General features: G+C 40.3%; 12 gene segments (V, D, J or C); all 12 read left to right on the top strand.

The window, feature by feature from the left end:
• The first annotated feature begins 10,226 nt into the window (after nt 1-10,226).
• Nucleotides 10,227-10,840, top strand: LOC129622036 (T cell receptor alpha variable 9-2-like). The segment is given in 2 exon segments: nt 10,227-10,287; nt 10,410-10,840. Coding segments are annotated over 2 exon segments (477 nt in total).
• Nucleotides 10,841-14,184: 3,344 nt separating this feature from the next.
• Nucleotides 14,185-14,822, top strand: LOC129622035 (T cell receptor alpha variable 22-like). The segment is given in 2 exon segments: nt 14,185-14,236; nt 14,425-14,822. Coding segments are annotated over 2 exon segments (450 nt in total).
• A 3,792-nt stretch (nt 14,823-18,614) lies between these two features.
• LOC129622034 (T cell receptor alpha variable 13-1-like) lies at nt 18,615-19,169 on the top strand. The segment is given in 2 exon segments: nt 18,615-18,666; nt 18,834-19,169. Coding segments are annotated over 2 exon segments (388 nt in total).
• Nucleotides 19,170-22,598: 3,429 nt separating this feature from the next.
• Nucleotides 22,599-23,123, top strand: LOC129622033 (T cell receptor alpha variable 14/delta variable 4-like). The segment is given in 2 exon segments: nt 22,599-22,647; nt 22,807-23,123. Coding segments are annotated over 2 exon segments (366 nt in total).
• A 44,148-nt stretch (nt 23,124-67,271) lies between these two features.
• Nucleotides 67,272-67,892, top strand: LOC129622032 (T cell receptor alpha variable 18-like). The segment is given in 2 exon segments: nt 67,272-67,317; nt 67,480-67,892. Coding segments are annotated over 2 exon segments (459 nt in total).
• Nucleotides 67,893-69,209: 1,317 nt separating this feature from the next.
• Nucleotides 69,210-70,000, top strand: LOC129620474 (T cell receptor alpha variable 18-like). The segment is given in 2 exon segments: nt 69,210-69,368; nt 69,567-70,000. Coding segments are annotated over 2 exon segments (543 nt in total).
• A 12,667-nt stretch (nt 70,001-82,667) lies between these two features.
• On the top strand, nt 82,668-83,270 carry LOC129622031 (T cell receptor alpha variable 18-like). The segment is given in 2 exon segments: nt 82,668-82,713; nt 82,846-83,270. Coding segments are annotated over 2 exon segments (471 nt in total).
• Nucleotides 83,271-88,611: 5,341 nt separating this feature from the next.
• Nucleotides 88,612-89,193, top strand: LOC129620473 (T cell receptor alpha variable 18-like). The segment is given in 2 exon segments: nt 88,612-88,657; nt 88,784-89,193. Coding segments are annotated over 2 exon segments (456 nt in total).
• Nucleotides 89,194-100,008: 10,815 nt separating this feature from the next.
• On the top strand, nt 100,009-100,580 carry LOC129622030 (T cell receptor delta variable 1-like). The segment is given in 2 exon segments: nt 100,009-100,057; nt 100,267-100,580. Coding segments are annotated over 2 exon segments (363 nt in total).
• Nucleotides 100,581-110,063: 9,483 nt separating this feature from the next.
• On the top strand, nt 110,064-110,962 carry LOC129622029 (T cell receptor alpha variable 26-1-like). The segment is given in 2 exon segments: nt 110,064-110,103; nt 110,550-110,962. Coding segments are annotated over 2 exon segments (453 nt in total).
• Nucleotides 110,963-113,308: 2,346 nt separating this feature from the next.
• Nucleotides 113,309-123,814, top strand: LOC129622028 (T cell receptor alpha variable 22-like). The segment is given in 4 exon segments: nt 113,309-113,360; nt 113,553-113,909; nt 123,268-123,315; nt 123,780-123,814. Coding segments are annotated over 4 exon segments (492 nt in total).
• An 18,245-nt stretch (nt 123,815-142,059) lies between these two features.
• Nucleotides 142,060-143,577, top strand: LOC129622027 (T cell receptor delta variable 1-like). The segment is given in 3 exon segments: nt 142,060-142,108; nt 142,325-142,608; nt 143,554-143,577. Coding segments are annotated over 3 exon segments (357 nt in total).
• Nucleotides 143,578-144,179: the final 602 nt, after the last annotated feature.

Here is a 144,179-nt window from a genome sequence, read left to right as displayed (position 1 = left end):
AGGCGGTTCCCTCTGTTTTAGCTTCTTCTGTTTGCTGGTCTCTTCAGTGTCTGATTTCCACCCTGACACAAGGGGGGGCGGTGGTGGACATAATTTTTTTTTTTTTAGGCTCACTTGTTCAGTCATGCTGTGGGGAGGGAGGGACGCTGCAAACAAATAACACTAGCGTGTGCTCGCAGTGTCTCAGCCACGCTGGGCCTGCCCCCACTCACAGCGCATGTACCCTCCCTGTCCACACAGCTCAGGCTCTAGGTTGCTCCACTGGGAACCGTCCGAGGCCGGCCCTGGGCTGCATGCACCTCCTAGGTCTAAGCCACTCAGCTTCAGGCACTCGGGTAGTCCTCAGAGGTGCAGAGTCCTTTGGGCCTGCATTTTGTGCCCTTGCCAGGTCCGAGCAGCTTAGGTGATGAGGTGTTTGGCGAGCGCGGTCACTGAAACTTATGACCTCTCCTGTCCCTGCTGCTCGGTTTTCTGGGTGTACAACCGGCGCACCTTCTCAGGCGGATGATGACTGTCCTGAACCCCAAGAAGTCTTAGTTAGCAAAGAAGCCTGCTTGCAGTTTGGTAGATAATGTCTCTCTGGGGCTGCAATTGCCCCCTTCCAGCTCTGGCTGCCTGCCGCCAGAGGGGGATGGTCTGCAGCCGGCTAATTCTGTCAGTCCTTTGTTCTGTGTGCGGTCCTGGTGGTGTTTTAGGTTAAAGCTTTTCGCTTGGTATCTATCCCACAGTCTGGTTTGCTAGCCCAAGTTAGTTCGCTCTGATTACCCTTAGGGCATTCAGGCCCAATCCTTACTCTAAGCAATGCAGCCCACGCCTCCCTGCCCAGCCTCTGCCTGCTAGTGGCAGATGCAGGCGTCTGCGCTGCTTCTCCACTGGTGGAGTTACCATTGGGCTTGTAACTGTGGGGTATAATTTATTTATTTTTCCTCCATGTTATGTTGCCCTCTGTGCTGCCAAGGCTCGCCACAGACTCAGCAGTGAGAGTGTTTCCTGGTGTTTGGAAACTTCTCTCTTTTTAAGACTCCCTTTCTGGGACAGAGCTCCGCCCCTCCCTCTTTTGTCTCTTTTTTTGTCTTTTGTATTTTTTCCTACCTCTTTTTGAAGACAATGAGCTGCTTTTTTGGGTGCCTGATGTCCTCTGCCGGTATTCAGAAGTTGTTTTGTGGAACTTACTCAGCGTTTAAATATTCTTCTGATGAATTTGTGGGGGAGAAAGTGGTCTCCCCATCCTATTCCTCTGCCATCTTAGGACCACCTCCTAGGCCCTCTTTTTCAATCAGTTTAACATAGTCCAAAATACCCTTGTCTCCAATTTCCTCCTACCTCTAACCTCATTTTCTCAGCACCTTAAAATCTGAATGGTAATGGATGATTGATAAGTGGTCTTGTATTATAAATCCCTCTTGTATTTTCATTTGGTAGCAGATGTATAAAGTAGAATTCTTAAAAAAACTCCCTTAAATTTTTTTAAATTAAGTTTTTATCATTTTGACATTCAGTTTTACTACTTTAACTATTTTAAGTGTTCGATCCAGTGATACTAAGTACATTTACATTGTTGTTCAGCAAGCACCATCCATCTCTAGTACTCTTTGCATCTTGAAAATGGAAAATTTATACTCATTAAAGACTAACTCCTCAGGACTTCCCTGGTAGTCCAGTGATTAAGATTCCATGCTTACAATGCAGGGGGCACAGATTTGATCCCTGATCAGGGAACTGATATTCCCCAGGCCTTGATGTGCAGTAAAAAATGTAAATTAAAAAAAAAAAAGACTAACTCCTCATTCCCTTGTCCCTCCAACCCATGGCCACTACTGTTCTACTTTCTCTTTCTATGAGTTTGACTACTTTAGATAACTCATATAAGTCAACTTATAAACTACTGGTCATTTTGTGACATTTCTTTTACTATCAGATCATATCAGATCAGTCGTGTCTGACTCTTTGCAATCCCATGAATCGCAGCACGCCAGGTCTCCCTGTCCATCAACAACTCACGGAGTTCACTGAGACTCATGTCCATCGAGTCAGTGATGCCATCCAGCCATCTCATCCTCTGCTGTTCCCTTCTCCTCTTGCCCTCAATCCCTCCCAGCATCAGAGGCTTTTCCAATGAGTCAACTCTTCTCATGAGGTAGCCAAAATACTGGAGTATCAGCTTTAGCATCATTCCTTCCAAAGAAATCTCAGGGCTGATCTCCTTCAGAATGGACTGGTTGGCTCTCCTTGCAGTCCAAGGGACTCTCAAGAGTCTTCTCCAACACCACAGTTCAAAAGCATCAATTCTTCGGCGCTCAGCTTTCTTCACAGTCCAACTCTCACATCCATACATGACCACAGGAAAAACCATAGCCTTGACTAGATGAACCTTTGTTGGCAAAGTAATGTCTCTGCTTTTGAATATGCTATCTAGGTTGGTCATAATTTTCCTTCCAAGGAGTAAGCGTCTTTTAATTTCATGGCTGCAGTCACCATCTGCAGGGATTTTGGAGCCCAGAAAAATAAAGTCTGACACTGTTTCCACTGTTTCCCCATCTATTTCCCATGAAGTGATGGGACCAGATGCCATGATCTTAGTTTTCTGAATGTTGAGCTTTAAGCCAACTTTTTCACTCTCCACTTTCACTTTCATCAAGAGGCTTTTGCGTTCCTCATCACTTTCTGCCATAAGGGTGGTGTCATCTGCATATCTGGGGTTATTGATATTTCTCCCGGAAATCTTGATTCCAGCTTGTGTTTCTTCGAGTCCAGCATTTCTCATGATGTACTCTGCATATAAGTTAAATAAACAGGGTGACAATATACAGCCTTGATGTACTCCTTTTCCTATTTGGAACCAGTCTGTTGTTCCATGTCCAGTTCTAACTGTTGCTTCCTGACCTGCATACAGATTTCTCAAGAGGCAGATCAGGTGGTCTGGTATTCCCATCTCTTTCAGAATTTTCCACAGTTTATTGTGATCCACACAGTCAAAGGCTTTGGCAGAGTCAGTAAAGCAGAAATAGATGTTTTTCTGGAACTCTCTTGCTTTTTCCATGGTCCAGTGGATGTTGGCAATTTGATCTCTGGTTCCTCTGCCTTTTCTAAAACCAGCTTGAACATCAGGAAGTTCACGGTTCACATATTGCTGAAGCCTGGCTTGGAGAATTTTGAGCATTACTTTCCTAGCGTGTGAGATGAGTGCAATTGTGTGGTAGTTTGAGCATTCTTTGGCATTGCCTTTCTTTGGGATTGGAATGAAAACTGACCTTTTCCAGTCCTGTGGCCACTGCTGAGTTTTCCACATTTGCTGGCATATTGAGTGCAGCACTTTCACAGCATCATCTTTCAGGATTTGGAATAGCTCAACTGGAATTCTATCACCTCCACTAGCTTTGATCGTAGTGATGCTTTCTAAGGCCCACTTGACTTCACATTCCAGGATGTCTGGCTCTAGATCAGTGATCACACCATTGTGATTATCTGGGTTGTGAAGATCTTTTTTGTATAGTTCTGTGTATTCTTGTCATCTCTTCTTAATATCTTCTGTTTCTGTTAGGTCCATACCATTTCTGTCCTTTATCTAGCCCAACTTTGCATGAAAAGTTCCTTTGGTATCTCTGATTTTCTTGAAGGGATCTCTACTCTTTCCCATTCTGTTGTTTTCCTCTATTTGTTTGCACTGATCACTGAGGAAGGCTTTCTTATCTCTTCTTGCTATTCTTTTGAACTCTGCATTCAGATGCTGATACCTTCCCTTTTCTCCTTTGCTTTTCACTTCTCTTCTTTTCACAGCTATTTGTAAGGCCTCCCCAGACAGCCATTTTGCTTTTTTGCATTTCTTTTCCATGGGGATGGTCTTGATCCCTGTCTCCTGTACAATGTCACGAACCTCACTCCATAGTTCATCAGGCACTCTATCTATCAGATCTAGGCCCTTAAATCTATTTCTCACTTCCACTGTATAATCATAAGGGATTTGATTTAGGTCATACCTGAATGGTCTAGTGGTTTTCCCTACTTTCTTCAATTTCAGTCTGAATTTGGCAATAAGGAGTTCATGGTCTGAGCCACAGTCAGCTCCTTGTCTTGTTTTTTGCTGACTGTATAGAGCTTCTCCATCTTTGGCTGCAAAGAATATAATCAATCTGATTTCGGTGTTGACCATCTGGTGATGTCCATGTGTAGAGTCTTCTCTTGTGTTTTGGAAGAGGGTGTTTCTTATGACCAGTGCATTTTCTTGGCAAAACTCTATTAGTCCTTGCCCTGCTTCATTCTGTATTCCAAGGCCAAATTTGCCTGTTACTCCAGGTGTTTCTTGACTTTCTACTTTTGCATTCCATTCCCCTATAATGAAAAGGACATCTTTTTTGGGTGTTAGTTCTAAAAGATCTTGTAGGTCTTCATAGAACCATTCAACTTCAGCTTCTTCAGCTTTACTGGTTGGGGCATAGACTTGGATTACTGTGATATTGAATGGTTTGCCTTGGAAATGAACAGAGATCATTCTGTCATTTTTGAGATCGCATCCAAGTACTGCATTTCGGACTCTTTTGTTGACCATGATGGCTACTCCATTTCTTCTGAGGGATTCCTGCCTGCAGTAGTAGATATAATGGTCATCTGAGTTAAATTCACCCATTTCAGTCCATTTCAGTTCACTCATTCCTAGAATGTTGACATTCACTCTTGCCATCTCTTGTTTGACCACTTCCAATTTGCCTTGATTCATGGACCTGACATTCCAGGTTCCTATGCAGTATTGCTCTTTACAGCATCGGACCTTGCTTCTATAGCCAGTCACACCCACAGCTAGGTATTCTTTTTGCTTTGGCTCCATCCCTTCATTCTTTCTGGAGTTATTTATCCACTGATCTCCAGTAGCATATTGGGTACCTACTGACCTGTGGAGTTTCTCTTTCAGTATCCTATCATTTGGCCTTTTCATACTGTTCATGGGGTTCTCAAGGCAAGAATACTGAAGTGGTTTGCCATTCCCTTCTCCAGTGGACCACATTCTGTCAGATCTCTCCACCATGACCCGCCCATCTTAGGTTGCCCCACGGGCAACCCCTTGTCCAAGATAAGGAGCATTGGCTGCACTTTGCTGGAGCAGCCGCGAAGAGATACCCCACGCCCAAGGTAAGAGAAACCCAAGTAAGATGGTAGGTATTGCAAGAAGGCATCAGAGGGCAGACACACTGAAACCATACTCACAGAAAACTAGTCAATCTAGTCATACTAGGACCACAGCCTTGTCTTTTACTATAATGTCCTCAAATTCCATCCATGTTGTAGATTTTTTTTAATACCTTTCTAAGGTTGAGTAATATTCCATTGTACATATACCCTACTTTTTGTCTACTCATTCATCTGTTGATGAGCATTTGGACTCCTTCCATCTTTTGGTAGAAACATGGATATATGAATATCTCAGTGTTTGGGTTATATATCCAAATTCTTTCAAGTGTTTTGAATATAATATAATCAGAAGTAGAATTGCTGGATCACATGGGAGTACAATTTTTAAATTTTTGAGAAACGTTTATCCTGCTTAGTCTGAAAAACTATGCTCTAGACTTCTTTATCACATGTCAGTTTCAAGGGAAAGAGAAATAGAGTGATCAGTAGTCATGAATGAGGTTTCAGAATTGTAGTGGTTTACAGAAACCTAGAAGAGTTTGTCACCCTGGGTATGGTATATTGCTCCTCAGGTGCCAGGTAATTAGTAGTCTGAAAGGAATGGTCAAGGCACTACCTCGTGGTCATCTTCTGAATTGCAGCTTGAATATATATATATATATATATATATATATATATATATATATATATAATTTTAAACTTTATATTATATTGGAGTATAACTGATTAACAATGTTTTGATAGTTTCAAGTGGACAGCAAAGAAATTCAGCCATACAGATACATGTATCCATTCTCCCCCAAGCTCCCATCCCATCCAAGCTGGTAAGGTTAGGCAGAGTTTCCTGTGCTATATATTAGGTCCTTGTTGGTTATCCATTTTAAATATAGCAGTGTGTACATGTCCACCCCAAACTCCCTATCTCTCCCCCCATCCTTCCCCTTTGGCAACCATAAGTTCGTTCTCTACGTCTGTGAGTTTGTTTCTGTTTTGTAAACAAGTTCATGAGTATTCTTTATGTTTCTTTCCTCTTTCAGCGAAAGGGCCAAATCTATAATTATTTAATAGTTCAATTTGCATTAGGTAAAGAACCTATTAAAAGACTGTCTTAAAATATTTCAAAGATTTGAGAAGTAATTTTGCAGCTCTCTCTCTCTCAAAATTTCTCTGAAAAGACTCTATAGTGGAAAAAGGGAACAGACTTTTGCTATTAGACAGGTCTGTGTTCAAAACTATTAACTCTAAAATTAAGTTTCTAGATAGCTTTGTTCTACTATTTGTAAGATGATGGAGTGACATCTTCTTTAATATTTTGTTATGACAGTTTATCAGTAATGTATCCACAGAGATTAGCAAGTCACAGATGATTAATGACAGTAACCTCTATAGGTACAGAAAAACCATTGGACAAACTCAGTATCTATTCTTGATTAAAACCTCCCAGCAAATTAGGACTTAAGGGAATTCATTAACTTAATAAAGGTCCTCTACAAAAAAATCTACATCAAATACACTTGATGGCGAAAGACTGAATGCTTTCCTTCAAATTTCAGGAATAAGCGAAGAATTTTGACTCTCACCATTTGTACTGAATATTGTCCTAAGGGTCCTAGCCAGTGCAATGAGGCAAGAGAAAGAAACAAAAGTCATACAGTTTGGAAAAGAAGAAGTGAATCACCTTTAGTCACAGACAACATAAGTATCTGAGCATCAAATCCAAGGGGATTTGCAAAAACGTTACTAGAAAAAAATGAAAGTTAAACAAAGTCAAATATATACTTAACATAATAGACTCCAGTCATTCCACTCCCAAATATTGACCCAAGAGAAATGAAAGTTTGACTATAAAAAATCATATTCACACACGTTCATAGCAGTTTTATTTGTAACAGCCGCAAACTTCTGCTATTGCTGCTGCTAAGTCGCTTCGGTCGTGTCCGACTCTGTGTGACCCCATAGACGGCAGCCCACCAGGCTCCCCAATCCCTGGGATTCTCCAGGCAAGAACACTGGAGTGGTTGCCATTTCCTTCTCCAATGCATGAAAGTGAAAAGCGAAAGTGAAGTCATTCAGTCGTGTCCGACTTTTCGCGACCCCATGGACTGCAGCCCACTAGGCCCCTCCGTCCATGGGATTTTCCAGGCAAGAGTACTGGAGTGGGGAGCCATCGCCTTCTCCAGGAACAGCCCCAAACTAGGACTAACCTAAATGTCCATCAATAGGTGAATAGATAAATGTATCTACAGATAAATCATATCCATATAATGGAATACTACTCAACAATACAAAGGAATGAAACATGATTATAATAACCATGAAAGAATCTTAAAATAATTATGCTGAATGAAAGAAGCTATCAAAGGCACATATCATACCATTTATTTGAAATTACTGAATATGCAAACTATTTTATGAGAGAAATGTTGCTTGAAAATGGGAAAATGGGAGTACGAAGTGAAAAGAGGGCTGAGAGGACTAAAAAGAGACAAGAGGAGACTTTTGGGGTGATGCATTGTTCATTATCTTGATTGTGGTGATGGTTTCACAAGTATATACATGTGTAAATCTTATTAAGTTAAGGAGGTACAATTTATTTTAAAGAGAACTATGCATTAATAAAGCCATTAACATCCAATATAGCAAATATTTTTCTTTAGTGTTGTAGAAGTCTTTTTTATGACCCCAAAATGCAAAAATACTTCTCCTATATGTACTCATTGGCCTTAAACTATGTTTTTTTTTTTAAAGTAGAGATAACAACTATCTGCATCCATGTGCTATACATTTATTTTCAGTCCTACATCATTACAACCTATTTTGGATTCTTTCTATATAGCAGAATTGCCAGAAGATTCTTTACCATCTGAGCCACCAGGGAAACTCACCTACCAGAACAGAAGTTTGTAACTGATTTTCCAGAATTTCTTTCTAGCATATTTTTGAGGCAGTTTCTCACTATGTGATTTGGAAGGTAGAGAAGTAAGGAAGGGATATGTGAATCCAAGAAGTATCAAGCCTGGTTTTCTAAATTTAAATCTGAATTTGGGAAATGATTCATGTGCTGACTCTGGACTCATGAAATTCCTTGATGTGAATCTGAGAAGAGTGAACTCCCAGAAACAGAATGAGCTAAGCTTCCATCTGTGTGTTTAGGGATCTATGGTTACAGGGCTTTACAGAAGATGAATGCCTCTTAGAACTTCATCTTGATACTCCTCAGAGGTTTTGTTTTATAAAATGAATGGTCATAAAAAGAGAGCTAAAGAAGTGCTTGTTTTTGTTGCTGGTACTCAAAAAGAGAGGTTTTGAGTATGTTTGTAATCTTGGGAACATCCTGTTGCTCCCTGATATTTGACAACTACCTTTATCTAGGACATCTGTCCCAAATGAAAACTTGTAAACCAACATCAGACTGGCTGCAACCCAACTTCTTGGGGAGCTCTCAAAAATTACAGATTCATGGGTCTCAACTCTGTATAGTGTGATTCATGAAGTTATTGGTGGGCCAGCCCAGAATGTGTAATTTTAAGTCATTCACTCATTAATTCTACTTTCAGCTGTCATGTGAATATTGACTCAGAGGTCTTTAACAATTTGAAAAGCTGGGAAAGAAGAGCATCCTAACTCATGCTCTAAGCTTTTGACACAAATCTACATCTTCAGGGTTTCAAACACTGAGGGAAAAGTATTTGGTTAAAGTTTGGCAACAAAATGTGGCAGATGGAATAGAAAGTATCTTTGAGGCTAGATATCAACTAAGAATATATAATAGGATTAGTACTTGTCTGATTTACATAGGCCAACCCTCTTATCTTAGAGTCAAGGAAGAAAAAGGAGAATAAGATATTGATCTTAGATAATTCTACAAGGATTTGATAATTTCAATTATGATATTTCTTTTATTTTAACATTTTAATGATTCTGAAATTCAGCATTATTTGACTATTGATAAGACAGTGTGACTTTTTCCCTTAAAAATTTTATTAGAGAGATAACATTTCTTACAAATGATATTATTTAGGACTGAGAAAGTATTTTATTTCAAGTAGTAGTGATTCCACAATCAAAGACCCTTTATTCATTACTTTTTTGGTATAGCAAACATTTAGTGAGCATGTAATAAACATCAGTCAGGGCTTCCCTGGTGACTCAGTGATAAAGAATCTGCCTGCCAGTGCAGGAGACTCAAGTTCGATCCCTGGATTGGGAAGATCCCCTGGGGAAGAAAATGGCAACTCCAGTATTCTTGAATGGGAAATCCCACGGACAAAGGAGCCTAGCGGGCTATACTCCTTAGGCTTGCAAAAGAATCAGACCAGACTGATTCAGTGACTAAACAACAAATAATTGTCAATCACTCTTCTATAAATAGGGGCACAATGCTGAAAAGCAGAGATTCACTCAATAGTGACCTAGCTTCTTATTACTTCCTCTGTAATCAGCCACAAACTCTTCTGAAAGTCAGTGGATTATAGGTTGGCCCACAATGGATACATGAGAATATATAATACTATATTAAATTTCTTAAGAAAATTGATATCTTCTCAGCTATAAAAATACCTGGAATGCTTTGTTAAAGAACTTCCATGTCAGGTAGTATCCTAGGAACAAAACAGACATGAGAAGTGTTGATAGCTGTTGATCAGATTTCCAAGCTCCACCTGAAGACTGATATGTGTCTCATGGATAAAGTCGAAGATAACATTTTTCTAATTTAGGGAGGAGACCAGGATACGTGGGCTTCCCTGGTGGCTTCCCAGTTGGTAAAGAGTCTGCCTGCAGTGTGAGAGACCCAAGTTCGATCCCTGGGTCAGGAAGATACCCTGGAGAAGGAAATGGTAACACACTCCAGTATTCTTGCCTGGAAAATCCCATGGATGGAGGAACCTGGCAAGCTACAGTCCATGGGGTCTCAATGAGTCGGACCCGACTGAGCGACTTCACTTTCTTTCCGGTATACATGCATCGCATTTCTGTCCCTGTCCACCAGAGGGTGCAGTTTCCTAATACAGACACATTTCCTGTGTGTCTAAACTTCACAGAAACTAAACCTCACTGTGACTTCAACATTTCTTCATGTTAAGAGTCAAGAACGTTATTCAGGAGACACTCTAGAGATGAGCTCTTCTCCAGGCTTAGTGACTGTGATACTCTTCCTGCTGGGTTAGAAAAACGCCTCTAAAAATTTGGATCCTTTCTTCTGTTATGTCAACAAAACCTTTAAGCATAGTTTTATCCCAGAGTTTTATGCCCAAGATCACAGAGAACTCTCTTATTTTCCCCAGGACAAACCCGTGGAGACTCAGTGAGCCAGACGGACGGCCAAGTGACCCTTTTGGAAGGGGCTACCTTGACTGTGAACTGTACTTATTCAGCCACCGGGTACCCCATTCTTTTCTGGAATGTCCAGTATCCTCAAGAAGGTCCGGAGCTGTTCCTGAAAGCCACGAAGGCCAACGGCAAGGGAACCAACAAAGGTTTTGAAGCCACATACAATACAGAAACCACCTCCTTCCACTTGGAGAAAGCCCCAGTCCAAGAGTCAGACTCGGCTGTGTACTACTGTGCTCTGAGTGACACAGTGACAGAAACTGCAGGGGGAGCTGAGCACAAACTCGGAGCAGCAACGGGGCCTGGATCCACTGTGGTTCCAACAGAGCCTATGGTTGTTTGTCTCTTAGTCTCTGGTTCATACAAAAAACATACAAATGGCTAAAGTATAAGAATAAGAAGTGAATATCCCCCATGCTAAACTCTTTATTAGTAAAATTGAAAACTCTCTGACACCAATAGTTCTTTTTCCAGGATCAAAGTAATTTCAAGGTAAACCTCATAAGCAATGAAGTGGTGTTTTGCATATTCTGCTGCTTCCACAAGTTGTTCCAAGTCACCCAGGTGGGTATTACTATGCCTTACTATACTTTCATAGAACCAAAGTGTGCCAGATGAGGTGTGGTCTGCAAAATGTCTTCCTGACAGAGCATGACATGTGATAGGAGAGCCACAGCCTCCAAAAATTATCATTCTTAATAGAGAAAGAAAGGATGAATGGAGGAGGAACATAATCTCATACATAATGAAACAGTGGAAAGAGAGGAAAGGATTTTATTCACACTCATCTCTTTATTCCCCTGAGACTTTATATAAAAGATAGTAAATAAATTAGAATGGGTATACACCTGAAAATACAGAGAACAGAAAAGGAGTTAGCAGCACAGAGTGCTATGAACAAATTTCAGAGGATGAGAAGTATAAGGAAGAATGAAGACTTGTAGAATAGTTGAAGAAGGAACCTAGACCTCGTGAGATGCATCACAATGCATGCTGAACACCTGTGCAAAGGTTAAGAAAACAAGGCACCGATCATCCATGAATAATTGAGAAAGATGGTGTTGCCCTCATAAGTGCACATGTATGAGTGTTGAGGGTTTTAGGAAGCACTAAAACAGGAGTCCTGAGTGAGGTCTCTTGTAAGCAAAGAATAGCCGTGCTCTCCACAATTCTTTATGACAAGCAATGATGACTTTCTAAACTCAGCATAGAAGTGGAAGTTAGTCTTTAATGAATTGAGAACAACACAAAGAATTCCCCCAAACTTTGTATGTGCTGTGCTGTGTTTAGTCACTTCAGCTGTGTCCGACTCTTTGCAACCCCATGGACTCCTCTGTCCATGGCTCCTCTGTCTCAGACTCCTCTGTCCATGGGATTCTCCAGGCAAGAATACTGGAGTGGGTTGCCATTTCCTTCTCCAGGGGACCTTCCCAACCCAGGAATCAAACCCAGGTCAGGTAGATTCTTTACTGTATAAGCCACCAGGGAAGACCAATAATACTGGAGTGGGTAGCCTGTCCCTTCTTGAGGGGAACTTCCTGACTGAGGAATCAAACTGGGGTCTCCTGCATTGCAGGCAAATTCTTTACCAGCTGAGCTACCCAAGTTTGTTAAACTTTACTATTAAACTTTTTGACTCTTATTCATTGTTTAGGCTTTCTTTTCTTAAAAGTGTTCTGTAAAATTGTTTCCCTTCTTCCCTATAACCCCTGCAAACACTGATCTTTTTACTGTGTCCATAGTTTTGCTTCATACAGAATATCATATAGTTGGAATCATATGGTATGTAGCTTTTCAGATTGGTTTCTTTCACTTGTGTATGTGTGTGCTCAGTTGCTTCAGTCCTGTCTGACTTTTTGCAATCCTGTGGACTGTAGCCATAACAATGGCTAGGTAACAATTTTAAAGGTTAGTTTCCATTTTCAGTTATTACAAAATATTGGCTATATTCTCCATGTTATAACAATACATCCTTAAGCCTATCTTATACCCAATTGTTTGTAAATCCCACACTCACACCCCTCTACTGGCCCTGCCCCCACTAATAACCACCAGTTTGTTCTCTATGAGTCTGCTTTTATTGTTATATTCACTAGTTTATTGTGTTTGTTAGATTCTATACACAAATGATATCATACAGTATTTGTCTTTCTCTGACATATTTCACTTAACATAATGCCCTCCAAGTCCATCCCTGTTGCTGCAAATAGCAAATTTTTGTTCTTTTTAATAAATTAGCATATTTACACCACAACTTCTATAAATAAGGATTTATTTTGAACTAAAGAAATGAAAAAAAAGCACAAGATGAAATTTATCAAATTTTTTAAGGCATAAATTTCCATGAAATGACATTTTAAGAGTAAGAGTTTACTTTTAGTCTCCATTCAATCTAGGCAGTGACTGTTTTTTTCTGACTACTTTCTTCATCAGGAAGAATGCAGTGAACAGGACTGGGGATTTGTGATGCTGCCAGTTGTTGGTCTGAAGGGGTCTTTGTTGATGGTTTCAGTCCACTAGGGGGCACTGTAGGCTTTACAAGACATGAAGACCTTTTCTGATGATTCCAAAGATGGAACAGTTAAGAGAGGAGCCCAGAGAGCATGGGGAACAGTCAAATTATAGACAGCAAAGGTGGGGAGAGGGTAACAGTGTTTGTGTAAAGTTCATCTCAGATTTCAGCTTTGTCATTCTATATAAGGTTTGGAAAGCTGTAGCCCTTACCTCTATAAATCCATGGTGAGGATGATTCTCTGAGCAGAGGTAGAGAAATAGGGATACTACTGAGCTCTGAGAGCATGGAAGCTCAACAGAAAACATCTGTGTTACCTGGATTCATTTAAAAAAATTTTATGACTGAATTCCCCAAACCCACTGATCCAGAAATTATTCCAATACCCCAGACCTCCTACCTTTTCATATATTTCTCGAGAGTAGAGAGAACAAGAATAAAAAGAGGAAAAAATAAGGAACAAAAATAGAAGGAAAGGAGAAATACAATATTGAATTTGAGCCAAAAAGTGTGGCCAGATCAGAAACAAATGTAGGTCAACAGGGTGTCCAAGAGTTGGACAGTAGGAAGGGAGAGGTGGAAATTAAGGCAGAAGGAACATTATACACATGTCCTGTTTTTCAACAACCAAATTCTTATTGGAATCATTTCTGTGCAGAGGCTGACTATATATCTTGGTTTCTAAATGACTTCAAGAAATTGTATTTACTTCTGCAATAAAAAAATGCATGTATCAGATAGTTTTCCTTGATAGAATTTTCACATAACTGAATTATCAAAATCTCTGCCAAACTATGCAATTTGAAAAATGGATCATCCTTCCCTATAATTCCTCAAGGTTCTACATAATCCATCCTGACACAATTCTTCTAGAAATATCATCTACCTTTCCTCTCACAGTATCCCACAATCTTCTCTTACATAGAGTCATTTAAGAAAAAATATCCTTTCAACTTCACATATCAGAAATACTGCTTTTACCTCTCTGCACTGTCCCCCCAAACCTCAATTTTGGAGAAATTGCTGACCTCACTGAAGTCTCACTAGGCCACTGTGGGTGGAGTTTCCTGTTAAGTGAGTTGACTCACCTCAGATGTGATTGGTACTCAGTGATTCTGGTGGAACATACTGACAGTAAGAACAAAATTTCTCTGGCCCCAAGACTCTATATTCTTCAGATTAGGGGTGAAGGCACCTCAGTAACTGGGCAAGGGATCATGAAGAGAAAATGGGGAGCCCTTCTGGGGTTTCTGTGGGTCCAGATTTGCTGTGAGTCGGGGTCATCCCAGATAGGGAACTGGGGAGTGTCCACAGCTGTCAGTGGGAGGGAGGGGAGGAAAGCTGACCTGGAGCTCCTAGATGGTCCTACATCCTCAGGTGTTTCCTGAGATACTTTCCTGGTCTGGAAACCCCATCCGTGACATCATATGTGTTTGCTTCTCTCTCTTTCCAAGCAGGGGTGAGGGGAGTGAAGGTGGAGCAGAGTCCTTCAGTCTTGAGCCTCCAGGAGGGAGCCAACTCTACTCTGTGGTGCAATTTTTCGAACACGGTGAACAGTGTGCAGTGGTTCCAGCAGAATCCCGGAGGCAGCCTCACCAGGCTGTTTTTCATAGCTTCAGGGATGAAGAAGAATGAAAGGATGAGTTCCACAGTGAATTCTAAGGAGCGGTATAGTACCCTACACATCACAGCCTCCCAGCTGGAGGACGCAGCCACCTACCTCTGTGCGGTGGAGGCACAGTGCTCCCAGGCAGCCTGCAGCCTGTACCCAAACTGCAGCTGCCTCAGCCCCAGCCCTCCACAGTACTACACCATCCAAGTACCTTGTTACTTCTTTGGGTTTCCAGATTCATAATTCAGCATTTTTTCCTCTGAAGATCAGATCCTTCAGGACTGTCATTTCACTTTTTTTTTTTTGCCCTTCTTCTTCCCAGAAATCTCTCGTGGATACAAAGCTCTAATATGGAGCCATTGTCATAACTGATGTAGATGCCAATACTCAATGTCCTGTTAAAACAATCTAGTGCACCTGACAGATAAAATGTAAGCTACATATAAATTTCTGTGATGGAACATGCTTGGAAAAATATATGGTGATCAACAAATAGAAAGAGATGACTCAGTTTTTTGGTTAACTGCACGTGTGTGTTCCTTCAAAGTGAAAAGGGAATTGAATGTAATGTTTTTAAAGTCTGTATTCAGATTTTTTAGTCCTGGTATCCTTTTGAACTGTGGTGTTGGAGAAGACTCTTGAGAGTCCCTTGGACTGCAAGGAGATCCAACCAGTCCATTCTGAAGGAGATCAGCCCTGAGATTTCTTTGGAGGGAATGATGCTGAAGCTGAAACTCCAGTACTTTGGCCACCTCATGCGAAGAGTTGACTCATTGGAAAAGACTCTGATGCTTGGGGGGGATTGGGGGCAGGAGGAGAAGGGGACAACAGAGGATTAGATGGCTGAATGGCATCACTGACTCGATGGATGTGAGTCTGAGTGAACCCCAGGAGTTGTTGATGGACAGGGAGGCCTGGCGTGCTGCGATTCATGGGGTCGCAAAGAGTTGGACACGACTGAGCAATTGAACTGAACTGAATAACAAATATGAGAAAAATAATTTTTTATGTGAAGACAAGGCAGAGACTGGAGTGATGTGTCTGAAAGCCAAGGAGCACCAAACACTGATGGCAGTTGCCACAAGCTAAGAGAAAGCATGGGATTTTATAGCAGCTTTATTCATAATTACCAAAATTTGGGACTAACCAAGATGTCCTTCAACAAGAGGATGCATAAGTAAATTGTGGTACATCCAAACAATGGAATACTGTTCAGTGTTAAAAAGAAATGGGCTGTCAAGCCATAAAAATACAGAGGAATCTTAAATGCATGATACTAAGTGAAGAAGTCAATCTAAAAGGCTGCCTACTATATGATTCCAACTATATGACATTCTGGGAAAGGCAAAATTATAAAGAGAGTGAAAACCAGTGATTTCAAGGATTGAGGTGAGTGGAAGGATGAATGGGCAGGGCACAAAGGATTTTTAGGAGTGAAACTAGTCTCCGTGATACTATAATGATGAACACATGCCACTATACCTTTGTGTAAACCCATAGAATGTACAACACCAAGAGCGAATCCTGGTAAACTATAGATTTGGGCGATTATAATGTGTTAATATGGGCTCATCAGTTGTGAGAAATAGACCCGTCTCATGTGGAAGTTGGTAAGAAGAGAGGTTATGCAAGTGTGGGAGTGGGAAGTATATTGGAAACCTCTGCATCTTCTCTTTAATTTTTCTGTGAACCTAAAATGACCGAAAGTCTCAACAAATTAGATTCAGATACATGAAACTAATTTGTATGAAGAGTTAAAGCATTTTAGAAAAATGGTGCCACTAGAAACATTGAAAGTGAAAGTGTTAGTCGATCCATCCTGTCCTACTCTATGTGACCCCATGGACTGTAGCCTGCCAATCTCTTCTTTCCATGGAATTCTCCAGGCAAGAATACTGGAGTGGATTGCCATTTCCTACTCCAAGGGGTCTTCCTAACCCAGGGATTGGACCCAGGGATGGACCCAGGAATTGAACTCAGGTCTCCTGCATTGTGGGCAAGTTCTTTACCATTTGAGCCACCAGGGAAACCCGCTAGAAACATTACCTAATGAAACTTTACTCTGCTTCTTGTAAAGAAGATTTCAAATTTTCATTTTGCACTGGTTCTAAAAATGATATAGGTGATCACCACCTACACTTGCATGGAAAAAGACAGAAGCCAGAAAGCAATTTTGTTGCTTTAGAAAGAGCCTCTTGCTTTACCTGTTGGCAACTCATCTACTTCCTCCAGGTCCTCCACTCGTGCAGATGTTTTTTCTTTTATTCCTACAAGATGAAATAAGACTTATAGAATGAATCACCAAAAGAACATCTTCTACCAATTCAGTCACAAAGCCCCTTTGACCTCAGTGTCTGTGATGAGGCTTACATTCAGTGAGCCACGTCCCATTATGCCATTTGACTATGGATTTATATTCTCCTTGATCTTATAGGAGAAATGAAATCACAGATAGGGATTCATTCCAAGGAAGGCCCTAGGTTTAATTAGTGGCAACTGCAGCCCCCGAAGACTGCAGTGGATGCGAAAATAGTGTTGGGGTCCCAGAGTGCAAGGGGTTTCTCCCCACTCTCTCTCTCATCACTTTACATTGTATATAAGCAGGCCTCAATAAAGATTTGTTCTGCTAAATAGTATAAAATAATTTAGAGCTGAGCCTGTAGACAGGGTTTAGTTCAACGTCATTTTACAAAACAGAAACTAGATCCAAGATGACAGAATGAAAAATTATATAATAAAAAAATAGATCAAATGAGCTAGCAGTAGAAAGTAGAGGATAAACTGGATATCCTCACCTCCTCCTTAATGTTCTTTTCCTATCTCCTTCTTCTAGACCCTTGTTGCTGAGCAAAGAAGAGCTGTCTAATGCAAACTGCAACACTTAGCTCTCTGCCATTTAGTAATTGAATTTTAGGATACATTTCAACTGTTTCTACTGTCAGTTCTCTCAGAAAGCAAGGGGCCACTAAAACCCAGCTTAGGACACAGTCTGAGATAATAGGCAGTTGAAATGTCAAATGATCTTCTCTCTGTTACTCTCATCTTTGGCTTACAGGTTCCTATTAGAGAGAGTTTTCCTCCATAACAAGCAAATGAAAATGGTATATTGGCTGAACTTGATAGTTTCATATATATATATATGTATACACACACACATATATATTTGGTTTGTTTGTTTAGGAGAGTGAATCATGGTGCTTTTACAGTTTAAAAACTGTATATCAGGCCCATCATTGAATAAAGAGCAACAGCATCTACCTCTTTTCAGCTTATAAACAAATTCTCTATCTCAACATTCTTACTGTGCATGAGCGCTGAAGAATTGATGTTTTTGAACTATGGTGCTGGAGAAGACTCTTGAGAGTCCCGTGGACTGCAAGGAGATCCAACCAGTCCATCCTAAAGGAGATCAGTCCTGGGTGTTCATTGGAAAGACTGAGGTTGAAGCTGAAACTCCAATACTTTGGCCACCTGATGTGAAGAGCTGACTCATTTGAAAAGACCCTGATGCTGGGAAAGATTGAGGGCAGGAGGAGAAGGGGACGACAGAAGATGAGATGGTTGGATGGCATCACCGACTTGATGGACATGGGTTTGGGTGGACTCTGGCAGTTGATGATGGACAGGGAGGCCTGGCATGCTGCGGTTCATGGGGTCACAAAGAGTCGGACATGACTGAGTGACTGAACTGAACTGAATTGAGATTACTTCAATCTGAGACATAATTTGTTTGACCTTTGCAGTTTTTATGCATGTCCCTCGTAGGCACAGCCATGAAAGGACATTTAACCAGAGTTCAGTAGTTAGAGATGTGACCACCAGATGGTGGTGCACCTCTGCTGATCAGAACATGTGGAGGGTTCATGTGAGTGGGTTCTGAATGCATAGGCTTTTGGCAGAAGCAGAGCCTTTTTCTTATTGGCTGGGTAGACAATGAAAGAAACCACTAGAGAAAAGAAGGGATCACCTGGTAACAGAAGCAGGTCTCCTGGTTGGAGACTGCAGGTCCACAATTGATCCTAAATGGGAAAAACAATGAAGACACCCATTGGAGTTTTGATCACGTTCTTATGGCTGCAGCTGGACTGTGAGTTGAGGGTTTAAAGGAAACAGAGTGTATTAGTAGATATTCGTTAGACACTGAGACTGACTTTATTCAGGTTTCTTTAGTTATTGTAGAAAAGGGAAAGTAAATTGTGGAACTTAATAATCTGACAATCCTTCTCCTTCTTCTGACTTCTACTTTCTCCATAGGTGTCAGCCTTGGAATCGAGGTGGAGCAGAGTCCTTCTACCCTGAGTGTCCAGGAGGGCAACAGCTCTGTTATCACCTGCACTTATACAGACACAGCTTCAGACTACTTCCCTTGGTATAAACAAGAACCTGGGAAAGGTCCCCAGCTCCTTATAGCTATTCGTTCAAATATGGGTGAAAAAAAAAGACCAGCGACTGACTGTTTTATTGAATAAGACAGCCAAACATCTCTGCCTGCACATCGCAACCATCCAACCTGGAGACTCAGCTGTCTACTTCTGTGCAGCAAGGACACAGTGCTTCCCAGGCGCCCGCTACCTGTACTCATACTTGTGACTGGGGCAGCCCCCTTCCCTTGGTGCAGCCTTCAAAGTAGCATTTGTCATATTATGTGTCTGCAAGTGGAAACTGATGTGTTAGACAAGCAAAGAATAAGAAGGTTAGGTTCAAGATGACCCAGAAAGTATGACACATTTTATGGATAATTGCTGCTTACTGAATTCTTGAAGGGAGTTAGCATTGTTTTGTTTTGAAATTGTAAGATTGCCTTTACATTTGCCACTCACAGTCTTTTCTATAAATAACCTCTTGGTATCAATTCACAATCCTTATTATGAATGGGTTTTTTTTAATACTGTGTTTTGAAAACAGCATTTATTATTTTTCTGATTATATATTGCATGGTAATTATAGGGAAATGTGTGATATCCAATAAATATGATATTGATAATTCTGCAATCACATAATATTGTGAATATTCAGCTTGCCTTTTTAAAGAATTATTGTTACAATAGGCTTATAATGTTTTTCACTTACTATTATATGTTGAACTGAACATTCACCATTCACATAATTGATTATCAGTAGATGTTTGTTAAAGAAATAAGAAAGGGTGACTCCTGCAATGCAGGAGACCCTGGTTCAATTCCTGGGTTGGGAAGATCTGCTGGAGAAAACATAGGCTACCCACTGCAGTATTCTTGTGCTTTGCTTGTGGCTCAGCTGGTGAAGAATCCACCTGCAATGTGGGAGAGCTGGGTTCAATTGCTGGGTTGAGAAGATCCCCTGGAGAAGGGAAAGGCTACCCACTCCAGTACTGTGGCCTGGAGAATTCCATGGGCTGTATAGTCCATGGGGTCACAAAGAGTCAGACATGATGAGCGACTTTCGCTTTTACTTTAACAGGCATACATGATATATAAACTGTGTTAAAAACCTATAACCTCCACTGCAAGTATACTTTTTGCAATTTAATGTATCCAAGATAGATCCACAAGTTCAGCTACTTCGTTAATTTTGTTTTTGCTAATGATTGGTTTAAAAAGGAGTTTAGAATAGTTATTACATAGACAGCCTGGTATTGTTTCTTTTCAATATTTAAAGATAAGATTATTTTAAAGCACATTAATTCACATTTGGTATGAGAGTGTTAAAAAAATCTGCTCATGATATGAAGGTATTTTGAATAGCAGAGGTGCTATCAGGAGAACCTTTCACTGAGAAGGGTAACAAAGTTGAATAACCTGAGGGGAAATTAATATTTTATATTAGTCAACTGATTAGTAGAAAAAGGTTGGGGGTTTTAGGTAGGAGAACAATTTGTGCTATGTGTCGTACTATCCAATTTAATGGAGATTCCAGGGCAGGATCTGAAAAAACTTCAACCAGTTTAGCTGAGGCTGTGATTACTTTGAGATAAGAAGGTAAGTTCTGTTCAATTTTAAGGGGTAGACCACTGTAGGTAACAGCCCTCTGCTGTTTGCCATTGTCAACTAAAAAGATGCACAACGTGAGAGTAGAGAGCTCAGTTTTACTTGGTGCAAAATGAGGACTGCAGCCAGGGAGACCGAATCTCAGATAGCTCTGAGAGACTGCTCCAAGAAGTAGCAGGGGAAAGTCAATATTTAAGATTTTGGTGAAGGGGGAATTCAATGCAATCAAGTGCTTACTTTACAAAAGATTTTCTTCTAGTCACAAGGAGCTGACGTCACCATGAAGGGATTTAGTGCATTTCTAGATATGAAGAGATGCAAGGATTGGGATCATGAAATCAGTTCCTGAAAATATCTAACCATTTAAAGACCTGTTTCACCAGTTTCCCTGGAGCACAGAGTGCCTCACTCTCCACCCTGCACTCCCCCCAGCGGGTGTTGAAGGTCAGCAGCTGCAGCAGCACAGGCTTCAGTCTCTGCAGAGGCAGGAGACAGATGCCCTTGCCATTGGTCAGTGTCTGGCAAATACTCTTGGCAAGTGCCAGTTTGTAGTTGACACCATGTTGTTTAGTAATATCCTTAGGCATGGCTTTCCTTTTACATTCTTACACAAATATTATGATCAGTAGTGGTCTTATTTATGATCAACTGTCTTATGGAGGTCTCTTGTGGTATATTCCCTTAGAACTAGGTGCACAGAATATAGAGGCTTTTTCTGGCTTTTTGGGGCTTCCCTGGTGGCTCAGATGGTCAAGAATCTGCCTACATTGCTAGAGACCTGGGTTCAATCCTGGGGTTGAAAAGATCCACTGGAGAAGGGAATGGCTACCCACTCCAGTATTCTTGCCTGGAGAATTCCATGGACAGAGGAGCCTGGCAGGTCTGGGGTCGCAAGGAGTCAGACCTGACTAAGAGGGTTCCAATTGAATTAATGGGAACAATATAAATTCAAAGGTTTGATAACCCGATGACCAAAATCTAGCATCTATTTGCCCTCTCTGAACAGACCTGGGCTGTCAGAACAAACAGAGAAGAGAAAGGGACCACTGTGACAGGACTCCATGTCTGTGAGATTCATCCTAGCCTTCTGCAAAGGGAGATTATCTTTTCTCCTACTATTAGGTCCCAAGTTAGATAACTGAACAGATGTTGTGGTGAAGAATTATAGTGATCGCTATATTGATATGTAGGTTGAGAAAGCTGCAGTAATTAACACAAACAGATTTTTCTTCTTTTCATAAAGGAATTTATTTCTATCTTAAGTGAAAGAAAGCATATGTAGGTATGAGGATAAATGATCATTACATCTTATGTTGTTTCCATAATCCATTACATGCAGTATCTTAAAACAAGTTCCATCATAGATGCAACAGCTGAACACAGTAGTTCGTCAAATTATCACTCTTCCTTTCTTTTTTTTCTTTTTTTTAAATTTTATTTTTAAACTTTACAATATTGTATTGGTTTTGCCAAATATTGAAATGAATCCGCCACAGGTATACATGTGTTCCCCATCCTGAACCCTCCTCCCTCCTCCCTCCCCATACCATCCCTCTGGGTCGTCCCAGTGCACCAGCCCCAGCAGCATCTTAAAACAAGTTCCATCATAGATGCAACTGCTGAACACAGTAGTTAGTAAAATGATCACTCTTCCTTTCAATATCAAATTTGACTTGTGTTTATTTTCACATGTAATTGGTATCAACTGAAAATGGGTTTGGGTGGACTCCAGGAGTTGGTGATGGACTGGGAGGCCTGGCGTGCTGCGGTTCATGGAGTTGCGAAGAGTTGGACACGACTGAGCGACTGCACTGAGCTGAACTGAAGAGCTGGTTAATGCAAAAGGAAGTTTGGGGTGAGTGAGACACTCACCTGGTCCATAGAGAAGTTGACATGAGCCACATCAACTTGCTACTCCAGGAAACCCCTGTTTCCTGTTATGGGGCAGCAACAGCACATGCCCAGCAGTTCTTCCCTCACCCTGTCAGGCTCACCTTGCAAGGTCTTGACATTGAAGAAGAAGATATTTTCCATCTAGTGGAATAGCTGAAACATGCTTCTCTCCAGCCTTCTGAAAGTGGTCGTGGCTTCACTGTGTTTAGGTAAGGATAGTCCCGGTGGCACTGTGCCTCCTCTGTGACCTAAGGACTGGAGGAACAGGCAGTCTTATGGGAATCCTGGGAAGAAATGTGGTCTAAAATAGGATTTTTTTATTCCATACCACTTATTCCTGAAGTTCTGATTCTATTTTCTTTCTTTAGGATCCATTATTGCCCAGAAGGTAACTCAAGACCAACCACAAGTATTAGGGCAGGAGAAGGAAGCTGTGACCCTGGACTGCAAGTATGACACCAGTGATTCACGTTATAATTTATTCTGGTACAAGCAGCCCAGCAGTGGGGGGATGATTCTCCTTATTCGTCAGGATTCTAACCAGCAAAATGCCACAGAAGGTCGCTACTCATTGAACTTCCAGAAAGCAGGAAAATCTATCACACTTGTCATCTCAGCCTCACAGCTGGAGGACTCTGCAGTGTATTTCTGTGCACTGAGAGAGCCCACAGTGAGACGTGTGTAGGAGGGACCTGCACCAAAACCCAGGGCCCTGCTCCACCTGCTGTAGGGACCAGGGCAGGGAGTTGTCAGCACAGACAGGAAACGATTAGGGTTGCACAGGCATGGGGTTAGAGAGAAGATACTCATTTTAAGAAAATAATTCTCTAGGTTCAGAGGCCATATTCAGAGCTATCATTCATAAAAAAATCCTTATCCCTAAAATTTACATTTAAATTATTTATTTATTAAAAATGTAAAATTATGTATTGAGGAAAAAATTAGCCACATAAAATCCTTGCCATGTAGCGGTTAGTATGAGCTAGAAGAATTGACTAAGGGAATTCAGAAATGTGTGAATTACAAATCAGTAAAAATATATGTGAATTGTTGGATTTTCATTTCAATTTATTCATGTTTTACCAAAAGTTTTCACTTTTGTCTCAGGTTCAAAGGATTTGTTAACAAAATAAGCCATTTGTTATATACAAATAAATAATATAGATGTTTATTGGAGAATTATCTATGATACATCACCAAATTGGGTTTTGACCAACATCCAGACTTGGATAGAGGTCAACATCCAGACTTGAGAGTTTTCAGCACTGGGAAGTCCCAGGTCACAGCACATCTGGAGTCCCAGTTATGAAAAGAGTCCTCTCCGTGGGTGAGACTTCAAAGATTGCAGTTCAGGGCTCCCATTTACAATCCCAGGGCAGTTGCAAACTGATATCATCATCAATCTGTGACCAAATTGCAGCTCTGGTTTCATGTTAATGCTGTTCATTTAGTCATGTAAAACTTAGAGTGTTGCTAAGGCTGGGGGATCCCTTTAGGAGCTCAACAATCTCAAGATTCCTTCCCCATCTTATCCATGGTGCTGGAAGTCTTGCACTCACAGCAGGCAGTTCTCACAGTCAACTCACAATCAGGGCAGTGTACAGGCAGGTTAGAGACAAGGTCAGAGGCCTATTCTGCTTTGTCTCTGAAGCCCAAACAAGACTATTTAATTTTCCTAGCAATTCATTAAATATTAATTGACTATATTATTACAGGCATTGTTTTGTCATGAAATCTCTGTGTGATTTTCCTTCTTTTGAATATCATGTTTTTTCACACCATTTAATAAATTCATTCATTTTAGTTTTGTTAGCTGAGTTAATACGACCCTTATTTACATTCTAAGGTGCCTACTTTGTGCTAATACTCATTGCTTCTTATTAACACCTCTATCACTGAATGGCTCAATTTTCATAATGTAAGTTTTTCCTGCCTTTCTCTAGTCTTATCCACAAAAAGATCAATAATTAGTGGCTCTTAGAAGGACATTTTGTGAAGTACTGTATGAATTATGTTCTGTCTCTGGTCTTGCCTTTCATTGCACACGCCTCCAAAAGCATTTTTGCCATCATGTGGCTGATTTTGCACCCCTCTAGGCCCTCTCTTCCAATCACTGTTACACAATCCCAAATATTCCTTCTCTCCAGTTTCCTCCTTCTACCTGAAATCCCATTTTTCTCAGTGTTTTAAAAGTTGAATGGTAATGGGTGGTTGCTAAGCGATCTTGTGTCGTAGCTGCCTCTTATATTTGTATTTGGAAAGCAATTGTGTAGAGTAGGAATCTTCTTTACAATAAGTGAGGCTGGAAAAACTGTACAGCTACAAGTAAAAGAATGAAATCAGAACACTCTCTAACATCATACACAAAAATAAACTGAAAATGGATTAAAGGCCTAAATAAAAGACTGGATACTATAAAAGTCTTAGAGTATAACATAGGCACAACACTCTTTGACATAAATCACGATAGAATCTTTTCTTGGTCTACCTCCTAGAGTAATGAAAATAAAAACAAAAATAAACAAATGGAACCTAACTAAACTTAAAAGCTTTTGCATAGCAAAGGAAATCATAAACAAAACAGAAAGAAAATCCACAGAATGAGAGAAAATATTTGCAACAGAATTGACAAAGGATTAGTCTCCAAAATATATAAACAGCTCATGCAGATCCATTAAAAAAAAAAAAAAAAAACCAAGCAACTCAAATTAAAAATGAAGGGAAGATCTGATAGACATTTCTCCAAAGAACATGTACAAAAGGCACATGAAAAGATGCTCAACGCCACTAATTATTAGAGAAATACAAATAAAAACTACAATGAGATATCACTTCACACTGATCTTTGGGCTTCCCTGGTGGCTCAGTTGGTAAAAAATTGCTTGCAATGTGGGAAACCTGGATTTGATCCCTGGGTTGGGAAAATCCCCTGGAGAAGGGAAAGGCTACCCACTCCAGTGTTCTGGCCTGGAGAATTCCATGGACTGTATAGTCCACGGGGTCACAAAGAGTCGGACACGACTGAGTGACTTTCACTTTCACTTTCACTCACACAATCAGAATGGCCATCATCAAAGAATCTACCAACAATAAATGCTGGAGAAGGTGTGGAGAAAAGAAGAAAAGGGAATCTTCCTACACTGTTGGTGGAAATGTGAATTGGTATAGCCACTATGGAGAACAGTATGGAAGTTCCTTAAAAAACTAAAAAGAGTGCTACCATATGACCCAGCAATTCCACTCCTGGGCATAAATCTGGAGAAAACCATAATTTGAAAAAAATACATGTACCCTAATGTTCACTGCAGCACTATTTACAATACCAAGGATGTGGAAGCAACCCATATGTCTATGCAAAGAATGGATAAAGAAGATGTGGTACATGTATACAATGCAACATTACTCAGGCATAAAAAACAATGAAATAATGCCATTTGCAGCAACATGGATAGACCTGGAGATTGTCATACTGATTGAAGTCAAAGACAAATATCATATAATATTTATAATACTTATATGTGGAATCTTAAAAAATGGTACAAATGAACCTATTTCCAAAACAGAAGTAGAGTCACAGAAATAGGAAACAAATTTATGGTTACCAAGGGGGAAGTAGGGGAGGGATAAGTTAGGAGGTTGGGGTTGTCATATACATACTACTAAATATATAATATAGATAGATAACTAATAAGAAACCTACTATAGAGCACCGGGAACTCTACAATATTTTGTAATGACCTACATAGGACTATAATTCTAAAAAGAGTGGATATGCTGTATATGTACAACTGATTCACTTTGCTGTACATCAGAAACTGACTTTGTAAATCAACTATACTCCAGTAAAAATTAATTTTAAAAAGTCTTAAATTTGTTTAACTCAAAAAATCTTACCATCCTAACAGATATTTTTTTACCATATTAATCATTTTAAGTGTATAATACAGTGATATTAAATACATTTACATTATCATTAAACAGAAACATTATTCCTCTCTAGAACTCTTTTCATGTTGAAAAGCTGAAAATTTGTACTCATTAAACAGTAACTCCCCATTCCCCTGTCCCTTCAGCTCCTGACCACTACTATTCTGCTCTCTCTGAGTTTGACTACTTTAGACATCCTGTATAAGTGGAATCATGCAACACAGGTCATTTAGTGTCTTATTTCATTTATCATGATGTACTCAAGTTTCATCTATGTTGTAGCATGTTTTAGAATTTCTTTCCTTTTTAAGGTTGAATAATATTCTAGTGTAGGTATAGACCGTACTTCGTCTATCTATTCATTTGTTGATATTTGGGTTGCTTCCACCTGTTGATGGAAATATAGATATGTAAATATCTCAGTATTTTGGATATATACCAAAATTTCAATCTTTTATATAATTAGAAATGAAATTTCTGAATCATATGGCACTTCTACTTTAAAATTTTTGAGAAATATCTATCCTAGTTAATTTGAACAGCTCTCCTCTATACCACTTTATCACAAGCCAGTTTCAAGGACTAGAGAAAGCGAGTGATCAGGAGCTGTGAATGAAGTTCTGGGACTCTGGTGGTTCACTTAAACCCAGAAAAATCTGTCATCTTTGCTACAGTTCATTGCTCCTCAGGTGCCTAACAATTGATCTGAAAGGAACTTGGATATTCTTTCTAATATGTTGCAGTCCTCTTTTGGTGAAAGGGTCAAATCTGTGATTATTTAGTCACTTTTTATTAGTTCAATGTGCAGAAATAAAGAAGAAAGTTGTTAACAGACTGTATTGTGTGCATGTGTGCTTTGATGCTTCAGTCATGTCCAGCTCTTTGTGACCCTGTGGACTGTAGCCTGCCAGGCTCCTCTGTCCATGGGATTATCCTGGCAAAAGTACCAGAGTGAGTTGCCATTTCCTCCTCTGGGGGATCTTCCCAACTCAAGGATCCAACCTGCAGCTTCTGCATTGCAGGTGGGTTCTTTACCACTGAGCCACCAGAGAAGCCCCTGAAAATAATCTATAGTATAAAAAACAGGGAATCAGGTTTTGCTATCAGAGAGACTTCTATTCAAAATTATTAGTTCTGTCATGAACTTTCTAGACACTTGTGAGCCTTGTTTTATTATATAAAATGGGAGAGTGATAGATTCTTTGACATTTTATTGTGGCAAGTTATCAATAGTGTAGTTACAGGGGCTGACAAGTAGCAGTTGATTAATTAATAAGAATAACCTTAATAGATGTAGAAAAAGCGTTTGAGAAAATTCAGCATCTATTCCTGTTTTAAAACTTCCAGCAAATTAGGACCTAAGGAATTTCCTCAACTTAATAAAAAACCTCTACAAAAACTACAGCAAACACCATACTTGATGATGAAAGAATGAATGATTCCCCCCTAATTTCAGCACTAGGGAAAGAATGTTGGCTCTCACCTTTTGTATTTAGTGTTTTACTAGGGATTTCAGCCAGTGTAAAAAGGCAAGAGAAAGAAAAAAAACAGTTTGGAAATGAAGAAGTGAACCTATCTTTAGTTACAGACAGCATAATTATCTGAGTATAAAATCCAAGTGAATCTATAAAAAAACTATTAGAAAAAATAAGAAAGTTAAAGTCAAATAAACACCTACCATATGCTCCAGGAATTCCACTCCCAGATATTCACCCAAGAGAAAAATGAAAGCACATGTCTATTAAAAGTGTGACATACAGTAGCTCAAAGCAACTTTGTAGCAGCCTCAAACTAGAGCTAACAGAAATATTTCTTAACAGGTGAATAGATTAACAAATCGTTTTATATCTATGTAATGGAAGACTTTTCATCAATACAAAGGAATGAGCCATTGATACTTACAACCATGAAAGAATCTTAATTATGCTGAGTGAAAGAAGTTAGACAAAAGAGTGCATATGATTCCGTTTATATCATATAAAATATGCAAACTAATTCATGACAGAAGTGCTGCATGAAAATTGGAGTAGGAGGTGGGGAGAGGATTGAGGGGAGATTACAAAGAGATGTGAGGAAACTTTTTTGGGTGATGCATTGTTCATTATCTTGATTGGAATAATAGCTTCACAAACGTGTACACATGTCAAATCTCATTAATTAGTTTACTTAAAATAAGTGCAGTATAGTTTTGTGAATGTTGTGTATTAATTAAGCAATTAAAAATCCAAATTTAGCAAATGTCTTTCTTCAATGTTGCATGAATCTTCTAATGTGACCTCAATTCCAAGTATTTCTCCTGTATATTCTGGTCCTATATGTTTTTTTAAATGTGTGGAAAGCAACTTTCTATTTATTTTCAACCCAGCATCATCTAAACTTATTTTTTGCTTTCTGTTTAATGTGTCAATTTTTTTCAGAATTCCTTCCTAGCATAGTTTTGAGGCCATTTTTGACAACAGAGTTGGAAAATGAGGGAGAAAGGAAGGAATATGTGAATCCAAATGAGAATCTGAGCCTGATTTTATTACTTAAATCTGCATCAGGGAAATTATTTGTATGGACTTTGGACTGATGAAGCTGCCTGATACAAATCTGTGGAGAGTAAACTCCAGGAATCAGATTGAGCTAAACTTCCATCTTTGTGTCTAGGGGGAGGCTTCCCTTGTGGCTCAGTGGTAAAGCATCTTCCTGTAATGCAGGAGATGCAGGAGTTGTGAGTTTGATTGCTTAGTCAGAAAGATCCCCTGGAGGAGGGCATGACAACCCACTCCAGTTTTCTTGCCTGGAGAATGCCATGGACAGAGAAGCCCGGCAGGCTACAGTCCATAGGATTGCAAAGAGTTGGACACGACTGAAGCAACTGAGTACCCATGCATGTGTGTCTAGGGATGCATGGTTATAGGGTTTTGCAGAAGGTGTGTTCCACTCCAGAACTTCATCCTGATAGCCTTCAGGATTTTTTTATTTTTTCAAAAGTGAATATTCATAAAAAGTAAGCTAAAGAAGTGCTTTTTTTTGCTGCTGCTACTTCATAGCAAAAAACCAGTTTAAAAAATTTCATTTCTAAAAAAAAAAAAAAAATTTCATTTCTCCCTGATCATTGATGGCCATCTTGCTCTAGGACACTGATTACAAAAGAATTCTTATAAACCAGTATTGAACTGGCTGCAACAAAACCATTTGGAAGTTTTAAAAGTTATTAACTTCTGGGAATTCCCTGGTGGTCCAGTGATTAGGAATCTGTTCTTTCACTGCCAAGGGCCCTGGTTCCATCCCTGGGCAGGGAACTAAGATCCGACAAGCTGTGCAGTAGGGTCAAGGAAAAAAAATTACACTTTTTGGTCTCAATCCTGAAAAATACAGTTCATAAAGTTATAGTTGGGATTCCTGAATCTGTCATTTAAAATCAGTCATACATTGATTCTATTATCAGCTGTTGTATGAATATCAGATATGTCTTCAATAATTTGAAAAGCTGGGAAAAAACAGATTAACTCATGCTCCAGGCTTTTGACAGAAATCCACATTTTTAGGTTTCCCAACCTGGTGGAGGAAAATTATTTGATTAAAGTTTGGCAACAAAATGCATTACATGGATGCTAAGAGAATCAGTCCTGAAGCTAGATTTTCACTAAGAGTATGGGGTTAATCTTGGCTGATTCAGATAGATTAGCCATCTTATCTTGAAATCAATATCAGAATAAGATATTGATGTCAGATCATTCTATAAGGATTTGATAAATTCAGTTATGATAGTTCTTTGTTTTCATGGTTTTGAAATTGAAGGTTATTTGACTATTGATAGGATAGTGTGAATTTTTCCCCTGAAAATATTTTATTAAAATGATAACATTTCTTACAAATGATATTATTTTAGAAATGATAAAATACTGTATTTCAAGTAGTAGTGATCCCTGAATCAAAGACCCTTTATTCATTACTTTTGCTTGGTATAGCAAATACTTAGTGAGCATGTAATAAATGTAAGTCACTGCTCTATAAATTGGGGTACAATGCTGAGAAATAGAGATTCATTCAATACTGACAACTTCTTATTACTTCCTCTGTAATCAGCCATAAAACCCATTTTTGACAGTCAGTGGATTATAGGTTGGAACACATGGATACTTGAGACTATAAAGCACCATATTAAAGTGCTTAAGAAAATTGATATCTTCTTAGCTACAGAAATACCTGGGATGCTTTTTTAAAGAATTTCCATGTCAGGTAGTATCTTAAAAACAAAACAGACCTGAGAGGTGTTGACAGCTGTTGATTCGATTTCCAAGCCCCACCTGAAGACTGGCATGTGCCTCATGGATAAAGTCAAGGATAACATTTTCCTGATTTGCAGAGGAGACCAGGAGACATTCATCACTTTTCTGTCCTGTAACACCAGAAGGTGCAGTTTCCTAACACAGACACATTTTCTGTGTGAAACTAAATTTCACTGTGACTTCAACATTTCTTCATGTTAACAGTCAAGAACGTTATTCAGAGATACTCTAGAGATGAGTTCTTCTTCAGGCTTAGTGACCATAATACTCTTCCTGCTGAATAAGCAAAATGCCTCCAAAAATTTGGATTCTTTCCTCTGTTATGTCAACAAAACCTTTAATCATAATTTTATCCCAGAGCTTTATGCCTAAGATCACACAGAACTCTTTTATTTTTCCCCAGGACAAACCCGTGGAGACTCAGTGACCCAGTTAGGTGGCCAAGTGACTCTTCCAGAAAAGGCTGCCATGACCATCAATTGCACTTTTTCGGTCACTGGGTACCCCACTGTTTTTTGGTATGTTCAGTGTTCAAGAGAAGGTCCACAGATCTTCCTGAAAGCCACGAAGGACAAGGAGAAGGGAATCAGCAGAGAGTTTGAAGCCACATACCACAGAAAATCAAAATCCTTCCACTTGAAGAAAGCCTCAGTCCAAGAGTCAGACTCGGGTGTGTACTACTGTGCTCTGAGGGACACAGAGAAGGGAACTGCAGGGGGAGCTGAGCGCACTCTGAGCAGCAGCGGGGCCTGGGTGCTGAGCATCTGAGTATCTGATCCACTCTGTGGCACAGTCTATGGTGTTTTGTCTCTCAGTCTCTGGTTGATGCAAAACTCATAAAAATGACGAGGGCATGAGAATCAGAAGTGAATATTCCCCATACCCAACTCTCATTAGTGAGTTTAGCAAAAGATTATGACACCAATAGTTCCTTGTCCAGGAACTATTACATATATAAAGTAATTTCAGGGTAAAGTCATGTAAATAGTGAGACTTGGGGCCATTGAAAAAAGAAACAAGAAGCATTGGGATGCTGCTGTACCCTTGCAGAAATATTTAGAGACTCACAAACATCAATTACATTTGAATAATTATGGTGGATGACGCATTGTGTGTGTTTGTGTGTTCTGAGGTCATTCAGGGAGTGAAGGTTGAAAATAGGAGGACTAAAATATATAAGTAAAGACTACCTATGTTCTCTACTGGTGCCTGTATAATAAGCAGTGATCATTTCCTGAACTCAGCAGAAAATTGGAAGTTAGCCAGTGATGAATTGAGCAATGGCACATGTAAGTAAGAAAGCCAAAATTAAAAATTTAAAATATAATAATTAAGTATTCACTTTAGGGAAATAAAATATTATTTAAGAAAGTAACATACCCATAGTCTTTATGATTCAACTAAATTTTCTTCTAGATAAGTTTTACCACCAATTTTTCCTTAAACTTTGCGTATTACTGAGGTTTTGACTTTTGCTTATCAGCTAAGCTTTAAATTTTTTAAAAAAATTATTAAAGTTTATGAATGAGACAAAACTTCATTTCATTTAAAAGTCATTTATATGTTTTTGTGTAAATTTTCTATTCACATATCTTACCATTCCCTACTGTGTTATAGGGCTTCATTGGGAAGGAAATGAGGGTTCAATATCTGAGTCCAGAAGTGCCCCTGCAGAAGGAAATGGCAACCCACTCCAATATTCTTGCCTGGGAAATCCCCTGGACAGAGGATTCAGGTGGGCTGTACTTTATGGGGTGCATGAGAGTCGGATGTGACTTAGTAACTAAAACAATATCTGTGTTCAGTTCAGTTCAGTCACTCAGTCGTGTCCGACTCTTTGCAACCCCATGAATCGCAGCACGCCAGGCCTCCCTGTCCATCACCAACTCCCAGAGTTCATTCAGACTCACGTCCATCGAGTCAGTGATGCCATCCAACCATCTCATCCTCTGTCGCCCCTTCTCCTCCTGCCCCCAATCCCTCCCAGCATCAGAGTCTTTGCCCATGTGTCAACTTTTCGTGTGAGGTGGCCAAAGTACTGGAGTTTCAGCTTTAGCATCATTCCTTCCAAAGAAATCCCAGGGCTGATCTTCTTCAGAATGGACTGGTTGGTTCTCCTTGCAGTCCAAGGGATGCTGAAGAGTCTTCTCCAACACCACAGTTCAAAAATATCAATTCTTCGGTGCTCAGCCTTCTTCACAGTCCAACTCTCACATCCATACATGACCACAGGAAAAACCATAGCCTTGACTAGACAGACTTTTGTTGGCAAAGTAATGTCTCTGCTTTTGAATATGCTAACTAGGTTGGTCATAACTTTCCTTCCAAGGAGTAAGCGTCTTTTAATTTCATGGTGGCAATCACCATCTGCAATGATTTTGGAGCCCCCCAAATATAAAGTCCGACACTGTTTCCAGTGTTTCCCCATCAATTTGCCATGAAGTGATGGGACCAGATGCCATGATCTTAGTTTTCTGAATGTTGAGCTTTAAGCCAACTTTTTCACTCTCCACTTTCACCTTCATCAAGAGGCTTTTGAGTTCCTCTTCACTTTCTTCCATAAGGGTGGTGTCATCTGCATATATGAGGTTATTGATATTTCTCCTGACAATCTTGATTCCAACTTGTGCTTCTTCCAGTCCAGGGTTTCTCATGATGTACTCTGCATAGAAGTTAAATAAGCAGGGTGACAATATATAGCCTTGACGTACTCCTTTTCCTATTTGGAACTAGTATGTTGTTCCATGTCCAGTTCTAACTGTTGCTTCCTGACCTGCATACAGATTTCTCAAGAGGCAGATCAGGTGGTCTGGTATTCCCATCTCTTTCAGAATTTTCCACAGTTTATTGTGATCCACACAGTCAAAGGCTTTGGCATAGTCAAGAAAGCAGAAATAGATGTTTTCTGGAACTCTCTTGCAGTTTCGATGATCCAGCGGATGTTGGCAATTTGATCTCTGGTTCCTCTGCCTTTTCTACAATCAGCTTGAACATCATGAAGTTCACAGTTCACATATTGCTGAAGCCTGGCTTGGAGAATTTTGAGCATTACTTTACTAGAGTCTGAGATGAGTGCAATTGTGCGGTAGTTTGAGCATTCTTTAGCATTGCCTTTCTTTGGGATTGGAATGAAAACTGACCTTTTCCAGTCCTGTGACCACTGCTGAGTTTTCCAAATTTGCTGGCATATTGAGTGCAGCACTTTCACAGTGTCATCTTTCAGGATTTGAAAGAGCTCAACTGGAATTCCATCACCTCCACTAGCTTTGTTCATAGTGATGCTTTCTAAGGCCCACTTGACTTCACATTCCAGGATGTCTGGCTCTAGGTCAGTGATCACATCATCGTGATTATCTGGGTCATGAAGATCTTTTTTGTACAGTTCTTCTGTGTATTCTTGCCACCTCTTCTTAATATCTTCTGCTTCTGTTAGGTCCATACCATTTGTGTCCTTTATCGAGTCCATCTTTGCATGAAATGTTCCTTTGGTATCTCTAATTTTCTTGAAGAGATCTCTAGTCTTTCCCATTGTGTTGTTTTCCTCTATTTCTTTGCATTGATCGCTGAAGAAGGTTTTCTTATCTCTTCTTGCTATTCTTTGGAACTCTGAATTCAGATGCTTATATCTTTCCTTTTCTCCTTTGCTTTTCACTTCTCTTCTTTTCACAGCTATTTGTGAGGCCTCCCCAGACAGCCATTTTGCTTTTTTGCATTTCTTTTCCATGGGGATGGTCTTGATCCCTGTCTCCTGTACAATGTCATGAACCTCATTCCATTGTTCATCAGGCACTCTACCTATCAGATCTAGGCCCTTAAATCTATTTCTCACTTCCACTGTATAATCATAAGGGGTTTGATTTAGGTCATACCTGAATGGTCTAGTGGTTTTCCCTACTTTCTTCAATTTAAGTCTGAATTTGGTAATAAGGAGTTCATGATCTGAGCCACAGTCAGCTCCTGGTCTTGTTTTTGCTGACTGTATACAGCTTCTCCATCTTTGGCTGCAAAGAACATAATCAATCTGATTTCGGTGTTGACCATCTGGTGATGTCCATGCATAGAGTCTTCTCTTGTGTTTTTGGAAGAGGGTGTTTGCTATGACCAGTGCATTTTCTTGGAAAAACTCTACCTGTGTTAGAGTCATTTAAATATAGATTTGAAAGAGCATTCTCTGTTAAGAAAATTGTCATAAAACTGTCATATGTATGTCTTTACAATTTTAATGCAATATTTTTGACTTTGTTCATGTTTGCTATGCAGAATTTTTAAAATAGTATGTAGTAAATTTATGAAAATTTCCTGTTATGGATTCTGAGTTATATATTTCATTCTTCACAATCTGTAGCACCTTAAATGATAAAATTTTATCTCATATTTTCTTTAATTTCTCTCAGATTAGTTTTGTCTTTAAATTTGCATGTTTGTGTGTGTGTGTGTATGTGAGTTGAGATTGAGGTTAAGGCTATCTGTTTTTCTCAGTTTTTGTTTATTTTGAGGCAGCTATCTAGGCTCAACATCTTGAATGGCTCGTTTTTCTTCTGATTTTTAAATGTTGTATTTGTCTGTTTTTCCTATTTCTGTCATTTTTCCTTATTAAGATTTTCAACCCAGGCATTCTTTTCTGGTCAATATTTATATCTCAATATTAGCAGTGCTTTTTGCCAGTTCCTTACTGGATACATAAGGAATACATGTCCAGTCAACTTCAAGCCTGTGCTAGAAATATAGAGAAAACAATGTGGCTGGGAGAGCTGCCATTGGAGGAGGGAGAGATGAATCCACCCCATCACATCACAAGATGTGTATGAAGCATCATCTCAGGCAATGGAAACTATCTGCCTGTGTTCCCAGCTCTGTCAGTTGGGGACCCAGGCAAAGTCACCAAAAACATGTTCACAATTAATCCACACAAAAGGATGGGAGGTGGACAATCAACACTGGAGAACAAGAACGATTTTGTGTCATCTGTCTTCTTGAAGAAGATTTAAATAATGAGGAGTGGAATTTGGAGTTTGGAGGAATCACATCTACTTGAAATGCCTTGAAATTGGCAGCTGCCTCAGTGTTTTGAACTCTGTCATTGCTTTGTAGGACATATTTGAATTTTTTTTTTCTGTTGCCACATTAATTTTTGATGAAGTTTCTAAAAATCTACTTTAGTAACTATCCTTGCTTCTGTTGAGGGTGTTGTTGAAATTGATTACTGTATTTCAAACCTCTTGCCCCTAATTTAAGCAGAACAGGTATGGACAGCTCTGTGGTCTAAGGCTCTTTCCTTCTCTCTCCTCTTCCTCTCCTGCTCCCTTTGCCTCTCTCCTCTCTTGTCTTCTCTCAGCTCTTCTGCTCTTGATTTTCCTGGACTGATTCTGTTTTCGTCCTTCTCTGAAGTAAGCGTTTCTAATCAACCATTTCTTTGAGCCATCAATGTTTAAAAATAATTTTATTGTGAAATATAACAAATGTTCACAAAAGTATGTAAAACTTACAATATATATTATTTAGGTACATACAAATTTGAGCCTATGGTTTTTGCTTATGAACTTCCTTTATAAATTTTAAAAGTTCTCTGTATTAGGGTTCCCCAGAGAGACAGAACCAATAGGATTAATTTAATGTGCGTGTGTCTTCACCTCTAATAATCCTATTCTGAAGGCCTAGTTTGTTATACGAGGGGATAATATGTTAGCTTTTTTAAGGTAAGTGTTTATGTGATATATCTTTTGCCATTCTTTTGCTTTCAAAATCTTTGGGCATTATATGTCAAGTTTGGAATAAATCCTCAGATATCCACGCTCTCAAGTGTTCATTGGCCTCCTATTTCACTGAGAAAATAGAAGCAGTAAGAAAATTTTCACAAGCTTCTACACTTAACACTTTTAAAGGTAATTCACAGATTTCCATTTATTTCAGTTGGTTACTGGAAATTTATTTCCTGCCTTTGATTGCATCATGTTTTCTCAATTCTTTATGCATCTTATAGATTTGCTTTGTTGTGTGAGCTTTTGAAGCAGCAGGTACCTCTCCCAGTATTTATGGTCTGGTCTTGACTAGAGGAGACCTTCCACAGTCAACAGTGCTAAATATGAGGCAAGATAGAGACCAGTCCCTTTGGGAGTGTACTCCTGAGGAAATTTGGACAAGGACTCTTTGGTTTCCTGTCTTTTCATTTGGAGGAAACACCTCAGTTCTATCCTTTCTCCACCTTGCAGATCAGTACTAGCTGTAATACCATGCCATTCTTTTTTTTCCTTTGCTGCTAGCTGTTCCAGTGACCAAGCCCTGCCAGTCATTCAGCGCTAAGTATGACTTGAAGCAAGTAGAAACTGGCTCCATGGGGGATGCTTTGAATTATCTGGCATAGGGCCCCCTTCACTCTGTGTGGGGTTAAAACCAGTTCTGCGCTGATTCCCAGTCTTGCAGGGCAGTGCTAGTTGTGGAACCACGCTCTCCCTTCCCTTGTTCCTTACTATCCCAAGGGACCAGGCTCTGCTCCGTCCTGAATAGGAGGAGATAGAGACCATTCCTACTCTGAAATGCTAGGAGTAAGGCCAGCTCCTTCTCCTCCTCCCATTTGCTCTCTTTTCCCCTGTGGAGGAAGAACCTCAGTTCTGCTCTTCCAGGTTCATAGAACAGGACTGGCAGCAAAAGAGACGTCCTGCATTTTCCTTTGTTTCTCACTGTCCTGAGGGATTGCTCTCTGCCTGTCATACTGGGTATGAGGTAAGATAGAAAACCACCCCCACAGAGGGCGCCCTGAGAGCACTGAAGGTCGGGTGCAAGCTCCACTATCACTCCCCTCCCCATGGGGGACACGATGGGCACAGGCTATCTCCTTGGTACTGGGCTGAGCCCATCTGGCTGAGGGACTGAGGTTGGTGAAGTGAAGTTGCTCTTCTCTCCCCTGAAAATGTGACTGCTCTCAGCTTGTTCTTCCGCGAGTGCGTTTACTTTTAGCTGGGTTTGGCATTGTCCTTCAAGGTATATTGTTGCTAATATCATTGTTAAGTCCATGTCTGTGGAGGAAAGAGAGATAGGGCTTCCTCCTTTGCCATTATGCTGATAGTCCACATCATATCTTTTTTTTAAAATTTTATTTTATTTTTAAACTTTACATAATTGTATTAGTTTTGCCAAATATCAAAATGAATCCTCCACAGGTATACATGTGTTCATATCTTTTAAATCTTTCAAAAATGTCAGGAAAGTGTTACCATATATATTTTCAGATGAGAAAACTGAGGCTTAACTCTCCTATCCAATAAGTCAGAATTCATACCGGGGCTTTTAAAAATATGTTTTATGTACTAACCTACTGTTAGTTAGTCTCTGTAAATAGAGACTTATAGGGGCTTATATACAGTATTATGTTCAAAATAGTGAGAAGGAAACCTAGCAAGAAACCTAACCCAAGGTTCTGAGCAACCATAGCTCTGACCCCAAGATGGCAGTATTTGCATTGGCCTTGCCTGTGGGTATGATTGAGTATGAAGCAGCAAAATCTGGTCTTTGGCTCAGTAGGGTTGTAGTCTCTGATTGGCTAAGCATAATCCCTGAGAATCCGTTGTTAATGTAAAAAAAATAAAAGGTGTTGAATAGACAAGTCAGTTTTGGGGGACAGCCCAGTGCAGAAGAATGGAGATGCATGTGAGACCCTCCCTGGTGGTTTTGTGGCTTCATTTTTGTTGTAAGTTAATGAAGAGTTTTAGCCAGGTTGACACAGTAAGTCCAGGGAATATTTTTAAAGGTTTTCAAAAAGGTGTACTGCATGTATTGCTTTGGGGTAGAAGGAGAGAAGAATGAGGGGCCATGTTATGGTTCAGCTGGGATTCATTCTGCAGAGGAGTAAGGGATGCAAATTAGAAAGCAATAAAAATGGGTGAGCTACCTCTCAGATCTCTCTTTGCTTTTTGAACAGGCGTGAGTGGCAAAAACCAAGTGGAACAGAGTCCTCCATCCCTGGTGGTCCTGGAGGGAGAGAACTGCACATTTCAATGCAATTACACAGTGAGCCCCTTTAACAACCTAAGGTGGTACACACAGGACACTGGGAGAGGTCTTGTTTCCCTGATAACCATGACTTACAGTGACAACAAAAAGTCAAATGGATGGTACACAGCGACTGTGGATGCAACTGCCAAGCACAGCTCCCTGCACCTCACAGCTGCGCAGCTCAGCGATCCAGCCTTCTACATCTGTGTGGTGGGTGCACGATGCTCCCCAGGCACTTGCACTCTGTACCCAAACCTGCACCTGGAGGTTGTCAAGGAGCATTTTTTGAAATGTTGTATGCAATTTCAAAGTGAGCTAGTGCTTCTCTTTCAGACATGGCTGAATTTGTATCTACTAACATAGAGGTGTCCTCACTCAACACAGAAAGTTAACTGCTCACCTGGTTATTCCCAAGAGTAAGACCATCATATTGCATTACCACCCTGAAGTAGATGATAATTTTGATTAAAAGGGAGAGGTTAGCTCTGTGTGGGGTCCAGCAACTAGTAGAATGTCGACTGAGTATAAAAGCAAAATGTTGACGAAGCTGATGACAATATTTGGTAAGACCGCTAATGTCTTTTGTGTTTGTTTTCTTTATCTCCCAGGCATTATGCACAGAAAATGATAATACCTTCCTTCTTATGTAATTTAGTGTAGATTGGAAGAAGAATCCATACAAGACTTATGAAGCAGGGTCCAGATATAAGATAATTATCCTGAGCTACAGTGTCAATAACTAACTTTATATATATCAGCTCATTGAGAAGGTTTTGCACTGATTGGACAGAAAAGAATCTTACGAGGTTTTCCCTGGAGAGGGTTGATTGTAGTTATTTAATTTTTATAACTTGTACATGGTAGATGCTCAAGAATTTTATATAAGTAGAAAGAGAAGAGAAAAATCTAGGAGATAAATAGTAGGTGTATCTCTCCAACTGCTCTGCAACTACTCTGCGCTTGATCTTGATGTGGTCCTCTCTCCATGTTACCTCTTCAGAGATCAGAAGACGCTGGGTGAGTGTGTACACAGGGTCTTGGATCTGATTTCTGATTTGCTGAGGAGTCTCTCAGCTTCTTGTGACAGCAGATTTATGAATATGCACTCAGATAAACAAGTTGCTTGACCTGGTAGTGTCTGAGAGCTCTCAAATTCCAACCTGAGTTCTCATGAGTCTGGTGAATGGAAAAAATGGAGAAGTCTTTGGGAGTTTCATTCCTGGTTCTTTATTGGCAGCTGTGCTGTGAGTTGGCTGGTTTTGAAGCTATGAATAAAAAGAGCAGATCCTAGTAATCTCTATAAATCTGAAAGTTATAGAAAGGGCTAGTGTTACTGGGGTCACCTGGGGGGGATTGTGAAAAGGAAATATATTCTTTCAAAAAAGAATCGGCCATTAATATATCTATCTCCTTTGTGTGTGGTTCTCTGTTCAAACAGGGGTGAGCAGCCAATATACATTGGACCAGAGTCCTTCATTCCTGAGTATGCAGGAAAGAACACATGCTGATCTTAATTGTACTTATCAAAAGAAAACATTTTACAACTTTGTTTGGTTCAAGCAGGAGTCTGGGAAAGGACTTGTATCTTTGTCTTTAATTCAAGCAAGCCAGAAAGAGGAGGCAGACAAAAATTTTAAAGAACTCCGGGGAAAAGAGAAGATTTACAGTGTTTTGCGTATCTCAGCCTCCCACCCTGGAGACTCAGCTACCTACTTTTGTGCTTTGCATCCCACTGCTCTCCAAGCACCTGCAGCCTGTCCCACAACTGCCAGCTGGGCCTTTTGACAGAGGTTAGCCTTGGGGTGAGAATGAAGGTGTTTCCTTATCCACAGAGGGAGTTTTCTTAAAATCTCTGTCTCCAAACAGAAATCAAGGATAATCTATCCCTCCCTTATGTGATGAATCTGAATTTATATTGAATTAAATTTCCTTTTGTTACTATTGAAAGTTCATTCCTCAGTGCAAATTGTACTCCTCCTGGGCCTGTTTGCTGAGATTTCTTTTCACCGTCTACCCTTCAGGTGAGAGGGCAGGCCCCTTTGTGCTCAGGCTCCAGTTCAGAAAGCAAGCTTTCACCATGCTGTACCCTCACCAGTAGCGTCATACTCACTGATTCACTGTCTTCATATTTTTTTATATCTGTGTACCATTTATACAATTATTTACTAATTTTTTATATTTACTAATTTAATACAAAATTTACTTAATGATTATGCAAAAAGTTATCCTTGTTTTAATGGATGTTAATATGAAACCATATATTTCATGTGCAGGTTATATTTTTTACATTACAAATTAAAATAATACCTTATATGTAACATATTACAAATTAAAATAATACCTTATCTGCAACAATTTTCTTTTATGTACTGCCTACCATGACCTCTTGCATCAATCATACTTACTTTAGGAAATACTGATTCAGTCCATGCCCTTCATTTAATAGGTGAAAGAATTAGGATCTACAGGATTTGAATGGCCACTTAAAGCATGACTTATAGCAAAATGGAAGCTGGTAACAGAACTCAGACACTCTGACCTTTTGTCAATTGCTTCTTCCACTAGAGATAAAAAATGGATCCAGAGTTTGAGGGAAGGAGTCTAGTATTTTAAATTTAAATTAAGCTAAAACTTTATTACTTAATTATATACATTAATTTTAAATAAATCAGAAGATATAAACACATTTAAAAAGAGAACACTCCCATAATTTCATGACATAAAGGTTATGACTATCACCAGTTTTCAGAATTTTTGGTGCATGTATTATACAGCTATATTTTTCTATGAGAGGGACTATAATATACCTGGAATTTATAAACATATTTGTTTTTCTCAACATTGTAGATATTTCCATGTCAGAAAACATATATTAAAGGCATAATTTTAAATGATTGGCTAATTTCCATTATTTAGATGTATTTAAAAAACTAATCACTATTTGGTATTTTTCCAATTATACAGTATTATAGACAATATTTTTATGAACAAACATCATTTAAGTTGTAATTTCAATGGAAGTGAAATTGCTTGGAAAAGGGAAAAAACATGACATTAAATGTTTGGTTTCCATGAAGAAATTTTTCACCAAGCTATGGCTTCAACAGCAACCCATGAAGCTGCTGACTTTCCAATACTACACCAAGTCAGGATATTACTACTTTAAATTAGTTTTCATTTTACTAAGTGAAAATTTTCAGTTTTAATTTCCTTTTATTTTAATCAGTAAGGTTTTTGTCATTACACATTTTGTAATAAAAATAAGATTAGAAAACATCAGAGTACCTCACAGAGAATAAGAATTAATATATTTTCACAAAAGTGAAAAAGCTGGCTTAAAACCCAACATTCAAAAAATTAAGATTCATGGCAGATGGAAAATAGATGGGGAGACAGTGGAAACAGTGATAGATTTTATCTTCTTGGGCTCCAAAAACACTGCTCATGGTGACTGCAGCCATGAAATTAAAAGATGCTTCAAAGCTATCACAAACCTAGACAACATATTTAAAAGCAGAGACATTACTTTACTGACAAAGTTCCATCTAGTTAAAACTATGGTTCTTCCAGTAGTCATGGATGGATGTGAGAGTTGAACTATAAAGAAAGCTAAGTGCTGAAGAATTGATGTTTTTGAACTGTGGTGTTGCAGAAGACTCTTGAGAGTCCCTTGGACAGCAAGGAGATAAAAACAGTCAATCCTGAAGGAAATCAATCCTGAATATTCATTTGGAAGGTTGATGTTGAAATTGAAGCTCCAATACTTTGGCCACCTGATGTGAAGAACTGATTCATTGGAAAAGATCCTGATGCTGAAAAAATTGAAGGCAGGAGGAGAAGGGGATGATGACAGAGGATAAGATGATTGGATGGTATCACTGACTCTATAGACATGAGTTTGAGCAAGTTTTGGAAGTTGGTGATGGACAGGGAAGCCTGGCATGCTGCAGTCCATGGGGTTGCAAAGAGTTGGACATGACTGAGTAACTGAATTGAACTGATCTTTTCATAAAATAAGATGTATTAAACAAAATTTGGAAAGAACTGATCTGATCCAGGTTACCTTCTAACTTGTCTCTTTTCTCTCAAAGTGTATTACCCAGAGTTTTGATATTCAAAATATAGATCAGCAATATTAGAACTTGTATAGAATCCCAGGATCGACTCTAAATCTACTGAATTTGAATCTTCATTTAAACAAATCCCCAGGTGATTCTACCACTTTGAAATTTGAGAAGCACTAATCTAACTGGTAGCAAAAGTGGTTTTTTAATTATAAATCAAAGTTTTTGCTATCTGCCTAAATGCTTCAGTGGATTTCTATTGCCTCTAGAATAAAATACAAACTCTTGGTTATGCTATACAAGAGTCTGCACAATGTGAATCCCACCTGACCCTTCAATCTTAGTTCATAACTCTCTTCCCTGACTCTCTGTACAGTCACGATGCTGATCTTTCAGTTTTCTAAACTTGTCACATCTTGTCCCATGTTGGGTCTTATTCTTTCATTTATCTGCAATTTTCCTCCCCCAGATCTTGGTGAGACTGACTTATTTTCATCCTTCAGGTCTCAGATCAAATATCACTTGTTTATGTTTGGTCACTAAATTGTGTCCAACTCTTTTGTGACCCCAGGGACTGTAGTTCACCAGGCTTCTCTGTCCATGGGATTTTCCAGGCAAGAATACTAGAGCGGGTTTCTATTTTCTTCTCCAAATATCACTACTGTAGAGAAAACCTTCTGACTTTTGTCGAACTTCCTGACTAGTGTAACCATCCACAAACCGTTTCTTAACTCTTATCATTTAAACCTTATCATTTCCCAATGGTAATAACCATAATGAGCAGGCATATTTTTGATTGACATGTCAATATATTCATTGCTAGAAACTCCAGTTAGATTATAAGTCCTGTGAGGTCAGTACTGTTGTGTGTTCTTCTCATGGGCTCTACTCTTAGTGTCTAGAGCAGTGACTGGCCCATAGTAGTCAGGTGATAAATATCCACTAAATACATATTGCGTGGGCCTTCTCCCTCTTTGCTTTTCTTTTCCCTTCTTGTCATTTCCACCTTTGAAACTCTTAACTATATGTATGTTCTCATTGCTTCTTATGTGGTATAGTTCGGTTATCTCTGGCTCTTACTTGAAGACTCAGGTTCCAGCCTTCCTTTGCTCAGTAGACTCTGTTAAATAATTAGATCCACGCAGGGTCTCAGTCTGTCCTCAGTCAACTGACTTCACTTTATCAGGTGTAATCTCAATGAATCGGGTCAACTTGAAAGCTAGATACCCTGCAGTGAAATATGTAAAAGAGAAAAAAAAAAAAAGACATGTCCCAAAGACTTTGGAAAATATAAAAGGAATTTCAAGTCAAATAATTATGAGCTCGTGTCAAAATTTGACTTCAAATTACTGCAAGAGAAAGTCTTAGGAAACATATTCAAATAATTAGCCTTGGTAGAAACATTTTATAGGAGATAAGATTTTTTTTTTTAATGCTTTGATTAGAGATCATAATTGTGGTCAGAGGGCTGGTTCATTTTTATTCTACTTTTGATTGTGTACTGGTATTAGGTTCCTCACATGATTAATAGTCATTTGAGGGTGTAATACTAATTTCCCAGGAGCCTTTATTCCATTACAGTATGTAAGAGAATTGCTAAAGCATTTCATTAGAAATAATAGTTAAGTCCCATGTGAAGCTATAAAGAATATCCTTCAGAAAAGATCCGTTTTAGGCCAGTTTGGGGAAATATTTTTCTCAAAATTAATTCAAGTATTTATTATAGTATCTCTAAAGTCGGCAGAGAGGGTTTTGTCAGGTCTTGGTCTTACTTCAAAGAAGGCAATGGCACCCCACTCCAGTACTCTTGCCTGGAAAATCCCATGGATGGAGGAGCCTGGTAGGCTGCAGTCCATGGGGTCGCTAAGAGTCGGACACAACTGAGCTATTTCACTTTCACTTTTCACTTTCATGCATTGGAGAAGGAAATGGCAACCCACTCCAGTGTTCTTGCCTGGAGAATCCCAGGGACGGCAGAACCTGGTGGGCTGCCATCTATGGGGTCGCACAGAGAAGGACATGACTGAAGCGACTTAGCTGCAGCAGCAGCAGCAGATCTTACTCTCTTACAGGCTAATAGCTTGTTGTTTCTTTGGTGCTATCAGTAAAGTCACAAATCCTGTGTCAGAGATGAAGGATACTACTACTTAGGACACAGCAAGCAGCATGAACACTAGCATATTTGCTTCAGTTGCCTTTGTCCATAAGTCTCTCATGGTGATTTCAGTTCAGTTCAGTTCAGTTCAGTCACTCAGTCGTGTCTGACTGTTTGCGACCCCATGAATCGCAGCACGCCAAGCCTCCCTGTCCATCACCAACTCCTGGGGTTCACTCAGACTCACGTCCATCAAGTCAGTGATGCCATCCAACCATCTCATCCTCTGTCATCCCCTTCTCCTCCTGCCCCCAATCCCTCCCAGCATCAGAGTCTTTTCCAATGAGTCAACTCTTCGCATGAGGTGGCCAAAGTGCTGGAGTTTCAGCTTCAGCATCATTCCATCCAAAGAAATCCCAGGGTTGATCTCCTTCAGAATGGACTGGTTGGATCTCCTTGCAGTCCAAGGGACTCTCAAGAGTCTTCTCCAACACCACAGTTCAGGGGTGTAAATGGATGCTATGCATGTGGGATTGTGTCACAGCTGATGAATAGCAAGCTTGAGGAATTCATTGCTATTTGGTATTGCTATTGCCAAGCAGTAAGCAAGCTCACCCTTTGTCTCAGAGAAGACATTACCCCATCCATCAAGGTTACATGCTGCAAGCACAACTCTGAGAAATGGTTCAGGTTGAGTGGTAATGACCTTACGTTGTTGGTAAACCCAGAACATCATGTAGAAGTATAAGAGACTCACAGCGAACTGCCTTTCAACAACATTCACTTCATGGTTCTAAATTGAATTTGTTTCTATAAATTTTTCTTGAGAGTTTGCCACTTCATCCACTGGTCTTATTTCTCTGAATGACAAAGACTGAGATTAAATCTATTTGATTTTTCTCTAACAACAGTTAATTAAATCCACTATTAGCAGGGCTTCCCTTGTGGCTCAGTGGTAAAGAATCTGCCTGCAATCCAGAAGACACAGGAAACACTGGCTTGATCCTTGGGTTGGGAAGATACCCTGCAGCAGAAAATGGCGACCCATTCCAGTATTCTCACCTGGAAAATCTCATGGACAGAGGAGCCTAGCAGGCTACAGTCCATGGGGTCATAAAAGAGCTGAACACAGCTTAGCGAATAAACAGCAACTGTGAGCAGAAATTTATATAGCAGGATGAGACCAATCTGCATGATTAAGCTCAGTCATGTCTCCTAGGATCCCAGATTCAGTCAACTGTGAGTAAGTTCCAGGATATAAACAGCTTGGATGTCATATAATATTCATTATGACCCATGCAAGGGAATTGGACACACTGGTCTTTGGTTTAATTTCTAAAAAGGGATCAAAGATCAACCATCCTTCCCAATGGAGAGATGTTCCTTCTTCCCAAACACAAACATATAACTCCAAGGGAGACAGATTGGTCCAGTTTTAAATTTATTGTTATTCTTGATTAGAATCATCATTACATCCCTTATTAAGTTATATGAGCAGAGTCATTCATGAGGCATAATTCAAGATGGGCGGACATCAAAAGCATATGCATTTGAACCCGCCATACTGAAACAAAGTTGTGCTGATTTGTAGGTTTTTACACATAGAGGGTTGGGAATCCATGTTGAACAGCTTCTGTTGATGATGTCAGGCACAGAAGAACAGTCCAGGACAAGCCGTATTCATACCAATTTTTCTGTTTTCACAGACCATATGGTTGTTCTGCTTAGGCTGCAGTGCTGGGTCTAGCATACAAAGAGAGCATGAACAATCTTCCCTTCCAACAAACACAAACTTTCCAGGATCTAAAGTGTTCCCTTCTCTAGTACCAGGGTTGTTGCTCCTTTTCCACTACCACAAAATTGGAGTGATCATTCTAGTAGCTATAACTTTGCCATTTTTCCTAGTCATTTCCTAATCACACTCAAAACTTTTGTATAGAATGATAAGGAGCAAGGGGAATAAGGGCATTTTCATGCCATTTACAGAGATCATTTATATTCACCACCTTGGGCCTACTGGACCATTTAAGGGAATTCTTAGAGCAGTGAATTCAAGTAAACCATAGTTATCTTCACAATCTAGAACCATATTTATTCAACAGGAGAATCTAGGTGGCTGAACAAAAATTAAATAATTTTAATACCATTTTGACTGGCCTACTGCCAAGGAGGTGGACTAGCCAAGCTGGTCAGAGGTTCACTCTTCAGGGAAAGAAGGAAGCATCATGCTTTCTTTCCACTTCTGACAAGCTGTAGTAGGTGTATTTTTTTTTTTTCCTACTCAACCTGTTAAGGAAAGTTAGAAACCCTGGACCACATGTAAAAGAAAAACATAAGAATTTGGAGGGAAGAAGCCAGACTAGCTTAGGAACTTGGGGCTTGAGAAATGATAGAGCAGTGAGCTCCCTGAGCTTCCTTTTGCTTCATGTAACCCAAGTGAGTCCTGGAGAAGCCAGGAACCTGGAAATGCCAACAGATGTAGACAAAAAAAGGCCATGAAAAGTCTTCTGTCTGCAGCCAAAGGTCCAGGAAGAGGACAGCTTAGAAAGAAAGGAAACTTTAGCACATTTACCTATACATAGAGGCAAACACCACAGAGAGCTGTGCAGCAGCCGAGCAAACACATAAGTAGAAGGGAACGGATGCCTGGCAGGAAAGCCCTGTGGTGTTTTCACTCGCCCTTGTTCCGTCTTTCCATCACTGGATCCATGACAGTTTTTAGATAGCTGCCTGCATCCCTAGGGTGGGTTCCGGTGGTGGAGGGGGAAGAGCTCTTTGTCATGAAAGAGCAGAGCTTCACTGCTTTAACCTGTCTTGTGGCTCCCTCAAGGACTAACACAAAGGGCTTGTCTATATGTCACATAACTCAGCACCCTCTCAGCGCAGAGAAATTGTTACACAGAGAACATTTTCTAAGAAAAATTCAACAGTAGATTTGAATAGACAGGAGAAAGAACTTGAAGATAGGCTAATTGAAGTTGTCCAGTCAGAGAGCAGAAAGAAAAAAGAATGAAGAAAAATGAACTGAGACTAAAGGAGCTGTGGGACATTGTCAAATTTTCTGACATAAGTATAATAGGATTCCCAGAAGAGGAGGAGAGTGAGAAATAGCTGTGTGAGTTTTGTCAAAAGCAGTGTTCTCTTAAAGAAAAGGATCCCACTGTTAGCATCTTCTCCCTCATCTACTTCCTACATAGTTGTCGCTAGGAATAGGGAGGACCTGACCAGTCCATCTTTGATGGATACTGTTTACCTGGTTCTTGAGCAGAAAGGACCTTCTGCATTGCTGGTCTCTAGCCACTATCTTCTACAAGGGCATGAGGCAGGAGGTGAAATGAGAAGGAACAGTACTTGTCTGTGCTTCTTTTTCTGTTAGACTCAGTTAAGCTTCTTGCATAGGTAGCCCTCTGATAAACATGGCTTGCTGGTTAGGGTACAATAGAAAGGCAGAGAGTGATTGTTGCTTTTCTTGTCTAGTTGCTAAGTCATGTCTGACTCCTTTGCAACCCCATGGACTATAGCCTTGCCAGGCTCCTCTGTCCGTGGGATTTTCCAGGCAAGAATACTGGAGTGGCTTGCCATTTCCTTCTCCTGGGGAATCTTCTCGACCCAGGGATTGAACCCACATATTTTGCATTGCCAGGCAGATACTTTACCACTGAGCCACCAGGGAAGCTTGTTAGAGAGACTGATACCAGACCCATAACTTTGGAGATTAATCCTGAGATGCCAGGGCTGTGTATAAGAAGAGGGGTTAGATTCATGAACACGTCCTTTGGGTTTTATTTACACTCTAGGTACTGAAGGCTGGTCCATCTACTACTACCATCAGTCCAAGTAAGCAATGATTCTTCACACATGCCACTGGTAAAAAATGGAATTAAGAATTAAGTCCTTGACTTTGTTAAAAATCTGCCCAAGTTGTGAGCTGGAAACATGTTTGTTCAGTTAGATTTTAGGTCATTGTGTCTTAAGAGGATTCTTTTGAGTTAGATTCAGTTCAGTTCAGTTCAGTTCAGTCGCTCAGTCGTGTCCAACTCTTTGCAACCCCATGAATCGCAGCACACCAGGCCTCCCTGTCCATCACCAACTCCCGGAGTTCACTCAGACTCATGTCCATCCAGTCAGTGATGCCATCCAGCCATCTCATCCTCTGTCATCCCCTTCTCCTCCTACCCCCAATCCCTCCCAGAATCACAGTCTTTTCCAATGAGTCAACTTGAGTTAGATTAGATTTCTTTAAAAATAGAAGTGGGGAAATAAGATAGGAAGTGTTGGCCTGATATGAAGAAAAGCTACACAGATCCCCTAAATCATGAGAGCCTTGCCCAGATTTCTATCACTAGAATATCTTAGGACTGGTTTTTCAGTGTGAGAGAGTGGTCATTTGATAAAACTGTTTCTAATCAGACAAGCATTGCCATTTGATGTAAAACACACATATAGACATCACTCTATCCCCACACACATTGACTTGGACCATATGCTTCTCAATTTTTTAATTTAACTAAAGTGGCAAATTTTTATTTTCATCAGTTCCCATAGTAAAGATCTATGCTTCAAATATTTCTTTGATTAGGGTCTTGAGTCCACAAGATGGCGGTGTCTTCTCAGGGACCCTGTTCTTGTATTCCTTCCTGTGTGTGTGTGTGTGTGTGTGAGAAAGAGAGAGAGAGAGAGAGAGAGAGAAAGAGAGAGAGAAAGGGAGAGAAAGAGAGGGAGGGAGAAAGCAGGAGGAGAGAGGAGGAGCTCGGTGGTTGTTGCATGGGTAATGAAAAAAGTCTCTTTTGTCTTTGACTGAACAGGCTCTTTTTATGATTTCTAAAGCAGAAGAATTGAAATGTCTGAGGTCGACTCTCTCTCTCTCTCTCTTTTTTTTTTTTTTTTTTAGGGCTTGAAATTTGAATCTTCAGTGAACCAGAGGAGGAAAGAATGATGAAATCCTCAAGAGTTTTATTAGTGATCCTGTGGCTTCAGTTGATCTGTAAGTTTGGGGCATTTCTATGGGACCATAAAATACACTATTTGGAGTCATTGTCCCTTCTAGGCTCATGGAGAAACATGAACACTATTTCCCTTAAATAAGGGATGGTAGAGGTGGGAGGCCTGTGAAAAGATAACTTGAATTCTGGAGAGGAAGCATCACCACCTAACCCACCTTCTCTGACTGAGCGTTCACTGTCTCTTTGCACAGCGGTGAGCAGCCAGCAGAACACAGTGGAGCAGAGTCCTGCGTCTCTGCCCGTCCCAGAGGGAGACACCGCCTCTCTCGGCTGCACTTATTCTGACAGCACTTCTCAGTACTTCGCATGGTACAGACAGTACCCTGGGAAAGGTCCTGAGTTTCTGCTGTACGTGTATGCCAACAACAACAAAGAGGAAGGAAAATTTACAGCGCAGTCCAATGAAACCAACAAGCATGTCTCCCTGCGTATCAGAGACTCCGAGCCCAGCGACTCAGCCACCTACCTCTGTGCAGTGAGCACACAGTGCTCCCCAGGCACCTGCAGCCTGTGCCCAAACCTGCTGGGGCCCCGGCAGTGCCTCTTGGAGAGGCACAGACATTCTGTTACCTCTCTAGCTGTAGATGAGGATTAAGAGTAACAGTGTAGAAGGTTTGATTGATTAGGGAAGTATTTTCATAATTCTGAAAACAGTTGATTCTGAAGGGAAATTAAAGACACAGTTTGGTCTGAATGACTGAAATATTTTTCAATCTTCTCATTGTACTCTAGTTTTGTACCATAACTTTACTCACTGGAATTGGCATTATGATGCTTTTATATATGACAATATTTTAATATGATAACTGAGATACTCCCTCATAGTTCCTGGTACATGTTGCTCTTTCCCCATGTAGTTAATCAAGGTGTTTGATATTCATTGCTTTAGAAAATAATGGAAAAACATAAATGCAGAAGTCTTTTTTTTTAAGTTTTTTTTTTATGTGAACCATTTTAAAAGCCTTTATTGAATTTGTTACAATATTGTTTCTATTTTATGTTTTTTGCTTTTTTGCTGTGAAGCATGTGGGATCTTAGTCCCCAGACCAAGGATTGAAAGGCACACAAGTGGAAAGAGAATTGAAAAGTCCCCCTGCATTGGAAGGCCAAGTGTTAACCACTGGACCTCCAGGGAAGTCCCAGAAAGGAGTCTTAAGCAACTATTTTGAAAAAGTTGTAAGTCATGAATTATTTTAGTTATAGATCTGCCACCTCATCTTCACACATCTTCATCTTCAACTGCAACCCCATTGGTAGATTAGATAAGGATCCATTTGATGGGTGGATGGAAGGACTAGCATCAGAAGATGAGAACTTGTTGAAACAAAAAGCCTAGACAGTTGCAGGAATTCAGATCAGAGGTTTCCGTTACCATTTTTGAGTAAAGGCTGAGTAGAACTCAAAGTTCCAGGTGTGAGCCTTGTGGGAGAGTGCATTGATTCCTGTGTACTTGAGTGTGGCTGGGGATGGTAGACAGAATTAGCTACAGCCATAGAATATCCCACACCCACAGCAGGGTGTAGGGGTACAGATTTACTGAGAAGGATCTCTGAGTAACCAATGTTATGGTGATTAAAGACCTACATGGATCAGTTATCAAAGACCATATGGTATTGAGGATGTTTTAGAAAATGTTGGTGAGAGAGCTGGGAAGACCAATAAGGATATGAATATCCGCCCTCTCCTGACTCACTGGCACTATGGAATTGTCCTATAACTTATGCCAAAGTCCAGGGAAAATGTTTGTGATCTGATGGAAACCAATTGATGCTTTTGAACTGTGATGTTGAAGACTCTTGAGAGTCCCTTGGACTGCAAGGAGATTAAACCAGCCGATCCTAAAGGAAATTAACCCTGAATATTCATTGGAAGGACTGATGCTGAAGCTTCAACACTTTGGTCACCTGATGCAAAGAGTTGACTCATTGGAAGACCCTGGTGCTGGGAAAGATTGAAGGCAAGGGAGAAAGGGATGACAGAAGATGAGACGGTTGGATGGCATCACGACTCAATAGACATGAGTTTGTGCAAGATCCAGGAGATGGTGAAGGACAGGGAAGCCTGGCATGCTACAGACCATGGGGTCGCAAAGAGTCAGATATGACTGAGTGAGTGAACAACAACAAATAGATCCAGGGAAAAAAAATTAGAAGTCACAGCCATCGTAAAGCTGAAGTAGTGGTCTGTTAGACATGATATTGTTTATTTAGTCCAAAGAGCGGGAAAAGCTGGAAATGACTAATTAAGATTTTTACTCAGTTTTGTTCACATAGTCACTGACTCAAAGGATGTAAAAGTATAAAAGGCTACAGCCCACGGGGTCGCACAGAATCAGACACAACTGAAGCAACTTAGCATGCAAAGAAGGATGTAATCTAATCGGAATTTGCTTCAAGTTCTCAGTCTGGAAACTTATGACTCAGAAATATTTCCAAATCATGGAAAAAGCACTTGAAAGGCAATGAGAAAGAGCATGAAATGTATTGAGCTCAAGATACTCGAATTCTCTTTCCATTTGTCTGTCTTCTGGTGCCACTGGAAAGAACCTGGTTTGTGGTGCTGGTCTGATTATCTGTTGTTGCTAATGAGTGACTTGATTTCAGACTATACTCCTATATATTTCAGGATAGGGTTAGGATTAAGTGAGGTAGCATATTGTCTTAGGTTGACTTCCTTAACAAAGCCAAAGTTGGGATTTCTGACACTCATCTTATTTTGAGAAAAGCAAGTTAAGTGGGGAGGGGAAGAGGGTAAAAATGAATGTGGCTGAGCTGAACTGTTGATCCAGCCTGACTTCATGGGGGTCTCTGGAGCATGAAATGCCCTACAGAATTGATCCCTCCCACCTTGAGTCAAGGGGGCCATACAGCTGATCTTAGAATAAGGCATCCACTGGAGCATGGGTATACTTTACTGGAGAATGGTGATGTTTATTGGTGTAGATCAGTTTTCTGGGAAAGAGGGCAGCTACGAGCCAAGCACAGCCAACATTTGCAGCAGCTGGGAATTGGGTCCACTGGCCTGGAAAAGGGGGTCTAGGTTGAGCACCAGCAGTGTCTACTACTAGCATGGAACTCTCGTCATGTGAGTGCATTCAATAAACGGTAGACTTGAAAATTATTGTATTTAAAAAGTTAATTTCTTTCTCTATTTCTTGAAAGTGAAAGTGAGTCACTCAGTCATGTCCAACTCTTTGAGACCTCATGGACTATACAGTCCATGAAATTCTCCAGGCCAGAATCTTCTTGTTAATTGGGAAAAGCGAAAAGTCAAAGTGTCAGCTGCTCAGTTGTGTCCGACTCTTTGCGACCCCATGAACTGTGGCCTGCCAGGCTCCTCTGTCCATGGAATTCTGCAGGTCAGACTACTGGAGTGGGTAACCATTCCCTTCTCCAGGGGATCTTCCCAAGGTCTCCTTAATTGCAGGGATTGAACCCAAGTCTTCCAAATTGCAGGTGCATTCTTTACCATCTGAGCCACCAGGAAGACCTTTCTATTTCTTACCAATCTGGAAAAATTAAAATAATGTATGGTAAAGAACTTAAGAGAGAAAAATTTTAAAAATATAAATAATTATTATTCAAAGCTAAGACTCCAGATTTTTTGAGAGTAGTGACCAAGGAACCATTATATTATTTTCTTAGATTCTTTGGTCATTCTGCAAATATGCATTTCCATATGAGACCATAAAGCATGACATTCTGCCACAACTTTGGTTCCAGGTATAATGACTCTGATATTCACAGTTGATGACTTGGTGCTTCAAGGTATGGAAAGAAATACCATCTACACTTATTAATGACTAGTGTTACTTTGTTCTTGGTTTATATTTAAGAATGAAGAACTGGGTAGTGGGATGGACTTCTTATGTCACTGTGTCCCTGTTCTCCACAAAGTTTCTTCCTGAATGGGATTCTTGGCCAGTAGTCTGGCCATGTGGACTTACCATGTTACTTGGAAGGCTTCTTTTTAGGATGAAAGAGCAGGGAACTGCTTATTAACTTGTTTCTTCCTCTCCTTTCCACCTAATATCAGTTTGAAGGTGGCTTAGCTCTGTTACTCCCCTGGTAGCTCAGACGGTAAAGCATCTGTCTACAATGCAGGAGACCTGGGTTCGATCCCTGGGTCAGGAAGATCCCCTGGAGAAGGAAATAGCAATCCACTCTGGAAAATCCCATGGACAGAGGAGCCTGGTAGGCTACAGTCCATGGGGTCGCAAAGAGTTGGATACGACTGAGCGACTGCACCTCACTTAGCTCTGTTAAGTACTCACAGGAAAAATCAGCACTCCAGGTGTTTTATTTCAACCTTAGTGAACATCAGGTGTCCACATACAGGCTAGCCTACTATGCGTCTCACATGTAAGTCCAGCAGCAGAGAGACTAGTATAACTATTCCACATAGTGACCTTCAGTTCGTCCCCATGTGCTGTCCCTCCTGCCCTCCATCACACTTATCCTTTCTCAGTCCAGAATCTCTAGAGGTTCCTAAGGAGTAAGTTTCCTTCACTTGCATGTCCAGTAAAATCTTCTCATAGTTCATTCTGGGCTGTGCTTTCTCCCTCTCCGTCTCACCCATCAGAATGCTCACATTTACTTTTTGTCTTACGAGAACTGTTGATATCTTTCAATTTTTATTTTTTTCACATTATGGATGTAGTATCATCCTGTTGATACTTGTAGATTTTATCCCAGTGGGAAGCTTGGTGAGAAAGGAGGAGAGTGCATATGTTTGATCAGATATTTTGAATCATATAAAATTTCTTTTTTAATATAAATTTATTTATTTTAATTGGAGGCTAATTACAATATTGTATTGGTTTTGTCATACATTGACATGAATCTGCCACGGGTGTACATGTATTCCCTATCCTGACCCCCCCTCCCACCTCCCTCCCCATCCCATCCCTCTGGGTCATCCCAGTGCACCAGCCCCGAGGACCCTGTATCTTGCATTGAACCTGGACTGGTGATTCATTTCACATATGATAATATACATGTTTCAATGCCATTCTCCCAAATCATCCCACCCTCGCCCTCTCCCACAGAGTCCAAAAAACTGTTCATCTGTGTCTCTTTTGCTGTCTCACATACAGGGTTATTGTTATCATCTTTCTAAATTCCATATATATGCATTAGTATACTGTATTGGTGTTTTTCTTTCTGGCTTACTTCACTCTGTATAATAGGCTCCACTTTCATCCAACTCATTAGAACTGATTCAGATGTATTCTTTTTAATGGCTGAGTAATATTCCATTGTGTATATGTACCACAGATAAAAGGAAAGACATAAGCATCTGAATGCAGAGTTCCGAAGAATAGCAAGAAGAGATAAGAAAGCCTTCTTCAGTGATCAATGCAAAGAAATAGAGGAAAACAACACAATGGGAAAGACTAGAGATCTCTTCAAGAAAATTAGAGCTACCAAGGGAACATTTCATGCAAAGATGGGCTCGATAAAGGACAGAAATGGTATGGACCTAACAGAAGCAGAAGATATCAAGAAGAGGTGGCAAGAATACACAGAAGAACTGTACAAAAAAGATCTTCAAGACCAAGATAATCACTATGGTGTGATCACTGACCTAGAGCCAGACATCCTGGAATGTGAAGCCAAGTGGGCCTTAGAAAGCACGACTACGAACAAAGCTAGTGGAGGTGATGGAGTTCCAGTTGAGCTATTTCAAACCCTGAAAGATGATGCTGTGAAAGTGCTGCACTCAATATGCCAACAAATTTGGAAAACTCAGCAGTGACCACAGGACTGGAAAAGGTCAGTTTTCATTCCAATCCCAAAGAAAGGCAATGCCAAAGAATGCTCAAACTACCACATTTGCACTCATCTCACATGCTAGTAAAGTAATGCTCAAAATTCTCCAAGCCAGGCTTCAGCAATATGTGAACCGTGAATGTCCAGATGTTCAAGCTGGTTTTAGAAAAGGCAGAGGAACCAGAGATCAAATTGCCAACATCTGCTGGATCATCGAAACAGCAAGAGAGTTTCAGAAAAACATCTATTTCTGCTTTATTGACATTGCCAAAGTCTTTGACTGTGTGGATCACAATAAACTGTGGGAAATTCTGAAAGAGATGGGAATACCAGACCACCTGATCTGCCTCTTGAGAAACCTATATGCAGGTCAGGAAGCAACAGTTAGAACTGGACGTGGAACAACAGACTGGTTCCAAATAGGAAAAGAAGTTCATCAAGGATATATATTGTCACCCTGCTTATTTGACTTATATGCCGAGTACATCATGAGAAACGCTGGACTGGAAGAAACACAAGCTGGAGTCAAGATTGCCGAGAGAAATATCAATAATCTCAGATATGCAGATGACACCACCCTTATGGCAGAAAGTGAAGAGGAACTAAAAAGCCTCTTGATGAAAGTGAAGGAGGAGAGTGAAAAAGTTGGCTTAAAACTCAACATTCAGAAAACTAAGATCACGGCATCTGGTCCCATCACTTCATGGGAAATATATTGGGAAACAGTGTTAGGCTTTATTTTTTGGGGCTCTAAAATCACTGCAGATGGTGACTGCAGCCATGAAATTAAAAGACACTTACTCCTTGGAAGGAAAGTTATGTCCAACCTAGATAGCATATTGAAAAGCAGAGATGTTACTTTGCCAACAAAGGTCCGTCTAGTCAAGGCTATGGTTTTTTCTGTGGTCATGTATGGATGTGAAAGTTGGACTGTGAAGAAGGCTGAGTGACAAAGACTTGATGCTTTTGAACTGTGGTGTTGGAGAAGACTCTTGAGAGTCCCTTGGACTGCAAGGAGATCCAGCCAGTCCATTCTGAAGGAGATCAGCCCTGGGATTTCTTTGGAAGGAATGATGCTAAAGCTGAAACTCCAGTACTTTGGCCACCTCATGAGAAGAGTTGACTCATTGGAAAAGACTCTGATGCTGGGAGGGATTGGGGGCAGGAGGAGAAGGGAACAACAGAGGATGAGATGGCTGGATGGCATCACTGACTCGATGGATGTGAGTCTGAGTGAACTCTGGGAGTTGGTGATGGACAGGGAGGCCTGGCATGCTGCGATTCATGGGGTCACAAAGAGTTGGACACGACTGACTGACTGAACTGAACTTTCTTATCCATTCGTTTGCTGATGAACATCTAGGTTGCTTCCATGTCCTGGCTATTATACACAGTGCTGCAATGAACACTGGGGTACATGTGTCTCTTTCAATTCTGGTTTCCTCAGTGTGTATGCCCAGCAGTGGGATTGCTGGGTAATATGGCAGTTCGATTTCTAGTTTTTTAAGGAATCTCCACACTGTTCTCCATAGTGGCTGTACTAGTTTGCATTCCCACCAACAGTGGAAGAGGGTTCCCCTTTCTCCACACCTTCTCCAGCATTTATTGCTTGTAGACTTTTGGATCGCAGCCATTCTGACTGGCGTGAAATGGTACCTCATTGTGGTTTTGATTTGCATTTCTCTGATAATGAGTGGTGTTGAGCATCTTTTCATGTGTTTGTTAGCCATCTGTATGTCTTCTTTGGAGAAATGTCTATTTAGTTCTTTGGTCCATTTTTTTTTATTGGGTTGTTTATTTTTCTGGAATTGAGCTGCAGGAGTTGCTTGTATATTTTTTAGATTAGTTGTTTGTCAGTTGCTTCATTTGCTATTATTTCCTCCCATTCTGAAGGCTGTCTTTCCAGCTTGCTTAGAGTTTCCTTTGTTGTGCAAAAGCTTCTAATTTTAATTAGGCCCCATTTTTTTTTATTTTTTAGTTTCATATAAACTTTCAAACTGACCATATGATTTGGTCTTACATGTGAAGGAAAGTCTATCAACAGGATCAACAAGTAAATAGAAAGACAAGGGAGAACTGATTTCAAACTGATACAAGTCAATAAGTGCTCAGAAAGAAGGACGTTGTTTTGACCTTGTCAAAAGGACCCCAGCTGACCAGACTTTCATTTCAGCGGAGATTTCTCTGCTTAATTTTTTCAGCATTAGGTTTCAGTGTTCTCTACGCTAAAATAAGTTGGGTAGGGAAGTCTTTCCCCTTTAGAGTTGCATCTTATTATTAGACCACAGAAGGAGTGCTCCTTGAATGACAGACCCTCTCTCCTACCTGCATGGGATGCTAATTGCTTTGCTGTGTTGAGTGTCTGTGTCAATTTGCTGCTGTGTCCTCTGTACCTACAGAAGTTCTTCTCGTTCCTGCTCTCCTGGCTTCACTCCTTCCCGCTTTATTGAGTTTATGTAAGTGTACTCTTCTTTTTCTCACAATTCTTTCCAGAATCATTTGTATGTGTGCTATATTTTCTTACTGTTAGAATGTAGCTCAGGTTTCTCTGCAGATACTCCTCTGTTGACATTCTCCTTAGTGTGAGGTCTCCTTAATTTGGCACCGTATACCTGTCTGTTTTGACCATTGACAACTGGAATGGGACTTTCCCTTTCTGCACATAAACATGTGGTGCCCAAGTCATTTTTTTTTATGGCTTTAACAAATATCAAAGTTGTTCACCTGAGACCGAGTCATATTTAGACTTTCTGACTGACAAAGAAAATTGTTGTTTTTTATTAATTTGCATTGATTAAATAATTAACGTTACATGTTCCATTCTGATTTTAAACAAAAGTCCCTGATCTAATTTACTCTTTCCCCTTTAGCACCAAACAAAGGAATAATCTCTCCCCATCCCATATCTGCGATGACACTCATATTCATCCTTCCTTTTTTGAATGTGATGCTCACTGAACCACCTGAGTCCAGCAGGGAGCCCAATCACAGACTTTTAACATTTCTATCACTTCATTGCATTATTTTTGTGTCTCCTACACAAGATTTGAATAGTATTCAGATTGTCTCTGTATCTTAATAGGAAAATTTGCCTATTTATATTTGTGTTTACATGCATTTATTGTTCCAGCTAGTATTTTTAACTACTTAAAGCAGTGTCTTTGTTTGGACCAAAATACAATAGACCAGGTGGATTATAAACAATATGGATTTATTTGTTTCTCACCATTCTGGAGGCTGGAAGTCTGAGGTCAGGGTGCCAGCATGGTGAGTTTCTGGTTGTACAGAAACTCTGGTTGTGAGAAGTTGTACAACTTCTCATTGTAGCTTCACATGCAGAGTAGAGAGAGAAACAGCCTGTCTTGCATCTCTTATAAAGGTACAAATCCCATAGGGAGGGCTCCACCCTAATTGCCTCTCAAAGACCCCACCTTCAAATGCAATGACATTGGAGGATTAGAGTTTCAACATATGAATTTTATAGCAAATAATGATGACATTTGAGATTATAGAATGCTCCCTTCTTGAAATTCTTTATTTAGATTTAGAGACCGAGCACTTTCTTGGTTCTCTTCCTGTTATCAGTTGCTCCTTCTCAGTCTCCTTTGAGGGGTTTTCCTTCATCCCCTTGATCTCTAAACATTGGAATGCCTCAAGAATTTATTCTTAGAACTCTTTACTTTCTACCAACAATTTATTTCCAGCCAATTGTATCCAGTCTCTTGGCTTTAAAAACTATTTAAATATCAGCATTTATATCAGAAACCCACCTGACTCCTCTGATTTCTGAACTTGTATATTGAATGATCTATCTGACATCCCCATTGGGGTATCTTCTTGGTATATCTCTAGGTGATCTTCTGATTTCCACCACTCCAGCTACTTCACCCTCCATACCTTCCAGCTGCTTTTTGTGAATTCATCCTTATTTAGGCAAAAGGCAGCTCTGTCTATGAAATTCTCTAATCACCTTGGTCAGAAACCTTGAAGTTTCCCTTATCTCCTCAATTTTTCTCATATCGTCATTTGATCTGTTAGGAAAGTCAATTAGCTCTTTCTTCAAAGCAGGCCCAGAATTGATCACTTTTCACTTCCAACTCTGCTCTTACCTGATCCAAGCCACTCTCATGTCTTGCCTGGGGGTGGCAATAATAACCCTACATGATCTCTCTTCTTTCCTTCTTGCCCCTCTTCAGTCTGGTCTCCACCCAGTGGAATGAGCTTTTGAGAACATAATTCAGATCATGTGGCTTCCGTGCTCACAACTCTCCAGTGGTTTTTCATCTCACTGAGATGAAAAGCAGATTCTTACTACAACCTGTAAGACTACTCCATCTGGTTCCCTGCCCCCTCTCTGACATCAGTCACTGTCTCCTCCTTACTCTCTCCACCTTCACCACATTTGATGTTGCTCTGACATGGCGATTGCTTTCCTGCCCTGGGGTCTCTGCAGCTCTCCCTGTACCTTGAGTGCTTTTCCTCCAGGTAGCCACCTAGCTTATTCTTTCACTTCATTCTGGCCTCTGCTCAGGAAACACGCTTGAAACATTATTGCGGTACTTGAGGGTGGTAATAGTTGGAAAAAAGAAATACAAAGTGTTTCTCAGAAAATGAATTCAAAAGCTGTATTGCAAATCTATTCTACATTAAGCCCCCTACATACAAATGAGTTCCATTCTGAGAGCGTGTGCACACCTCCAATTTGTTTTTAAGTCCAACAAAGCTAGCTTTGTCCAACTAATGCAATCGATTATATAGTACTGTGCTGTAATAGGTTTTTACACAAATATTTTTCACACAAATAATAGTTTTTAATATTTATATAATAATTATATTATGTTTTATTAAATAATATTTAATATTTATTTATCAATATTTATTTTATTTAATATTAATTTAATATATTAATTTATTTAATATATTTACTTAATATGTTTATTTATTATGTTTATTTAATATTTATTTATTAATAAATAATATTTATTTAATAAAAATACCTTTCACACAAATAATACATAAAGGACAAATACAAAAATAAAGAAAACAAAATAAAATTACAGTACCTTGAAAATTATACCAGATATGTGAACTGACTTAAGTGACTGGACATGAGAATGGATGTTTGCATCTTTGAAAGTTGGAAACTTGAAGGTTCGTATAAAGGGGACTTAATTATTATGAAGCAGGGTGTTAGTATCAATAGGTCATCAGGATGTATAACTGAGTTCCATAACTCAAGTTGCAAACTGTATACTATTACATATAGACAGGAGAGATAGGTTAATAATATATTCATATGTCCTTTAAAATTTTGAAATGCATAGTATAATAGAACACTTTACTTCATATCTCCCAAATTACTTCCACCTGTCTGTCATCTCCTGCTCTTAGTTTCGTCTAAAAAGTGTCTCTAGTCTTTAGTTTACTCCCAACCCGATATCTCTACATAACCTCTGATAACATTTCTTTCTATCATTTCCAGGAAAAAGACAAAGCGATTTTGTTCTCATTAATCTTTTTTCTGACTGTTCTCTGTTATAAGAAATGTCTCCTTATTTCTGGATTCATGTTGTACTATCTCATATGCCACTTTGTATATGAACACACACACATACACACATGTCCTTGTCGTTCCTATTATACTGCAACATCTTGTAAGTAGACAGAGCTGAATTCAGTTTTTAAGGTTTAAAGACTTAGAAAAAGATCTCACTCATAGAAAACCTTTGATAATTTGTTGTAGACTTATTTTGAAATAGATTAGAAAAATCACATTCAACTTTGAAGATGCAATTTGACAAAATAGTTTAAGATAGTAGTTTCCATTAACTGACATTTTGAAGAAGGAATAAGTTTACTTAAAAATCCCCACCCAAGCCGACAGGTCTTTTGTTCCTGATAATTTGTAGATGGTCCTCAGGAGAGAATGGAGGGCTAGTGGCTCCCTATGAGCTAGTTGACCCAACAATTTTGGACCACTAGGGAGCACTCTCAGTTCAGTTCAGTTCAGTCGCTCAGTAGTGTCCGACTCTTTGCGACCCCATGTATCGCAGCATGCCAGGCCTCCCTGTCCATCCGTTACTGGTTGGGGCATAGACTTGGATTACTGTGATATTGAATGATTTGCCTTGGAAATAAACAGAGATCATTCTGTCGTTTTTTAGATTGCATCCAAGTATTGCATTTCAGACTCTTGTTGACCATGATGGCTACTCCATTTCTTCTAAGGTATTCATGCCCACTGTAGTAGATATAAAGGTCATCTGAGTTAAACTCACCCATTCCAGTCCATTTTAGTTCGCTGATTCCTAGAATGTCAATGTTCACTCTTGCCATGTCCCGTTTGACCACTTTCAATTTGCCTTGATTCATGGACCTAACGTTCCAGGTTCCTATGCAATATTGCTCTTTACAGCATCGGACCTTGCTTCTATCACCAGTCACATCCACAACTGGGTATTGTTTTTGTTTTGGCTCCATCCCTTCATTCTTTCTGGAGTTATTTCTCCACTGATCTCCAGTAGCATATTGGGCACCTACCGACCTGGGGAGTTCGTCTTTCAGTATCCTATCATTTTGCCTTTTCATACTGTTCATGGGGTTCTCAAGGAAAGAATACTGAAGTGGTTTGCCATTCCCTTCTCCAGTGGACCACATTCTGTCAAACCTCTCCACCATGACCCACCCATCTTGGGTGGCCCCACGTGGCATGGCTTAGTTTCATTGAGTTAGACAAGGATGTGGTCTGTGTGATTAGACTGACTAGTTTTCTGTGATTATTGTTTTAGTGTGTCTGCCCTCTGATGCCCTCTTGCAACACCTACCATCTTACTTGGGTTTCTCTTACCTTGGATGTGGGGTATCTCTTCATGGCTGCTCCAGCTAAGCTCATCTGCTGCTCCTTACCTTGGATGAGTGGTATCTCCTCACCGCCACCCCTCCTGACCTTGAACATGGAGTAGCTCCTCTCAGCCCTCCTTCACCTGTGCAGCCACCGCTTCTTGGACGTGGGGTAGCTCCTCTCGGCCGTTCCTGCACCATCACAGCCTGGCACTCTCAGCATTGCCCCTGACCTCAGATGTGGGGTAGCTCCTCTCAGCCGCCACCCCTGGCCTCAGACGTGGGGTAGCTCCTTTATAAAAAGGAGCACATTTGAGTCAGTTCTAATGAGGTGGATGAACTTAAAACCTATTGCACAGGGTGAAGAAAGCCAGAATGAGAAAGACAAATATCATGTATTAATGCATCCATATGGAATCTAGAAAGATGGTGATGAAGAACCTATTTGCAGGGCAGCAAACGAGACGCAGACATAAAGAACAGACTTTTGGTCACAGTGAGGAAGGGAGAGGGTGGGAAGACTTGAGAGAGTAGTACTGAAATATATACATTACTATATGTAAAATAGATAACCAGTGGGAATTTGCTGTATGATACAGGGAACTCAAAGCCGATGCTCTGTAACACCCTAGAGGGGTGGAATGGGGAAGGGGGTGAAAGTGAGGTTTAACAAGGAGGGGACATGTGTATGCCTGTGGCTGATTCATGTTGATGTATGGCAGAAACCATCGCTAGAGTATAAAGTAATTACCCTCCAATTAAAAACAAAAAAAATAAAGTATATATTCAACAAGGACCCACTGTAGCACACAGGGACGCATGCTCAGTATTCTGCAATAACCTAAGTGGGAAAAGATTTGAAAAAGAATAGATACATGTTTATGTATAACTGAATCACTTTGCTGTACACTTGAAACTAACATAACACTGGCAAGCAACTACACTCCAATATACAATAAAAATTAAAAAAAATTGTAGTTCTATTAGAAGTAATAGAAAATGAGCATTCTATAGGCAAATAGTGGTTTCTGCTGTACTCTCAATTTAGGCTATATTGGAGAAGGCAATGGCACCCAACTCCAGTACTCTTGCCTGGAAAATCCTACGGACGCAGGAGCCTGGTAGGCTGCAGTCCATGGGGTTGCTAAGAGTCGGACACGATTGAGTAACTTCACTTTCACTCTTCACTTTCATGCATCGGAGAAGGAAATGGCAACCCACTCCAGTGTTCTTGCCTTGAGAATCCCAGGGACAGGGAGCCTGGTGGGCTGCTGTCTATGAGGTCGCACAGAGTCGGACATGACTGAAGCGACTTAGGAGCAGCAGCAGCAGCAAGACTCAGGTAGTTTTTTTTTGTTTGTTTGTTTAGTGATATTCATTTTTGAGATACTGTATTCAGTCTATTTCCCAGTTCTGTTGACTTTGCTTCCTAAAAGTCCTCTAGAAGATGTCTCAATTCCCACAACCCAATTCACCTCCACAATCCTCATTAAAAATCCATCTCAGTCTCTTGCTCAACACTTGACACACCCCACCACTCTTCCATGTAGTCCCTTTTCCATAGTGAGAGCAATCTTGCCAGAGTGCAGATGTTAGCATGTCAGTCACCTGGATCCCCATTTGCTCTTAGGACAAAGAAGAGCTGCCTCTCCAACTTCATTTCATTATGTGTTCCTAATCTCTCTGTCTCTATCTCTCCCTCTCTCTTCAACAATACTAATTTTGTCAAAGGCACTATTTTCCTCTTATATAACCCATTCATAGAAATTTTAGGTGATTTTCTTATTTTTTTATTTTCCTAAAATTCCTTTCCTCACTTCAAAAGAGTTAAAAAAAATAGTAAATGCCTACTCATTCTTGTATACTTGTCCAAGAGTCAGTAGCTAAGGAAAGCTTAGTGGGTACTTTTAGAATTATAGACCTCTGCATTTTCAGGTTTGTAATTTATTTTTATTTCTTTCATTATTTGTTTAAGGCCTATTTTCAATCCTACTCTGTGATCTCCTTGATGATAGTGTCCATATCTGTGTTTTTCCTTCTTGAAAACTCAGCATCAATGTGTCTTAGGCATTTGCTGTTGTTGTTTAGTTGCTAAGTCGTGTCCGGCTCTTTGTGACCTCATGGACTGTAGCCTGCAAGCCTCCTCTCCCCAGTGGATTTCCAGGTGAGAATCCTGGAGTGGGTTGCCATTTCCTCCTCCAGGGGATCTTCCTGACCCAGGAATTGAATCCACATCTCCTACATTGGCAGGTGGATTCTTTACCACTGAGCCACCCAGGAAGTATCTTTGGCATTAGCATCATTCAGTTTCCTTCTTCTTTTCTATCCATTAATGTGTTCTTTATTTTAAGCCTCCTCAAAAAGCTATGCTAATATTTAGTGAAAGAAGTAATCTTCAGAGGTTTATGGATAAATTCTTGGAGTATAGTGCGGATTGGCAAAGGATAGCCACAGGGCAAAGTAGCTTGATACTTATGTTTATTAATAAAGTTTTATTGGAAGACAGCCATGCTCATTTATTTATGCATTGGTCATGGATGCTTTGTGCTATACCAGCATAGTTGTAGCAGAGACCGTATGACTTCAAAACCTAAACTATTTACTATTTGACCCTTTATAGACAAAAAACTCTGCCAACCTACAGAGTGTAGGAATTACATTAGAATTTTTTGATTTGGATTTTTTTGTTTGATGACAACAAATTAAATAAATTCTATCATATTTCTAATATTTCTAATCATCTGTTGGGCCAATTTAGAATACTCCCCGTCTTCTAATTAAAGGCAAATGGAATAATAACACTTTACAAATAAAAGCATCATAGGTCTTTAAATGGATAAAAGTTTTAAGAATATTTTTTAAACATTTAAAAAGTTTGAATGTATCAACATGCAATTCAATAGAAAAAAGAGTAGCAGTAAATGCACAATATTTTTTTCAGTGCTGATTTTTTGATGCTTTGTTCAATAATAGAGTTATATAATGCTGATTTAAGTAGATATTTTTGAATAGAAGTAAAAATACTGGAAATCACTAATTACAGTAATTCAGACAATAGTGTGGAGAAGGCAATGGCAACCCACTCCAGTGTTCTTGCCTGGAGAATCCCAGGGAAGGGGGGAGCATGGTGGGCTGCCATCTATGGGGTCGCACAGAGTCGGACACGACTGAAGCGACTTGGCAGCAGCAGCAGACAATAGTGCAGTAAGCTCCAAATCATCTTAAATCAAGTGAATTATTGAATGACACAATCTATAGTTTTCTTCTAATGAGATTTCACCACCTCTTTAGTTTCAGTAAAATGTCACTTCTCACATTAATGTTTTAATATGAATTTTATTAAATTTGTATTTTATGTGCAAGGGCTTCCCTGATAGCTCAGTTGGTAAAGAATCCACCTGCAATGCAGGAGACTCTGGTTCGATTTCTAGATCGGGAAGACCTGCTGGAGAAGGGATAGGTTACCACTCCATATTCTAGAGCTTTGCTTGTGGCTCAACTAATAAAGAATCTGTCTGTGATGCGGGAGATCTGGGTTTGACCCATGGGTTGGGAAAATCCCTGGAGAAGGGAAAGGCTACCCACCCCAGTATCCTGGCCTAGAGAGCCCATATAGTTCATGGGCTTGCAAAGAGTCGGACAGGACTAAGCGACTTTCACTTTGGTGATTAAGAACTGTGAACAGAAGACGTTTATACTTAACCTGAGTTTTGTATGAATAAAGGTGCTATAATATTTTTAAAATAGTCAGTATGAGAGTGGTCTCTTATATGAAGAACTGTGCCTTAGTTTTGAGAAATACCTAATGTCCCTGTGTTCAGACCCTAGACTTGCCTCTGGAAGAAGCTCACCATCCCGCGGGCCTGAGAACTATTTCTCGTAGAGACCATACTTCTTAAACAGATCATTGTACACCTGGACATGATTCCTCATTCACTTATTCATTCATTTTTCAAATATTTTTAAGCCATTTGCTCTAAACTAGTGTTCTGTGTATTTTGAGAAGTTGGCCACTGAGATTAATAAGATGAAGTTCCTGATCTCAGGTGTATCAAACCTAGTTTGAAAAACAGCACACTAATGATTTCAATATGGTGTAGAAATGACAGTGATAGATGTGCGTACAAGGTACGGTGGGAAGAGAGGTGGGTCCTAACTCAGCCTGAAGGACTGGATCAGCACTTTCATAAGGAGTAAATCGGTTCTTAAAAAAGGAATAAGAAATTGCCTAGGCAAAGATTCTGGGCAGAAAGGAAGAACATTCTAAGCAGAGACAGTTCATCCCCTGATTCTAGGGGACCAGTGAAGGAGATGACAAGAAGAGATCTCAGTTAAGTCTTTTTTCACACTCACACTAGAACTTAGGTTGCCTAAATGAGCTTATTGTTCAATGTGATCAGACAATAGATGCTGGGCCTGGAAAGCCTTAAGGGAACTGTATTTCTCTGCATCTTAAAGACAGAGGAATTACCATCTGTCTCAGCCTCGGACACCATTGCGAAGTCTGCAGAAATTATTTGCTGCTTCCGTCCTTGAGCCCTACGCTCATCCCAGATACCTATTTCCCTTCTATGTCTACAGCTTGAGCTCCTTTTCAGGGTAAAAACCAAAAAGATGTACAGCAGACTGCAGGAACAGAGGGAGAACGACAGAGGGCGCTGCTCCCTTCCGTTGGTGGTTTGATATAAATTCATCTTTCATTTCTGAGAATCTTTCTCTCTTGCTCAGCCTACAGCATGATCTTGTAGGGGAGTTTGTCTTGCATAACACATGAACCAAGATTTTATTGAAGATTTCAACAAAAGATCAAGAAACTAGAGGAACTTTCGTGTCTCCCCAGACTCAGCCTCCCACTTCTGAGCCAGCCATGCTGTCTGCCTTGTGCTTAGGACTTGTGATCTTGTTGACAATGCGTGAGTAACATTTATTTAAAATTTCTAAGATGTTCTATTCCTTGGTTTTAGGATGTCATGTAACCTCTATCAAGCGGGAGATGGTCCCTCTTCCTTAGCCAACTTGACAAAGCCTTACTGTGTGTGTGTGTGTATGTGGTTTTGTTTTGTTTTGTTTTTAAGGAGGCACCAGTGGAGACTTGGTGACCCAAACAGAAGGCGTTGTTACCCTCCCCGAGAAGGCATCTCTGACTCTGAAGTGTACTTACCAGTCCAGCTATTCAGATTTTCTTCTCTGGTATGTCCAGTACCAAAACAAAGAGCTTGAGCTGCTCCTGAAAAGTTCATTAGGAAACCAGAAGGTGACCAGCAGAGGTTTTGGAGCCACTCATATCTCGAGTGACAGCTCCTTCCACCTGCAGAAATCCTCCGTGCAAACATCAGACTCAGCTGTGTACTACTGCGCTCTGAGTGACACAGTGAGAGAGGCCGCAGGGGGAGCTGAACACAAACCCGAGGGCACAGATGGGATGAGGCTGTGGGCAGCTCTCCAGAGTTCTGTGCTAGAGGCATCGTCAAAGTACTTTCAGCTCTGAAGCTCAGAGCTAAGAATCTTGGAATTCTTGGATTGCCCTACAGAGAGGAATCTGGGGCAGGACAGTGTAAAGAGGAACCTAAGCGCTTTTCTCCACAAATGCCTGTTTTCAGCCCATTCACATTCCCCCTAAAGACACAGAATCCCTTGAAGTGTCATTAACTCTTCAGTGACAATTCAGTTGATATATGCCGAAATATTTCACAACCTGTTAATGAAAACTCCCGGGAACATTGTTAATGGATGACTGTGTGATCTGAAAGGTAGTCTCTGGTTTTAATAATTCAGACTAGGATTGTATGTCTTTCTGAGATACACCTGCAGACACTCCATCTTCAGTGACTAGGAGCTTTATTCTCTCTTCCCTTGACTTTTCTATCCCTATGGCTGCTACAGCAATGCTGCTACCTAGGTAAGTTCCAGGAGGAGAGTTTTCTGACAAGATAATCCTTCTGTCAATGGCCCTGTGGGTCAGAGCAGTCCAGCTGGTAAATATTGCAGGCATGATGTGTATTGTTTGTATTCAAACAGGGTACAGGATATTCTCTTTGCCAATAATAACGTCACCTCAGGGGAAATTTCTTCATCAGTCAGTCATATTTCTGATATATGGAAAAAGCGTTTATGTACTCTTACAATAAGCTATCTTTGGAGTGGAATGAGTTTTTCACCTGCTCCAAGAAACTAGGAGAAAGTATCACCCACTCCCAAGGCAGGAACATCTCCCCACTCCTCTGCTCATGAGCAGGAATGTGGAGCCACTGGGGCTCTGCATCTCTGCAACAATCATGCCCGTTGCACAGAGCATCCCCTCTGCATCTCTGAAGGCTGAACTCCTGTCCGCGCCTTTGGGGACCAGACTTTCTGGAAGGACAGTGGGGGACACAGAAGGTGTGAAAAGAGATATGTTTTACTGCAAGGCAGTCAGGGAGATGTGGCCTAGACACTGATTATTTTTCATCTCATAATTTATAAACACAGCAATCAAAATACAGAGTTTAATAGTAAAATGGTTTTAATGGTCCTGGAGGATGTAGTCCCCATCCTCATTTAACAGGGTGGAAAAAATTATGTAAGTAATAATAGAATATTTCCCTAAGCACGCTTATGTTTAGGACTCTCTTCTTAGGGTCCTGTCCCCTTCTCCTGTATGTACCCCACAAGCTATTAGCAGGAGAAATCGGTCAGACCCCACTGTGGTGCAATTTTCACTATCACCACCAGAGGGCGGGGCTTCCTTCAGATGTGGTTCCTCATTGTATTCAGGAGCTGGTTTCACTTGCCTGCTTTGTAGCCACAAGACAGGATATTGCTGGAGTACAGAAAGGGGCTCTCAGTTTCTGAGTGAGGAGCTTCTGTAACATCCAGATGGAGACTAGATTTGTTAGACTGGTGTATTCCCGGGAACAAGGATCGTTTTCTTTTGCGAACATGCATTCTGCCATTCACTCAGTTCTTCTGATCATCTTAATATTCAGTAAGTAACATTTTATCCTAAATGTTAATGATTTTTCATTTTCCTATGTGCTGCGATTCATGGGGTCGGGAAGAATCGGACACAACTGAGCGACTGATATGATCTGATCTGATGATTATAGATAAGTTTTATTTTTCTTCTCTGGCTGAAAACTCTCCTCTTGTACATTTCTATGATAACAAAGTGATTCTCTTCCAGGAGGAACCAATGGTGACTCAGTGAACCAGACAGAAGGCCCAGTGACTGTCTCAGAGGGGGCTCTCATGACCCTGAACTGCACTTACCAGACTACTGATTTGGCTCCTTATCTTTTCTGGTATATCCAGCATCTCAACAAAGCTCCTCAACTCCTCCTGAAGGGCTCGATGTCAGACCAGAACCCAAAGAGTAAAGGTTTTCAGGCCACTCTTGTTAAGCGTGACAGCTCCTTCCACCTGCAGAAACGGGCAGTGCAAGCATCAGACTCTGCTGTGTACCACTGTGCTCTGCGTGACACAGTGAGAGAGGGCTGCGGGGGAGCTGAACACAAACCCGGAGTGCAGATGGGGCTCTGGCTGTGGGCAGCCCTGCAGGGGGGTTGTTGTTTCTGTCTTCAGTGTTTTATGCTAGCTGTGTTGTTGTTTATGTACTAAGTCATGTCTGACTCTTTTGCGACCCTATGACTGTAGTGGGCTCTGCTGTCCATGGGATTTCCCGGGCAAGAAGACTGGAGTGAGTTGCCATTTCTTTCCCTTTGGAATTATCCTGACCCAGGAATGGTACCTGTGTCTCATGTTTGGTAGGCAGATTCTTTACCACTGAGCCACCGGAGAGGCCCCTGTTTTATGCCAGAGACATTTTCAAAGTACTTCCAGCTCTGAAGCTCAGTGCCAAGAATCCTGCAATTCTTGGATTGGTCTACAGAGAGGAATCTGGGAGGGACAGTGAAGAGAGGAATCTAAAAGGCCTTCTCCAGAAATGCCTGTTTTTAGCCCAGTCACATTTCTCCAGATGGCATAGAATTCCTGGAAGTGACATTAACTCTGTTCAATGACAGTTCAGTTGATATATGCTGAAATATGTTACAACCTGTTGATGAAAACTCCCAGGGCACCTCGTTCATGGATGAACGTATGACCTTGAAGTTCCTATCTGATTTCTATAATTCATACCACAATTTTGTGTCTTGCTGAGTTTCACTTGCAGACAGTCCATCTTTAGTGACTGGGACCTTTACACTCTCTTCCCTTGACTTTTCCAATTCTTATGGTTGCTCAAGAAATGCTGCTGCTGTGAGTCCCATGAAGATGGTTTCCTGAGAAGATATTCCTTCTGTCAAGGACCCTGGGGGTCAGAGCAGTCTAGTCAGTGAACCTTTTGCGCATGAGGTGTCTTGCTTCTATGTTGGTGACACAGCTCCACCCTCGTCTTGTCATCATGGCAGCTCTTTACAGAAGGCGAGGTCATGATCGCGGCTCTGGTCTTGAGGATCTGTGCTGTGAGAAATTCTGGACATAAACATGACCATGTAACCTGACATATTATCTTTATCACTGTACTGAGGCCTCTGATCCTTTTTTTTTTTTTTTTTTAAATTTATATTTTTTTTTAATTTTATTTTATTTTTAAACTTTACATAACTGTATTAGATTTGCCAAATATCAAAATGAATCCGCCACAGGTATACATGTGTTCCCCATCCTGAACCCTCCTCCCTCCTCCTTCCCCATTCCATCCCTCTGGGTCGTCCCAGTGCACCAGCCCCAAGCATCCAGTATCGTGCATCGAACCTGGACTGGCAACTCATTTCATACATGATATTTTACATGTTTCAATGCCATTCTCCCAAATCTTCCCACCCTCTCCCTCTCCCACAGAGTCCATAAGACTGTTCTATACATCAGTGTCTCTTTTGCTGTCTCGTACACAGGGTTATTGTTACCATCTTTCTAAATTCCATATATATGCATTAGTATACTGTATTGGTGTTTTTCTTTCTGGCTTACTTCACTCTGTATAATAGGCTCCAGTTTCATCCACCTCATTACAACTGATTCAAATGTATTCTTTTTAATGGCTGAATAATACTCCATTGTGTATATGTACCACAGCTTTCTTATCCATTCATCTGCTGATGGACATCTAGGTTGCTTCCATGTCCTGGCTATTATAAACAGTGCTGCGATGAACATTGGGGTACTCGTGTCTCTTTCCCTTCTGGTTTCCTCAGTGTGTATGCCCAGCAGTGGGATTGCTGGATCATAAGGCAGTTCTATTTCCAGTTTTTTAAGGAATCTCCACACTGTTCTCCATAGTGGCTGTACTAGTTTTCATTCCCACCAACAGTGTAAGAGGGTTCCCTTTTCTCCACACCCTCTCCAGCATTTATTACTTGTAGACTTTTGGATCGCAGCCATTCTGACTGGTGTGAAATGGTACCTCATAGTGGTTTTGACTTGCATTTCTCTGATAATGAGTGATGTTGAGCATCTTTTCATGTGTTTGTTAGCTATCTGTATGTCTTCTTTGGAGAAATGTCTATTTAGTTCTTTGGCCCATCTTTTGATTGGGTCATTTATTTTTCTGGAGTTGAGCTGTAGGAGTTGCTTGTATATCCTCGAGATTAGTTGTTTGTCAGTTGCTTCATTTGCTATTATCTTCTCCCATTCTGAAGGCTGTCTTTTCACCTTGCTAATAGTTTCCTTTGATGTGCAGAAGCTTTTAAGGTTAATTAGGTCCCATTTGTTTATTTTTGCTTTTATTTCCAATATTCTGGGAGGTGGGTCATAGAGGATCCTGCTGTGATGTATGTCAGAGAGTGTTTTGCCTATGTTCTCCTCTAGGAGTTTTATAGTTTCTGGTCTTATGTTTAGATCTTTAATCCATTTTGAGTTTATTTTTGTGTATGGTGTTAGAAAGTGTTCTAGTTTCATTCTTTTACAAGTGGTTGACCAGAGTTCCCAGCACCACTTGTTAAAGAGATTGTCCTCTGATCCTTTTGAAGTGTGTCAAATTCAGTGACCAAGCAAACACTCAGTCCGTTAGTGAAAAGAGGGATTCTAAATTCTTGACATATTCACAATGTTCCCACATCAGAGGAGCAGAAAACAGAGAAATGTGTGCCTCTCACTGTAACTTGCAATGAATGAAACTCACCGAGAGAAATTCATCCTGGCATTCTGGAGGTTTCTGAACCTCACCGTCCTTTATCCCTCTTGGATGATTCTGTGGTACTGACAGGTACAGATGAAGGTTTTGCAGAGCCTGAGCCTTCTGTGATTTCAGAGGCTCTTCTTAAGAAAAAGAAAATGCAATTGCAGAATCAAGTTTCTTGGGCTCAGGACACTATGGGATCCTGAAATATAAGCTGAATTTGCTTCATGGTAGATGACACCATCCTTATGGCAGAAAGTGAAGAGGAACTAAAAAGCCTCTTGATGAAGGTGAAAGAGGAGAGTGAAAAAGTTGGTTTAAAACTCAACATTCAGAAAACGAAGACCATAGCATCTGGTCCCATCACCTCATGGGAAATAGATGGGGAATCAGTGTCAGACTCTATTTTTTGGGCTCCAAAATCACTGCAGATGGTGACTGCAGCCATGAATTTAAAGATGCTTACTCCTTGGAAGAAAAGTTATGACCAACCTAGATAGCATATTTAAAAGCAGAGATATTACTTTGCCAACAAAGGTCTGTCCAGTCAAGGCTATGGTTTTTCCTGTGGTCATGAATGGATGTGAGAGTTGGACTGTGAAGAAGGTTGAGTGCTGAAGAATTGATGCTTTTGAACTGTGGTGTTGGAGAAGACTCTTGAGAGTCCCTTGGACTGCAAGGAGATCCAACCAGTCCATTCTGAAGTAGATCAGCCCTGGGATTTCTTTGGAAGGACTGATGCTAAAGCTGAAACTCCAGTACTTTGGCCACCTCATGCGAAGAGTTGACTCATTGGAAAAGAGTCTGATGCTGGGAAGGATTGGGGGCAGGAGGAGAAGGGACCAACAGAGGATGAGATGGCTGGATGGCATCACTGACTCTATGGATGTGAGTCTGAGTGAACTCTGGGAATTGGTGATGGATAGGGAGGCCTGGTGTGCTGCAATTCATGGGGTCACAAAGAGTCGGACATGACTAAGCGACTGAACTGAACTGAAACCCTCTTCATAAATTTTACCCTCCTCTTTAAGATCAAAGCATTATAACCATCTTATTTTGTCCTGATATTGGCAGGTTAGAACTCCCCAGGACTCTTTCTGTTCCAGCACTTGATCTGTAATCAATATGAGTATTTTCAGCTCTTTCACTTTTTGAATAACAGCTTTAAAAAGATAATTCACATATCATCAACTTCACGCTTTTAACTGTACAATTGAGTGGTTTTTAGCATGTTCACAGAGTTGAGCAGTCATCAGTACTATCTGATTCCAGAACACCACCCCAGGAAGAAAGTTTGTACCCATTAGCAGTCACTCCGGTTCCCGGTTTCCCCCAGACACTGGCATCCATTCCTCTGTTCTCTGTCTCTATGGATTTGATGGTTCTGGGCATTTCCTAGAGATAGAATCAGATCGCATATGACTGTTTGTACCTGTCTTCTTTCACCTAGTGGAATCTCTCCATGGCGTGTCTCCATATTAGTTCTTCACTACTCCTTATGGTCACTTAATAGGCTGCTCTGTGATACCACCTATTCTCCTTATCCATTCTTCACTTGAAGAATGATTGTTTTGGAAACATTTTGGCTATTTCCACTTTTTAGCTCTTATAAATAATGCTGGTATGAACACTCATGTGCAGGAGCTCTATTGCTCTAAATGAATGTACTTTGAGTTAGAGGTTTGACTTTTTGTGTTTTCATATTTGTTTCATTTCATTTTGCTTTATTTGGCACCAACATTTCCTTATGGATATAAAATGAGTAAGTACAAGAGAAAATGCTCTTTAAAATTATGATTTAATGCTTACATGAGATATAATCATTCCAAGCTATACCTGCATTCATTCAGGACAACTTTTTGAGCATGTAGTCATATGTGTCAGTCACATGAATAAGTGTTGAGAATATAGTATACATGACCGAGTCTCCTGCTTTAGGATTGCATTGCTTTAAGACACCACACGTGTCTTAAAATAAATATTTCTTTCACAAATCATTTTATTCACTAACTGAGCTCTGTTTGTCCCCAATATGTGACATTGACAGATTTATGGGCAATGGGCTAAGCTTTTAAATCCCTCTCCACCTCTCAGGTAGATACTAGGAAAATTCCAGTTTACAAATGACAAAATTGAGGTGTAGAGATGTTTAGTAGCTTAATCAAGGTTACATAATCAGTTAGGAGCAGAGCTTGGGTAGGACGTCAATCATTCTGATGCATGACTAATATTCTTAAAAGCTAATTGATAGAAGCATCATGAAATCTGTTTCTTTTTTGTTAGATACCATTTCCTTCTTAGAATTTTATACTTTTTGAAATTTTCATTTGATGAAAAATAAGTTAATGCAGTAATGAAAACTGTACTTTACTCAATGGGCAATTGCAGGAGTCTGTATATGTTCCTGAACACTGAAGCCAAAAAATTGCAGTCATCATCTTTTATGACTTGGAACATAAAGTTGCTCAGATTCTCTGTGATTGAATAACCTGCCTATTCCAGGGCTTATAGCTGAGCCTCAGAAGCCATATTAAAGAGGATATACATTACAGGTCTTTGCCATGGCAATGAGGACTATATTTTTCAAATTAAAAAACCCCCTTCATGTGGCAAATATGTCTTCTCGTTGGGACTGTAAGACACAGCATTTTCTGTTCTGCTACACTGTATATCTTATTAAAGCAAATCCTTTTTTTAGACAATTAGTAAAAATGGGTCTGGGCTTCCCTGGGCACTCAGGGGTAAAGAATCTGCCTGCCAATGCAGAAGACCTTCTTCAGGATGAGTTCAATCCCTGGGTCGAGCAGATCCCCTGGAGAAGGATATAGCAACCCACCCCAGTATTCTTGCCTTGGAAATCCCATGGACAGAGGAGCCTGGTGGGTTACAGTTCATGGGGTTGCAAAGAGTTGGACACAACTTAGTGACTAAACAGCATCAAATACGGGTATGATGAGGAGGTTTCATTGACTTTTCTAAGCACATTAGTAATTTGTGCCAAAGCAGAAACATTCAAAGGCAATTTTCTCTCAATAAAAAAAGCCTAAAATCTAGTGTTTGCTTTAGTGGCTTCAAGAATTTCTAGGGTTTTCAATTGAAAGCTACCTGATGAAGCTGAGAGGGAGGGTTAAAAGAATGCTGGTCCATCTTCCTCTCTAGCATTAAGCAAATTGATTTATCAAGAATTCTCCAGGTCAGAATACTGGAGTGGGTAGTCATTCCCTTCTCCAGGAGACCTTCTCAACCCAGGGATCAAACCCAGGTCTTCCACATTGCAGGTGGGTTCTTTACCAGCTGAGCCACCAGGGAAAGTCCTTATGAAGAACAATAACGCTTAAAATTTTGATGACCTTGGTCCTACATGTTCTCATGGACCTATGTCTAGAGCAGTGAGACACAACTCCCAATATTTAAGATGGCAAAGAGTGTGATGCAGGGAACAGACGTCAATGGAGATTGAACTCTGCTGGCATTTCTAACAGGATTTCTATTGCTTTTGATAATGCTTTGGCTTCAGATTTGTGTATTTTTAGGGTTTTCCCTATCCCAATTTCCACCACAATTAATGGGTGTGGTTTGGAAGAGCTGGGGGTGATTCAGAAATACATGTATTGAGTTTTAACAGGAGTTCTTATATTTAGGCACTGGCTAAAATTTTCTGAATTTACTTTTGTTTACACAGATACACACATGTAAATTGTGATCACATATACATGTATTTCTCCCCCTGCTGCTATTTAACACGGCACACACTTGACAGATTTTGTGACGCAAGGGCAAGATATGAAATCGTTCATAGACAACAAAATATTTCGCAGGTAAATTTTACCAGATTCCATAGGAGGCGGGAACAAAGATTGAAGCGAAAAACTCTGCCTTTCTGTTAGAGTTGAAACCCCAGTGTTACTTTTGATTCTCTGATGCAAAGGAGAATGAACTGAACATGATTCCGGTTTACCACTGTTTATTTCTAGTCTGATAGTGTTCTGATTCAACAAACTGATGTGCAGAAGTCTAGCATTTCCCTCCTATGAAGGAAGCGTGTGACACGACACAGACAAACGGCCCTCCAACTGCTGACTCAGTTTCCTGCGTGCAGCAGAAGCATCACACAGCCCAGGAGCTCTTCCTGGACCTCTTGAGCACAGGGTGCAGAATTCAGATCTGGATCTGAAATGGAGCAGAGGCCGCGTCACTGTAGGGAGGAGCTGCCCATATGCTGGTTGCCAGTGCGCTGAGGGGAGGCAGAGCCTTGTCTGTCTTGGTGAGGGTGGCCACACACAGGACTCATGCCCCTCTCTCAGTGCCAAGGTTGTGGGGAGGGCAGAGCATTGTTACCTGATGCATCTTGAAAGGGAGGGGTAATGGGCAATGGAATCAGGGCATTAGATCCTAAGCCACTTCATCCCCTATACCATCATGGTTGTAAGTAAAGGCTCTTTCCTGCAGGATCCAGCATGACCCAGAAGGTAACTCAAGTCCAGTCTGCAATTTCTGTGGTGGAGAAGGAGGCTGCAACCTTGGACTGTGTATATGAAGCTAGTGGTTATGGTTATTATTTAAAAATCAGACATCACATTGAAAACTGGATTTCTAGCTTCTCTATAAAAATATCTAAGAGCACAACATCCTCTGGGGTAGAGGTCAAAAGTCGTGTTTGATTGCATAATGCCTTTGATATAGACTCATTTTATGTGTAAAATCTATGCAGATTTACCATTCACAACATGAATAGCCCAAAAATAAAATTTTAAATTATTATCCTAATATAGAAGCTGATCCACAAAGCAAACAAATCAGAATTAACATCTCATGGAAATATACCTGTTTTTTTCCCTGTGATTTTTATCATCACAGCATGGATCCCAGTGTAAGAAATTTAGTATAGTTTATGCATTAATTCTTAGTCTTCTGGCAAGCATTGGGGAAACATTAGTTGGCAAGACAGATGTGATGTCTGCTTTTATGGAGCTCTTGTTCCAGGGGGCTGTAGTGGCATCCAGTACAAGATAGTAGGCAGAAAGACATTTGATATCATCCTTAATAAAATGATAAATTGAAATTAGCTGAATTCAAACCCTGTCATCTGCATCACAGCATGATTTTTGAGGTACTCCTTAGCCTCTCTGTGCATCAGTTTCTTCATATGTAAAATGGCAGTAATAGAATCTACTTCATGGACTTAAGAATCAAAATCATCTATATATCTCTATCTGTTTAAAATCATTATAAAATTAAATTATATAGAAACACACCTGCCTGTGTGTTTTATAGAAATAATATTTTAAGCACAGGTACATATTATGGCATCTTGATACAGTAAGGATCACTCACTGATGACCATTATTAATATAAAAGGCAGAGTTTGTTCCAGTACCTACATCAGATTTTCATTCATGTCATTTTTTTTTTTATAACAACACAGTTTCTCCTTATTTTTCAAGAAAGGAACCAAAGCTCAGTGAAAAGCCAGGGCCATGTTGGCGCTGCTAGAAATGCCACCTACAGGGTTTGGTAGCCCTGTGGTCAGTGTTCCCATTCTCAGCAGCCCCTCCGGACAAGCCCCCGGTCCTGACAGAGAAGAGCAGGTGACTTATGCTCAACATAAAGTGCTCTTCTCAGCGCCAGGCAGGGCCACTTTAATTCCCCTGCCTATATAACTGAGGTGTATTTTCCCATATTTGTTGACAGATCAATGAAAGACCACTCTAAGACATGATCAATATTCACTGCAGCCTTCAAACTGATTTGGTTTCAGCCTTGCACACAGTTAATAAACATTCAGCAAAGTTCCACATGTCAAGATAAAAGATAATGAAGAAATGGCATTTTTCACCTAAAAAAAAATACACTGCTATTGGATAACTTGTGAGATACAAAATCTCTGTGTAAGTTAAGGAGAGATTTTTTCCTATTATTATTTTAAGAGTATATAAGCCTTTGACTGTGTGGATCAGAATAAACTGTGGGAAATTCTGAAAGAGATGGGAATACCAGACCACCTGATTTGCCTCTTGAGAAATTTGTATGCAGGTCAGGAAGCAACAGTTAGAACTGGACATGGAACAACAGACTGCTTTCAAATAGGAAAAGGAGTACGTCAAGGCTGTATATTGTCACCCTGCTTATTTAACTTATATGCAGAGTACATCATGAGAAACGCTGGACTGGAAGAAGCACAAGCTGGAATCAAGATTGCCTGGAGAAATATCAATAACCTCAGATATGCAGATGACACCACCCTTATGGCAGAAAGTGAAGAGGAACTCAAAAGCCTCTTGATGAAGGTGAAAGTGGAGAGTGAAAAAGTTGGCTTAAAGCTCAACATTCAGAAAACGAAGATCATGGCATCCAGTCCCATCACTTCATGGGAAATAGATGGGGAAACAGTGTCAGACTTTATTTTTGGGGGGCTCCAAAATCACTGCTGATGGTGACTGCAGCCATGAAATTAAAAGATGCTTACTCCTTGGAAGGAAAGTTATGACCAACCTAGGTAGCATATTCAAAAGCAGAAACATTACTTTGCCAACAAAGGTTCGTCTAGTCAAGGCTATGGTTTTTCCTGTGGTCATGTATGGATGTGAGAGTTGGACTGTGAAGAAAGCTGAGCACCGAAGAATTGATGCTTTTGAACTGTGGTGTTGGAGAAGACTCTTGAGAGTTTCTTGGACTGCAAAGAGATCCAACCAGTCCATTCTGAGGGAGATCAGCCCTGGGATTTCTTTGGAAGGAATGATGCTAAAGCTGAAACTCCATTCTTTGGCCAACTCACGCGAAGAGTTGACTCACTGGAAAAGACTCTGATGCTGGGAGGGATTGGGGGCAGGAGGAGAAGGGGACGACGGAGGATGAGATGGCTGGATGGCATCACTGACTCGATGGATGTGAGTTTGAGTGAACTCCAGGAGATGGTAATGGACAGGGAGGCCTGGTGTGCTGCGATTCATGGGGTCGCAAAGAGTTGGACATGACTGAGCAACTAAACTGAACTGAAGGGTTTTTCAATATATCTGAAACGATTGATGAGTTAATTTTCCCTGAGATGATGTGATTACTGGGAAAGAGGATATTCTCATCCTGTATCCAGTTTGAAGGCAGACTGCCATTGGAGTGGACTGAGTTTTTCACCTGTTCCAAAACTTGGAGAAAGTATCACCCCTCCCAAAGCAGGAACGTCTCCCCACTCCTCTGCTCCTGAGCAGGAATGTGGAGCCAGTTGGGTTAGTGCTCTGCATCTCTGCTACAATTGGGCCCATTGCACAGAGTTTACCCTCTGCATCTCTGCAGGCTGAACTCCTGTCTGCAACTTCAGGACCAGATGTTCTGTAAGGACAGTGGGGGGACACAGAAGGAGAAAAGAGGTATATGTTTTATTTCTGGGCAGTCTAGGAGATGTGGCATAAACACTGAATCATTGTCATTTAAAAATTTATAGGCACAACTATAAAAATGCAGAATTTAATAGTTATAATGGTTTTAATATTCCTGGAGGATGTAATCCCCATCTTTATTTAACAGGAGGGATGTCTGAACACCCACCTGAAGGTAAACACAGTTTTCCTTCAAACAACCTAGAGTCCTGCACACTGGGTGTTGGACACCTGAGCACTGGGGCTTCAACATCTTGATAAACAGGGCATAGGAAGGGAGAGGGAGATGAAAAAACAAAACTAAACCTGAACAGTGAAAGCAAAGTATCCAAGCAGGTTTTATTCCCCTGGATGTAACTGTGTCAGCTTCCAGTCTGATCCCTCATTCCACATCTCTGGGTCCAGGCTAGTAGGAGTACAGACAGGTCAGAGGATTTTTTTTTTTTTCCTTAACCTGCTCCTCAGGCAACTGAAAGCAGTTTAAGATAGGAATCATATCTGGTTTAGGTTTCCATGTTGTAGACAACTCTGTAAGTTTCCAGAATGAATGCTGGAGCCTAGGGATTCCTGAGCCTGCACAACAGTTTAAGAGAACCTCGGTGATCCACTGAGCAAGAGTCCTGCCAGCATGATCACTTGACTCAAGACCCTAATTTTAGGGGGAACTTTGGTCCAGGGGAATAGGACTCTGCGCTCCCAATGCCGGGGGCCTGAGTTTGATCTTGATCAGGGAACTAGATCTCACAAGCCGAAATTAAGACCTGGCACAGCCAAAAACAAAAACAAAACAGAACAGCTCAGCAAACAGTCATGCATTAAAAAAATACCCTAATTTTAGAAAAACAAGTCATTTTGACTGTTGAGAAATTCTATGTCCATTAGCAGGTATCTTTTGAAGAAGATTGCTCTTGTGTTCAACTGACTTGGTCATTGCCATTTAGAAACATTTATTTTTAATTGGAAGGTCATTGGAAGCTACAGGTAAAAGGATGACACTAGAACCCTTCCCAACTCCATACAGAAAATAAACTCAAAATGGATTAACAACTTAAATGAAGGCCAGAATCCATGAAACTCTTAGAGGAAAACATAGGCAGTACACTCTTTGACATACATCACAGCACGATCCTCTTTGACCCACCTCCTAGAATATTGGAAATAACAAAATAAACAAATCCGACTTGGTTCAACTAAAAGTCACAGCATTGTTCCTGGGTTGACAGCACTGCCTGAGAGCCCGTGTCAGGCCACCTCCCAGCTGCCTGCAGCCGCAGCGTTGCCACGCCTTAGAAGGGTGTATGTCAGCAAAGAACAATGTTTTGACTTCTCACCATAATACAGTCTTACTTTGCATAAGGCAAACCCAACCCTTGAGAAAACAAGCTACAAAATGACCGCATTAAATCTTCTTCTGGGTTCACTTCACTAGCCCAGATAATTGCACAGGAAACCAGACCAATGGGCTGACAGACACTGAGCAAACAGTTCTTTCCATAGATATTCCTGAATCCCTAATAAAACAAACAGAAGACAGATGAACACCATATACATGTGCCTCTGGAAAGAAGAGTGCCAGGCTAACATATTAAGCATCTAAACTTGACATTCTAAAAAATACTTAGTTGAGTTAAAGGAACTATGTGACAAGAAGTGAAATGATAGTGATTGTGTTTCAGGAACCAGGTTACCGAAGTAAGGCCACCTGTCCCTCATGAGGCTAAAGGTGTAAGGTTGCCGTCATACAAGGATGGTCCAACTCCCCACCCGCCCCGCCGCAACTCCTCCTCCCACTCCTGCCCTGCGCTTATCTCTCTCTCTCTCTCTCTCTTTTTGTCAACATTCCTCCTCTCCTGTACAGAGGTCCACAATTGTTAGGTATTTCAGGATCTCCGTTCTCCTATTCTGTCTCAATCCCACAATGAGACAGCTGCATTATTTTTGGTAAATCCCTCATGCACTGGTGCCTGGAAGCTGCCTCCATGAAGTAAGCTGGGCCATGTTAGTGCTCATCTCATCTGTTTTCCTTATGTCTGTGCTACCTGATGTTCAAGGTCCAAAAATAGTTTTCCAGTTGGAAGATCAACTCTACTGATATCAGTGAAAAAGAAGTCACGTATTTTACTTTTATCGTATTTTACAAATCTGTCATTCCATGATAAATCAGGATAATAACCTTATCACTTAACTACACATTATTTGACACCTGCCTCACAAAAAATTTTCTCCACGGCATGTTGACAGAGTCAACATGAATATAACTACTTCAGAGAAATGACTTGGGTTGAGGAGGAAGCACTTTCCATACAGAGGGATCCTTCTCTGACCCATGGGAATCGGAGACAGACACAAGGAAGGAACCTCTATTCCATCTAGAAATTGTAACTCGGGTTTCTTGCGAAGCTAGAGATACCTGTACCATGCAAAAAAAAAATTATGGAAGTAATAATAGAATATTTCCCTAAGCACGCTTATGTTTAGGAATCTCTTCTTAGGGTCCTGTCCCATTCTCCTGTATGTACCCCACAAGCTATTATCAGGAGAAATAGGTCAGATCGGACTGTGGTGCAATTTTCACGATCACCACCAGAGGGCGGGGCTTCCTTCAGATGCGGTTCCTCATTGTATTCAGGAGCTGATTTCGCTTGCCTGCTTTGTAGCCACAAGACAGAATATTGCTGCAGTGCAGAAAGGGGCTCTCAGTTTCTGAGTGAGGAGCTTCTGTAACATCCAGCTGGAGACTAGATTTGTTAGACTGGTGTATTCCAGGGCACAAGGATCGTTTTCTTTTGCGAACATGCGTTCTGACACTCACTCAGTTCTTCTGATCATCTTAATATTCAGTAAGTAAAATTTTATTCCAAATGTTAATGATTTTTCAGTCTCTTATAATTATGGGTAAGTTGTGTTTTTCTTTTCTGAGTGAAAACTCCTCTCCTGTACATTTGTACCATAACAAAGTGATTCTCTTCCAGGAGGGACCAATGGTGACTCAGTGAACCAGACAGAAGGCCCAGTGACTGTCTCAGAGGGGGCTCTCATGACCCTGAACTGCACTTACCAGACTGCTGATTTTGCTGCCTATCTTTTCTGGTATATCCAGCATCTCAACAAAGCTCCTCAACTCCTCCTGAAGGGCTTAACAGCAGACAAGAAGGTAGAACATGAAGGTTTTCAGGCCACTCTTGTTAAGCGTGACAGTTCCTTCCACTTGCAGAAACGGGCAGTGCAAGCATCAGACTCAGCTGTGTACTACTGTGCTCTGAGTGACACAGTGAGAGAGGGCTGTGGGGGAGCTGAACACAAACCCAGAGTGCAGATGGGGCTCTGGCTGTGGGCAGCCCTGCAAGGGGTGTTGTTTCTCTCTCCAGAGGTACTGTCAAAGCACTTCCAGCTCTGATACTCAGAGCCAAGGACCTTGGAATTCTTGGATTGCCCTACAGAGGAATCTGGGGCAGGACAGTGTAAAGAGGAACCTAAGCGCTCTTCTCCAGAAATGCCTGTTATCAGCCCATCCACATTTCGCCAGATGGCATAGAATCCCTTAAAGTGACATTAACTCTTTAATGACAATTCAGATTATATATGCTGAAATATTTCACAATGTGTTAAGGAAAATTCCAGGGCACATTGTTGATGGATGACTATGTGATCTAGAGGCTAGTCTCTGGTTTTTAAAATTCAGGCCAAGATTGTGTATCCTGCTGAGTTGCACCTTCAGACACTCCATCTTCAGTGACTGGAGCTTTATTTTCTCTTTCCTTGACTTTTCCATTCCTTCTGGTTGCTCCAGAAGTGCTGCTGCCTAAGTAAGTTCCAAGAGGAGAGTTTCTGACAAGATATTCCTTCTGTCAAGGGCCCTGTGGATCAGAGCAGCCCACTCTGTAAATATAGAAAGGTGTTGTGTGTATTGTTTTTATTCAAACTGGGTACAGGATATTCTCTTTGTTAGTAACCTCATCTCAGGGAAATGAATGGCAAAGAATGTTCAAATTACCTTACAGTTGCACTCATTTCACATGTTAGCAAGATTATGCTCAAAATCATTCAAGCTAGGCTTCAGCAGTACCTGCATCAAGAATTTCTGTTGTAGAAGCTGGGTTTAGAAAAGGCAGAGGAACCAGAGCAGATCCAATATCTGCTGGATCACAGAAAAAGCAAGACGATTTAAAAAAATCTACTTCTGCTTCATTGACTACACTAAAGCCTTTGACTGTGTGGATCACAATAAACTGTGGAAAATTCTTAAATAGATGGGGATACCCAAGAAGTCTGTATGCAAGACAAGAAGCAACAGTTAGGACTGGATATGGAACAATGGACTGATTCAAAATTGGGAAAGGAGTACGTCAAGGTTATATATCATTACCCTGATTATTTAACTTATACGTGGAGTACATCATGTGAAATGCAGGGCTGGATGACTCATAAGCTGGAATCAAGATTGCCAGGAGAAATATCAACAACCTCATTGGTATGCGGATGATTCCACTCTGATGGCAGAAAGTGAAAAGAAACTAAAGAACCTCTTGATGCAGGTGAAAGAGGAGAGTGAAAAAGCTGGATTAAAACTCAACATTAAAAAAACTAAGATTACATCATCTGGTCTCATCACTTTATGGCAAATAGATGGGGAAAATGTGGAAATAGTGACAGATTTAATTATCTTGGGCTTCAAAATCACTGCAAATGGTGACCGCAGCCATGAAATTAAAAGATTCTTGCTCCTTGGAAGAAAAGCTATGACCAACATAGACAGCATATTAAAAAGCAGAGACATTACTTTACCCACAAAGGTCCATATAGTCAGAGCTATGGTTTTCCCAGTAATCATGTATGGATGTGAGAGCTGGACCATAAAGAAGGCTGAGTGTCAAAGAATTGATGCTTTCTAGCTGTGGTGTTGGAGAAGACTCTTGAGAGTCCCTTAATGCAAGGAGATCAAACCAGTCAATCCTAAAGGAGATCAATCCTGAATATTCATTGGAAGGACTGATGCTGAAGTTGAAGTTCCAATACTTTGGGCACCTGATGTGAAGAACCGATTCACTGGAGAAGACCCTGATGCTGGGAAAGATTGAGGGCAAGAGGATAAGGAGGTGACAGAGGATGATGGTTTGATGGCATCACTGACTCAATGGACATGAGTTTAGCAAACTCTGGGAGACAGTAAAGGACAGGGAAGGACATACAACTCCTGCAATATTTACAAAGTGAGCTGCTCTGATCCACAGGGCCCTTCAGAAGGAATATCTCGTCAGGAAGCTCTCCTTTTGGAACTTTCTTAGGCAGAGCATTTCTGGAGCAACCAGAAGATATGGAAAAGTCAAGGAAAGAGAGAATAAAACTCCTGGCGTGCAGCAGTTCATGGGGTCGTAAGGAGTCAGACATGACCTAGGGACTGAACAGCAACAAAAACAGGGAAAATTAATTCATCAATCAGTCATATTTCAGACACAGGGAAAAAGTGTTTATGTACTCTTACAATAAGCTATCTTGGCAGCAGAGTGAGCTTTTTCACCTGCTCAAGAAACTAGGAGAAAGTATCACCCACTCCCAAAGCAGGAACATCTTCCCACTCCTCTGCTCATGAGCAGGATGTGGAGCCACTTGGGTCACTGCTCTGCATCCCTGATACAATCATGCCCATTGCACAGAGAGTCCCCTCTGCATCTCTGCAGGCTGAATTCCTGTCTGCAGCTTTGAGGAGCAGACTTTCTGGAAGGACACTGGTGGGCACAGCAGGTGGGAAGAGATGTCTGTTTTACTGCTGAGCAGTCTGTGAGATGTGGCCAGGATACTGAATCATTTCATTTCACAATTTATAGGCGTGCGTGAGTTGCTCAGTGGTGTCTGACTCTTTGCGACCCCGTGGACTGTAGCCCACCAGGCTCCTCTGTTCATGGAATTTTCCAAGCAAGAATACTGGAGTGGGTTGCTATTCCCTTCTCCAGGGGATCTTTCTGACCCAGGGATTGAACCCTCATCTCCTCAATTGGCAGGCAGATTCTTTATCACTTAGCACCTGGGAAGCCCAATTTATTTGCACAACTACTTACATGCAGAATTTAATAGTTATAGTAGTTTTATGGTCTTGGCAGATGTAGTCACCATCATCACTTAGGGTGAATCTGGACACCCACCTGAAGGTAAGCACTGCCTTCCTCCCTGACATCCGGAGTCCTTCACACTAGGTGCTGGCCACCTGAGCAATGGGGGCTCAATAGCTTAATAAAGAGGCCACAGAAATGGAGAGGGAGATGAAAGAACAAAAATAAATCTTAACGGTGGGGAAATAAAGTATTCTAGCAGATTTTATTCCCCTGGTGGTAACTGCATCAGCTCTCTACTTCCAGTCTGATACCTCATTTCACATATTGGGGTCCAGGCTAGTGCGAGTACAGATAGGACATAGGAGATATATATATATATATATTTTTTTTTTAATTTATTTATTTTGCTCACCTGCTCCTCAATCAACTGAAAGCAATTTAAGGTAGGAATTATGTCTGATTTTTGTTTCCACATTGTAGACAACCCTGCAAATTTCCAGAATGAATGCTGGAGACTAAGGATTCCTGAAAATGCACAAGAGTTTAAGAGAATCTAGGTGATCTGCTGAGCCAGAGAGTCCTGCCAGCATGATAACTTCAACTCAAGATTCTAATTTTAGGGGGAGCATTGGTTCAGTTACTGGGGCTATGCACTCACATTGCAGGAGGCCCAGGTTCGATCCCTGGTCAGGGAACTAGATCCCACAAGCCTAAACTAAGACCTGGCACAGACAAAAAACAAACAAAAAGAACAGCTCAGCAAACAGATGTGCATTTAAATGATCCCAGTTTTGGTAAGAACTAACAAAGTTCATTTTAACTGGTGAGATAATCTCAGTAGGTGAAAAAGGCACATTTGAAGAAGACTGTTCTTTTCAACTGACTTAGTCACAACCATTGTTACTGGATTGACAACACTGAGCGCCTGTATAAGGCAACCTCACAGCTGTCTGCAGCCACAAAGTCACCAAGCCTTAAAATGGCTTATGTCACCAAAGAACAATGTTCTGACCTCTTACTATATTATAGTTAGACTTTGCATAAAGTAAACCCAATCCTAGAGAAAAGAACTGGAGAAGGAAATGGCAACCCACTCCAGTGTTCTTGCCTGGAGAATCTGATGGATGGAGAAGCCTGCTAGGCTGCAGTCCATGGGGTCGCACAGAGTCAGACACGACTGAAACGACTTAACAGCAGCAGCAGCAGAGAAAAGAACAAGCTATGAGATGACCCCATTAAATCTTCTGCTGGGTTCGCTTCACTGGCACAAATAATTGCACAAGAAACTAGACAAACAGGCTGACAGACACTGAGCCAACAGTTCTTTCCATTGATATCCCTGAATCCCTAAGAAAACAAACAAACAGAAGACAGATCGATGCCACACATGCCTCAGGAATGAAGAGTGCCCGGCTAACATACTAACCATCTAAACCTGACATTCTAAAAAAGATACTTAGTTGAATTAAAGCAAGAATGCGACAAGAGGTAAAAAGATGTTTCAAGAACCAGGTTACCTAAGTAAGGTCTCATGAGGCTAGAGGTGTAAGGTGGCTTGTCATCCAAGTAGGGTCCAGGGCCCTAGAGGAGGCCCCTTCAGGGAGGTTTACCAAACTCATGGAGTCTTCTGTCTTCAGTTACAGATCAGTACTCAGTCCAAGATTCACAGTGATGCCTCCCCCCACCTCTTTGCCCTCATCTCTCTCCCTCTCTCTCTTTTGCCCACATCCCTCCTCTCTGGTACACTGGTCCACAAATGTCTAGGTTCCTCAGGATCCCCCAAATATTATTCCATCTCCCAGTGAGACAGTTGGGCCATTTTTGTTAAATCCCTCATGCACTGGTCCCTAGAAGCTGCCTCCATGAAGTAAGCTGGGCAATGTTAGTGCTCATCTCATCTGTTTTCCTTATCTCTATGCTACATGATGTTCAAGGTCCAAAAATAGTTTTCCAATTGGAAGATCAACTCTACCATTATCAGTGAAAAAGAAGCCACATATTTTACTTTTATTGTATTTTACAAATCTGTCATTCCATGATAAATAAGGATAATAACCTTATGATTTAACTACAAATTGTTTTTTCACCTGCCTTAGATAAAATTTTCTCCACAGCATGTTGACAGAGTCAACATGAATATAACTACTTCACGGAAATAACGAAATAACTTGAGGAGAGGAGGAAACACTTTCCGTACAGAGGGATCCTTCTTTGTCCCATGGGAATCTTGGAGGCATATGCAAGGAAGAAACCTCTGACTATTCCATCTAGAAATTGTAACTGGGTTTTCTTGCGAAGCTAGAGATACCTGTACCATGCAAAAAATTATGGAAGTAATAATAGAATATTTCCCTAAGCACGCTTATGTTTAGGACTCTTTTCTTAGGGTCCTGTCCCCTTCTCCTGTATGTACCCCACAAGCTATTATCAGGAGGAATAGGGCAGACCGCAATGTGATGCAATTTTCACGATCACCACCAGAGGGTGGGGCTTCCTTTAGATGCGGTTGCTCATTGTATTCAGGAGCTGGTTTCACTTGCCTGCTTTGTAGCCACAAGAGAGAATATTGCTGCAGTACAGAAAGGGGCTCTCAGTTTCTGAGCGAGGAGCTTCTGTAGCATCCAGATGAAGACTAGATTTGTTAGACTGGTGTGTTCCAGGGAACAAGGATCGTTTTCATTTGCGAACATGCATTCTGTCACTCACTCAGTTCTTCTGATCCTCTTAATATTCAGTAAGTAACATTTTATTCCAAATGTTAATGATTTATCACTTTCTTATAACTATAGGTAAGTTGTATTTTTATTCTCTGAAAACTCCTCCTGTACATTCCTACCATAACAAAGTGATTCTCTTCCAGGAAGGACCAATGGTGACTCAGTGCACCAGACAGAAGGCCCAGTGATTGTCTCAGAGGGGGCTCTCATGACCCTGAACTGCACTTACCAGACTGCTAGTTTGGTTCCCTATCTTTTCTGGTATGTCCAGCATCTCAACAAAGCTCCTCAACTCCTCCTGAAGGGCTTAACAGCAGACAAGAAGGTAGAGCATGAAGGTTTTCAGGCCACTCTTGTTAAGCGTGACAGTTCCTTCCACCTGCAGAAACAGACAGTGCAAGCATCAGACTCGGCTGTGTACTACTGTGCTCTGAGTGACACAGTGAGAGAGGGCTGCGGGGGAGCTGAGCACAAACCCAGAGTACAGATGGGGCTCTGGCTGTGGGCAGCCCTGCAAGGGGTTGTTGTTTCTCTCTCCAGTGTGCTATGCTAGAGGTATTGTCAAAGCACTTCCAGGTCTGCTCCTCAGAGCCAAGGACCTAGGAATTCTTGGATTGCCCTACAGAGAGGAATCTGGAGTGGGACAGTGCAAAAAGGAACCTAAGAACTTTTCTCCAGAAATGCCTGTTTTCAGCCCATCGACATCCCCCTAGATAGAATCCCTTAAAGTGACATTAACTCTTCAATGACAATTCAGATTATATATGCTGAAATATTTCACAATGTGTTAAGGAAACTTCCAGGGCACATTGTTGATGGATGACTGTGTGACCAGGAAGCTAGTCTCTGGTTTTTAAAATTCAGGCCATGATTGTGTATCCTGCTGAGTTTCACCTGCAGACACTCCATCTTCAGTGACTGGAGCTTTATTCTCTCTTTCCTTGACTTTTCCATCCCTTTTGCAAACTCTGGGAGATGGTGAAGGACAGGGAAGCCAGACGTGCTGCAGTTCCTGGGGTCGTAAAGAGTCAGACATGATCTAGGGACTGAACAACAGCAAAAGCAGGGGAAATTAATTCATCAGTCAGTCATATTTCAGACACGTGGGAGAAGTATTTATGTACCCTTACAATAAGCTATCTCGGCAGTGGAGTGGGCTTTTCACCTGCTCAAGAGACTAGGAGAAATTACCACCCACTCACCAAGCAGGAACATCTCCACACTCCTCTGCTCATAAGCAGGAATGCGGAGCCACTTTGGTCACTCTCTGTGTCTTTGCTACAATTGCGCTCATTGCACAGAGTGTCCCCTCATCTTTTCAGGCTGAACTCCTGCCTGCACCTTCCGGGAGCAGACTTTCTGGAAGGACAGTGGTGGGCACGGCAGGTGGGAAGAGATGTATGTTTTACTGCTGGGCAATCTGTGAAATGTGGCCAGGATACGGAATCATTGTCATTTCATAATTTATAGGCATGTGTGTATTGTGTCTGGTGCTCAGTTGCTAAGTGGCATCCAATTCCTTGCAATCCTGTGGACTGTAGCCCACCAGGCTCCTCTGTCCATGGAATTTTCCAGGCAGAATACTGGAGTGGGTTGCTGTTTTCTCCTCCAGGGGATCTTCCTGACCCAGGGATTGAACCCTCATCTCCTCAATTGGCAGGCAGATTCTGAGCTACTGCTGAGCTACTGGGGAAACCCAATTTATAGACACAACTACTTAAATGCAGAGTTTAATAGTTATAGTAGTTTTATGGTCTTGGCAGATGTACTCACCATCATCACTTAGGGTGAATCTAGACACCCACCTGAAGGTAAGCACTGCCTTCCTCCCTGACATCCTAGAGTCCTTCACACTAGGTGCTGGCCACCTGAGCACTGGGGCTCAATAGCTTAATAAAGAGGCCACAGAAATGAAGAGGGAGATGAAAGAACAAAAATAAATTTTAACGGTGGAGAAAAAAAGTATTCTAGCAGGTTTTAGGAGAAGGCAATGGCACCCCACTCCAGTACTCTTGCCTGGAAAATCCCGTGGACAGAGGAGCCTGGTAGGCTGCAGTCCATGGGGTCACTAGGAGTTGGACACGACTGAGCGGCTTCACTTTCACTTTTCACTTTCACTTTCACTTTTCACTTTCATGCATTGGAGAAGGAAATGGAAATTCACTCCAGTGTTCTTGCCTGGAGAATCCCAGGGACAGGGGAGCCTGGTGGGCTGCCTTTATGGGGTCGCACAGAGTCAGACATGACTGAAGCGATTTAGCAGCAGCAGCAGGTTTTATTCCCCTGGTGGTAACTGTATCAGCTCTCTACTTTCAGTCTGATTCCTCATTTCATGTATTGGGGTTCAGGCTAGTGGGAGTACAGAGTGGGGCATAGGATTTTTTTTTTTTTTTTTTTTGCTTACCTGCTTCTCAATCAACTGAAAGCAATTTGAGATAGGAATTGTATTTGATTTTGGTTTCCACATTGCAGACAACCCTGTAAATTTCCAGAATGAATGCTGGAAGCTAGGGATTACTAAAATGCACAAGAGTTTAAGAGAATCTAGGTAATTCTAGGTGATTCTCTAAGCCAGAGAGTCCTGCCAACATGATAACTTCAACTCAAGATTCTAATTTTAGGTGGAGGGTTGGTTCAATGAGTAGGACTCTGCACTCACATTGCAGGAGGCCCAGGTTCGATCCCTGGTCAGGGAACTAGATCCCACAAGCCTAAACTAAGACCTGGCACAGACAAAAAACAAACAAAAAGAAGAGCTCAGCAAACAGATGTGCATTAAAAATGATCCCAGCTTTGGTAAGAAATAACAAAGTTCATTTTAACTGGTGAGAAAATCTCTGTAGGTGAAAAAGGCACATTTGAAGAAGACTATTCCTGAGTTCAACTGACTTAGTCACAGCCATTGTTACTGGATTGACAACGCTGCCCTGAGTGCCCGTGTAAGGCAACCTCACAGCTGTCTGCAGCCACACGTTCCCATGCCTTAAAATGGTTTAAGTCAGCAAAGAACAATGGCAACAATTCTTACCATAATATATTCAGACTATGCATAAAATAAACCCTATCCTGGAGAAAAGAACAAGCTATGAAATGACCCCATTAAATCTTCTGCTGGGTTCACTTCACTGGCACAAATAATTGCACAAGAAACTATGCAAACAGGCTAACAGACACTGAGCCAACAGCTCTTTCCATTGAGATCCCTGAATCCCTAAGAAAACAAACAAACAAACAGAAGACAGATCGATGCCACACACGCCTCAGGAATGAAGAGTGCCCGGCTAACATACTAACCATCTAAACCTGACATTCTAAAAAAGATACTTAGTTGAATTAAAGCAAGAATGCGATGAGAGGTAAAAAGACGTTTCAAGAACCAGGTTACCTAAGTAAGGTCTCATGAGGCTAGAGGTGTAAGGTGGCTTGTCATCCAAGTAGGGTCCAGGGCCCTAGAGGAGGCCCCTTCAGGGAGGTTTACCAAACTCATGGAGTCTTCTCTCTTTACTTACAGATCAGTACTCAGTCCAAGATTCACAGTGATGCCTCCCCCCACCTCTTTGCCCTCATCTCTCTCCCTCTCTCTCTTTTGCCCACATCCCTCCTCTCTGGTACACTGGTCCACAAATGTCTAGGTTCCTCAGGATCCCCCAAATATTATTCCATCTCCCAGTGAGACAGCTGGGCCATTTTTGTTAAATCCCTCATGCACTGGTGCCTAGAAGCTCCCTCCGTGAAGAGAGCTGGGCCATGTCCTGGCTCATCTCACCTGTTTTCCTTATCTCTGTGCCACCTGATGTCCAAGATCCACAACTTGTTTCATATATTTTGTCCAGTTTTCTAGTTGGAAGGTCAACTCTACCTTTATCAGTAAAAAGAAGTAACAGCAATTTATTTTTTAATTTTACAAATATGACATTTTATGATGGATGGGGTAATAACCTGCTCATTCAACACACATTAGATGAGATCTGCCTTAAATGATCTGGTGGCTCAGATGTGTAAAGAGTCCACCTGTAATGTGGGAGATGCAGGAGACTCTGGCTCAATCCCTGTGTTGGGAAGATCTCCTGGAGGAGGGCATGGCATGCCACTCTAGTATTCTTGCCTGGAAATCCCATGGACAGAGGAGCCTGGCAGGCTCTAGTGTCTAGGGCCACAAGAGTCAGACATGACTGAGCAGCTGAGCAGAGCACACGGAGCAGGGGTAGTTACTGCTCACTCAGCAATGTGGGAGGGAGACAGAGGGAGTTGGGGAAGGAGATGTGGAACGAAGGAGAAAATACACAAGAAGAATGAAAGAGACCATTATAGCTGAGAGAACATACATCTAATTAGACTTTCTCTGTTACTTCTCATTGCTTTTCTGAACAGAAATGAATGGACAACAGATAAAGCATTTTTCTGAATTCTTGCTTCTGCAAGAAGGGGAGAACTTCACCACATACTGCAATTCCTCAAGCACATTTTACAACTTACAGTGGTATAAGCAGAGCCCTGGGGGCAGTCCTGCCCTCTTGATGATATTAGCTAAGGGTGGAGAAGTGAAGACGGAGCAGAGACTGACAGGTCGGCTTGGAGAGTCCAAACAGCACAGCTCCCTGCACCTCATGGCTGCCCAGCTCTCATATGCAGGAACCTACTTCTGCGCCGGGCACAGTGCTCTGGAAGCACCTGTTGTCTGTCCCCAAACCTCACTGTGGGCTCCAGCGGTCGCTCCTCCTCATCTCTCCTCAGAGCAGGGGCCAGAGAAAGCTGAAGTCATGATGTCTATGAAGAAATTTAAGTTTTAATTTAAAAAAATCCCCAGACTCTGTGTCACTGAAGAATTCTGTCAAACATTGACTCATACACAATTTCTTGCAGAAAATATAAAGAAAATAGTTCTTCACTCATTTTATGAGGCTAATATTACCCTGATACCCAAATCAGACAAAGACCATAAAGAACCAAAAACTACAGGGAAATATATTTTATCTTGAAGATAGACACAAATTTCTGAAAATATTTTAGCAAGTAAAATTCATGGATATATAAAATGAATAACATACTGAGCACAAATGTAATTTCTTTCAAGGGTGCTGCTGCTGCTGCTGGTGCTAAGTCGCTTCAGTCGTGTCCGACTCTGTGCGACCCCATAGACAGCAGCCCACTAGGCTCCTCTGTCCCTGAGATTCTCTAGGCAAGAACACTGGAGTGGGTTGCCATTTCCTTCTCCAATGCATGAAAGTGAAAAGTGCAAGTGCAAGGGTGCAAGACATTTTAATATTGAAAATCAATGGATGGAATTCACCATGTTAACAGGGTAGAAAAGAAAAGTCATATCATCATATTAATCTAGTCATAAAAAAAGGATTTGCAAAAATTCAGTAGTCAGTTATGGTGAAAACTCTGAGCAACACAAGAAGAGTGGGGAATCTCCTCAATAGCTAATGGTATTCTTACTAGTAAAAGACTATGATTTTCTTTAATAAAGAGAACAAAACCAGTGTCCATTCTCGTCTCTCCTTCCGTACAGGGCTAGATGTTGGAGCCAGTGCAATAAAGAAAGTAGATGTAACAACCTAATAGAGTGGAAAGAAAAAGTAAAACTGACACCATTTGCTGGTAACATGATTATCTATGTATAAAATCCAAGGAATAGACCCCTAAAATTATATTCAGTTCAGTTCAGTTGCTCAGTCGTGTCCGACTCTTTGTGACCCCATGAATCGCAGCACACCAGGCCTCCTTGTCCATCACCAACTCCCGGAGTTCACCGAGACTCAACGTCCATCGAGTCAGTGATGCCATCCAGCCATCTCATCCTCTGTCATCCCCTTCTCCTCCTGCCCCCAATCCCTCCCAGCATCAGAGTCTTTTCCAATGACTCAACTCTTCACATGAGGTGGCCAAACTATTGGAGTTTCAGCTTTAGCATCATTCCTCCCAAAGAAATCCCAGGGCTGATCCCCTTCAGAATGGACTGGCTGGATCTCCTTGCAGTCCAAGGGACTCTCAAGAGTCTTCTCCAACACCACAGTTCAAAAGCATCAATTCTTCGGCGCTCAGCCTTCTTCACAGTCCAACTTTCACATCCATACACGACCGCAGGCAAAACCATAGCCTTGACTAGACAGACCTTTGTTGGCAAAGTAATGTCTCTGCTTTTGAATATGCTATCTAAGTTAGGAAAATCCAAATTAAAATTACAAAGAGAAACCACTTCACATCTATCATAAGGGCTAAAATGAAAATTACTGACAATACTGAGTTCTAGCAAGGAAGCAGAGAATTGAATCACTCATGCATTGCTGGTGGGTGAATGGCCCAGTCATTCTAGAAAACAATCCAAGAGTTTCACATAAACTTAAATATTCACTTACTGAACAACCCAGCAATCACACTCCTGGGTATTTATGCTTGAGAAAGGAAAACTTTATGTTCACACAAAAATATGTACATTAGTACTAGAAATTAACCAGTGAGCTTCACTGAATAAACAGGTAAATATCCTGTAGTACATTTACACAATGAAATACTATTTGTACATCTTTATCAACTTCAATAGGGTTATTTTGCAATGTCATTTTAAGTTGAAACAATAGGAAGTCAAAAGTTCACTTAATATGGGATGGAAATCTAAAAAAGAATGGAGATAAATGTATACATGTATAACAGATTTTCTTTGCTGCACTGCAGAAACTATACTTCAATAAAAATAAATTAAAACTTTAAAAATGATAACCCATCTAATAATATATTTAACCTAGCTTTCCTTGAAAGTGAAAGTCGCTCAGGCATGTCCAACTCTTTGCGACCCTGTGGACTGTCTATGGAATTCTCCAGGACAGACTAATGGACTGGGTAGCTTTTCCCTTCTCCAGGGCATCTTCCCAATCCAGGGATCAAACACAGGTCTCCTGCATTGCAGGTGGATTCTTAACCAGCTGAGCCACAAGAGAAACCCAAGAATACTGGAGTGGATAACCTATCCCTTCTTTGGGGGAACTTTCTAACCCAAGAATCAAACCAGGGTTTCCTGCTTTGCAGCAAATTCTTTACCAACTCAGCTATCAGGGAAGCGGTAGCTTCCCTTAAATGTGGCCAATACTTACATTAGCTTACAATTGGGAAGAAATTGTCTCACTTGAAAATCTTATGAATGTGTTGAGTACTGTACTGAAAGTGAAAATCAGAATGGTTATATGGGTATGAAATGGCTGTAAATGTGTTGGTTGTTTACACTCATGATTTTGAGGCTGGCCAGGAGCTCAGCTCACTGCTGCTGCCCCGAATCACCAGGAAACATAATACTGCATGTTGCTAGCCCAGGAAAAGATAAAACTTAAATATTCCAAGTATGGTTTCTACTGAATTCATACCATTTTGTCACTACTATAAAGTCAAAAATCCTAAATTGAATTATCCTAAATTAAGTTGGGGACAGTCTGTAGTGATTAAAAGGTAAAAATTATTGATATATGCAATGGAGAAGATTGCATATATGGAGAAGGCGATGGCACCCCACTCCAGTACTCTTGCCTGGAAAATCCCATGGATGGAGGAGCCTGGTGGGCTGCAGTTCACGGGGTCGCAAAATGTCAGACTCGACTGAACGACTTCACTTTCAATTTTCACTTTCATGCACTGGAGAAGGAAATGGCAACCCACTCCAGTGTTCTTGCCTGGAGAATCCCAGGGAAGGGGAGCCTGGTGGGCTGCCGTCTATGGGGTCGCACAGAGTCGGACAGGACTGAAGTGACCTAGCAGCAGCAGCAGATGGATCTCAGGATGTTACGCTGAGTAAAAAACAATCAATCTCAGAGGCTACATGGTGTATGATTACACTTACTGGATTATTATGATTGTATACATAGTGTGATTTACTTATTCAACAGTCTCAACAGGATAAAATACAGAGATGAAAGGAGATCAGTAGTGACCTGGATTGTAAAGAATTGCAGGTCTCAGGAGGGTGTGCCAAGAGGGTTTCTTTAGAGAGATGGAACAATTCTATGTCATGATTTTAATGGTGGTAACAAGAGCCTATACATGTGATAAAGTTTTGCAGAGCTATGCATCAAAACCAGAGTGCATATAAAACTGAGGTATCAGATCGCAATCTGTATTTTAATAAAATTTTGGCAATATAAATTTCCTGGTATGTATATGTAATTATTATATTAGCATATATATTTTAGAATATCAAGCTGCTCCCCAGGCTGTTGTGGGCCTTTGTGGTCTCTTCTGCCTAGTTACAAATAACTGGAAACCAAGGCATCAGCTGTTTTCAAGGGTTGCAGAGGTGGGGATGGTTGGCAAAGCAAGTTCTTTAGGGTGGTGTAATGGTTCTGTACCTTAATTTTAGTGGTGGTAATAAGAATTTACAAATGTGATCAATTTCACAACTATGCATAAAAAGGTGGATATAAAACATGTGATAAATGTAATATACTGACAGATATATGTATTATCTTGCTGTTCCCCAGACTGCTCTGGGCATTTGTGGTCTCCCCTGCTTCCTTGTAAATAATTAGAAACCAGGACATCAGCTGCCTGTCACTCAGAGTTCATAAGGGACAGAAGAATAGATGGTTCAACTTCATATAAACTCTCCTCCCTGCATCACTCATTAATGAGTTCTTTTGAACTTAAATTCTAAGAACTGGCACTGTCTTGAAGACTGTGTCTATACTTCCTTTTCTACTTGTTTGTTTGCTTTTGGTTCTTTTAAATGAATTTATCTATTAAAATGATGAAACCAAGTGGAAGATTGAGAGATACATACTTCATGATCATGTACAGTATACAAAACTTCACTCATTAAGTTCTGTGGTATTGACATATACTAAGTGTTTGAACAGGATTGGAAAAGGTCAGTATTCATTTCAGTCCCAAGAAGGGTAATAACAAAGATTGTTCAAATTATTACACAATTGTGCTCATTTCACATGCTAGTAAGATTATGTTTAAAATCCTTCAGCTAGCCTTCAGCAGTACATGAACCAAGAAATTCCAGATATACAAACTGGGTTTCAAAGAGGCAGAGAAACCAGAGATCAAATTACCAACATTCATGGGATCATGGAGAAAGCAAAGGAATTCCAGAAAAACATCTGTTTCATTTACTACACTAAAAATTTTGTGTGTATAACAACAAATTGGAAAATTCTTAAGGAGATGAAAATACCAGCCCACCTTACTTGTTTCCTGAGAAACCTGTATGCAGGTCAAGAAGCAACAGTTAGGTCTGGACATGGAACAACCGACTGGTTCCAAATTGGGAAAGGAGTACGTCAAAGCTGTATTGTCAGTCCTCTTATTTAACTTATATGCAGAGTATAACATGCGAAATGCCAGGCTGGATGAATCACAAGCTGGAATCAAAATTGCTGGGAGAAATATCAAAAACCTTGGATATGCAGATGATACCACTCTAATGGGAGAAAGTGAAGAGGAACTAAAGGGCCTCTTGATGAGTGTGAAAGAGGAGAGTGAAAAAACTGGCTTGAAACTCAACATTCAGAAATCTAAGATCATGGCATCAGATCCCATCACTTCATGGCAAATAGAAGGGGAAAAATAGAAGTAATGATAGATTTTACTTTCTTGGGCTCCAAAATCCCTATGAATGGTGACTGAAGCCATGAAATTAAAAGATGCTTGCTCCTTGGAAGAAAAGATATGACAAACCAGAAGGTGGGCTAAGTCGCTTCAGTCGTGTCCGGCTCTGCATCCCTATGAACCGTAGCCCTCCAGTCTCCTGTGTTCATGAGATTTTCCAGGCAAGAATATTGGAGTGGGTTGCCATGCCCTCCTCCAGGGGATCTTCCTGACCCAGGGATCAAACCCACATCTCTTATGTCTCCTGAGTTTGCAGGCATGTTCTTAAACACTTGTGCCCCCGAGAAGCTTAAGATGGCATATTAAAAAGCAGACACATCACTTTGCTGACAAAGGTCTGTATAATGAAAGCTATGGTTTTTCCAATTGTCATGTGTGGTGTGAGAATTGGAACATAAATAAGGTTGAATGGTGAAGAATTGGTGCCTTTGAACTGTGGTGCTGGATAAAGCTCTTGAGAGTCCCTTGGGCTGCAAGGAGGACAAACCAGTCAGTCCTAATAGAATCAACCTTGAATATTCACTGGAGGGACTGATGCTGAAGCTGAAGCTCCAATACTTTGGCCACCTGATGTGAAGACCCGACTCATTGTAAAAACTCTGATGCTGGGAAAGATTGAGGGCAGGAGGAGAAAGGTACAGCAAAGGATGAGGTAGTTAGATAGCATCACTGACACAATGCACATGAATTAGAGCAACTTTGGGAGATATTGAGGTACAGTGTAGCCTGGGGTGCTGCAGTCCATGGGGTCACAAAGTTTGGACATGACTTAGTGACTGAACAACAACAAAAAAAGTGTTTAAAACCTGTAGATACCAAGTTTTGTAGGAGAACATTACAGCATTATGTCACACAGATCTGGCATACTTATCTTTTAATTTATTTTACAAAGAGAAAAATAATGAGCCACTAACAAGTGAGACTGAACACTTGGGACCAATGACATAGAAAATGTGACATCAGGACAATTCCAGGACACATGGTCTAATAAATGCAATTCTACTTGTGGAAGGAACAGGACTGAATATCCTGATCTTCCTCAAAGTCTAATAAATAAGACTCAATTTCAAATTTCAAAAGAATATTTTATTCCTGTACAATTTCATTCAAAATTTAAAACTGAATAGATGCTGAAAGTCAGATGAACTGATTTTTTTTTTTTTTGTCATTTCATGGTGAAGTAATTTTATTTATTGAAAAACCTAAATAGAGTCACAAAACTCAATACAAAGACAGAGATATGTTAATGATTTTGAATAAAATTTCCACTCACCAAGAAGCCTAAGATCTGCAAGTTTTTTAAAAGAGTCATTACATTCTGGATGGAGAAAAGTAAGAATAGGCTAAATGAACGACCTGTTAGTAGATTACAGAAAGTTTCATAAGATATAGTAAATTATATCTTAAACAGGATGGCAAAACTATTTTGCTGAATAATTATCAGTGTACGTCAACTTGTTTAATATTCAGTTCTCCTCTGCTCAAATTTTAATACTGATTGCTTTTTTCATGCCTTCTTTCACGATCTGCCTAATTTAGTGACCAGGGAAAGACAAGCAGACAAAGTAAAGGTTTGTGGTGAGCCAGACTTTTTCTCATGCATGCACAGACCACGTGGTCTATGAACATGACAACCCCCACTTCCTGTTGCGGGGAGTCACACAGGTACCGGGTAGTATGTATATGAGCTGCCAGGCACTGAAAGACACTGAACTCTCAGCTTGAGGCAGAACTAAGCACATTTGTGCAGGGAAATCCATGCCTCATGCCGCTCTCCAGTCTGCTCTGGGTGTTCATGGCCATCGCCTTCTTTGGTAGGGATGCTTCCAAACGTGGGTGCGAATGTTCAGGGTGAAAGGCCTGCACACAGGCACATGGAGCTTCACAGGGACTTCGGGAGGAAAGGAGGACTGGAGAAAAGCAGGCATCTTAGGATTTCAATTTTTTGTCTTTGGATCCTAAATAACTCCTACACTATTTTATTCACTGCTTCATCTTTGTTTTCTGATTTTTTCCCCCATAGGATCTGGTGTGGCCCAGAAAGTTACTCAAGACCAGTCAGATGTATCCAGCCAAGTGGGGCAGTCAGTCACCCTGAACTGTCGGTATGAAACAAGTTGGAGTGCTTACTACCTTTACTGGTACAAGCAACTTCCCAGTGGACAGATGACTTACGTTATTCACCAGGGTTCAGAAGTGACAAATGCAAGGAAAGACCGCTACTCTGTAAACTTTAAGAAAGCAGATAAATCCATCAGCCTCACCATTTCAGCCTTACAACTGGAAGACTCTGCAAAGTACTTCTGTGCTCTCCGTGACTCACAGTGCTTGAAGTAATAGGAAAAGCTGTACAAAAACCCCGGAGCTTAGTAAGAGAGAGCCCCCTGTTGCAGGACCCCAGCTGAAATGCACACCCGCAGACCCCAGACAAGAAATGATAGTCCTGTGGTTATTTAAGTTGTGGTCTGGATCAGAAGATTTAGTTCTAGTTAAAGGCACCTTCTACGTTATTTGGAAACAGGTGTCCAGAGTAATTTTCTACTAATATATTCTCCACTTGAATTTTTGACTTTAAATCAACTGTACAGAACATGTATAAAGTTGTCTAAATTTGAAAATGTGCCCCATAATATTTTAAACTGGCAGTTTTACTTCATCACAAAACTGAGTATAGTTGTGTGGAATCACCATCGAAACTAATTCCTTAATCATTTCCTCTTAGACTTTGTGTCAGGGCACAATCAGAAAAGCAGAACCATAGGTGATGTAGAATAAGAGATTAGTTCTAGGGATTAGAACTCAGGCAATGGCTAGAGCTGGTGGACGAGTCTGTACAAAGTTGTTATCTTTATATCTGGTGTTGAGCCTGAATTCACTTTAAGTCAGCTTAGAGTAACACTGATGCTTTTAAACTGTGGTGTTGGATAAGACTCTTGAGAGTCACTTGGACTGCAAGGAGATTCAACCAGTCCATCCTAAAGGAAATCAGTCCTGAATATTCATTGGAAGGACTGATGCTGAAGCTGAAATTCCAATACTTTGGCCACATGGTGCGAAGAACTGACTCATTGGAAAAGACTCTGAAACTGGGAAAGATTGAAGGTGGAAGGAGAAGGGGATGAAAGAGGATGAGATGGTTGGATGGTATCACTGACTCAATGAATGTGAGTTTGAGTAAACTCTGGGAGTTGGTGATGGACACGGAGACCTGGTGTGCTGTGGTCCATGGGGTCGCAAAGAGTCGCACACAACTGAGCAACTGAACTGAACAAAACTGAACTGAGGGTAACATTTGTAAAGGAAAGTCTGATGGGGACAAAAGCATGGACAAACTGTGACAGACAAAGTCACACTTGAACTATGAGGACAACAGGAACCCACAGACTTGTCTGTCCCTCACCTCCTTCAGTCTCACAATACTAGGTGACCTTGAAGAGAAGTGGGTGTCATTTGCTATCATGCTACACACATACTTGGCCCAAGACAAAGAAGATGAGGAGGACATCTAATGGGAAGTAGAGGAGTTATGAGTCAACAATAAGATGAGCTAGTTCAGCAGCAGCAATCTGTAGAAAAAGCATTTGCCAAAATCCAATAGTCAACCATAGTGGAAACTCTAAGAAACACAGAATAATGGAGAAGTTCCTCAACAGCTCTTAGCATGTTTATTGGTAAAAGACTATACTTCTCCCTAAGGAAGGAAACAAAGGGAGAACATCCACTTTAATCACTCGCCTTCAGCAAGTGCTGGACGTTGCAGCCAGTGCAGTAAAGCAAATAAATATATAAACAATCTTTTAAGCCAGAAAGGCAGTCAAATCACCACTATTTTCTATCTATGTAGAAAATCCCAAAGAATATGCCCTCCAAAACTCCTACAACTATTAAGTGGGTTCAGAAGGTCTCAGGATATATAAGGTAAACACATAAAATAAAATGCATTTTATATACTATCAGTAAACATGTGGATACCTAAATTAAAAATATAATACTATTTACAATGGCTCAAGAAAGACCCTAAATCCTTAGGCATAAATCTAAGAAAACATGTACAGAACTTATACACAGAAAGCTACAAAACACTGCTATTTCCAAAAAATAAAAATAGCCAATTATTCTAGCTATTATCCTAGAAAGACCAACTTTCCCCCAGTGGAGCTGCATAGGCACTTTTAGAGAAAAAAAAATTGATGGCACATGTATTATGAACTCTTTTTGGACTCGATTCTGTTTATTGACTTCTTTATTTTATCCTCATATCAACAGACTATTCTATCTTAATTACTGGGGTTCATACACATTTTGAAATCTGGAAATGCAAGTCATGTTTTCTTTGTCTTATTCAAGGCTTATTCTAGGTCTTTGCATTTCCACGTAAGGTATAGAATAGCTGCTACCAGAAGAGATTGAGGTAATTTGATTGGGATTGTGTTGAATTTATGAATTCATTTAGGACATTTGACATCTTAACATATGGAGTCTTTAGATCCATAACCTCTTTATTTATGTCCTCTCTAATTTCTTTCATTAATTTAGGTCCTCTCTAATTTCTTTTGTTAATGTTAAGATTTTTGTAGAGGACTTGCATTGTTGCTGTTGTTTAGTCTCTGTCATGTCCAACTCTTCACGACCCCATGGACTGTAGCCCGCCAGGCTCCTCTGTCCATGGGATTTCCCAGGCAAGAGCCCCAGAGTCGGTTGCCCCTCCCTTCTCTAGGGGATCTTCCTAATGCAGGGGTATTTTCTACATGTACAAACGTATGATGTGTAAATAAAAATCGTCCACCTGGTTGGCAGGCAGACTCTCTACCACTGAGCCACCTGGGAAGCAGGGCTACTTATAACAATTTTATCGATTATTTCGTATAACTTTTTTTACCTTAATTGACCTAAATGCCCAGCATCAAATCCAGAGCTAGGATTAACTGGGTTAAGAAAAATGTGGATACAGGGAATTAATTATGCCCTGAAATAGCCAGAACAGAGCTAGGATACCTGTCAATATGAGAACAGATTTAGTTCAACAGCCAAACATATGGTACCAACCTCTTGTTTGGGGTTTTGAAAGCACTATTTCATTGAGCAGCCTCAGGAAATGGTCTTTCCTGACATTAGTGTCTGTAGGTGGCAAGGACTGGTCACCACTGAGTACCAGGCCATGATTTATGTTAGTTACCCCAGAGCTCAGAAGTGAGGACATTTCTCATCTCCTATGTGATTTTTATCTCTTCAAATCAAAACTATTCTAGAGTTATTGGAGAGGAATCAAGAAGAGGTCTTAAATACCTTATATTAAATTAGTTCCCAAGCATTTGATAAATGACATTTAAATTGCATTTTCTAATGCTTTTGCTATAATCTAGAAATAAAATTGATTTTTGTGTTTGGTGACTATATCAATGCACTAATAGGTTCTAGCTCTTAAACAGCTTGTTTAGAGGTACTTTGTATTTTCTACATGTATAAACTTATGATCTGTAAATTAAAATAGTTCTGATTCTCCTTTTCTTTTTTTAAAAAAATTTTTTATTTTTTATTTTCCCTTCTTTATTTTTTTTAATTTTATTTTATTTTTAAACTTTACATAACTGTATTAGTTTTGCCAAATATCAAAATGAATCTGCCACTGATTCTCCTTTTCAAACTTAATATATCTTATTTCCTTCCCTGGTTTGATCTGAGGCCCTCCATTAGGACAGTGAATAGAAGTAGTGAATAGAAGCACCTGTCTTGTTTGTGATCCTGTAGGGAGTAATATTGACTTTGATATTTTCATTGATACCTTTTATTAGATTTGGGAATTTCTCTTTTATTTTTGGATTGTTGGGAATATTCATCATGCAGAGACGTTAGCCTTTCATCAAATTCTCTTGATTTTTTAAAAGTAAATAAAGTTCACTATTTTGGTTTTCATCAAGCAAAGAAAGATCACTTCACCTCATATGGTCAAGATATAATCTTCTAAAATTAAAAATTCTGAAAAGAGCCAATAGGCTAAAAAACTTATTTTTAAATTCTCCATATTTTGGTTTCCATTTTTTTGGTTTTTGTTATTATTTAAAATGCCACTTTGAAATGTTTCGTACAGTCTTCTAAAAAAATAAAGTCAAAGAAACCAAGAAACAAAAACATTTGTTTTTTTTTCCTACCTTTTGCTAATATAGTAAAATAATATATTCCTACATAGCTTAAATGAATTCATTTTTAGTTGTTCCTGTATTTTCAGTAGTAGTGGGTGTTGACTTGTGTGCGTGTGATCCGCCACATAACAGACTACCAAAGAATATTTATGAATACTTGTTAAATATTTATATAGGAATAATATTTATTCCCATATCATCAGTTTAATTTTCCTCCATCCTAGACTTGTGATGTTTGCTATCTGTTCTTGAATTTTGTCCATGAATATAACCCTCTATCCTGTTGGAGTCTTTTGTTTAACTTGACTTCTATAGTATTGAAATATTGCTTTTGGAATAATTTCAAGAGTTGTTCAGCATAACTTCTTTCACTAAGTTCATGAATAACAACTCATGTACTCATGCAGAAAACAGATAACTCTTGAGTGCTTTATGTGTACCAACCTCTCTTTATAACCATTGAATAAACTTTAAATATGGGAAGATAAAAGACAAAAGGAAAACTATAAAGAAGCCAACAACTGAGGATGTGTGACAAAGAAAGGAGCCAGAAATAATGAAAACAATTTGTGGAGTAGTTTAGAACAGATGAATACAGGTCATACAACTAAGATGTGTGTATCTCAGTCGTGTCCAACTCTTGGATACCATGGACTGTAGCCCACCAGACTCTTCTGTGCATGGATTTACCCAGGCAGGATACTGGAGTGGGTTCAGTTCAGTACAGTTCGGTCGCTCAGTCATGTCTGGCTCTTTGCAACCCCATGAACCTCAGCATGCCAGGTCTCCCTGTCCATCACCAACCACCAGAGTCCACCCAAACCTATGTCCATGGAGTTGGTGATGACATCCAACCATCTCATCCTCTGTTGTCCCCTTCTCCTCATGCCCTCAATCTTTCCCAGCATCAGGGGCACTTCAAAGGAGTCAGCTCTTCCCATCAGGTGGCCAAAGTATTGGAGTTTCAGCTTCAACATCAGTTATTCCAATGAACACCCAGGACTGATCTCCTTTGTAATGGATTAGTTGGATCTCCTTGCAGTCCAAGGGACTCTCAAGAGTCTTCTCCAACACCACAGTTCAAAAGCATCAATTCTTCAGCACTCAGCTGTCTTTATAGTCCAACTCTCACATCCATACATGATCACTGGAAAAACCATAGCCTTGACTAGATGGAACTTTGTTGGCAAGCTAATATTTCCACTTTTTAATATGTTGTCTAGACTGGTCATAACTTTTCTTCCAAGTAGTAAGCGTCTTTTAATTTCATGGCTGCAATCACCATCTGCAGTGATTTTGGAGCCCAGAAAAATAAAGTCTGACACTGTTTCCACTGTTTTCCCATCTATTTCCCATGAAGTGATGGGACCAGATGCCATGATCTTAGTTTTCTGAACGTTGAACTTTAAGCCAACTTTTTCACTCTCCTTTTTCACTTTCATCAAGAGGCTCTTTAGTTCTTCTTTACTTTCTTCCATAAGAGTGGTGTCATCTGCATATGTGAGGTTGTTGATATTTCTCCCAGAAATCTTGATTCCAGCTTGTGCTTCTTCCAGCCCAGTGTTTCTCATGATGTACTCTGCATATAAGTTAAATAAGCAGGGTGACAATATGCAGCCTTGATGTACTCCTTTTCCTATTTGGAACCAGTCTGTTGTTCCATGTTCAGTTCTAACTGTTGCTTCCTGACCTGCATACAGGTTTCTCAAGAGGCAGGTCAGGTGGTCTGGTATTCCCATCTCTTTCAGAATTTTCCACAGTTTATTGTGATTCACACAGTCAAAGGCTCTGGCATAGTCAATAAAGCAGAAATAGATGTTTTTCTTTATCTCTCTTGCTATTTTGATGACCTAAATCAAATCCCTTATGACTATACAGTGGAAGTGAGAAATAGATTTAAGGGACTAGATCTGTTAGACAGAGTGCCTGATGAACTATGGATGGAGGTTTGTTACATTGTACAGGAAACAGGGATCAAGATCATCCCCAAGAAAAAGAAATGCAAAAAAGCAACATGGCTGTCTAAGGAGGCCTTACAAATAGCTGTGAAAAGAAGAGAGGTGAAAGGCACAGGAGAAAAGGAAAGATATACCCAAATGAATGCAGAGTTCCAAAGAATAGCAAGGAGAGATAAGAAAGCCTTCCTCAGTGATCAGTGCAAAGAAATAGAGGAAAACAACAGAATGGGAAAGACTAGAGATCTCTTCCGGAGAAGGCAATGGCACCCCACTCCAGTATTCTTGCCTGGAAAATCCCATGGATGGAGGAGCCTGGTGGGCTGCAGTCCGTGGGGTCGCTGAGAGTCGGACATGACTGAACGACTTCACTTTCACTTTTCCCTTTCATGCATTGGAGAAGGAAATGGCAACCCACTCCAGTGTTCTTGCCTGGAGAATCCCAGGGATGGGGGAGCCTGGTGGGCTGCCGTCATTGGGTCACACAGAGTCGGACACGACTGAAGCGACTTAGCAGCAGTAGCAGCAGCAGAGATCTCTTCAAGAAAATTAGAGATACCAAGGGAACATTTCATGCAAAGATGGGCACAATAAAGGACAGAAATGGTATGGACCTAACAGAAGCAGAAGATATTAAGAAGAGGAGGCAAGAATATACAGAAGAACTGTATAAAAAAAGGTCTTAACAGCCAGGATAATCACTAAGTTGTGATCACTCACGCTCACCTAGAGCCAGACATCCTGGAATGTGAAGTCAAGTAGGCGCTAGAAAGTGCCTTACTACAAACAAAGCTAGTGGAGGTGATGGAATTCCTGTTGAGCTATTTCAAATCCTGAAAGATGAAGCTGTGAAAGTGCTGCACTCAATACGCCAGCAAATTTGGAAAACAGCAGTGGCCACAGGACTGGAAAAGGTCAGTTTTCATTCCAATCGCAAAGAAAAGCAATGCAAAGAATGCTCAAACTACCGCACAATTGCACTCATCTCACATGCTAGTAAAGTAATGCTCAAAATTCTCCAAGCCAGGCTTCAGCAATACGTGAACCACGAACTTCCAGATGTTCAAGCTGGTTTTATTTTTTTTTTATAATTATTTTATTTTATTTTTAAACTTTACAATATTGTAAATGAATCCGCCACAGGTATACATGTGTTCCCCATCCTGAACCCTCCTTTTTCCTCCCTCTCCATACCATCTTTCTGGGTCGTCCCAGTGCACCAGCCCCAAGCTGGTTTTAAAAAAGGCAGAGGAACCAGAGATCCAATTGCCAACATCCGCTGGATCGTCGAAAAAACTGGAGTGGGTAGCCATTTCCTTTTCAGGAAGATAGCCTGATCCAGAGATCAAACCCCCATTGCCTACACTGCAGATAGAGTCTTTACCGACTGAGACACCAGGGATATTTACCTTTCTTTTTTTTTTTTTTCTAGGATATTTTAATGATTTATCATTATTTTTATTTTTTTTAACTTTACAATATTGTATTGGTTTTGCCATATATCAACATGAATCTGCCACAGGTATACACGTGTTCCCCATCCTGAACCCTCCTCCCTCCTCCCTCTCCTTACCATCCCTCTGGATCGTCCCAGTGTACCAGCCCCAAGCATCCAGTATTGTGCATCAAACCTGGACTGGCAACTTGTTTCGTATATGATATTATACATGTTTCAATGCCATTCTCCAAAATCATCCCACACTCTCCCTCTCCCACAGAGTCCAAAAGACTGTTCTATACATCAGTGTCTCTTTTGCTGTCTCATATACAGGGTTATTGTTACCATCTTTCTAAATTCCATATATATGCATTAGTATACTGTATTGGTGTTTTTCTTTCTGGCTTACTTCACTCTGTATAATAGGCTCCAATTTCATCCACCTCATTAGAACTGATTCAAATGTATTCTTTTCAATGGCTGAGTAATACTTCATTGTGTACATGTACCTCAGCTTTCTTATCCATTCATCTGCTGATGGACATCTAGGTTGCTTCCATGTCCTGGTTATTATAAACAATGTCCTGGTTATTATAAACAATGCTGCGATGAACACTGGGGTACATGTGTCTCTTTCAATTCTGATTTCCTCAGTGTGTATGCCCAGCAGTGGGATTGCTGGGTCGTATGGCAGTTCTATTTCCAGTTTTTTAAGGAATCTCCACACTCTTCTCCATAGTGCCTGTACTAGTTTGCATTCCCACCAACAGTGTAAGAGGGTTCCCTTTTGTCCACACCCTCTCCAGAATTTATTGCTTGTAGACTTTTGGATCACATCCATTCTGACTGGCGTGAAATGATACCTCATTGTGGTTTTGATTTGCATTTCTCTGATAATGAGTGATGTAGAGCATCTTTTCATGTGTTTGTTAGCCATCTGTATGTCTTCTTTGGAGAAATGTCTATTTAGTTCTTTGGACTATTTTTTGATTGGGTTGTTTATTTTTCTGGAATTGAGGTGTCGGAGTTGCTTGGGATATTCACCTTTCAATCTGAGAAACATTTCAAAAGGTTGACATCCTGTGGGAGTTTAGCTCTGCAGTTCATTTATTCAGTCAGTAGAGGGGGCTGCGTCATTTGGAAACAGCGGTCTTTTCTGGCTATCAAGGAAAGAAGTTTATGTTTTCCATTGAGGTTCCACAGAAAAGTGAAAAAAAAAAAAACAAACAAAAAACCAACAACAAAAAAAGATTTTCATCATCTTTAGACAACTTGATTTGATAATCCTTTGTTGAGTGCATGTGGTCAAGGATTCAGGGAATCATAGCCTTATAGCCTAAATCTTTTCCATGTACCTCCCTAAACATTGCTTTCCCATTTCCCACCCCAGTTAACTCTTCCCTTCCCTATTGCTTACGCTCTTTTCTCTTCACTCCTCTTTTTCTGCCAGGGTCATCCACCTCCACTCTTCTCCACCCCAGATAGTTTGCTTTCCCTTCTGTCTTTTCTGTCTCAGCATCCTTGGTGTCTCTCTGTCTCAGCATCTTTGGTGCAGAGCACCTACAAACATGGGCATAGAGGACATAAGGATTAAGGACCATTGTTCAAGGAGGATGAGGAGAATACCATCTGTGTCATCAGTTACTATATCAAGAACAGATGTATTGAGAAATGTGTGCCTAGATGGAGACAGATGCATGATTCCAAGGACCTTTTCAGGATGCTGAGCTCCAATGTCCGAGCTGAAGACGTTTAGTTTTCTGTCCCAATGTTATTAATATTTCCTGTCCCTCAGAGCAATCACAGCTGACTTTGAAATCTCACATACATTTGCTAGAACATGGATGGGAATTTTTATCTCTTTACAATGCACAGCTCAGTACAGTTTTCTGGGATTAAACAATGTTTTCCACAAGCTTCATGGAACATTAGAAAATGTCTTTGAAGAAGAAAAGAAAGAGCAATGGTTCTGGATAGGCACACCATCGTGATCAGTGTTCCTTTTCCAGAGCCAGACTTTAAACTTCACAGAGGATGGCAGCACACACCCTGTGAGTTGGGGATGTCTCTCCTTCTTTGGGGGACATGACTTAAATAGGGCAGGAAGACCTAGACAAGGAAGTGCTTGATCATTGGCTGAGAGATCCTGGCAACAACACACTTCAACAGACACCTGCACTGGTTGTAAGTCTATAACAGCAGCAGTTGTGTCTGTTCTCTGGAAACAAGCCTAGGAGCAGACACAGGTGTGAGCTCTGAGCCCACAGTCCTGATTTGTCCTTGAAATATGAGGCTGGTGATTGGAGTAACTCTTTTTCTGATCTTGGGTAAGTGTCCTGTGTCTACAAGGGATGACTTTGAGGCCAAGGAACTGTAAAGGGTCATTTGCTCTCTACTCCTCTCCCTGTGTTTTATTCAGCATTATAGCAATGGAATTGAGAACAGATCTATGCATTTGCTAGGGAGTACAAACTTCTACATGACAGGTTAATTCATAGCCATGATGCGGAAGAGACTTAAGCAGTAAGCAGGTTGGAAGAACTCTCTGGGGTTATTGAGCCAAGGACCCCGGGATAAAGCCTATAGAGTTCTCAGATTCTTGCTGTGTGTCTTTGGTCCCTATAAAATAAGCACCAATAATATTTCTCAGTACATAGATAAAAACACTGGAGTAGGGGGTAGGTCCAGACAGTTTGGGGAGTGTTGTGCCCTTGATCCACAGAATTAAACTGATTTGTTGTCAGGGGATAATTTTATTTTCTTGACCCTTTAGGGACTGTGATTAATGCTAAGACCACCCAGTCCAACTCCATGGATTGTGCTGAAGGAGAAGATGTAAACCTGCCTTGTAACCACTCTACCATTGGTGGAGATGACTATATACATTGGTATCTGCAAAATCCCAATCAGAGTCCACAGTGTGTCATTCATGGCTTACGAGGCACAGTGAACAGCAGCACAGCCTCTCTGACCATAGCTTCAGACAGAAAGTCCAGCACCTTGGTCCTGCCCCAGGTCACCCTGAGAGACACCACTGTGTACTACTGCGTCCTGAGAGAGGCACACTGGGACAGATGGGGCTGCACCTGTGCAGCATCTCTGGTGGGAAGAAGTGGGGACAGAGTGGGGAGAGCAGTCACGAGAGCAAATCTAGAGTCATCTAGAAGGAGAGTCAGAGAGCAGTAAGAGATGAGGAAAATGAAGGGAAAGGAAAGGGAAGAAGATGCATAAAGAAAAGAAGAAAAGGACAAGGAATAAGCACCTAGTTTACTGATGAATCTGAGAATAATTTTGAGGCGTGTCAGAAGCATAATTTTAACATAGCAATAAAGTAAGAGGTGTTAATAATTTTTATGACTCTTTCTCATGTCAATAAAATGTTGGTTTCAGTGTGCTAGTCCCAACATAAGAAGTGGGAAACATACAAATAATTCTCCTTGTACCAAAGGCTTCTTTCATTTGGATCCAAGGCCAAGTCTAGACTCTGATGTGTTACAGTTGTTCCGCTTACCAGAAACAAATTACTCTCTCTGAGAAAGATCTGAAATGTTATTGTTGCTAGTCTAGAACATTCATATTTCCCATGAAGAAGTTTTTTGAAAGAAACAAAAATAAAGTGGATAATAATTTTTCACTTCCTAGGCAGGCCTGGAAACCCTGCCTTTATAAGGCGTTTTCATCAATTTGATAATCCCTAAGCAGCACATGGAGGTTCCCCCATGGCTTAGCAGTAAAGAATCCACCTGCAGTGCAGGAGCTGCAAGAGACCTGGGTTCAATCCTTGGTTCAGGAAGATCCCCTGGGGGAGGGGATGGCAACCCATTCCAGTATTCTTCCCTGGAGAATCCCATGGACAGGGGACCCTGGCAGACTACAGTCTTTAGAATTGCAAAGAATCGGACATGATTGAAGCGACTTAGCATGCAGGCATGCAAGCAGCGTGTAGGGCTTACCCTGGTGGCTCAGTGGTAAAGAATCTGCCTGCCAATGCAGGGGACACAGGTTCAGTCCCTGGTTGTAGAACTAAGATCCCACATGCCTTGGAGCAACTAGGCCTACGTGCTGCTGCTACTGAACCATTCTTGAACTGTCCATCTGAACGTTAGTGTCTGCAGATCACTTTACTTTCACTGCAGTGAAAATATACAGGTCCTCATCTTACATCCCTTTTACCCCCAAATCTACTGATAGAGAATAGATATTATTTACAGAGTCTGAGATAAGAGCACAAACTAAAATTATCTTCATATGGTTTCAAAAGCACTTATTTTTCTTTAAAATAGCCTACTAAAATTAAAAAGCATAATACAAAACTAGCAATCAACAGTTAAAAATGTATTTAAAATAGAAATTTAAAAAATAATTTATTCACTTTCACTTTTATAAAAATAAAACTATTACAAATCAATTTTTGATGTCCACCTGGTGAAGATAACTAATATTGCTCTCAATGCAGGCTGAGTCTAAAATAAATATATATAGCTTTTAAAGTCATCAGTACCATTTTTATAGAATCCATATATATGCACTAATATACAATTTTTTTCCTCTTTCTGACTTACGTCACTCTGTTTAACAGGCTCTAGGCTCAACCACCTCACTAGAACTATCTCAAATGTTTTTTTTTTTTTTATGCCTGAGAAATATTCCATTGTATATAAGTATGGCAACTTCTTTATCTGTTCATCTGTTGATGGACCCTATTTGTGGGGCAAAAATAGAGACACAGACATAGAGAATAGACTGGACACAATAAAGGAGGGAGAGAATGGGAAAAATCGAGAGAGTAGCATTGAAACATATGCTTTACCATATGTAAAATAGATAGCTAGTGGGAAGTTGCTGTGTGATGCAGGGAGCTCAACACGGAGCTCTGTGACAACCTAGAGGAATGGGGGAAAGACTCAAAAGGAGGGGATGTATGTATACTTATGGCTGATTCACATCATTGTATGGCAAAAGCCAACACAATATTGTAAAGCAATTATCCTCCAATTAGAAATAAATTAATTAAAAAATAATACTGTTTAATACAGCAAAGTGTTCCAGCCAACAGAAGCAACTTCTGATCATGCTGATTCATGAGCAGCCTTCAGAACCACAAGTAAGTGCTTAAGAGGAGTAAAAGCTGCATCCTCAGCACTTCTGGGAAAAAGCATTTCATAATGGAAGAATCTACTGCATCCATGCCACGTGAGAGGAAGATGGGGCTATATAATTAATTTTTACTTTCTTTTCCCTAAAATTCTCCCAAATTCCTAATCAGGGTCTGCCTTCTCCTAAATGTTCTCAGAAAATGTCCCTCATATCATAAAATCATGCTCTTTCTATTTCTTTCTCTCGTCTACCCCTGGCAGCACATGCTGAGTTGGCTGCGGTGGGAGGGCGGGGCGTCCTGTCAGTGTCACCTGAGCAGGATTTGCTGGGTGAGCTGATTGGCTGCAGGAGCAGGAAGGACTTACGACACTCACTCCCTCGGGGTTCTGTTAAGTGTCTTGCAGTGAAAATGTCCCAACAAGAAGAGGAAGCATCATGAAGAGGCTAGCAGGCACTGTGCTGGGGCTTCTGTTTGCCCAGGTTTGCTGTGAGTTGGGGCTGCCCTACAGGGGATCTGAAGGAATGAGGCGCTGCTCTATTGTTGGGGGAGAGAGAGGAGCTGACAAGTCCTGCAGACTTTTTATCCTTCTCATCATCTATGAGGATGGGGAGGGCACTTTCAGGGTTTAGTAGGAGTTACAGTGACCCTCACCAGTGACTGTTTCTCTTTCCTCATCAGGTGTGCGAGGAGTGGATGTGGAGCAGAGTCCCCCAGCCCTGAGTCTCCAGGAGGGAGCCAGCTACACGCTTCGGTGTAATTTTTCCACTTACTCACAGAGTATGAATTGGTATCTTCAGAACCCTGGGGGCCGCATGATCCACCTGTTTTACATTTCTTCAGGGACAAAGCAGGATGGAAGATTAAATGCCACGACAGTTCCTAAAGAAGGCCGCAGCTCACTGCACATTTCCTCTTCACAGACCACAGACTCAGGCACTTACTTCTGTGCTGTGCAGCACAGTGCTCCCCAGGCACCTGCAGCCTCTACACAAACCCTCCGTGGGGCTCAGCCCCTCCTCCAGCCACAGTCATACCGTGAGGCCACCACAGGGCATCTGCAGTGCTTAATGTTACTCACCTACATCAGTAGAGTGCTAACCACAGACACCTTTTGGCCCTACAGATTATGTACTTTGGTCTTTATCTTTCCTTCTCAACATGTATCTCCTTCTGCACTAGAAACTTCTAACTGGGAACTAGCAGAGTAGTTGATAAGAGGATAGAATTAAAATACATATTTAACCACAGCTTCCCAGTGGTAAAGAATTTGCCAACCAGTGGAGGAGATGCAGAAGACATGGGTTTGATCCCGGGGTTGGCAAGATCCTCTGGAGCAGGAAATGGTAACCCACTCCAGTATTCTTCGGAAACACTGGGAAATCTCATGGACGGAGGAGCCTGGCGGGCTCCAGTCCATGGGGTCTCAAAGAGTTGGACTGACTGAGTGACTAAGTACACATGGTGAACTCAAAAATGTTAAAAAGTGAAAGGAATTAAATGAAATCACTCCAATAAAGATATTCTCCAGTTTGTGAGAGGGTGGGGCCTACTGAAAGAATTAAAGCAGATATGAACTTAGAGTTCTAGCTGGCTGAGAAAGGCAGAAGAGGAACTTGAGTTGCCACTGAACACTGGCTCCAGAAACAATGGACAAGATACCAGGAGCATCATTTTCACTTCTGTGGCTTCAACTAGGCTGTGAGTTGTGGAGGAGAAAACCTAGGCTATCTCATCAATTAGATGGACTGAGAAAACTGGATTACAAACAAGCTCATGCAGACAGAAACTCCAAGAAAGAAATAGATGTCTGTGGAACTAACTACTTTTTAATCTCTTTAAGTAGGGGTGAGTGGACAACAGAAGGAAAAAAGTGATCAAGAGCAGGTGAAACAGAGCCCTCAATCTTTGACAGTCCAAGAAGGAGAGATTTCTGTTCTGAACTGTAGTTATGAGAAGGGTGCATTTGACTATCTCCTGTGGCACTGGCAATATCCTGGTAAAGGACCTGCATTCTTGATAGCCATGCATTCAGTTATGAATGAAATGGAAGATGGAAGTTTCACAGTTTCCTTCAATAAGAGTGCCAAACAGCTCTCACTGCACATCGCAACTTCCCAGCCTGGAGACTCAGCCACCTACATCTGTGCAGCAAGTGCCAGGTGCTCCCCTGCAACTTGTACCCAAACCTGCAGCTGAGCTGCAGCCACACCCTGCTGTGTAGATGAAATACACATGCACACACACACACACAATCTGTTTGGTCATAAAAATCTTAATATATTTAAGAAAACTGAAATTATATAGAATTTATCCTTCAAAATGGAGATGATACAGAATATCTAGTACAAAGAGATGTCTGTAGAAACTCTCAAATATTTGGAATATATGCACTAACTTAAAAATAACCATAGGTTAAAGAAACAATTACTATGACTTTAGAAAATATTTTGAAAGTAAATATTGTGAGAGCACATTTTATAAATATGTAGGAGATGCAGCTAAAATAATACATAAAAGGAAATTTATCTTTTAAAATGCTTATTTAACGAAAGAAAAAAGGTTGAAAAACTATCATGTAGGCTTTTAGCGAAAGATGATAGACAAGCGAATTAAACCCAACATAAACTGAAAGAAGTAAATAATAAAATGTTGGATTGATGAAATACAAACAAAGCTATAGGAATAGCCATGAAATACAAAGTTAATTTTATTAAAATGATCTATAAGATTGAAATATTTCTAGGTAGAATTATCAAGGGAAAAGAAAAAAAATACAAATTATAAATATAAGTAACTAAAAAGAAAGTTATTCTACAAGTTCTATAATGTTAAAAGGGTAATAAAAGAATATAATTAACAAGTTTATGTCACTGAGTAAGTGTATATAAGTAAATTTACACAAGTAGGGAAGATTTATTTTTTTGACAAAGTGCAAAGACAATTCAATGGAGTCAACACAGTCTTATGAGCAAATGATATTGGGACAATAGGATATTCTTGGGAAATAATTGAAACTGGGCCTAAATACCACACCTTATACAAAAATGTGGGTACAGCCTCAAAATGAACCATACATCCAAGTGTAAGATGTAAAATTGCCAAATCTTTTAGGAAAAACAGAAGAGAATATCTTCATGACCTAGGGCTAGACAAAAAGAATTCTGACATGACACCAAGAGCACGATCCATAAACAAACTTAGATTTCATCAAAATTAAAAATGTTTGCTGTGCGAAAGACACTGTTAAGAGAAGGAAAAAGATAAACCACAGAATGACAGGAAATATTTGCAAAATACATTTTCACCAAAAGATTGTGTTCAGAATACAATGAACCCTCTAGACTCAGCAGGAAGAAAACAATCCAGTTGAAAACTGGATGATAGATTTACACAGACTCTTCATCGGAGAGCTATGTGGTAAGGAAATAAGCATATAAAAAGATGATCAGGCTAAGTCAAATATCTCTCTTAGTAAATGGCACATTGCACTGGAAAATATGTGGGTTATTTTCAAATATCTTTTGATAGCGATTTCTAACATAATTCCAAGGTGATTAGAAAACAGACTGTAGGATTTTAATATCTTTAGACCATGAAAATTTGCACCTTGTTTTATGTCCCTGGATGTGTACCAGTGTCTCCTAGTTTATAGTCTATGGGACCTTGAATAGAATTTGCATCTTGCTTAAAGGTCAACATTCAGAAAATGAAGATCATGGCATCTGGTCCCATCACTTCATGGGAAATAGATGGGTAAACAGTGGAAACAGTGTCAGACTTTATTTTTTGGGGCTCCAAAATCACTGCAGATGGTGACTGCAGCCATGAAATTAAAAGACGCTTATTCCTTGGAAGGAAAGTTATGACCAACTTAGATAGCATATTCAAAAGCAGAGACATTACTTTGCCAACAAAGGTCCGTCTAGTCAAGGCTATGGTTTTTCCTGTGGTCATGTATGGATGTGAGAGTTGGACTGTGAAGAAGGCTGAGCGCCAAAGAATTGATGCTTTTGAACTGTGGTGTTGGAGAAGACTCTTGAGAGTCCCTTGGACTGCAAGGAGATCCAACCAGTCCATTCTGAAGGAGATCAGCCCTGGGATTTCTTTGGAAGGAACGATGCTAAAGCTGAAACACCAGTACTTTGGCCACCTCATGTGAAGAGTTGAGTCATTGGAAAAGACTCTGATGCTGGGAGGGATTGGGGGCAGGAGGAGAAGGGGATGACAGAGGATGAGATGGCTGGATGGCATCGCTGACTCGATGGACGTGAGTCTCGGTGAACTCCAGGAGTTGGTGATGGACAGGCCTGGCGTGCTGCAATTCATGGGGTCGCAAAGAGTTGGAGACGACTGAGTGACTGAACTGAAGTGAACTGAACTGATTGTGTGAAAATTGCACAAGTCTTAATTTTGTTGATTCATAGTGCTTTTCAGGTCAACTGTACCCTCCTACTTTTCTGTATATTCATTCTATTAATTTTTGAGAGTTTGCTATTGAAACTCCAACCAAAAATTTTAATTTATTTACTTAAAAAATTTTAATATATAGGGGAACTGTATTTTGTGCTGTGTTTTCTAAGTCTAATATATACTTTCATAATTTAAAAAATAAAGAGAAAAAAAAGATGGTCGACATTATTAGTCATTAGGAAAATGCAAATTAAGGCACAAAGAGATGCTACTTCACATCTACCATAAAGACTAAAATTAAAAATAGACAATATCGAGTTCTGGCAAAGATGCAGAGAAATTGGAGCACTCATATATTGCTGGTGGGTGAATGGTCCAGTCATTCTGGAAAAAAGTTCAGCAGTTCCACATAAACTTAAATATTCACTTACCTTACAACTCTGCATCATACTCCTGAGTATTTATGCTTGAGAAATGAAAAACTTATATTTACACAAAAATCTGTACATGAATATTCATAGCAGCTATATTTGTGATGACCAAAAGCTGGAAACCAGTCAAGTATTCGTCATTGGGTGAATAGATAAATAAATCCACTGTAATATGTCTGTATAATGACATATTATTTATAGATTTTTTCAACTTGTAATAGAGTTGTGTCTCAATAAACCATTTTCAGTTGAAAATAACAAAAATGCATTTAATATACTAACCCAGCCTACATTAGAGGTGCTCAACACTTACTTTAGCCTACTTACTTTTTTTTTACCTTAGCCTACTTGTTTCTTTAGGTGGGAGAAATCATCTAATGCAAAGTCTATTTTATACTAAAATGTTGAAAATCTCATGTAGTTTATTGAGTAATGTACTTAAAGTGGAAAATAGAATAGTTGTATGATTACAGAATGAAGGTAAGTGTGTCAGTTTTTTACCCTCATGATCTCAGGGCTGGCCAGGAGCTCAGCTTATTGCTGCTGCCCAGATCACCAAAGAATATATAGCAAATGTTGCTAGCATGGGAAAAGATCAAATTTAAAAATTCAAAGTGTGGTTTCTACTGAATGTGCATCACTTTCTTACCACTGTAAAGTCAAAAATCCAAAGTCAAGACATCATAAATGGGTGACAGTCTGTAGTGATTAAAAGAAACAGACTGTTAATACATGCAATAGCTTAGATGGTAAGTGGCTCAGTGATAAGAATCTGCCTGCAATGCAGGAGACGGGGGTTTGATCCCTGGGTGGGGAAGATACCCTGGAGAAGGAAATGGCAACCCACTCCAGTATTCTTCCCTGGAAAATTCCAACAGAGGAACCTGGAAGTCTACAGTTAGTGAGGTTGCAAAAGAGTGGGACATGACTTAGCAACTAAAAAACAATAGCCTAGATGGCTTTCAGGATGTTATGCTGAATGAAGAAATAGTCAATCTCAGAGGCTACATGGTGTATGATTACACTTACTGGATTATTATGATTGTATAAATATTGTGTTTCTACTTATACAACATTCTCAAAGAACAAAATTAGGGATGAAAAAGAGATCAGTAGTCAGTGTTAGAAAGAGCTGCAGGGATGGGGAGAATGTGCAGACGGGATTTCTTTAAGAGACAAAACAATTCTGTGTCATGATTTTAGTGGTGGTACAAGAACCAATACAAGTGATAAAATTTCATGGACTAATGCATCAAAACCAAAGAATGTGTATAAAAAATGATGATAAGTTTATGGTATTTTTATAAAATTTTATCAATATCAATTTTTTGATATATGTAATTGTTATATTAGTATATATCTATATTTTATAATATCATGCTGCTTTGCAAGCTGCTGTGGTCATTCATGATCTCCTCTGCTTAGTTACAAATAATTTCAAGCCCAGCCATCCGTTGCCTGTCAGCACTCAGAAGTGAAATGAGACAGAAGAGTAGATGTCTCAGATAAATACAGTCTCTCCTCCCTGCTTCAGTCATTCATGAGTTATTTTGATCTTAAATTCCATGAACTGGCACTATTTTAGACCTTGTCTGTATTTTCTTTTCTACTTATCTATTTGCCTTTGGTCCTTTTATATTAATTCATCTATTACAGCAATGAAAGCAAATGGAAGATTGACAGCTACATTCCACATGAACATGAAACAGTGCAGAGAACTTCAGTCACCAACTTCTCTGGTGTTGACAGGTACTAAGTGTCTACAGTCTGTAAATATTAAGTTTTGTAGGAGAGCAGTATAGCATTACACCAGCTGAAGATCTGGTATGTTTATCTTAACTTTATTTTATAAAGAGAAATAATAATGAGCAACTGACAAGTGAGACTGAACACTCTGGGCCAATGAGACAGAAAATGTGACATGAGAATGACTCTAGGGCAGATGATCTAATAAGTACAATTCTACATTTAGAGGTAACAGGACTGAATAGCCTGATTGCCCTCAAAGTTTAATACATAAGACTCAATATAACATTTTAAAAGAATAATATTTTATTCCAATTATAATTTCATTTAAACATACACCACTGAATAGACTCTGAAATTCAGATGGGCTGATTTTTTAAGTCATTTTATGTTGAAGTGATTTTATTTGTTGAAAAATCTAAGTGGAGCCCTGGAACACAGTAAAAAAAAAAAAAAAAGACAGAGGTACATTAATTATTTTTGTATAAGATTGCTATTCACCCAGAAGTCCTAAGATCTGTGAATGTTCTAAAATAGTCACTAGATTCTGGATAGAGAAAAGTAAGTATAGGCTAAATGAATGACAAATCAGTAGATTACAAGAATATTTCTTAGGATACACTAAATTATATCTTAAAGAGGATGACAAAATTATTTTACTGAATCAATGTATATCAACTTTAGCTTCACAGCTGAATTCTACTAAAAATTTAGAGAAGAGCTAACTTAACACCTATCCTACTCAAACTCTTCCAGAAATTTTCAGAGGAAGGTAAACTTTCAAACTCATTCTATAAGGCCACCATCACCCTAATACCAAAACCAGACAAAGATGCCACAAAAAAAGAAAACTACAGGCCAATATCACTGATGAACATAGATGCAAAAATCCTTAACAAAATTCTAACAGACAGAATCCAACAACATATTAAAAAGATCATACATCATGACCAAGTGGGCTTTATCCCAGGGATGCAAGGATTCTTTAATATCCACAAATCAATCAATGTGATACACCACATTAACAAATTGAAAGATAAAAACCATATGATTATCTCAATAGATGCAGAGAAAGCCTTTGACAAAATTCAACATCCATTTATTATAAAAACCCTCCAGAAAGCAGGAATAGAGGGAACATACCTCAACATAATAAAAGCCATATGTGACAAACCCACAGCAAACATTATCCTCAATGGTGAAAAATTGAAAGCATTTCCCCTAAAGTCAGGAACAAGACAAGGGTGCCCACTCTCACCACTACTATTCAACATAGTTTTGGAAGTTTTAGCCACAGCAATCAGAGAAGAAAAAGAAATAAAAGGAATCCAGATTGGAAAAGAAGAAGTAAAACTCTCACTGTTTGCAGATGACATGATCCTCTACATAGAAAACCCTAGAGACTCCACCAGAAAATTACCAGAGCTAATCAATGAATAAAGCTGCAGGATATAAAATTAACACACAGAAAATCTCTTGCATTCCCATACACTAACAATGAGAAAACAGAAAGAGAAATATTGGAAACAATTCCATTCACCATTGCAATGAAAAGAATAAAACACTTAGGAATAAATCTACCCAAAAAAGCAAAGAGGGAAGGAAATGGCAACCCACTCCAGTACTCTTGCCTGGAAAATCCCATGGGTGGAGGAGCCTGGTAGGCTGCCATCCATGGGGTCGCTAAAATTCGGACATGACTGAGCGACTTCACTTTCACTTTTCACTTTCATGCATTGGAGAATGAAATGGCAACCCACTCCAGTGTTCTTGGCTGGAGCATCCCAGGGATGGGGGAGCCTGGTGGGCTGCCATCTATGGGGTCGCACAGAGTCAGACACGACTGAAGCGACTTAGCAGCAGCAGCAGCAAAGAAACAAAAGACCTATATGTAGAAAACTATAAAACACTGATAAAAGAAATCAAAGATGACCCAAATAGATGGAGAAATATACCATGTTTATGGATCAGAAGAATCAATATAGTGAAAATGAGTATACTACACAAAGCAGTCTATAGATTCAATGCAATCCCCATCAAGGTACCAATGGTATTTTTCACAGAACTAGAATAAATAATTTCACAATTTGTATGGAAATACAAAAAACCTCGAATAGCCAAAGCAATCTTGAGAAAGAAGAATGGAACTGGAGGAATCAACCTGTCTCATTTCAGGCTCTACTACAGAGCTACAGTCATCAAGATAGTATGGTACTGGCACAAAGACATAAATATAGATCAATGGAACAAAATAGAAAGCCCAGAGATAAATCTGTGCACCTATGGGCACCTTATCTTTGACATAGGAGGCAAAAGTATACAATGGAGAAAAGACAATCCCTTCAACAAGTGGTGCGTGGAAAACTGGTCAACCACTTGTAAAAGTAAGAAATTAGAACACTATCTAACACCATACACAAAAATAAACTCAAAATGGATTAAAGATCTAAATGTAAGACCAGAAACTATAAAACTCCTAGAGGAAAACATAAGCAAAACACTCTCTGACATAAATCACAGCAGGATCCTCTATGACCAATCTCCCACAGTAATGGAAATAAAGGCAGAAATAAACAAATTGGACCTAATTAAACTTAAAAGCTTTAGCAAAATGAAGGAAACTATAAGCAAGGTGGAAAGACAGCCTTCAGAATGGGAGAAAATAATAGCAAATGAAGCAACTGACAAAGAATTAATCTCAAAAATATACAAGCAGCTCCTGCAGCTCAATTCCAGAAAAATAAATGACCCAATCAAAAAATGGGCCAAAAAACTAAACAGACATTTCTCCAAAGAAGACATACAGATGGCTAACAAACACATGAAAAGATACTCAACATCACTCATTATCAGAGAAATGCAAATCAAAACCACAATGAGGTACCATCTCACGCCAGTCAGAATGGCTGCTATCCAAAAGTCTACAAACAATAAATGCTGGAGAGGGTGTGGAGAAAAGGGAACCCTCTTACACTGTTGGTGGGAATGCAAACTAATACAGCCACTATGAAGAACAGTGTGGAGATTCCTTAAAAAACTGGAAAGAGAACTACCATATAACCCAGCAATCCCACTGCTGGACATAAACACTGAGGAAATCAGAACTGAAAGCGACACGTGTACCCCAATGTTCATTGCAGAACTGTGGACAATAGCCAGGACATGGAAGCAACCAAGATGTCCATCGGCAGACAAATAGATAAGAAACCTGTGGTTTGTATACATGATGGAATATTTCTCAACCATTAAAAAGAATGCATTTGAATCCATTCTAATGAGGTGGATGAAACTGGAGCCTATAATACAGAGTGAAGTAAGTCAGAAAGAAAAACACCTATACAGTATACTAACACATATATATGGAATTTAGAAAAATGATAACAATGACCCTATATGTGGGACAGCAAAAGAAACACAGATGTATAGAGCAATCTTTTGGACTCTGTGGGAGAAGGCGAGGATGGGATGATTCGAGAGAATAGCATTGAAATGTATATTATCATATGTGAAAGAGATCACAAGTCCAGGTTTGATGCATGAGACAGGGTGCTCAGGGCTGGTACACTGGGATGACCCTGAGGGATGCTATGGGGAGGGAAGTGGAAGGGGAATTCAGGAGGGGGAACACATGTACACCTATGGCTGATTCATGTCAATATATGGCAAAAACCACTACAATATTGTAAAGTAATTAGCTTCCATTTAAAATAAACAAATTTTTAAAAATGTATGTCAACTTGTTTAATCTTCAGTTTCTGTCAGTTCAAACCTTTAATGTTAATTGCTTTCTTTATGCCCCTTTTCAGGATCTGCCAAACTTAATGACCAGGGAAGTAAAAGTAGACATAGTAAAGGTATGTGATGAGCCAGTCTTTATCTGTACACAGACCACGTGGTCAGTGAACATGACACCTTACTTCCTGTTTGGGAGGAGTCACACAGGAACCAGTTACTATGTATATGTGCTGCCAGGCACTCAAAGACACTGAAATCTTAGCTTGAGGCAGAACTGAGCACATTTGTGTAGGGGAATCCATGCCTCATGCCTCTCTCCAGTCTGCTCTGGGTGTTCCTGGCTTTCACCTTCTCTGGCAGGGATGCTCTCAAACATGGGTGCACGTGTTCAGGGTGAAAGGCCTGCACACAGGCACGTGAAGCTTCACAGGGACTTGGGGAGGAAAGGAGGATTGGGGAAAAGCAAGCATCTTATGATTTCAGTATGGTTTGTAAATATTTGGGTCCAAAATTACTTGAATTTATCCATTATTTTGTTTATTATTTCAGCTGTTTTCTTGTCCTTCCCCCCTCCCCCCCCCAGGATCTAGTGTGGCCCAGAAAGTTACTCAATATTAGCCAGACATAACCAGTCAAGTGCAGAACGTAGTCATCCTGAACTGTCGGTATGAAACAAGTTGGAACGTGTACACCTACTGGATATTTTGGTACAAGCAACTTCCCAGTGGAGAGATGACTTACCTCATTCATCAGTATTCAGAAGATGGAAATGAAAGGGACAGCCACTACTCTGTAAACTTCCAGAAAGCACATAAGTTCATCAGCCTTACCATTTCATCCTTAAAGCTGGAACATTCTGGAAAATACTTCTGTGCTCTCTGGGAATCCACAGTGCTTGAAGTAATAGGAAAAGCTGATCAAAAACGTCAGAGCTTAATAAGAGAGAGCCTCCCTGCTTCAGGACCCAGGTTGAAATGTACAGCTGCAGACACCAGACAAGAAATAGTAGTCCTGTGGTTCCTTAATCTGTGATCTGGATCAGAAGATTTAATTCTAAATAAAAGCTTCTTCTGTGTAATTTGGAAGCAGGTGTCCTGGATGACTTTCTACTAATATTCTCCTCTTGAATTCTTGACTTTAAATCAATCATGCAGAGCATGTGTAACCTTGTGTAAGGTTGTAAACTTTCTCTATAATAATGTAAAGTGACAGTTTCACTAAACCACACTCACATCCCAAACCTGGGTCTAGTTATCTGGAATCATCATGAAAATTATTTCCTTAATCCTTTCTTCTTAGACTTGTGTCACTTAATGTACAATCAGAGAAGCAGGTCACCAGTGGTGTCGAATACAAAATTGGTTATGAAGATTAGAACTCAGGCAACTGCTAGATCTGGTGGAAGAGTGTATACAAAGCTGCTATCTTTGTATGTGGTGCTGAGACTGAACTCATTGTTAATCAGCTGGAGTAGTATTTGTAGAACAAAGCTGGATATAGACCAAAGCACAGTCAAACTGTGACTCATAAGGATATACTAGAACCATGAGGATAATGGAACCAACTTGTCTATGTCTCACCTCCTTCAGTTCCACAGTAGTGAGTGACCTTAGGAGAAGTGGGTGTCATTTGGCATCATGCTAACATACCTACTTGGTCCAAGACAAAGAGAATATGAGGAGGAGGTTTGGTGGGAAGTGCAAGGATTGTGAATCAATGATAAGATGAGCTATCAGTTCAGCAGCAACATGAGTGAGTAACCATAGTCTCTGGAGCCCTGCACCAACCCATAAAACATAAAAACTGTGGCTGCTTCATCAAAACGACTTTCCAAATGTCACACAAATTTCTTTTGTGGCCAACCCTAACCCAGAAAAATACGGGAAGCACATTCTGGGAAAGATATTTCCAGTTAGTTAAGAGAGTACAAAGCTGCTACAGTATCCTCTTTGTTAACTTGGCATCCATCTGTGCTCTTTAACAGCTTCTGAATAAAGACCGTAGCAAAACTATGCTTCCTGCTAGTGTTGTTGTTGCTGTTCAGTCACTAAGTTGTGTCTGACTCTGTGATCCCATGGACTGCAGGATCCTCTATCGCCCACTATCTTTTGGAGTTTGCTCAAATTCATGTCCACTGAATTGGTGATACCATCCAATCGCCTCAACCTCTGCTGCTGTCTTCTTCTTTTGCTTTCATTCTTTCCCAGCATCAGGGTCTTTTGAGCCAATGAGTTGGCTTTTCTCACCAAGTGGCCAAAGTATTGAAGTTTCAGCTTCAGTATCAGTCCTTCCAGTAAATATTCAGGGTTGATTTCCTTTAGGATTGACTGTTTTGATCTCTTTGCAATCCAAGGGACTCTCAAGAGTATTCTCCAGCACCACACTTCTTACTAAAATGATGCAATAATTCCTCATTCAACCCAAAACATTGTAAACATATCCTGCAAAGATTATAGCAAGTTCATTTATCCCTTTGTGGGTGATGTTATTTTCTTTTCTACCTAAGACATACCCTCTCATTGAATCCTGTATCTTCACTACTGAGCTATAATAACATATAACATTGACATATTAACATGTCTTATGTTACTACATGTAGGCAAATTGGAGAAGGGAGTTAAAATTGGTTAAGTAATACATAAATATATTATATCGAATTGAAAAATAAATTTTCATTAGTATTATTGTTCTTATTTCAGCAAATGACCTCATGATCTGGGAAAAATCAAGATCTTGATCTGGGAAAAATCAAGGGCAGAAGATGGAGACAGAGGATGATATAGTTGGATGGCATCATCGACTCAATGAACACGTGAGTGAAAGTCATTCAGTTCAGTTCAGTCACTCAGTCGTGTCCAACTCTTTGCAACCCCATGAATTGCAGCACGCCAGGGCTCAACCAGACTCATATCCATCGAGTCAGTGATGCCATTCAGCCATTTCATCCTCTGTCGTCCCCTTCTCCTCCTGCCCCCAATCCCTCCCAGCATCAGAGTCTTTTCCAATGAGTCAACTCTTCGCATGAGGTGGCCAAACTACTGGAGTTTCAGCTTTAGCATCATTCCTTCCAAAGAAATCCCAGGGCTGATCTCCTTCAGAATGGACTGGTTGGATCTCCTTGCAGTCCAAGAGACTCTCAAGAGTCTTCTCCAACACCACAGTTCAAAGACATCAATTCTTTGGTGCTCAGCCTTCTTCACAGTCCAACTCTCACATCCATACATGACCACAGGAAAAACCATAGCCTTGACTAGACGAACCTTTGTTGGCAAAGTAATGTCTCTGCTTTTGAATATGCTATCTAGGTTGGTCATAACTTTCCTTCCACGGAGTAAGTGTCTTTTAATTTCATGGCTGCAGTTACCATTTGCAGTGATTTTGGAGCCCAAAAAAGTAAAGTCTGACACTGTTTCCACTGTTTCCCCATCTATTTCCTATGAAGTGATGGGACCGGATGCCATGATCTTCGTTTTCTGAATGTTGAGCTTTAAGCCAACTTTTTCACTCTCCACTTTCACTTTCATCAAGAGGTTTTTTAGTTCTTCTTCACTTTCTGCCATAAGGGCGGTGTCATCTGCATATCTGAGGTTATTGATATTTCTCCCGGCAATCTTGATTCTAGCTAGTTTTCTTCCAGTCCAGCGTTTCTCATGATGTACTCTGCATAGAAGTTAAACAGGGTGACAATATACAGCCTTGATGTACTCCTTTTCCTATTTGGAACCAGTCTGTTGTTCCATGTCCAGTTCCAACTGTTGCTTCCTGACCTGCATACAAATTTCTCAAGAGGCAGATCAGGTGGTCTGGTATTCCCATCTCTTTCAGAATTTTCCACAGTTTATTGTGGTTCACACAGTCAAAGGCTTTGGCTTAGTCAATAAAACAGAAATAGATGTTTTTCTGGAACTCTCTTGCTTTTGCCATGATCCAGCAGAAGTTGGCAATTTGATCTCTGGTTCCTCTGCCTTTTCTAAAACCAACTTGAACATCAGGAAGTTCACGGTTCACATATTGCTGAAGCCTGGCTTGGAGAACTTTGATCATTACTTTACTAGTGTGTGAGATGAGTGCAATTGTGCAGTAGTTTGAGCATTCTTTGGCATTGCCTTTCTTTGGGATTGGAATGAAAACTGACCTTTTCCAGTACTGTGGCCACTGCTGAGTTTTCCAAATTTGCTGAGTTTTCCAAATTTCCAAATTTTTCCAAAATTGCAGGCGGATTCTTTACCAGTTGAGCTACCAGGAGACGTGAGTTTGAGCATATTCTGGGAGATAGTGCAGGGCAGGGAAGCCTGGCATGCTGCAGTCCATGAGGTCACAAAGATTTGGACACAACTTAGCAACTGAACAACAACAACAACAATTTAATATGGGAAACCCTGAAAACACTCTTACCAGGTTATAACTGGAGGAAATTCAACCCTGGTAAGAACAGGGAGGAAATAGAGCACGAAATACTCAAGAAAGGATTTGTTCCAGTTATTGACCTCCAGGTGATGTTGCAGAAACTTTAAATGTCACCTTTAATAAAAGCTCCATTTCACTCCTCTGAGCTTATGTACCTCACAGCTCACTGAGGTGTACATTTGAATAGGCTCAGCACCAGTAACAGTATTTGTCTTTTTCTGTCTGACTTATTTCACTAAGTATAATACATTTCGTGTCTATCCATGTTGTTCCATTTGGCATGATTACATTCTTTTTTTATATTTGATTAATGTTCCATTGTAGGGTGTGTGTGTGTGTGTGTGTGTGTGTGTGTGTGTGTGTGTGTGTGTAGATAGTTAGATGAAAGATCAGTATTTTCTCTATCCATTCATCTATGAATGAACACTTGGCTTGGTTCTGGATCTTGGTTATTGTAAATAATGCTGTTATACACATTTGGGTGCAGATAAAATTTTGAAGAGTTTTTGTTTTCTTTGGATAAATACCCAGGAGTGGAATTGCTGGATTATATGGTAGTTATCTTTTTAGTGTTTTGAGAGGAATCTCCGTAATGTTTTCCATAGTAGCTGCAGCGATTTCCAACCCAGCAGCAGTGCACTAGGGTTTCCTCTCCTCTGCATCCTCACCACACCTGTTATTTTTTTTTCTTTTGATGATAACCATACTGATAGATGTGAGGTGACACCTCATATTGACATAGATTTGCTCTTTTTCTGAATATTAGACACTTTGGGTATCTTTTCATGTACCTGTTGGCTCTCTCTTTGGAAAAATGGTTACTCAGGTCCTATGCCTATTCTTCAATCCGATTGTGTTTTTGATATTGAGGTATATGATGTCTTTATGCATTTTGGATATTAACCCCTCATTGTAAATATCTACTCCCATTTAGTAGTTTGCCTTTTACTTTTGTTGATGGTTTCTTTGCTTGAGCATTAGATTTTAGTTTGATTAGGTCCCATTTATTTAGTTTTCCTTTTGTTGCCATTGCCTTTGGACAAATAAATATTGCAAAGAGATATGTCAGTGAACATACTGTCTATATTTTCTTTATGAGTTTTAAGGTTTCAGGTCTTACATTTCAGTCTTTAATCCATTTTGAGTTTATATTTATATATGTTGTGAGAAAATGTTCTAGTTTTAGTCTTTTCCTTGTAGGTGTTCAGTATGGTCAACACCACTTACTGAAGAAACTTGTCTTTTCCCCTTTTTAAGAAGCTGGATAAAGTCATTCAGAGTAATATCTCTGTATGGCCACAGAGGGGCAACACTGCTTCAGAGAAGATTAATTTTTGTCTCATACACAGATTCTTCAAGGAGCCAGAAAGGATCCTTTAAATATCTATCAAATGTTTATCTCCAACTTTGCTTCAATTTACATCTATCATTCTTGTATGTATGTATGTATCCATCTATCTTCCTAAATAGTATCTGTGTATATTTGTCCAACAGTTTGAAAAGTATGACTTTGAAAGTTAATATCTCTGTAAATAATATATGTTGTCCTTTAAGATTAAGGCCACATTAGTTTCTCTAATATAAATTTATAATGTTTTCACCCAGATACATCCCAAACTGCAATCATACTGAGTCAATCAGTGCCAGAATTCCCTTACCCCATTCTTTACTAAATCTAGAGGTGGTGTAAGTTCCAGTTCAAGCAGCTCCTCCATCAGAACTACTCTCTGACTGAGCCCAGAAGCGAGTCCATTATCATTTTCTTGGGTGCATCATATAGAAACACATTTCTATTTAGTAGCTTTTATCTGAATGTACTTGAGTATTGGGAGTAGGTTGACTGAAGATTGTTATTTCTGTCTCTTTCTTATATGAGACCCAAGTATGACCATTTAGTAGGCACTTAGTATCACTAGTAAATATATACTGAAGACATTTGTTAACAAAAAAAATGAATAAAAAAAAACCACACCAAAATTTAGCAAACAATAAAATATCCCCTTAGAGAGCTCGAGTAGATGGGATTAGATTGAGTAGTGGGAATGGTTATCATTCTTTTCTGTTGAACCGTGAAGATGTTTTTCTTTGATAGTATCTGAGATCACATTAATGCAGAGATTGGAAACTCTTCTCTGTGCTTCAAAAATATGAGCTCCTTTGTTGCAGCCTGGAGGAGCAGAGACCAGAACCTACCCCATGACTGGAGGGTGTGGCAAACTGTGCCCTTGTGATTGTCCTAGTAAGCATGCCGGAGGGACATTCTTGGGTGGACTTGCTCTCTGCTCCGCTTCACTGCCTACACCTGCTTCCGTCCCCATGGAAACAAAACAAGATGTTCCTGATCAACAGCACAGCCTTAACTTTACTCCCTCTTTATGGTGTGCTAATCAAACTCTTCAGTATAACTATTCCCTAATGATCTCATGTGTCTTCTGCCAATAAAAGTGTGGGCTGAAAGGAGCCATTTTGTCTTCCTGCCATGGAGAGTGGGAGGGCCCCCTGACTCCCCATTTGCCAAATTAAATGTGTCTGTCTTTTCATTAGGCGCTTGCCTGAGTTTCAGATCTTTCTCACCGGCTGTGCTGGAGGAGGCACTCCTTAATTTCTGTCTCTATACCCTGATGTGTGGACCTCAAAAGCCAAACTGATTCTTCACAGTTTTGTATTTTACCTGTGAGGTTAAGGTGTAACTCAGGATGAGAACTACCAAAAATGTTACATTACTGAATGATCACGGTCCCATATCTTCTGAATTCTGCAAAATTTTTCTAGTCAATTTTATCCTTTGGAGGTCAAAGACCCTCCAGAATAGATTATTCCAGTGCTTCTCAATTTATTTTCTCCATACCTATTCTTGGAAATATTTTATTTGCCTGATTTATATTTTAGAAGAAATATAAATTGAAACTGATTTAATTATCTTTTTTTTTCCTACTTCTTAAGGTCATGTATAGTGTGGAAACATCTGAATGATGGTGTTAAAATTTAAGTTCCACCAAGACAAAAAGACTATATATTCTTTTTTTTTTTAATTTTATTTTATTTTTAGACTTTACATAACTGTATTAGTTTTGCCAAATATCAAAATGAATCCGCCACAGGTATACATGTGTTCCCCATCCTGAATCCTCCTCCCTCCTCCCTCCCCATTCCATCCCTCTGGGTCGTCCCAGTGCACCAGCCCCAAGCATCCAGTATCGTGCATCGAACCTGGACTGGCAACTCATTTCATACATGATATTTTACATGTTTCAATGCCATTCTCCCAAATCTTCCCACCCTCTCCCTCTCCCACAGAGTCCATAAGACTGTTCTATACATCAGTGTCTCTTTTGCTGTCTCATACACAGGGTTATTGTTACCATCTTTCTAAATTCCATATATATGCGTTAGTATACTGTATTGGTGTTTTTCTTTCTGGCTTACTTCACTCTGTATAATAGGCTCCAGTTTCATCCACCTCATTAGAACTGATTCAAATGTATTCTTTTTAATGGCTGAGTAATACTCCATTGTGTATATGTACCACTGCTTTCCTATCCATTCATCTGCTGATGGACATCTAGGTTGCTTCCATGTCCTGGCTATTATAAACAGTGCTGCGATGAACATTGGGGTACACGTGTCTCTTTCCCTTCTGGTTTCCTCAGTGTGTATGCCCAGCAGTGGGATTGCTGGATCATAAGGCAGGTCTATTTCCAGTTTTTTAAGGAATCTCCACACTGTTCTCCATAGTGGCTGTACTAGTTTCCATTCCCACCAACAGTGTAAGAGGGTTCCCTTTTCTCCACACCCTCTCCAGCATTTATTACTTGTAGACTTTTGGATCGCAGCCATTCTGACTGGTGTGAAATGGTACCTCATAGTGGTTTTGATTTGCATTTCTCTGATAATGAGTGATGTTGAGCATCTTTTCATGTGTTTGTTAGCCATCTGTATGTCTTCTTTGGAGAAATGTCTATATATTCTTTTTGTCCTAATGCATAAGCTTAACTTGTGAAAGTGAAAGTGTTAGTTACTCAGTAGTTTCTGACATTGGGACCCTGCCAGGCTCCCTCTGTCCGTGGGATTCTCCAGGCAAGAATACTGGGGTGGATTGCCATTTCTTTCTCCAGGGGATCTTCCTGACCTAGGGAACAAACCTGGGTCTCCTGCTTGGCAGGCAGATTCTTTACCGTCTGAGCCACCATGGAAGCTTAGCTAGTTATGATATATTTTGTCCCTTGTGTACTCTCAATAGACTTCAAGTTTGCAAAAAAAAAAAAAAAGGAGAGAGAGAAAGAAATGCCCCCTACATACTAATCTTGTGACTTCTTGGGAGTCCCTCTCTTCCCCATTGTAATATAACGTTATTCCCTATTAACACATCAAGTTGTCCTGATATATGATTTTTAAACTTCTAGGAGGTGTAAGGAAAGAAAGATGGGGATAGTGTGGGAGAAATTCTAACATGCTCTTTATCCATTTAAGTTGGGGGAGCACATTTCTGATTCCCAATTAATTTGATTTTTGGTGATTCTAAATTAGCACAGAATGAGAACTAGTACTTTTGAGAGAGATAGGTTTAAGTGAAAGCAATTGTGAGAGGGTGAGGCCCACTGAAAGAATAAAAGCACATGTGAACTTCAAGTCAGAGTTCGAGCTGGCTGAGAAGAGCAGAACAGGAACTTGAGTTGCCACTGAGCACTGGTGCCAGGAACAATGCACAAGATACTGGGAGCATCATTTTTGATTCTGTGGGTTCAGCTAGTCTGTAAGTTGTGGAGGAGAAAACCTAGGATATTTCATTAATTAGGGGGACTGAGACAATTGGATTACAAACAAGTTTATGCAGATAGAAACTTGGAAAAAGAAATATATTTTATGGAATTAATGGCTTTTATCTCTTTAAGCAGGGGTGAATGGACAACAGAAGGAAACAAGTGACCAACAGCAGGTGAAACAGAGCCCTCAATCTTTGACAGTCCAGGAAGGAGAGATTTCCATTCTGAACTGTAGTTATGAGAACAGTTTATTTAACTACTTCCCGTGGTACCGACAATATCCTGGTAAAGGCCCTGCACTCTTGATAGCCATACGTTCATTTGAGAATGAAATGAAGGATGGAAGACTCACAGTTTTTCTCAATAAGAGGGCCAAACAGCTCTCATTGCACATCTCAACTTTCCAGCCTGGAGACTCAGCCACCTACTTCTGTGCAGCAAGTGCACAGTGCTCCCCAGGCACCTGCAGCCTGTACCCAAACCTGCAGTCAAGGCTCCAGACACACCCTGCTGTGCAGATGAAACACACACACACAATTTGTTTGTGCGTAAAAAGTCTAGTACAGCCACTATGGAGAACAGTGTGGAGATTCCTTAAAAAACTGGAAACAGAACTGCCTTATGATCCAGCAATCCCACTGCTGGGCATACACACTGAGGAAACCAGAATTGAAAGAGACACGTGTACCCCAATGTTCATCACAGCACAGTTTATAATAGCCAGGACATGGAAGCAACCTAGATGTCCATCAGCAGATGAATGGATAAGAAAGCTGTGGTACATATACACAATGGAATATTACTCAGCCATTAAAAAGAATACATTTGAATCAGTTCTAATGAGGTGAATGAAACTGGAGCCTATTATACAGAGTGAAGTAAGCCAGAAAGAAAAACACCAATACAGTATACTAATGCATATATATGGAATTTAGAAAGATGGTAACAATAACCCTGTATACAAGACAGCAAAAGAGACATTGATGTATAGAACAGTCTTTTGGACTCTGTGGGAGAGCGAGAGGGTGGGAAGATTTGGGAGAATGGCATTGAAATATGTATAATATCATATATGAAACGAGTCGCCAGTCCAGGTTCGATGCACGAAACTGGATGCTTGGGGCTGGTGCACTGGGACGACCCAGAGGGATGGTATGGGGAGGGAGGAGGGAGGAGGGTTCAGGATGGGGAACACATGTATACCTGTGGTGGATTCATTTCGATATATGGCAAAACCAATACAATATTGTAAAGTTAAAAAATAAAATAAAATTAAAAAAAAAGTTGAAGACTTAAAAAAAGTCTTAATATATTTAAGAAAACTGAAATTATACAGAATTTATTCTTTCATCAAAATGGAATTGATACAGAAAATCAGTTGTTAAAAGATGTCTCTAAAAACTTCCAAACATTTGGAATATATGTACTAACTTAAAAATAACCATGGGGTAAAGAAACAATTACAATGACTTTAGAAAATATTTTGAAAGTAAATATGGTGAGAGCACATGATATAAACATGTATGAGGTGCAGCTAAAATAATACATAGAAGGAAATTTATCTTTTAAAATACTTATATCACTAAAGAAAAAAAGTTGAAAAACTATTATCAAGACTTGCAGCAAAAGATGATGGAAAAGCAAATTAAATTCATCACCAACTGAAAGAAGTAAATAATAAAATGTTGGATTGGTGAAATACAAAGAATGCTATGGAGATAACCATGAAATACAAAGTCAACTTTGTTAAAAAGATTAATAAAATTGATATATTCCTAGGTAGAATTGTCCACAGAAAAAAGAAAAAACACAAATTATAAATATTAATAAAAAGACAACTATTCTGCAGGTTCTATAATGTTTTAAGGGTAATGAATGAATATCATTACGTTTATGTCACTTCATAAGTGTATAGAGGTAGATCTACACAGGTTGGGAAAACTTATATTTTGAAAAAATGCAAAGACAACTCAATGGAGGTGACATAGTCTCATGAGCAAATGAGGTTGGGACAACTGAATATTCTTGGGAAATAATTGAAACTTGGCCTAAATATCACATCTTATACAAAAATTTGGGCACAGTCTCAAAATGGACCATCAGTTCATTTCAGTTCAGTTGCTCAGTCATGTCTGTCTCTTTGCAACCATGGACTGCAGCACACCAATTTTCCCTGTCCATCACCAACTCCCCAAGCCTGCTCAAACTCATGTCCATCAAGTTGATGATGCCATCCAACCATCTCATCCTCTGTCATCCCTTTCTCCTCCTGCCTTCAGTCTTTCCCAGCATCAGGGTCTTTTTCAATGAGTCAGTTCTTTGCATCAGGTGGCAAAGTACTGTAACTTCAGCTTCATCATCAGTCCTTCCAACAAATATTCAGGGTTCATTTCTTTTAGGATTGAGTGTTTTGATGTCCTTGATGTCTAAGGGGCTCTCAAGAGTCTTCTCCAACACCACAGTTCAAAAGCATCAATTCTTCAGCACTCAGCTTTCTTTATGGTCCAACTCTCACATCAATACATGACTGGTGGAAAAACCATAGCTTTGACTAGACAGACCTTTGTCCTACACCATATATCGACAAAGGTCCGTATTCCTAACCCAGCCTAACTTAAAGGTGCTCAACATTTACATTAGTGTACAGTTGGAAGAAATCATCTAACACAAAGTCTATTTTATACTAAAGTGTTGAAAATCTCATGCAATTCCTTGAGTACTGTACTACAATTGCCGTGCTGCATGGGGTCGCAAAGAGTCAGACATTACTGAGCGACTGAACTGAACTGAACTCAACCAAAAGTGGGGCTTCCCAGGCGGCACTCATGGTAAAGAGCTGGCCTGCCAATGCAGGTAACGTAACAGACTTGGGTTCAATCCCTGGATCAGGAAGATGCCCTGGAGGAGGACATGGCAGGCCACTCCAGTATTCTTGCCTGGAGAATTTCATGGACAGAGGAGCCCAGTGGGCTTCAGTCCATAGGGTTGCAAAGAGTCAGACGTGACTGCAGTGACTGGGCACACATACACTAAAAGTGAAAAACAGAGTGATTGTGTGAGTACAGAATGAGTGTAAGTGGGCTGCTTGTTTATCGTCATGATCTCAGGGTGGCCAGGAGCTCAGCTCACTGCTGCTGCCCAGAATCACCAGAGAATATTACACCACATCTTGTTAGCATGGGAAAAGATCAAATTTAAAAATTCAAAGTATGGTTACTACTTAATGTGTATCACTTTCTTATCACTGTAAAGTTAAAAATCTGAAGTCAAAACATCATAAGTTGGTGAGTCTGTAGTGATGAAAAGAAACAGACTGTTGATACTTGCAATAGCCTAGATGGGGATTCCCAGATGGGTCAGTGGTAAAGAATCTGCCTGCAATGCAGAAGACCCAGGTTTGGTGCCTGGGTCAGGAAGATCCCCTGGAGAAGGAAATGGCAACCCCTCCAGTGTTCTTCCCTGAGGACAGAGGGGCCTGGCAGTCTACAGTACACGGGGTCTAAAAAGAGTATGACATGACTTAGCAACCAAACAACAATAGCCAGGATGGATCTCAGGATGTTATGCTGAATGAAAGAAAAATCAGTCTCAGAGGTTACATGATGTATGTTTACACTTTTGGATATTATGATTGTATATATGGTGTGATTCTACTTATACAACATTCTCAAAAGGACAAAATAAAGAGATAAAAAGGATATTAGTAGTTACTGGGATTATAAAGAGTTGCAGGGGCAGGGAAGCTATGGAAAGAAGGTTTGTTTAGAGAGATGTGTCATGATTTTGGTGGTGGTACAAGAACCTATATATGTGATAAAATTTCATAGAGCTTTATATCAAAACCAAAGAGCACATATAAAAACTGATGTATAAGATTATGGTCTGTATTTTGATAAAAATGTCATCAATGTCAATTTACTAATATTTATGTGATTATTATATTAATATATATCTATATTTTATAACATCGTGCTGCTTCACAGGCTGATACAGTCATTCATCATCTCCTCTGCTTAGTTACAAATACTTTCAAGCTCAGGGATTAGTTACCTGCCAGCGCTCAGAAGTGAAATGGGACAGAAGAGTAGATGTCTCAGAGAAATACAAACTCGCCTCCCTGCTTCACTCATTCATGAGTCATTTTGATCTTAAATTCCATGAACTGGCACTGTTTTAGACCTTGCCTGTATTTTTCTTTGCTACTTGTCTATTTGCCTTTCATTCTTTTACATTAATTCATCCATTACAACACTGAAACCAAATGGAAGATTGACAGCTACATTCCACATGAACATGAAACAGTGCACAGAACTGCAGTCACCAACTTCTGTGGTGTCGACAGGTACTAAGTGTCTGAAGTCTGTAGATATTGAGGTTTGTAGAAGTGCATTACAGCAGTACATCAGAGAAAGATCTGGCATGTTTATCTTAACTTTATTTTACAAAGAGAAATAATAATGAGTGACTGAGAAGTTAGACTGAATACTCTGGACCAATGAGATAGAAAATGTGACATTTGGATGATTCTAGTACACATGATCTAATAAGTACAATTCTACATTTAGAGGCAACAGGATTGAATAGCCTGATTTCCCTCAAAGTCTAATACATAAGACTCAATATCAGATTTCAAAAGAATAATATTTTATTCCAGTTATAATTTCATTTAAATATAAACCACCAAATAGACTCTGAAATTCAGATGAACTGATGTTTTTAAATCACTTCATGTTGAAGTAGTTTTATTTATTGAAAAATCTAAGTAAAGTCCTGAAATTCAGTAAAAAAAAAAAAAAAAGATGAGACATTGAGACATTAATTACTTTGGTTATGATTGCTTTTCACTCAGAAGGCCTAAGATCTATGAAAGTTTTAAAATAGTCACTAGATTCTGGATGGAGAATAGTAAGTATAGGCTAAATGAATGACTGATCAGTAGATTACAAGAGTGTTTCAGAGGCTATGCTAAATTATATCTTAAACAGGATGGCAAAATTATTTTACTGAATAAATACCAAATGTATGTCAACTTGTTTAACCTTCAGTTTCCCTCAGTTCAAACCTTTAATATTAATTGCTTTCTTCATGCCCCTTTTCAGGATTTGCCAAACTTAATGACCAGGGAAAGACAAGTAGACAAAGTAAAGGTTTGTAGTGAGCCAGACTTTCCCCATCTGGGCACAGACCACGTGGTCTATGAACATGACAAACCCCACTTCCTGTCTGGGGGAGGAGTCACACAGGAACCAGGTGCCATGTATATGTGCTGTCAGGCACTTAAAGATGCTGAATTCTTAGCTTGAGGCAGAATTAAACACATTTATGTACAGAATCCATCCTCATGTTGCTCTCCAGCCTGCTCTGGGTGTTCCTGGCCATCGCCTTCGCTGGTAGGGATGCTTCCAAACGTGCGTGCGTGTGTTCAGGGTGAAAGGACTGCACACAGGCACGTGGAGCTTCACTAGGACTTAAAGGAGGATTGGGGAAAAGCAAGCGTCTTAGGATTTCAGTTTGGGTTATAAATATTTGAGTCGGTCCAAAATTAATTTCTGCATTATTTCGTTCACTATTTCAGCTCTGTTTTCTCACATTTTCCACAGGATCTTGTGTGGCCCAGAAAGTTACTCAAGACCAGTCAGACATAATCAGCCAAGTGGGACAGTCAGTCATTTTTAACTATAGTCAGTATGGAATAGGTTGGTTCACATACTACTACTCCATTTATTGGTACAAGCAGCTTCCCAGGGGACAGATGACTCTCCTTATTCATCAAAATTCAGAACACGGGAATGCAGGGAATGGCCGCTACTCTGTAAACTTCCAGAAAGCATATAAATCCATCAGCCTCACCATTTCAGCCTTACAGTGGAAGACTCTGCAAAGTACTTCTGTGCTCTTAGGGAGCTCTCAAGTAAAAGAACAAAGAGATATTCACAGTGCTTGAAGTAATGGGAAAAGCTGTACAAAAACCCCAGAGCTTAATAAGAGAGTTCTGCTGCTGCAGGACCCCAGCTGAAATGCACACCTGCAGACCCCAGACAAGAAATGGTAATCATGTGATTGCTTAATGTGTGGTCTGAATCAGAGAATTTAATTCTAAATTAAAGCTTCTTCTATGTCCAGAGTAACTTTCTACTGTTTACATTCTCCTCTTGAATTTTATACTAAATTAATCATACAGAACATGTGTAAAGTTGTCTAAACTTACTCCAAAGTTAATAAAAAGTGACAGTTTCACTAAAAGACACTAACATCACAAATTTGGGTATAGTTATCTGGAATCGTCATGAAAATAACTTCCTTAGTCCTTTCTTCTTAGACTTGTGTCACTTAAGGTACAATCAGAGAAGCAGAATCACCAGTGGTATCAAATAAGAAATTAGTGATGAAGATTAGGACTCAGGCAATTGCTAGATCTGGTGGAAGAGTGTATACAAAGCTGTTATCTTCGTATCTGGTGTTGAGACTGAATTCACTGTTAATCAGCTAAAGCAAAGTTAGGGAGAGACTGAGGCATAAACAAACTGTGACTCATAAGGACACACTAGAACCATGAGGATAATGGAACCCACATAGACACACTAAAACTTGTCTATGTCTCACCTCCTTCAGTCTCACAGTAGAGGGTGAGCTTAGGAGAAGTGGGTGTCATTTGGCATCATGCTGCATACATACTTGGCCCAAGACAAACAGAAGATGAGGAGGAGGTTTGGTGGGAAGTGGAGGGGCTGTGAGTCAACAATGAACTATCAGATCAGGAGGAACACCTGTGAGTAACCACAGTCCCTGGAGCCCTGCACCAACCCAAACATAAAAACTGTGGCTGCTTCATCACCATGACCTTCCAAATGTCACACAAATTTCTTTTGTGGCCAACCCTAAGCCAGAACAATATGGGAAGCACATTCTGGGAAAGATACTTCCAGTTAGTTAAGATAGATCAAAGCTACTACAGTACCCTTTTTGTTAACTTGGCATCCATCTGTGCTCTTTAACAGCTTTTGAATAAAGACCATAGCCAAGCTATGCTTCTTGCTAATGTTGTTGTTGCTGTTCAGTCACTAAATCATGTGTGATTCTTTGTGATCCCATGGACTGTGGCACACTAATCTCCTCTATCCTGCCAGGCATGGAAACAGAGTATAACTATAATTGAGGATGAAGGATTATTTATTAAAATTATTAAACTGGAATTTCAAAATGGATGAACTTTATGGAATGTCATTTATACCTCAGTAGAGTTGCTCAAAATAAATAAGACTTTATTCTGTCTTACTGGTGTCACAGTCCAGGAATAGTGTTATTAAACATGCACATATTTATTTAAACAGTGATTTTGTGCCCACAGTTTCCCTCAGTTCACTTTAGTTGCTCAGTTGTGTCCAACTCTTTGAGACACCATAGACTGCAGAACATGAAGCCTCCCTATCCATCACGAACTCCTGGAGCTTACTCCAACTCATGAGTCGGTGATGCCAGTCAATCTGTCATCCATCTCTGGATGGATGAAAGATGTCCATCCATCTCTGTCATCCCCTTCTCCCAACTTCAATCTTTCCCAGCTTAAGGGTATTTTCAGATGAGTCAGTTCTTCGCATCAGGTGGCCAAAGTTTTGGAGTTTCAGCTTCAGCATCAGTCCTTCCAATGAATATTCAGGACTGATTTCCTTTAGGATGGACTGGTTGGACCTCCTTGCAGTCGAAGGGACTCTCAAGAGTCTTCTCCTACACCAAAAAACAAAAGCATCAATTCTTCAGTGCTCAACTTTCTTTGTAGTCCAACTCTCACATCCATACAAGACTACTGGAAAAACCATATCTTTGACTAGACAGACCTCTGGTGGCAAAGTAATGTCTCTGATTTTTAATAAGCTGTCTAGGTTGGTCATAAATTTTCTTCCAAGAAGCAAGTATCTTTTAATTTCATGGCTGAAGTCACCATCTGCAGTGATTTTGGAGCCCAAGAAAATAAAGTCAGCCACTGTTTCCACTATTTCCCCATTTATTTGCCATGAAGTGATGGGACCAGATGCCATGATCTTAGTTTTCTGAATGTTGAGCTTTAAGCCAACTTTTTCACTCTCCTCTTTCACTTTCATCAAGAGGCTCTTTAGTTCTTCTTCACTTTCTGCCATAAGGGTGGTGTCATCTGCATATCTGAGGTTACTGATATTTCTCCAGGCAATCTTGATTCCAGCTTGTGCTTCATCCAGTCCAGCATTTCTCACGATGTACTCTGCATAGTTAAATAAGCAAGGTGACACTAGACAATTGACATACTCCTTTCCCAATTTGGAACCAGTCTATTGTTCCATGTCCATGTTCTAATTGTTGCTTCTTGACCTGCACACAGATTTCTCAAGAGGCAGGTCAGGTGGTCTGGTATTCCCATCTCTTTAAGAATTTGTTTGTTGTGATCCACACAGTCAAAGGCTCTGGCATAGTCAATAAAGCAGAAGTAGATGTTTTTCTGGAACTCTCTTTCTTTTTCAGTGTTTCAGCTGATGTTGGCAATTTGATCTCTGGCTCCTCTGCCTTTTCTAAATCCAACTTGAACATCTGAAAATTGATGGTTCACATATTGTTGAAACCTGGATTGGAGACTTCGGAGCATCACTTTTCTAGCATGTGAGATGAGTGCAATTGTGCAATAGTTAGAACATTCTTCAGCATTGCCTTTCTTTGGGATTGGAAAGAAAACTGACCCTTTCCAGTCCTGTGGCCACTGCTGAGTTTTCCAAATTTGCTGGCATATTGAATGCAGCACTTTCCAAGCACCATCTTTTAGGATTTGAAATAGCTCAACTGGAATTCCATCACCTCCACTGGCTTTGTTTGTAGTGATGCTTCCTAAGGCCCACTTGACTTTGCATTCCAGAATGTCTGGCTCTAGGTGAGTGATCACACCATTATGGCTTTCTGCATCATGAAGATCTTTTCTGTATAGTTCCTCTATGTATTCTTTCTACCGCTTCTTAATATCTTCTGCTTCTGTTAGGTCTATACCATTTCTGTCCTTAATTGTGCTCATCTTTGCATGAAATGGGCATGTAAAGCCCATTTGGTATCTCTAATTTTCTTGAAGAGATCTCTAGTCCTTCCCATTCTATTGTTTTCCTCTATTTCTTTGCATTGATCACTGAGGAGGGCTTTCTTATCTCTCTTTGCTAGTCTTTGGAACTCTGCATTCAAATGGGTATATTGCTTTTTTTCTTCTTTGCCTTTCTCTTCTCTTCTTTTCTCAGCTATTTGTAAGGCCTCCTCAGACAAACATTTTGACTATACTTTAATAAAAAGTTTAAAAACAGAAAGCAAATGGTGTTTTAAATGGGATGGCAAAATAATTGTCCTGAATATGTATCGGTGAATGACACCTAGTTTGTTCCTCAATTCCCTCAGCTCAAACCTTTATTACTACCTGCTTTTTTGACTGCCCCCCCAACCTTTCAGGATCAACCTAACTTAATTGCCAGTGAAAGAAAAATAGACAAAGTAAAAGTTTGTGGTGAACCAAACGTTTTTTCTCATCTGTACACAGACCACATGACGTATGAATATGACAAACACCACTTCCTGTTTGAAGGAGTCACACAGGAACAGGTACTATGTATATGTGCTGCCAGGTGCACAAAAACACTGAACTCTCAGCTTGAGGCAGAACTGAGCACATTTGTGTAGGGGATTCCATGCCTCATGCCGCTCTCCAATCTGCTCTGGGTGTTCCTGGTCTCCACCTTCTCTGGTAGGGATGCTCCAAGCATGGGTGTGCGTGTTCAGGGTGAAAGGACTGCACACAGGCACATGGAGCTTCACAGGGACATGGGGAGGAAAGGAGGATTGGGGAAAAGCAAGAGTCTTAGGATTTCAGTTTGTTTTTTGGGGGTGTGATCTGAAATGAGTCTAATTCCTACACTATTTTATTCACTGCTTCATCTCTGTTTTCTGATTTTTTCCACAGGATCTGGTGTAGCCCAGAAAGTTACTCAGGATCAACCAGACATATTCACTCAGATTGCAGAGGCAGTCACCATGAACTGTCAGTGTGAAACAAGTTGGAGCAGTTACCACATTTTTTGGTATAAGCAACCTCCCAGTGGAGAGATGATTTTCCTTACAAGGGATGGCCGCTACTCTCTAAATTTTCAGAGATCACTTAAATCCTCCAGTCTCACCATTTCAACCTTACAACTGGAAGATTCTGCAAAGTACTTCTGTGCTCTCTTTGAACCCACAGTGCTCAAGGTAATAGGAAAAGCTGAATAAAACCTCCAGAGCTTAATAAGAGAGAGCTCCTCTGCTGCAGGACCACAGCTGAGATACATACCTGTAGATCCTAGACAAGAAATGATAGTCCTGCGGTTACTTCATCTGTGGTCTGCATCAGAGGATTTAATTCTAAATAAAATTTCCTTCCATATGGAAACAGGTGTCCAGAGTAACTCTTTACTGATAACATTCTCCTCTTGAATTTTTGACTTTAAATCAACCATACAAAATATGTGTAAAGTTGTCTAAATTTGAAGACTTGTTCCACAATAATATAAAATGGTAGTTTCACCTAAAGATCCTCACATCACAAATCTGGGTCTAGAATCTGAAATCATCATGCAAATCATTTCCTTAGTCCTTTCCTTTTTGGGCTTCCTGGGCACTAGGGGTAAAGAACTCGCTTGCCAATGCAGGAGACATTAGAGACACAGATTTGGTCCCTGGTTTGGGAAGATCCCCTGGAGGAGGGCAAGGCCACCCACTCTAATATTCTTGCCTGGAGAATCCCCTGGACAGAGGAAGTTGGTGGGCTACAGCCCATGGTGTTGCAAAGAGTCAGACACGACTGAAGCGACTTATCATACAGTCCTTTCCTCTTAGACAGCGTGTCAGGGCATATCCAGAGGAGACCCACCAGTGATGCAGAGTAAGAGATTAGTTATAAGGATTATTCACAGGCAGGGCTAGAGCTGGTGGAAGAGTCTATAAAAGCTATTATATTTGTATTTGGTTTGAGCTTGAGATCACTGTAAGTCAACTAAAGTACCATCTATGAAGCAAAGTTGGATGTGGCAACTGGACAAACTGTGGACCAACTATGGACAAACTGGAAAAAGCATGGACAAGCTGTGACATGTACATGAGGACAATGGACCCCACAAGACACACTAACACTCATCTTTCTCTTACCTCCTTCAGGCTCACAGTAATGGGCGAACTTAAGAAGTTTGCCATCATGCTACAAGCATACTTAGTCAGAGACAAAGAGAACATGAGTAAGAGATCTGGTGGGAGGGCGAGGAGCTGCGAGTCAACAATAAGTTGAACGATCAGACCAGCAGCAACATTATGAGTTGCCATAGTCTCTGGAGCCCTGAACCAACCTGAAGAACTTAGAAACATGACTACTTCATCACAAGTACCTCCCAAATCTTACACAAATCTCTTTCATGGCCAACCATAACCCAGAACAATACAGAGAAGCAAATTCTGGGAAATAGATTTAAGTTCAGACAGTACAAATCCACCATAATAGCTTAACTAGTTAACTTCCCTCCTTGTTAACTAAGCATTCATCATTACCTCTTTAAACACCACAACTTTGAATAAGGACCACAGGAAAACTAAGCTTCCTGTTAATGGGATAATGCAATTATCCTTTATGATGCAATTATTCTTTATTCAGCCAAAACAAGCTCTCTCCTTCAAAGAGAATACCAAGTTCATTTATCTATTTAAGGGTGACATTCTTTCCTCTTCTAGCTGAATCACACTGTCCAATTGACCCTTTATTTTTACTACAGAGATAAATGAGATATAAGATT

This window comes from Bubalus kerabau, chromosome 10 (assembly GCF_029407905.1).
Source record: "Bubalus kerabau isolate K-KA32 ecotype Philippines breed swamp buffalo chromosome 10, PCC_UOA_SB_1v2, whole genome shotgun sequence".
Taxonomy (NCBI): domain Eukaryota; kingdom Metazoa; phylum Chordata; class Mammalia; order Artiodactyla; family Bovidae; genus Bubalus; species Bubalus kerabau.
Note: the sequence above shows the minus strand (reverse complement) of the source record. Positions and strands in the feature narration are given on the sequence as shown.